Below are 108,135 nucleotides of genomic sequence, written 5' to 3'. Positions count from 1 at the left end.
TATTTCTGATCTGTTTAAAAAAAATTTATCCATTCCTTTCTTTTTTATTTTATTCTTTTTTTTAATCTTATCCAGGAGGTCTCTCTGGTTGACAGCAAATCCTAAATCTTAAGAGAATCAAATTGTGCGTCTCCTTAAGTAATGTTCTTAGGTTTTCCTTGATGGTGGTATCCGAAATGGGCGTGATGTGTTCAAAGCCGTCGCACTTGGTGCTTCTGGTGTGTTTATTGGACGTCCAGTACTTTGGGGTTTATCCGTGGCGGTACGTTGTGATTGGATCAATTTTCTTATTGTACTGTTACTGTACTTTCTTACTGTACTTTCTTACTGCACTTTCATTTGTTGAAATAAACGGAATCTTGTAACCTCAGACACGAAGCTATTTAGTGGTATATACTAATATTTTAAAAGAACATTTCGCGAACAAAAAAAATTTCCGTAATGTCCTCTTAGATTTTTTGAAATTTTTTCCTATTTTTTTCCCTAAAAATTCAAACAACGTACTGGTTATTTCTTGACGGACCTCTTCTTTGCTAACCATTGTGAAATTTAGGGAGCTGAAGGTGTGGGAAATGTGATTAAACTACTTCAGACTGAATTCATGCATACAATGCAACTCGCTGGTAGGTGCACATTTCAGCCATTCTTTTTTTCTTTCTCTGCTTCTAAAGCTCCAGTATATTTTTTTTATTTAGGATGCCGTTCTATCCGTGAAATACACGAAAGTCGAGATATAGTTGTGAAAGAGTCATATTACGCAAAACTGTGATCAAGGAAAATAATGAAAATAAATTTTCGCCAAGCGAGAGGAATTCGATGAGATACGCGTAGTATCCAGAAACCCGGAACTTATTTCAGGCCCCTGGTAAAGGCGAAATTGTCGAAATGAAATGTCAACGAGAAAAAAATGTTTCACTGAAAATTTACTAAGTTCATGGCAAAGCCCGATTTCACGTGGCAAAGCTTACTCGCCAGAAAATTCCCAAATTCTGTTGGAAAGTTCTACCGCGTCCTATTTACTCTCGCGATTTGGGCCCGTCTGGCTATCATTTGTTTCGGACACTGAAGCTGCGATGGAAAAATCGGATGATCAGAAAGAACTGGAAATCTACGAGGGAAAAATTCGATGATCAGAAAAAACTGGAAAGTGAGATTTCTACGCGTCTCCGACTCGCAACCGCCAGAGTTATTCACTTCTGGAAGTGGTAGTCTAGTAAAGCATTGGACATACGCAATGAATCATGATGTTTACTATTTTGTTGATTGATCTTCTATGAACAACAAAGTTATAATTGCTTGAAGAAAGTCTGAAATTTGGACTAGCAGGACTTCCGGAACAACTTAACGGTTGGTATCTGTTTCACCCAATTGAAGCTCTGAACCTTTGCCAGCCCAGCTTCATCGATATGGCAAGGTAGTTTTGAGGAAAAATGGAGGGAAAAATCATGAACTAGTAGATTGAAACCAAATTTCACCATAAAATAAAAACGATAGAAATAGAAATAGAAATAGAAAGAAAAGTGATAGAGTATAGAAAGTAGAAACCATGAAGTGGTAGGGTAGAACAATTCTCAGGTTTGGGATCTTTTCACTGCTGGAAAGAGGTCAGAAAAAAGTCCCCGTTTGTTGCGGTGACGCCGAGCAACTTCTCGGAAAACTCGAAGCGTTCGAGACATCGGAAGCACTGGATCATTCCTCACGAGGTCTGCAAGGAACACGTCCCATAGATTGACTTACGTGCCCTCTTGAAATGAGACTTTCTTGAAATTTCTGCAAGCCTCCAGATTTTACGCAAGTTACAAGCAGATAAGATGTCATAAGAGGATTCTTCACCTTCTGGAGTAGGATAATGACATGCTGGACACAATTGACTTGTGATCCGCCACAAATAGAGACGCCGCCAGTTTCCTCTGACAATAATTTGGATTCCGGTTTTAGTAAAGTTTGTAAAAAAATTTTCTATTTGTAAGATTTTCCGATTTAGACAAAATGTTTTCCATTTTTTATCTTTCTTTTCTGGTGCACCATTGGTGTATGTGAATAAATAAATAAATAAATAAATAAATAAGATAACCATAGGATTCTTTTTTTTTCGCATGATACAGTCACGATACAGTCGATAACTCCTCATTTTTTATGTTTCTTGTCGCGCGTATTTTCGCAGAAGCTGTACGGACCGAAGCTGTGGCGCAAAACCTGGATTTTGCGGAGACATCTTGCTCGTTTTCATCGTGGTACTTAAAAACTACTCTGGCCACTACCTTCTGTTGAAAATATCCCAATTTCCAGAATAATTCCTAAATAATTATGTATTTTCCATCCACGTTCTTATACGCTTCACGGTCTAAAATATACTGTCAGCTAGTAGTGCTGCCAGCAGCTTTCATCGCCTTTACCTCCACATCACAGCCATATTCCTGAAAATTCTTTTCTAACTCTAAAATTCTAAAATAAATTCTTTTTTAAATTTATTGGGAAGGAAATGATTTTTTCACACTGTTAGACGTCATATTTGTTTCACTTAGCATTCTTCTCATCTGTTCAGCTAAAAACTTCGCTAACCGCATGAACAAAGTAATTTCCGATTTCCTTTCTTCGAATTTTTGAGTTTAAAAGAGAGAAAACAAAGAATTTATTCGTTTTTGTTTCTTTTAGATATTTACGTACGCAATTAACGCACTGTAACCATGGTTATTTTTCTTGCTTTTTCTACTTTTGAACGATTTTTCACAGCATATTCTATTGCTTTACGGAAATTTTTTATCCATACATAAACATACATTACGTCCATAAGGTTATGATGGACTTTAGATCGGTCACAGGTAAGTAACGAAACCAGGACGAGCTTTTAAACCATCCTTCATTATTCAGTCACCGTGGGCTGAAATGACACTGGAAATTTCCATCATCATGGGACAGTTTTATTCTTTTTGTTGTTTGTTTTATGACGTTCATTGAAATAAGTGAGAAAAAACGGGATGAAAAAGAGAAAAAGTGCAAAAAAATACGGGATTAATTCGGAAAATCTCTGTTATCCGAATCGCAGGAAATTGTTAGTCATAGCCGGAAACGTCCTTCTGACCTCATCGGTTATCAGTTGTCTACCGTAACCACCAGAAAGGCACCTTTTAAGTGAAAAATTGATTTGAAGAGTAAGATTGAAGAAGAAAAAATGTTACAACAAGAAATTGCTTGCTGTCAAAATTTTTTCTTAACAATATTAACAGATAAACAGCGCTTGGGGTTGACTCGCCATCTGGCGATGAGCCAACGCCGATCGATTTAGGCACAGAATCGTGAAGGCTACTAAAGAAACACATTGAGCAAAAAGAAAAAAAAAACAAATGATGGAATAAATAAATAAACAAATAATGGAATAAAATGAATTATAAAATTTAAAAAAATTTAAAAATTAAAAAAAATGAATGAAAATATCGGGACCAATTTCTTTCGCCGGAATCCACTATTAACATGGATTACAAACTGTACAGTTGATGTAACTCTAGTCGGTCACGTTCCAACGTTAGTTTCAGCGGAAAATTATTCTCCGCTGTTGCTTTACAATCTAAGAAATATCGATTAACATCGCTTAAAAGTATATAAAGCGTATTCTAAAATAAATCTATTCACCGCAAACACCCCGATGCAGTCGCTACCTTCAGTGAGTGCGCTTGAATTTTCTCGAATCGTCGTCCATTTAAAATCAAAATTTTTGCATCAACAACATAAAATTCATTCAGATTCTTGCCGTAATCCTCCTCGTTGGTGTTCACGTTGCCAGAGGTGAGTGAAATTCATCACACTGTCCTCAGGAACTGCTATTAGTCGCGCAAAAATCCGAATCACTACGAAAAAAAGGTGTGATTTACGCAGGATTCAGCAATCAAAAAAGAAAAAAGCACAAAAGTTGTTCCGTATAGGATTTTTTTTTTTTGAAAATGTTCTTTTCTCAACATTTCACGTAAATTTGAAATTTTCTGCAAGTAAAAGAGAGAAAACTTTGTCCCCGTCCTGTCACGGTCATTGCATTTTCAAATCTCTTTTTAGTCCAGCAATTAAAGGCATCACCCCACGAATCTGAGGTTGTACGGATTTCAGGTGGAGTATTCGTATACAGGATCGACGAGGATTATGGAGAGAAGGTTGATTCCGTCCATTTCTTCCTAATTGCCGTAAAAAAAAGGCCCCGGAAGATGCGGCGCGCTCCAATCGAACTCCTTGTAGAAAATAGTGCGCCAGGACGCTCGAAGCCGTATCTTCCGGGCCGTTTTTTACGCCAATTAGCAAGAAATGAACGGAATCACCCACCTCTTCATAATCTACGATCCGGTATACGAATATTCCATCTGAAATCTGTACCACCTCAGATTCGTGGCGTGATGCCGTTAACGCCGATAGGTTTTGCGCAGAACGAACAACAGAACGGTGCAGATCCAGCTGACCCTACTGTCACTCCGACCCTTTACGCCTTTAATCTGTTTAGACGCTGCTCCCATTATGGTTGAGCTCCTTTGCACTAACGCTCCCCTTAAATTTGAGCTATTTGTACCCATGCTTAAACGCTATTGATTGCTCACTATGTTAATCACACATCTAGTCCTGCATACAAATACGCTATAGCTATTCATTTATGTATGTATACATTTGCTACAGGCTTAATTACTGAAGTTTAAGGAGCTAAATATCTGACGTAACTGTGTGCAGTAGTGTACGGAAAGAACTCACTCAGAAGACTCACGTGAGAAAACGTATCGGGGAACTCATCCTGAATCTCGCTCACGTTGGCAAAATAAGAAAACATAAATTAAAAAATATATATGTGTCGACTGTGTCCAATTCATCGTACCTACACGAGACCGCGACGCGCTCACCGCAACTTTGACTGCGTTCTCACTCATACGAATGGTACAGTTGAGGATAATACAGCATCATCAGATTTCAACTAAGTAAAACTCGAAGTATTTAAATTAAATGGCAGGCGTTCAAATAACTAATTGAAAGCAAGATTTTTATTGCAGATTCATTGTTGTCATGAGATTGATAACCCATTGGAATAAAACTGTTCGTAGCATGAAGAACTGAACTGGTACGAGATGCATTTATAAAACACAAAATTAAAGTAGAATCTGAAAAAAAAGAAACCGGATCAATACAAATCAGTATACACAATTGGCACAATTTATGACGCTGGGATCTTCGGAAGTCCAAACTCGTCGACTTCCAAACCATCTGCGACCTAATAATAATGCGTTTTGATCTGGTACGGAGACAATATCTAGGAGTTCGGAAACTACCTTGGAACTAGTTGGCTTCGTTGACGGTACACCAGGTGCGCTCAGTGCCTCATCCAAATAATTGGTATCTGTTTCACCCAAGTCGAGCTCATCACCAAGCATTGCCAGCTCAGCTTCGAGATCAGCTTCATCGATCTGGCAAAGTACTGTTTCAGAAAAAATTGGGCATAAAATCAATCAATCAATAATAAAAGAAAAAACTAGCAAATATGAGAACCAAATCTTAAACTAAAATGAAAACATGGAACCATTTAAAACTAGGGTATAACAACGGGAACTCACGTCAGGAGTGTCGTACTGTCGGCTCATAGCTTCCTGGATCTCATTGTTCATATCGAGCATATCCTCCATCTGATCTTGCAAGTCTTCGATCTCAAAAAAAAAATCTGATTATGGATGCAATACCGAGTTGGGACTTAAAGTGTTGGAAAAACCAAAAAGACAAATTTAAAAAAGCAAATTACAGTTCTATGAGCTGAACTCTATGAATTTATAGCTTTGAACAGTGAAACAAGTGTTCCCCATATTTATTTGACTCACCTTATCGATATTCAATTTCTTGTACTCCTTCTGCATAGTCTTTAATCCAGCTTGCATCGCAGCAACGGTGACCTAAAAATCCGAAGTTTTTGGTGGCAGAAACCGGCTTTTTGGTTCAAGGGCGTAGCAAGCTCTTCAACCCTCACCTGATTGTCCTTCATTCCTTGAATAGCGAAGTTACTTTGATCCATATTGAAAGCCTGCTGATCCAGTTGCCCCTTCTGGTTCTCGTACATCCGCTTCTGTTTGAGAATTCTGAACAAAATAATAAAAAAAAAAGAAACTAAAAACTAAAAAGTTAGAACAAACTGAAGCATGTTCAGGCTCACCTCAACGCTTTTTGCTTGATCATATTCTTACTGGGTCCTTCTCGCATTTTTGCCATTTGATCACGAAGTTTAACTAGTTCTGCATCCAGTTTTGCTATCTTTTTCTCAACACTTTCACCACGAGATTCAATATTAGCAATGGCATTATTTAGATCTGGAGGTGGTTCCTTCTTGCCAGTTCCGAAAATTCTCTTCATCTGCAAAACAACAAATGATTCTTATCACTTCCTTCACCAACGCACGATAATTCTCGAAATTCGCTGTTATAGACATAGAGAACAAATTTAATAGTTAGGCTATCACGGTGCCACAACGCTAGAAATCACGGTTTTCCACAACATACACATGTATGTCGTACTACATATAATTCTGGAAATCTGCTACTCAGTAACGTCCGTCTACATCTAGCGAAAGACTCAGAACATGGAAGAGAGCAGAAGCGACGGCAGAAAAGTGAAACAGTGTGAGCAGACGAAATAGAATTATCCTCACTAGGAAGAACAATACGAAAAAGTGAGAACTAGTCAGAAAGAGAAGAAAAGCGGGAAAACTTCTCCATACTTCTGAAAATTCGAATTGTGGGAGAAAATACATTCGTTCACGAGGAAATCGTGATCGCTCACGAAAATACACGGGTCAGAAACCATGGATGCGATAGTCCGAGCCGGCACTCCGACCCCCTTCACTTTTTGACGATTGGCGAAGGGACTCCCTGACTTTTGGAAGGTCGGCTAAAGGAATCCTCATCACTTGAGTTGCACACCATGAGCTAGACCCCCTTCATCTGAGTTCGGTTCCTCCCTATCGCAACCTTGTTAGAAACTGTAAGGTTTCGTAGTTAAACGCTCACGTTATTCCGCGCATAGGTGCGATAGGGAGAAGCCGGACCCTCCTCAGGTGAAGGGGGTTTAGCTCATGTGGTGCAGCTCAAGTGAAGGGATTCTTTCGCCAGCCGTCCGAAAGTGAAGGGGGTAATTTCGCCAACCGTTCAAAAGTGAAGAAGGTCCCTTTTCAAAAACGAAGGGGGTCAGAGCACCGGCTCCGACTATAGCATCTATGATTCCGCACCATGAATTGAAATATTTTGCAGGGACTGTTCAGCGAAAAACAAGAACAGAATTTGTTCCACGCAAATCTAATGTGCCTTCAAATGCGCAATCAAATTATTTTTGAGATGTTTATAATAAAGGAAGACAAACATACAATATATTCAAACGAATATCTTGATAACGCAGCTGAAACATTTAGAAATTTAAATCGAATATTGCTTTCTAAATTTGGTTTCTTCCTATGCTGACATTTAATAATGGTGAGTAATATTATCCTGGCACTCCAAGTGGAAAGAAAGTTGATGGTTAATGAAAAAATTCTAAAACTCCAAATAATCACAATTATTTCGCAGCCACAAATATCGCGCTGGAATATAATGGCTCTAGCAAATCGCTTCATTACTGACTACTTTAGAAGCACAGCTGCGATAGGGAGGAGCCGGACCCTCGTCACCTGAAGGGGGTCTACCCCAAAGGGGTGCAGCGCAAGTGATGAGGATCCCTTCGCCAACCGTCCAAAAGTGAAGGGGATCCTTACGCCAACGGGCCAAAAGTGAAGAGGTTCCCTTCAAAAACTGCCCAAAAATGAAGAGAGTTCGAGCACCAGTACTATCGCATGCATGTTTAGGAGCCGCTGTCAGTACAGGGACGTTACGGTCGTTTCCAGTCACGGAAAGTCCCACCTTTTTCGTAAACGTTGTTTCGCTTTGCATCTGAATCCTGCGACGAGGGACAAATAAGCATGAGAGAAAAAATTAGGAAACTCTATAAGAAAACGTTATTCTGTTCCAAATTATTAATGGGACAAAAAATATTAGGTACTGCGAAAATTAAAAACGTGTATAAGGAATTCTGACAATCTGAAGAATTCTATTATTTCACACCAAAGAGCGCAAAAAACAGCGTACTCTGATATTCCCTTGAGATCTTTAAATCTTCCTAAAAGTCCAAAACTTAGAAAACAAAAGCCAGTGAGACCCACCTGTAAAGAATTGTACGGCACAAAGTCGCGACAGGACCAATGAAAACTGGCGAGTGAAGATAGTAGTGATCTATTGTGATACTTAGAATGCTTGATTTGTTAACGATTACTATTACTAAGCTATTGTTAGAATTAAAGTGTCCTACTAAGGTTGTTCCTCAAATCAAAATCAATAGCGATGTGGATCTACATATAAATCTTCATCTCGCCGAAGATTCGGTAAAGAATCTTTCTCAGTTCTCCGATGGTCATCCATAGCTGGGAAAGTCAAAAAATGGAGAACGCGCTGTGACCCGCTTCAGAACTCATCGTACTAATAACTCAAACCAGAAACATTCTGATTCTACAGGATGTGTAGCCTATAGGAAGTAATTGAGATAATGATATAATATTAAAATAATAAACGCAGCGTCTTACCTGGTTTAAACTTTCGCAATGCATCTTGCTACGAAGATGAGGTAAAAGAAGGGTTTCTGTTTGAAAAAGTTGTTCTTTTAAAAATCGTCAGAAAAAGAAACGGAAGAATCTAATGATTTGAGAGTGTACTGAAAAATTCGTGAAAAAAAATCGAAACCAACTGAAACGAAAATTTCTTAGAAGCACACAGAAATCTCTGCAACTTTCTTGTGACTCATTTCGGGAAAAAGGAAGACCTGTTTTTCTCATCCAACCTTCTCTGTTTCACTTCAAAAATGGTTAAAGGATAAAATTAGGGGGAAATGTATTTGGAGGGACTCAGTCGCTCAGTCACGCTCTTATTTCTGTTTCTGTACTTCTTTCTGGAGACTCTAACTTCCTTTTTTCTCTTAGCAACTTTAGCTTACATGTCAGAGACGCCTCTAAGACTAATGCTTAGGTCTTAGGGCCCCGATCGATTTAGTTATTTACTTCCAGAAACAGGAGGGGGACTGAGTGCCCCCTTCCCCTTTCCAAATACATTTTTTATGCAAAATTAGATTAGTGGTGGGAAGAGAGCGAATTAATTTCCCTGTAATTTATGAAATAGAAGTTTTCCTGTTAAATTCAAAATATAATTTAAATAAAATGATGTGATACGACTTGGTTTGAGAAACATAACGAAAGGTCATGACTTACCGAGCCTGTGTTTTAATGGAATGGAATTCTCGAGGAAATGATAAGAATAAGAAAATAAATGAAAAAAAATATGAAGAACATAGAAATGACAATATCCGCAGCAAGATAACGATAATTTTCCTACTAGGAATGTGACAAAAACATGGTAGACGGCAAAATGCAGGATTTAAGCTTAGAAAAAAGAATTTACAAAACCATTTCAACAGAAAATAAGGTCCTTACAATCAGCTGAGTCACTAGAAAGTGACCATGTTGAAAGGATTGGCCCGTCGCCAAGATGTTCCCAACGGGAACCTCTTCGGGAATGGATGGAGCCGCGCGCGTGTTGCGATGCCCTTGCGTCGCAGTCAGCGTTTCCATTCGAACCCGTATCGGCAATATCGATGACGTAGGCAGTTGGTAGGTTGCCAAGACGGGGAGAAATGTTTCGGACCGTTTGGAGGACCTAATTTGGATGTGGGATTTTTGCGTATAATCACGGAAAAGAATGCTATGGGCCTAGTGGAAGCTGATTTTCACGGGGTTTTCACCGCTTCGACACGATTTCATCCGATTCTTCGTTATCTCCCGTCAACACCCATATTTTGTATTCTCCTTCGATTCTCTTATTTAGGCGATCTCTTTCTTGTCGTCGAGCTTATTGCTATAAGATATTCCTAAATGAGATCTTAGAGTTTATTCGATCTGCTGAACTCAACACTACTACTACTCAAACAATATGCCAGATACGGAAATTTCAACTGCTGCCACTACTGCTTGTACGGAATCAAAGGAATCAGACACTTCCAAGGTAACGACAGCTTATTTCTTCCAGAATAATTATGCTACGTATTTGGGCATCGATTTCATCCGATAGTTGTTCATATATTTCGAAATACACACACACACGCTGTCGTGTTCGGTTTCGAATCGAATCGGGGAAGTTCGTTGATTCTTTTGATTTCTCTATTCTCTCTCTCTACTATTCCTAACTATTGTTCTTTTTTTTTGTTCCAAATTTAAGCATTTCTGACATACTTTTGTTGATTTTACTCTTCTTCTACTTTTTTTTTGCTCTGATCCTTGACGTTTAAATTAGCAGTTGTTAACATTTTATTATGGTTGGATATTTAATAGCCAGTTAATCCTTGTTCTATTTTTGCAGAATTCCATAATGCCTTTCCTTAAATCGCTTCGTCCCTGGCACTGTTCGTTCCTTTTTGAGTCACTTTCTCGTTGTTTTAGTTCACTGGTTGATCGTTCGTTGTTTTCGGAGAGTTGCCTGCTCTTTCATGACGATTATGCTCAATCAGATTATACGAAAAGATTTCGGAGAAAATGTATCAAGGGGATGGGAGAGGAGGCACTCAATGGCGCCCCCATTTCGAGACGCTCTATCTTGCTGTTTTCTCTAAGCAAATTTAGCTTACATGTCATAGATCCTGTAAGAAAAATGCTTAGGTCTTAGGGCCCCGACTGATTTTTGGTTATTTACTTCCAGAAATAAGAGCAACATATAGTGCCACCCTAACTACATTTCACCCGAAGTTTCAACTTATTTTTAAGTAGCTCAAGTAGAATTATTGATTCATTAGTTTCATTGCACTGACTCGGTAAAGATACTTTTTTGTTCTCTTTTTTTTGTGGCTCATGCGTCACTTTCTCTTTATCTTTGGCTTCGGTAATTACCCTTACATTACTGTTTTTTTAGGACAACAAATCCATTAGTGCTGAATCCAAAGAGACCGAAACTTCCGATACAGATATGAAGGAGAAAAAAGAAGAGAAGAAAGGAAATGGCTTGATAGAGAACATAGACATTAGCAGAGTATGTTTTGAATTTTCCCCTACATTTTTGATCTGTTGGCAAAATTCCGATCTGTTGATTTGTTAAAACGGAAACATTTTGTTTCGGTGTTGATGTGAATTTTACTGCTCCATCATGAATAATTTCTTTTAATGGGATTTTTGGAATTCTGACAGGTGTTTCTTGTCTGATATGTCTTTATTTTTTTAAACACTACCAATATTTAACTCTACAACATTATTTCAAGTCATTCATGTCTGTCATTTTTCCAGGAAGCACGAAATCGTGTTAAATTATATGTGCTATGCGACCAACGGGTTTGGGATGATCGTGGTACAGGTCATGTGGCATGTGTTCAAATCCCTGATCAACAGGGTTTTGTCATAATCGTTAGGTTGGAGTCAGCCACAAGTGGCCAAGGTAAACTTTCGCCACTACTTTTGCTCTTCTATACGTAAATTACTATCTATTTAGATAAAAACGTCTTGGAATCAAAAATTCTAATGGATACTGTCTACCAAAAGCAACAGGTGAGCGGTTTCACTGGAAAATTTCTATATTTTTAAGTTGTAGTAAAGTTTTCCTCTTGAAGAGAGCTATAAGCGATCCCTTTGAGTGTTTTCGTAGTATTTCCAGGAGAAGTACAAGTGCATAAGTTCTTTGTCTTTTAACCTACTCAACTAGCATTGTTTTTTTTTTGTTAGAGTTAATGGGTTCAAATCTCGTCAAGCTCATGAATAGCTGTTGAAAGTCTCACTGAGGGGCATGAGTCATTTCTTGGGATCTATTATGTCAGGATCGCTGCATAATTGTGTTCACTGTATTTCTTATCTTAAAAAGAAACAGAATATTGGAAAATTAAAGGTCGAATGCAATGAACAGTAACGAAATTTATGAAAGACTCTTCATAAACAGCTTCCTGTAGGAAATATTTGAACTTTTTGCTTCTTCTGACCTTTTTTATTAGTATCTTCATAGGGAAGTATTTTTTCTTTGTTTATTCTCTCTACAACACTTCTCGCTCAGAACTCTTTATAAATCTCTTTTTATCCGTGTAGTGGCATTTCAATAAAAACAAACAACATCTCGAAGTTGCTTAGTCACTTCTTTTTATCTATCTTTTTTTTTCTCGATAATTTGACTGTTCCACCACTTATGCTTCCCTACGTATCTAAAAGTCTAATGCGTATTCGTGCTGTGTTAGCATCTCTCTTTATCTCACCGTTTAACGCTTCCTCTTCCTATCTCTCTGCTGGAAGCGCTTGCACGTCGTTTGCTGTTCATACGTCGTTTATTTGGATTGTTTTTTCTTTCGGCGTATCATCCGCGAAAGTCTTTGTCACGCACTTTATCAAGAGACTGCCATAGTGATGCCCTTAGAGTGCACGCACTGACACCGCTTTACAGTAGGATGAATAGCTGCTTAAACTTGCTGCTTCGCAATTATTGATCTTCTCGTGGCTGAGACATTATTCCCATTCTAATGTTCATATAGTAACGTAAGAAATTTTAAAGCTTTCAAGGAACTTGCAACTTTAAAAATAGCAGAATTGGTCATCACTTTCCTCGATTTCTGGCTTGCAGATTTCATTGTTTGTTCAGGTGTAAAGCATGGGTATGTAATGCTTGTGAGGTGAGATGTAAACAGACGGTGTGTCCGCGCCATTTGCGTTTGGTTGTGCATTAGATTGACATTTCTTAGTTTGAACGCCGCTTTTAAGCGGCATAAGCGCAAATGTGGAGGCTAATTATGTATATTCATGAAATTTTAATGTCGTTTAGATTCGTTATCGCATAATCTTAACCTAGGATTTTTCTATAAGCGACTGTTTTGGGATACAATGTGGATTTCTACGAATAGTTTAAAAGGAAAGTTTACCTCCTTATCTCTTATAGGTGACATTATTCCCTAACTTGTCTGTCATAACTTTGGCATTTTTTTGAATTGTTGATGAACTTCCATGATCAGCGTTCATAACCATGTTTTATTCATTATACATTCGTGGGCAACCACAGCAGTCATGATATTGTGTCGACAACATCAGAAGTGACCAAACATTGTTTTTTTTTTGCTGTAGAATTTTCTCGAGTGGCAATACTTCTTACGACAACGAATCCTTATGAAATTAATTGTTTCCGCAGTTGGTATCTGTTCTGAGAGAGAATTGGGAAACATTCTCACTTCACTGGTGATTATTCTTTCCTCATATCTGATTCCTTTACAAAATTTAGTTCTATAAGTCTCTGTTAGAGGTTACGCGATGTGCTCTGAGTTTCTGTTTGCTTAGGGTCCCTCATGTTTACATTATAATGCCAGGAAAAAAATTCGGAGGCGCTGCCTATTTTTCTCGATTTTGATGCCTGATACCGTACAAATGGGACATTTACACCAGCCATTCCTCTTTCCACATCTTGCAATCATTTCAATATGTAACTTTCTTCACATACACTCCTTCTATGAATCCTTCTCTCACAAATTCTGTCGAAGATGTTCGTCTTCATCCCCGGTCCAGGTCTTACTTCCGTTCGTCCACTCACTCATTCGTTCGTTCGCGTTTGCCTGCCCTGTTACCATTGGTTTTGAGTTGAAAGTGCGGACACTAGAGGGCGCGGTGTTTTTGTGTTGACGTCAGGTTTGGTCCGCAGACTGGTTCACGAATGACTTCAGTGCCAGAATGACGGCTGTTTCGTGCTGCTAGAGAAACTTTGTGTTCGGTGCATAGCCACAACTATACGCTGCTGAAAACTGTTCCATATTGTTGCGTTCAATGCACATGTTTGTGAGGAATCCATCTTTAAAATCTTTTAGTAGACTAGAATCAGGCCTTTCTTCAGATCATTTTGGATGTTTTTTTTTTTTTGGGGAGGGGGGGGTCGAGTCCGTGATTTTTCCTTTCTTCTCACCTTTAGTAGCTTGACTTCTTTAGTTCCTTCAGTAATATTGTTCCACTTTGTGCAGCTTTCAGTTTAATTTTGTGCACCACTTGATTTTTTCTACTTTCTGGATACGTCATGTTACGCATACTCGGTTTCGAGTATCCTTTTTTTCGTGCGTGAAGTGCGCTGCCTGTCTATTGATTATGTTCTCAGTGTTGTGTCGCTAACAGACATCAGACACACGTGATGAAGAGAATTCATAGTGATTACCGCCGACTCTTCCCACAACTTCTAATGTTTCCTTGAAAAGCAAATTTTATTTCACCGTAGGTCTTTCCGTTTTGTTCAAAATTCATTCTAACTCATTTTAAATGCGTAAATCTTCATAGGTTCAGAAGTCATTATTGAATTGCAGGCTTGTTCGATTAGTTGCAGAGAAACTACTTTTTATTTGAAGACTTTAGGTAAAAGTAGATTAGAACTCGGTTTTTGACGCTGTGTGGGCACTCAAAGGCAGTAATGGTCAACGCGCACTAGTTCTTTGTTGTTACTGTTTGGCGCACGAGTGAGTGTTATGTTCAGTCTGTGCATTGTATGCTTATATCATTTCAAGTGGAAGCACGCGCTTCGGAATGCTATGATATTGTTCTACACATGGCTTCTTTCTGCTAGCGAACGGCGAGACTGAATCAGTGCCAACGATAACCACCAGAAGTACTTCACCCCCATTTGTTCGCCATCTTCAAAGCATTAAAGTACCTTGAACACTAAAACCGGAACGAAACGAAAAGGCTGTTACGTCAGCGAAACTATGACGGAGCACCTGGACCTCTCATCGACGCGTATCATATGTTCAGCACTGGAAAAGATTCAGAACGAGTGTTCATGTATCATATTTTTGCCCTTTTTTAAAGCTCCTGATGTTGTTTTCGCTTTTTTTGTGACGAAACATATAATCTCCCACCTACTTCACCCTCTATTAGTGAAATATTCACGTCTTGGCGGAATGCCAAAATCTGTAGGCTGTGGTGTTTGCAGCAGGTGTGTGTGTGTGTGTGTGTGGGATGCACATCACTTTCTTAATGTGTCCAGCGAAGAGACGCTGACTTACATCTATTTTTCTTCTTTACTACTATAAATCAGGTCCATTCCATTTTCGCTGTAAAGACTGATGTACCGTATTGTTTTACCGGATACGATTACTCTTATTAATGTTCTCATTATTGCGCCAAGGCCAAGGATTTGAAAATAGCGGCAGGTAATCGTTGTGAAAATTCTTTGGTGGCTTTGAATAAGATAATGAAGTTACCTTTCTTCCACTATACTCTGTGAAATATATAATTCATGAGTTTCTTGCACATTAATCCGAGCAAGTGAGATGTACGGGCCGGTTGCCAGGCGACTCATGATCTCATCCTTTATTTCTTCTCTAGTTCTTACACTTGCCATGCATGCAGTTTTTTTTTCCGTCTCGCACTACAATGATGTGTTTGCGGGTCACTTCGTCATCAATGTGTTCAATAATACAGTGTCGTCATAATTGCATTTCGTTTTCACAGGTAAGTACAGACATAGAACTTGTTCTCTTTTCTGCCTTATTTCCTTCGATCCCTCGTAATGTGTGATTGGATGGAGGGTACGACGTAGAATTGTCTCACATAGGTGAAGTGTTCGTTGCTATGCTACTTTCACGGCTCCTGTGTAATTGTAGGTCACCGTGTTCTAAAAATAATATATCATCCTCAGACGTACGTTTTCGGTTTTATCATAATTCTTTCATGAGAATGGTTTATAATGTAACCTAGTTGGACATTTCTAAAAATACCGGCGTTGAAACGATGTTCTCACACATTCAAAAAATCCTTTTTCTGTTTCACTGATGTAGACCCAGATTCTTTGTGAATTCGAATAATCTGTTTCTTAAGCATAGTGCCGAGAGCGCTAAGCCTTGCGAAATGTTTACGAAAATATCTGCTTATTTAAAAATATCTAATCCACAAGTGATTATATGAAAAGGAACAATTGTCTATCACTGTTCAGTTCTACAGTTGCTTTCAAATCAGACCAGACTCTTTCGTTGCAGAAATCTTTTTTTTTTCTCGCGATTGATAGGTTAAAGTGGAACATTAGTGGTGATAATAGTTTTGGTTTTTAGTTTAATTGAAAGGAACACCCAGTTTCTCAGTATCTTTTGGTAATCGCACATCTTTACAGTTTTCATTTGCTATTCTTATATGCTATCTTTACTAGTAAGACACGGCGTCAAGTCAACATGCTGCCTCATTCGAAGATTCTGTTTCTGTACATCTGTCCTACGTTCTCCGTTGCTTCTTTGGTCGCTGGGACTTAATATATTCTTATTCTGAACAAACCCTTTCCTTTTGTTCTGCAAGTCGACAATGTTTCAGTCCTATATTTTTAAAAGATGCAGAAATAATTTCTATTTTTTGAGAGATATAGAAGTAATTTTTTTTTTGAAAGATGTAAAAATAATTTCAACTTTTTGAAACAAATATGAGTGATTTAACGGGGAAGATTTTCCTTTCTTATGACTCGTTTCTGGTACTTTGGATTTGTTGGACAGTCTAAGCTTTTTTTGTTGCTGTGAATAAGCATGTAACGCACATGCTACGATACCGTTTTATCGATTGAAGCGAGTTTGCCTTTTTCCTACATAGGAAGTTCGCTTTCAAGGGATATCGGCCTTTCCTTGGCGCGTAGTGCAAAAGACTGGCGGCGCGCCAGTTTTTGCAGTAGTGCGCCCAGTTCGTCTGGTTATTGTCGTGAGACGTACAGCGTGATATCGTCGAATTTTGCCACAAGAATGCGAACACATTTTGTATCAGATTACGCTGTTATTTGTACTTACTAACTCTGTGTTAAAACGTAGAAAGTTTTTTTTTAATGGAACTTGGTTCATTGAAGAAATTACGTGTTTCACGGCGCGACCACTTCCTGCTAACAAACTTCTGCTGATTCTGAGAAGGATTTTCAGTGGTAAAGCTCGTTGGATAATGTGATATCAAATCGGATTTGTTTTTCTCTTCTGAGCAAATAGTTTTAGCGGATGAGACCCTGTTGTTTATGATTATTTACTGCACTATAATAGCTTTTCTGTTTCGTGCAACGTCGCAAAACTAGTGTGACACAAGAATAAAATTCTCCTCGGGGTGCTGTAGGGAAGTTTCTATTCTAAGTGAATAAGCTGTACTGAGAAATGTTGATTACGTTTTCTTTTCGGACTATTCAAAATAACGTTGCTCCCGTCTTTGTTGCATTTATCCTTGTGTCTTTACTCTTGTCTTCTCCACATAACTCATGACACTCTTTATTTCTTTTTTACTATTATCTGGTTTTGTGATCTAATGCGACTGTTTTTAAAGGAAACACTGATTGTGTGGTCAGAGTCCGATACTTGCGACCTGGCGCTGAGTTTCCAGGAAAAGTCTGGTTGTGAGGAAATTTGGGCCAAGATCTGCGAGGTTCAAGGACGCGACCCCGGAGATGCGGTGAATGTTTCATCTTTTTTTTTCAAACTACTGAATTTTATTTTGATTTCTTTCGTACGAATTTGTCAAATATTTGTGCGTTTTCGTATAGTGCCCTCTTAGGGGTGTTAATTTAGCTTGTCTCTGGTATCTAATACTTTTTTATTTCGTAAAAGACTAAAGTTCAGGATGGCGGCTATGACGAGATGGATGACGGCGAGTTGAGCGAGGGCTCCTCGAATGCTTTGGCTGGAGGTGGAGCTGGTGGCCGCGTCATCATTCCGCCAATTGAAGTTGGACGTCTTGCCGAAGTGGATACTGTCATACAGAACCATCTAGCAACGCAGGCATTGCGGGAGAAAATGGCCAATGCAATTGAAACCGAGGGGTATGTCATGAATCACAGTAGTATTATACTAGAAGTTCTAGGTTTTATTTACTCAGAGTAGTAGTTTTTTTTTCAGGATTCTACCGAAGTTGGTTGACGTGTTTCGTATGTGTGAAGATATTGAACACAAGGATGGACTTCGTACGCTGTATTCAATAGCGAAGAACCTGTTTATGCTGAATCGGAACAGTCTTAACGAGGTACGTAAAGATGCTTTGCAGAATTCTTTCTGGGAAACTTTGTTCTTCTTCTGATATTGGTTATGAATGAGCAGTGATAATTTTCTGGATTTTGGTTTCTGATTTTGTGGAATTTGACATCCATATCTCAAGCTTGTGGATATAACTCTTGGTTGTAGGTGATGTAGACGATCATAGATTTGTTAGTATTGGAATTAGTGCGTTTGTAGATAGGGAAATGGTTTTGGACGTTTTGTTTGGAATCTATAGAAAGTACGTGAGGTCAATCCAAGGGGTCTTGCTGGAGTTTGTTTATTTCTAAACAAAGTTTTGATATTAATAAAATGAGGGGATGCCACTAGAATTATGTTCGATTAGGTAATCTTTGGGTTCATGTTTGCTGTGATTTGATCTCCTGCTCTTTTAATTCTTTTAATGATCTTTTAATTCGAAAATGGCGCATTTCAGACGTTGCTGAGTGACAAATATCTAAAAGATCTCATCGGAATGCTTGAGTATGACCCAGCGCACGAATCACCGCGTAAGCATCGTGAATTCCTGTACGAAAAGGCGAAGTTTCGTGAAGTACTGCCGATTGCCAATGATGAGCTGAAGTAAGTTTTATGTCCGGCTGCTGTTTTTCGATTTGTAGCATTGTATTGAATGTATTCTATTTATCTAATTACTATTGTTTTAGAGAGAAAATTCATCAAACCTACCGAGTCCAATACTTACAAGACGTTTGCTTACCCGCTCCCTCGCTTTTCGAGGAAAATCTCTTGTCCGTATTGAATAGCTATTTGTTCTTTAACAGAATCGATATCGTTAACATGTTGCAGGTATTTTAGTTTTTATTTGCTTTACTTACCATATTTTGTAATTGCATGTCTAACAACTATTTTTTTTAGAAAGATAAGCGGTTAATGAAAGAGCTTTTTGATCAACTTCGAGATCCAGAGACCACTGTTGCTCGAAGACGAGATTTAGCGTTTTTCCTCAAGGAATTCATTACTCTCAGCCAAGGTTTACCTCCGAATGGAGCGCAGAGCAAGGACAACTTTTTTAAGGTGGGCCCTAGCTCTACTTTTGCTAACGTTAGTGCTTATTAGGTGTTAATTCTACTATTCTAGAGCCTGCAAGCGAACGATGTTCTCGGGACAATTGAACCGTGTATCAAATCCCCTGATCCTGACACTCGAACAACTATTGTTGATATGCTTGCCCTACTCGTGGATCACAGCCCCCAACTTGTCCGCGATTACTTGCTGAGACAAGCAAAGGATAAGAGTGATGTAGGTTTTCACTTTGATTTTCACTTTCTTTTGTAGCCGGAAGGTACAAGAGGATTTACTAAAGATACGTGTTCACTCCATTTTCTATTTGTTCAGGATGAAGTTCTTTTGAATCGTCTTCTGGTCCATATGCAAACTGATCGAGATGCCGAATTGACATCCGGTAGTCAAGTATCGCAGGTAATGCTGCATGCAGCTCTCGTTTGCCTTTCTAGGTGTCGCTACTTGTTGTTGTTTTTAGATTTTGGGATTAATTTAGGTTCTTCGTACTTTGCTTGATCCCGATAATATGGTATCAATGCAGAAATCTGACAGATCGGAGTTCCTCAGCCTTTTCTATCAAAGATCTATATACACTCTTGTGAGACCAATGATGGAAAATGTGAAAGGAGGAACCATTAAACGAGGTAAATAGTTCGGTTTTTACAACAAACATTTTTTTTGGAAACGTCGAATTGAACGATGCTGTAGTGCGACTATAGTGACTGGTTTTTTTTATCCACGAAGATGTTTTTCTCAAAATATTAAAATATTAACACACTATTGTGTCATATTCGCTTTACTTTTTCATATTTTTTTGAAGTTATTTGTGCAATGTTATTTCTGTTTTCGGCTTGAGCCGTTTTTCTTTTTTTTACCTTGGAACATTTCCAGATGATTACTGCATGGCCAATCGTCAGTCGTTAGTAGTTCGCCTGCTTTGCTTTTGCATAGAGCATCATTCGTTTTCAATGAGACAACATTGTATTTCGAATGATTTGCTCAACAAGGTGCTAGTTTTGTTGCAAAGCAAACATCACTTCTTGGCTTTAGGTAAGTTCTAAAGCGCTTGGATGAAACTTGTCGTAATAGTCACTATCCGTGAAATCTTAACATGCTAATATTTAGGAGCTCTAAAGATGCTACGAACTGTCTTAGCCGTAAAGGATGACTTCTACAACCGCTACATAGTCAGAGAAAAAGTTTTGGATCGTGTAGTCGAATGTTTTGTGCGGAACGGAGCTAAATATAACCTGTTGAACTCGGCAATGCTGGAACTGTTCGACTATATCCGATCGGTACGATGAATTAAGGATTTTTTGTTTCCATAGTCAAGTGTACAGTGTTAAGTGAGTAACTGATAATTCATATTTCAGGAAGACATTAAACCGCTCGTGAAGTACACTGTAGAGAATCATATGGCTGCGTTTGAAGATGTCACCTACGTGAAGTTGTTTTCCGACTTAAAAATACGATATGAACAACAACGTGATCGTGAAAATGCTTCTAAGCCAATGAACGACGAAAGAGTGCCGAGTCCAGCAGCGTTTGCGAAAGAGAGACAGGTATAAATGAAGGATTTTTTCTCCTCTTTTGTTCTGTTTTATTCCTATTTCTATATGTGAAGGAAGAACAATGGTTCGATGGTGATGAAGATGAGACTGAATGCAAAAAAGAGCCGGTAGAGAAGAAAGAAGTCAAGAAGGAGCAAGAATCCCCTAGGAAAGCTGGCATTGAACCAATGTTTCCATCGGTTCTTAAACGAAAGAATGCGTTTGATGAAGACGATGGAGCGGTGTTCAGTGGACAAGCAACGCCTCTGATGCCAGTTAACGCCATATCTGAAAAGAAAATCGTAATAAAGGTAAGCGTTCCTATCTATGCTTATTTTAGCTTCGGTTATTTCAAATTTCACACTTTGAAGTGAAATTCTTTCCTTTAGGTGAATGATAGATCACGAACTCCATCTCCATTGGGATCTCCTTCTTCATCCACTTCAGTTTCGCCAACTCCTCAAGTTCGTGAAGATGAGGTTACATCTTCGCAAAACAACAGCAAGGAGAACAGTCCCACCATCAGCATTAAGGTTAGCAAATTTCTGATTTTATTTCTGCATTCTAGCGATGGTCCCTGTAAGTGCTAACACTTCTTCACTTTATTCGTTTTGGATGTTTGCTGTTCTTTGGAATTTTCGAGGAAGTCATTTGGTGACAAATTTTTAGTAATTTACTAATATGTGGTACTCTGTTTTTGTGCCTGTATAGTCTTATTTATTTCCATACATTATGCTCGTAAGAACCATTCATAAAAGAATATTCGGAAAAAAAGTGATGAAATTTTACATGCACTACGGTACAGCTCATTTACAACTACAAAAGTGGTTGGAACTAGATTTGTTCCATCTTTTTTTCCTTTTTTTTCTCTCCATCTCTTCCTTTCTTTCCTGACCTTTGCTGTCTTATTCTCTCTCTGTTTATATTTCGACGAGTGAATATTTTCAGCATTTGTTTCCTTGTTTTTATGTTTTAGTGGAACTTTATTTTATTTCTATATTTTCAGTCGTTGGTTGATTACGACGAATCGGACTCCGATGAAGATGAGAACAGTGCACCGAATGACTTGATGCCATCATCATCCACCAGCAGGCCAGCACAGCATGATTCCAGTGGTGAAACCGACGGGACCACAAGGGCAGAATCAACCAACTGTGTCCCGTTGTCACCGTCCGGCGATCTCTCACCTTGTGACGATGACGTATCATCGACAAGCGGAGAAGAGGAATCGAACGCTAGTGGAGAGTTGTTCGGACGACGAAAGCGACCGTCTTCCAGCGATGTTGATGAGGACGCAGTGAAGAGGAGTCGTACGTCATCTTCGGAGACGTAAGACCCCGGAATCTGCTGTTTGATCGTGAAAATTAGCGGTGGAGGCGGGATCCCTCCGCACTTGTTGTTACTACTCGTTAACATGTATGTGATATGTGGATCTGATTTCTTCTTCCCTTGTCTAGGATGCACTTTTGTAAATAGATCTGCTGTCCGGCTCAAGTTGATGTTGTTTCGAGCATGTTTCTCCCGAGACGTCCCGGTTAGCTATAGCTGCACATGACGTGATTGTTTCAACAAAAAGTAGAATCCACACTGAGAACGAGATATGTGTTGTCTGAACGGGATTTGCTTGGATTTGTTGGTATTATGATTGTTATACGTCGATCGTCAGTTCTCCATCCAACTGCCAAACATAATTTTCTATCTGGGAATGTAGGGTTATCTGATGGTAGCATCCGGTACGTATTCCTCAGTTAAGTAGGTTTGGTTGAGGATTAGCAGTTGACTTACTGATAATCTCGGAAATTTTGTACAGAATTATATCATATAAATCTCTGCGACAGAACTCATAATCGTTCTCAGTGGATTGTAGGTTATAACTGCGAATACTGACTTGTTTGAAGAAAGGAAAAGAAAAATTGTGTACTGTGATCTGTTGTCATACTGGGTATATTTTAGCAGCTGATATACTCTTGAATAACTTGGGCAAACAGAACTCGATAACTCGACTCATATATTATATTTTCTTTCGTACCTGCCCATTGTCGACTCTCTCTCTGTCTCTCTCTGTGTGTCGGGGAGGAAGTCGTCTTAAATGTTCTCAGCTCGGTTCTCAATTACATGGTAAATAGCCGTTTGAGGCTGGGAGACCTCAGTACTTCTCCATTTGAATGTTTCTTTTTAGATGTAGAACACACATTCTTCTTCCTAGTTATCCTTCCGCCTTCTATTTTCGGCTAATCAGTACGCGTGGCATCAGTATGGATGGATATGTGATTGAAATGACAACGTATATTTTTGTACTTCACCCCTCGCTCATAGATATTCGCGTTTTTTTTTCTTCTTCTAAAAATCGACATTGTACCGCTGCGCGCTGTTTCTGATTAGTGATGTTGTTTATAATAAGCATTTATTTATTATTTCTAATTGTTTCTTTTCTTTTCTCTGTCGTGGTACAGACTTAGTGTAACCACGTTTCGTTGGGAACAACAATAAAACATATGTATTGAGATTAATGTTCGATTTTTTTTCCTTGAAAAAATGCAACTCAGGAATTGTACATAAAGGTGAAAAATGTTCAAAATCTGCGTGGGCGAGATGTTCGTCGAAATTCAAGTGAAACATCATCAAAACGAATGTTGAACCTATGCAAGCGACAAGATTTGTGCTAATGCAGAAGCTACGCAGGGCGCTTCGGAATTCATTACCGTACCGCCATTTTCAGGCTACGGGATGTGTTTGAAAAAAGACCCGGATGAAGTAATTAATCACCTGATAACGCGGAGAATTACATTCAAATTATGCTAACTTTATTGAGAGTGAAAAACATTACAATTCCAGCTAGAACGGTGTTCGTTGTGGACGTAGCGTAGTCGGCGAGTATAGTCTGAACCGTCACCTGGAGTATAGATGGGTCAGAATGATCTGAAGTCCGGTGTGTGGGAATGGGTAAGCTACTGCGCTCGGAGAGGTGCTGTGGAGCTGTGAGGCTAGCGGCTGTGATCGAGTCGAGACCTTACCTCTGCCGTCCGCCTGCAGTAAGGAAAGATCCCTCCGTGGTCACCACCAGTGGTTCCACAGCGGTATTCCGAACGCAGTGGCTTACACAATTGGACCAGAATGAAGAATAAAGTATCTGGCGTTAATTAATCCGTTTGGAATGCACCATCACGTTCACTTCAATTCAGAATCGCTTGAGGTTTAGGAACATTTAACTAGCCTATACAATGATTTGCGAGAGCACGCCGATAGGTCAAGTCAGTGTTTTTATCCTCCCAGAGAAGTCTGATACCAAATTATCGACCTCGGAGGGATGAAAGGCTTAGAGAGCACTAGAGCAGATTTGAACCTTCGATTGTGAAGACAAAGCGGAATCTCTCACCAACTACGTTACATTCGCCATTAATTGCACCAGACTTCGGGTCATTTTGACCTGACCACAAGTAAGAGGCGTCAAAACACTAAGAAACGTATGGTAAGTGTGTGCGGATGAATTTAAATGTAATTTAAAGTCCTCTGAGAGAAGAAAAGTGAACATAATTAGTAAATCAGGAAAATACTCGATTTTCTGTCTCGTCTGGTGTCGTATATTCTTCAATATCCTTTGGTCTTCTATATTTCCTGTTGTCTAAACGTACGAGTTTAGGCATTTTTATCTTAAAAAAAGGTTCAGCAGCTTCCGTAACTCAAAGCTTATTAGTAGAACAGTAATGTTTTCCTTGTTCGTAGGGCAGGGAATCCTCCACTTCACGGTGCTCACTTCCTACAAAAAATTTATTTTATTTATTTATTTATTTATTACGCACAAAGGCGTGCCCAGAGTAAGAGGGAAGGAATGAATATAAATAAACAATAGAAAATCCAACAAGGAGAACAGAGTAGAATGAGAATCAACAGGGATAAGTCACGCGAACAGTAAGCAAGGGACGATTTGGTAATTTCAAAAAGCACATAAAACTCGACAGGGTGGGATTTAAGAGTCCTGGAAAATAAGAAAGTATAGGTAGGCTATAAAAGATAAAAACTTGCTTATATTTAGAAAAAAAAATTACCGTACTGTGGCAATCTCTCTATTTAGATGCATCTAGATGACATCGTCACATGACAGCTCTTTATGTGCTCTGGATGAGCTCTTGATATGCTGCGGATCAGCTCTTTATATGCTGTGGATGAGTCAGTTTCATGTGCTGAAGTGTACACACGTGAGGAAGGAGCTGGAATGGTAAACTAGGGATGGCGCTGTTATGATAGTCTGTCATGAAAAATCTTTAGAAAAAAATTATTTTTCTAGGAGAACCAACCACGATGCAACACGAATTATGGAAGAAAGAATAATAATCAAAAAAGAATAAATAATAATAAATCAATATCAATAAATAAATGAAGAGTGAATAATAATTTGCCGAAGAAAAGCTGCTTCATAAAGACAGCATGACATGATATAAACAATTTTGGGATCTCTCCACGGATATGTAGCGATAGCGGAGCAGTTCACGGCTTCTAAGCGTGCTCAATTCCCCCAATTAGTAATCGAGAAATAGCGTGTGAAACAGCGCTGTGTGATTCCGTCTGTCCGACGATACAACTTATTACGAGCGATAAAATGAGGACAGTGCGCGATGGGTTCACGGTTGTGCGCATGGGACAGCTTCTACCGATTATTTGAGTTAGGTTTTTAATTTATCATCTTATTTTTAATGAATATGAAGAAGGCTAGTGATCAATCCTAATTGGCGATTAAGAACCCTAAATAAATACGGATTATGAGAATTATTTAAAACCAGGATGAAATCTATTCAAAATCGACAAATAAAACCAGAAAAAAACAAACAAAAATAAAATCATTTATTTGTCGAAGTGAGGAATGTTTTGAGTGATTTTGGAAGAATTCCCTCGATGCTTTTATGATTGAGGTAGTTGTTTGCTAACATTCTTTTATAAGTCCAGTTAGATCGGATCCTGATCTTAAGGAACTGAGAAAAAGGTTTGAGGTGTGTTGTGTCCGGATGTACATGGAGGGAATCAAATGTTGAAGATTTGTGCTTGAAGTGGCTTCGATAAGTGGCTAAAGTACCGGGACAAGTGTGTCTGTTTATAAACGAAGTCCATTTTGATCAAAATGTTGTTGTATGCTCATGTACAAATTTGTATTTACACTTATAAATATACAATACAAATAAAAATATACTTGATTTTAATTCCTTTTTAAGAAAAAAGGAATTATCACCCATAAGATTGTTTTTATCGTAATCCTAATAATCCTATGTTTTCAAGTGAATGTCACAGTCCTCGAAAATGATAAGAAATAGAGCCTTCACGCAGAAATTTGCGTCATATCCTAGGATATCCTAGGATGGCCATGTTGCCGATTTTTTTCTAGTCAAAAAGGTGAAACACTTTTCAACGTGATCAGCTCCTAGCAACGCTTTCGATTTCCGATAGTGTCGGAAATATCGATTTCTTTCAAAGCTTGCGAGGCCATGACTAAGGATGAACCTCCGTTGTGCATCAATATTCGATGCCCACAGTCATCTCCATGCCATCCGCTAGAAACGGATGAACCATCACAAAGATAGGGATCACCATCCACTAATTAATTGATCGATCAATTAAAAGTTGAGGGAATAAAATCACTGGCGTATCGTGATCCACTTGGGATGCGCCAACGCGTTTTCCTGCAATTCGTAATCGTTGGGGTTTTTGAAGGCGTGTTGACCTTTTTCAGTGATTTGTGGGAACAGTAGCGGATCAAGTCAGCGTTTTTATCCTCCCAGATAGGTCTGGGAACAATTTTTCAATCCCTGAGCGATGAAGGAGGTTTGGTTGGCACTCGGGTGATTAAGAACCATCGACCGTGCGACCACAACGGGGACCTCTTACCGACTTCGCTTCTCCAGTTCCTTAATTAATTGACTAATTATTTGTTAACTACGCTAATTTACTACTTAAAAACTTTAGAAATATGAAAATCTGTACTTTTGTATATCTGACTCTATACTACCTACTACACTACTTCCTACTCGCCTAGTACTCGTTCAAGGTGTGAAGAATAATGAAGTTGTACTACTTTTTTTTTCTGGAAATTTCTTTTTTAACTCTTTATTAACTTTCTTGACGTGAATGTTTAGGTCTTTAATTAAAATTTTTTCCTCTTAGCTGTTGCTTTATCCAGCTGTGACGTGAAGAACAGTCTTCATTTCATTATGAGGAAAACCGGAAGAAATTTTTCATTGCGAGTAGAATTGTACTATTTCAAGCTCTCTTGTTTGATACGACATCAAAGAAGTAAATAAGAATTTTTTTTAAACGGGGAGTAGTGTAGTATTGTTTCAAACTATTTTTCCGGAGACGACATCAACAAAAGGAGAGAAAAATCCTTATTAAAGTTCACTAAGGTGAACGTAGGACATACTGTCACTATTACTAGTACCATTAGGTACTGTAATTTATTATTAATACTATCATGACAGCATCTGTTTAGCGCAACAGAATGAATCCATCGTAATTTTCTTTATTTCCCTCCTTTTCAATCAACGAGAGCTCAGCGTTATCGTTGAAATAATATACATTTTCCGTTTTTTTCCTAGCACAGCTCGGTAATGTCGCACCAAAAAGAGAAGCAGAGCAAAAATATTTATAAATAATAATAAAATAAGATAAAAAAATATTAATAGCAATAATAAAATATTTTAAGCTGGACATGTTATTTTCTTCATGTGTTTTAAGGGCTGAAATGAACAGCTGTAGTCGTTTTCTTAGGAATTCATGGAAGTGTGCTGTTTTTGAGGACTTTATTCACAGCTATGTATGGTCGATGAACCGGTTCCACATGGGACAGTTGCTATTTGTTTGAAGATGACCAGTTGCTTAGAAAATCCGTAACATTAGAAAAAAATTCTCCTTAGGCTTTAGGTGAGGCAGGATTTCCGTTTTTTTTTTCTTGGAAAATTGCTACTTACAGGTACGGATTTAGTGAGTATGAATCTTTTATAGAAAATAACTTCGCAGTAGCTCCTTTCCTTTAATTTTAAACGCTCGAAACGTTAGCTGTTAACTGAGAAAGATTAATACCTATCTTGACCATAGCTCAAGCAAATTATTAAAATAGTTCCTTGATTTAATGAATTAATTAATTCCTTAAAAATAGTCGTTTTTTGTAAGATCTTAAGAGATCCTTCAATGTTGTGAAGACATTATTACTTTCATGGATACACTGACGTGTTTCTGGTTAATTGGTGAACAAATAACCGGATGTTTCGAATTTCGATCTGTAGCGGTGGTGATCGTCGTTACGAGAATACAGATGTAAAGATATGGTCAGCTCTTCAGTAAATCCTGTTCTCTTGTGTTGTTTGAGGGCATTCCAGAGCGTTCCAGTAAAATGTGGACGGCGTTTGTTTGGTTAATTCCTCTTTTTTTCCCAGGAATTCTCTTCCATACCCCTATTAACTCATTATGTGATAGGTTTTTTTTCCCTGCAGTGCCTATTATGCTTATTTTTCAACTGAAAAGAACTTAGTGGTTAATTTTTCCTTGTAAAAATATTACTGGGAAGGGAATCGCAACAATCGTAACCTAGTTTCGGATAGTACCCTCCAGCTAAGAGTTAGGAATTTCTTTGGGATCTAAAAGTATGGAAAAAATGGGAAAAAGCAAGAAATGCTCATGGATTACTGGAAATATTTTCCCAGAATAAGTGGATTAATATGAGGATAGAATAAAATAGGACAGAATAGAATAGGCATTAAGAAATTCATTTTTTTTTTAAATTTTTGTAAGATATTGTATAACAGTCAGGTATGAAGGAAGTTTTGAAGTCATTTTAAAGAGAATCCGCGTTCTGGTGTTTAATTAAATTGTTTCCTTGTTTAAATTATTGTTGCTTACATCTGTTAGATTCTTATTAAGAAAAGTTTAATAGTTTATTAGTTCAAATTTAAGAGAAGTTCATTGAATTTGCTAAAAAAAAAGATTCCACAGTACGATACAGTCTCTTCAGCCGTCGAGCCACGAGTTGTAAAAATTGGGAAAAGAAGGAGAAGCGATGAAAATATGTTTAGGGTGGAAAGGGATGATTTTTTCTAACTTATCCAGGTCTGGAGCGTTCATTCGCAGATAGAATTGGCTATAGGAACATACAGTAAATTCTTTGGAACCAGTATTTTTTTTTCAAAAATTGTTCTCGAGCCTAACGGGTCTTCTTTTCCCTCCTCTACCGATTTTTTTTCGAGCCAGAATCATCCTTATTCAGCGCTTAGTCCCCCGTATCCTGCATAAAAACACGTTACGTATCGTTATGTTGCGAAGTTCACATTAACGTCAGCGACGATAACTGACGATATATGCATAAGAAATCGCACGAATTCCTTCCTTGCCCATCTCAGCCTCTCACTTGCGTAAACGTATACGGATCATAAGTCCCCCTTTTCGATGAGATTTGCGTTGCAGTCTCATACGCACACAAGTGCGAAGAACAGGCCTACGACATCGTCGGCGACGAGTTGCGTCGTCGTCGTCGTCGACGACGACGAAGACGACGCAAGTTCTCACACAATCCGCTCGCCTGGGTCGCTCGTTCCCCGCTCACGCCCCTCCCTCCTCCTCCGTCTTCTTCATCTGCTGCTGCTGTGGCTGCTTTTTCGCGACACTCCAATGAAATCTTGCACTTGATCCACTCTTCTCGCCGGGCATAGAGAGAGAAGCTTAGGCGGCTACGGCTAATCACACACACATATATTTTCCGCTTCTGTTCTGTTCCGCACCGTCATTCATTTTATGGGACCCTTTGGCACACATCTCCCAGTACAAATGTAACATAAAGTGCTCGATTGGTTTCAGGTTCTCCGCCTTACTTTCTGGGTAGTTTTTAATCCATAACCGATCGGGGATCGTTCCCTATTATTTGAAATCCTTGAAAGACCACCCCAGTAGATATATTCATACGTAAATGTTCGTTCTCATCATCGTTGCATCTATGTATAAACTAGATAGATCCACATTATTTTGACCATCCCACTCTCTAAGCAATAAATCTCGTTTCAAATGCGCGCATTGAAGCAGAACGATTTTATCTAAAAAAGCTACGCCGCTTATAGGTTTTTCTAGTTGACTATGAATCGCATTCCACATTCCTAACACACAGTAGAGCTTTGTTATGTACATACATATAGTAGAACTCTTAAAAATATTTTTTTTTGCATTTATTTTCCAAATTTCTTCTTCAAAATTCAAAAATTGACGTGTCTACGTGCCTACCTCGGCAGATATCTCTAGCTTTCTGCTGGTTTCGTTTTCTTCTTTTCAAGTACTCGGATATTTTTCCTATAATTGTCGCAGGATCTACAATTTTACTAATTTGATGGAAACTTTCTAGAAAAAATAAATATTAAGTGAAAAATAGAAAGATAGAGTAATGACGCTTCTCTCGTCTTCATGTTTTTTTTTGCCGATGGAAATTTTCGGAATCTTAGAAATCTCTGGAGTATCTATGAGAATGAGAGGAGAAATAGTCCCAAGAATTTTTTTTTCTGCTGAAAATCTTGCAAACAGTCCTGAAAACCCTAGTTTTTTCCTTGCTGAATCCGATCTTCTCGATGAAACCTGATTTCTTTCACTGTACAATAAAGTTTCTCTAGAAATCTCAGGATATTCCACGATTTGCGCCTTGGCGAACGAGATTATCCCGAATAGAAATAGAACTTCACAACAATTTTTTCTCCGGAAAATTTCTCCGTAAAGAAAAACAAATTTTCGTGATTTTGACTCGATTGGAGCAGTTATTCCAAAATCATGCAAAATTTTCTCGTAGAGAAAAGTTCGGCAATTGAACTTCTTACTTAACACTTCTTTGATAGATTTCAGTTCCGAGAAATTTTACCTCTGAACAGTCTACAAACGTAGGAAATGTGTGGAAATTTCCTACGCTTCACTTCACCGGACTAATCCTACTCCTTCACATAATTTTTTTTTCAAAAAAATCACCTATGCTCCCTATTCACTCACTTAAAAATCTTATTCTACTATGATTCTTGCTGTAACCCTCCAGATCAAGTCGAACCTGCTTGATGAAGGGGGAAAAAGAGAATTTAAGGATTTAAACTTGTTCTATTAGTCGAGAGATTATGACGGAAAACTTTAATAATGACACAATTATGCTGTTGACCTCGTGCCAGTGCCAGTATTTTCTCCATTTTCACCAATTAACACTTAGTTTTTCCCGTTGAAAGCCCGATTTTCTTGATGAGACCGGATTTTCTTCCGGTTGTACAATAAAAGGTTCTACCAGATACCTACCACCTACAGGCGTTCACCGTTAGTCGCAATGATTCGAGCATCGGCTGTGGTCGTCGTGATTTTGGGCCTATTCGCACTCAGCAGAGCGCAACAGGACAACTGTTACATCAATGAAAGTGGTGAGTACTGTAAATAGATTACCTGACCTCATCTGTTGACCTCACATGGGTCCCATCTATCAATTTGTTCTATATTTTTGATTTTATACAGAAAATGAAGCCAGATTGGACGAGTACATTCGATTTTCTCAGGCATAAAGATCGCATGTCGGCTACATCTATGAATAATGAAAAATTTTCTAGTTTTTTTTTTCAAATAACGAAAACAAGAGACCTGTGAGTTTCTATGCCTTTAGAATATTCCCATATTTTCATCCTATCCAGAAAATAAGGCTAGACTGGACGAGCTAAATCAATTTTTCCGGATATTAAGATCATATGTCAGCTAAATCCTTGAGCAACGAAGAAGTTTTAGTTTTTTTTCACCAAAAGAAAAAAGAAAAGACCTAGTGTTCTCTACGGCTGTAGAAACCATAGGTATTGATCGTGAGTCACTCAAGACGACATTGAGCAGCGGGCATGTTCTTCATTCAGCGATTAATTTTCACCATGGGATCAATCATGGGAAAATCTTTGAAAAACTTAGGTGATCTACCCTAAGAAGGTTTTTTTCCCCACATTATTTCAGGTATGAACTTTTCTTCACGAATTACCGATTCAATTCGGAAAATGCTGGAAATTCCCATGGTTTGCTCTTTGAATCACTTGGATTATTTCAGATATTCCAGTGTTTGGATTACTGTAAAATATTGGAGATAATTTCCTGCGCATGCTTACAAAATAGTTTTCATATGGGTGTTTTTTCGGCTATTTCTATCGAGGTGAACTAGCTCCTACAGTAATATTTATACGCTACACTGAGCCTGCCGTCTACCTCATCCAGACCCCCGATTGATCGCTTCCTCATCCTCTCATCCAATTCGCTGCTGGTTAATGGAAGTATTCTGGCAAACGCACATATAGCTAGTTTCATAAGCGAACAACGATCACATTTTCTCAGTCATCCATGGTGGTTTCTGGTTGGATATCTTATTTAAGAGGGGGAAAAAATGGGTTACTGTAGTGGAACGAACCATCAACTCCGTCATAATCCATCAAATCATCGTCACGAAACCGGTGAAAAACCGCCAAAGAATCTGACATAGCCGTTCATTTCACCACGGATTTCATTTCGACGATGACCGTAGCGGTGTGGAATGGATGTGGAGTCTGTGACGGACGAACTGTGATCCACAATTTCCTACAAAAACACACGTCCGGTCGAGTTTGTACAGAGCTCCTTTCTACGGCCCACTCATAAATCTCAAAAGAAAAAAAAGAAAAGAAAGCATTTTAAAAAGCAAAAAAAAGTAAAAGTAAAAAAGCACGTCTGAAATTTTGGAAATTATCCAGAAGGTTTTTTTGAAAGTAAGTTTGAGAGTTTACAGTCCTCAGACTTTGTAAAGTCCTTTATTATTATTATTACTATTATTATTATTATTACTATTATTATTATTATTATTATTATTATTATTATTATTATTATTATTATTATTATTATTATTATTATTATTATTATTATTATTATTATTATTATTATTATTATTATTATTATTATTATTATTTAGGTTTCACATGCTGCAACAAGAAACTTGAAGCGGCCATGAAAGGAGCGATGGGAGGAAAAGTAAGGGATTTAACTTTTTAACATTTCTAGTAGAAGAATAAATATTCCATGAGTTTGAAATTTGAAATGTCGCACAGCTAATATCTATTTTTTCTTCACAAATCTTAATTCGAATCTTATAGCGATGCTTTTATTTATTTTTTAGTCTTAAAATTTGGGAGCAGTTTTGTTTCAAGAAGAGCTGTCTGATGCTAGAACGGTTTGATTTAGTAAGAAATTAAACTGATGAAAAAATTTCAGTTATGTTGACTTATCTGCGGTGATCTTTGATTTAGGGGTAAAGAAATTAATAAGTAAATAATAATAACAAGCCAAATAGAACCCTAATATACTAAAATTTTCATTATTAAACCAGTTCTATGTCTACACATTCATATTTCTTTACTGCCTTCGAAAAATTATTGCGGATTTATTTCCAGCCGTAAAGGAAAAATTCGTAAAGAATTTGAAGAATCTGCAAGCATTAACGACTATTAGTGAATCCAATTCAGAAAACTCCATCTATTACGAGAAAAAAAAACTTTTGTTCAGTTTTGATGCTTAAGGAGTCCGGATAAGGCTATAAACATAAATCTCCAGCCAACACTGTCGTTTTGGTGTCGTCTTCTTGGTGAAATTAGCGCGATAAAGGGAATTTAAATCAGCTCTTCTTTTATCTCGTTGGTTTTCAAATCACGCATTGAAAGTGAATGGAAAGAATTGTATGCTCATGGGATATTTCTTAAATTTTCATTAAATTCTTAAATTAATACTGTTTTGTGGTTATTTTTCGTTCGACAGTAAGTAATTGATAGGTCTTCCTTATTTTTTTTGGATACATTCCCAGGGAAATGGATGGATTGGATTGGATGGATTCCAGGGAAATTATGCATTACTTCGTCGCTATTTTGCAGACGATTGAAAATTTCTGAAAACGCTATTGACATTTGAAGGAGAACTCTTCTCGATTAAATAATGATTAACTAATTTATCTACGTAAAAAACTAATTTATCTTAATAAATGTGAAAAAAAATCGGTGCAAAAACATTAATATGGACACTAAAACATGCATTCAAAGTCACTATGATATAAAAACTCAATAAACAAGACAAAATAAAACAACAAATAAAAATAGCATAAAAACAATAAAATATGATGTGCCATTGTGAAGAGGTTTGATTTCCTGTTTCTTAGAATTTAAACGAACTCCTACTGTACTGTAATTTACGGTCACCTTGAAAATACTGTAAAATAGTGGATTCAGACAGGTTTACCACTCAGCTTCGAAAAAAAAGCAAAGAATCATCCACGATATACTCGTTGCATGCTTGTTCTTCTTTCTGTATGTTGTTTGTTTACTTTTCCACACACACAGACCAGCCGGAACGGAAAAAGCGTCGAGTTCCGAAGTCTGCGCTAATTTTGGAAGCAAAGAAGCCTTGAAGCATTCCAGAATGCTATTTTCGAGTGACATGATAAATAAAGGATGACGAAATGCAGTCAGAAAACTCTAACGAGGATTTTTCTAAGGGAAGATGATTCGTTCTCGTCAAATCCAAACGATATCTGCTTAGAACAGAAAATTTCTCTAAAATTCAGGATGAAAAAATTGCTCAGAAAAATAATATTCTGAAGATTTCCTGAATGTTGCTAGAGAAGAATAAAGGTAAAAAATCCTAACGACCTATTTTATTTATTATATTTATTATTATTATTTTTTATTTACTATTTTTAGGACCTACTTTCCGCTGCGGATGAAATCCAAAAAATGGCTGAGACAACGTTGGGCGGGAAATTCGAAACTGTTGTGGCATTGGATGATTTCGCATATAAATCTCACTTCAAGGTTTGTCTATTTCGCTTTTTTTCAAAATTGTGGTGTTATTCACAAATATTGAAGGATCAAGAATTTATTTTAGTTCTCTGTTATCATTTTTATTTCTATAAATTTCTACAAAGAAAAATTAAAGTTGCTCTGACTTGTCGAAAACCCGAAATAAATCTCTTAAGTTGGTCCAAATGGATTTCTTTTTTTTTGAAAAAAAGTTTTGTAAATCTATCTCTAATCCTTTTATTTAGTCTATTTAAATTTTTTTAGAACCTACTTAACCCTCTCTATTTCGAGTTATTTTTTTGAAAATGAAGTTAGAGTTTTCTATGAAGTTAATAGTTAAACTGGTAATTTAATGAAATTAATAGCATCGTCAGCATAAAAAAAATTAGTCAGAATTACCTTCTTCGAACCGCTCCCCCCTCCCCTCTATTTGAAAAAAATCCCCTTCTCCTTCAAAAAAAAAGAAAAAGGAAAAAATGTTCTATAGTCGTGTTCCAGTGATCTACGATCTGATGTGATGATTTATCCGGTTATCCTCGGAATTTCCACCGTAATCTCTGATCACCTTGGCGGGCTTGTAGCGTTATGATTCGTCCACTAATTTGTAGTTGCATGGTGGAAATATCTATAAAATGGAGGTCACACTTTTAAAAACCGGTCGGATTCGACTTCTACTTTGCCTCTTTCGCTAGTTATCCATCCCGTTCTTCTCAAGGCCGACCACAATGCACCTCGTTTTGCGCCCGCGCTCGCTCGCTCGCTCGCTCCGGACTGGATTTTTTTTTTGGCTAATCCATCGCGAAAAATATGTTACAAGTAGGTTAAGAGAAATCCGACAATCATCCAACCATCATCCATTTTCAGGAAGGAAAAACTTGCAAAATCGAGAAAAACGGTCAATACGCTTTGGCATGGCAACCTTAAACCTTCCTGGACTGGATTGTGTCGTCGTCGTCAAAATTTCATCGGACCCCCCTCTTATTTGATGATTGTTGTTTGTTGCCTTGCCAGAGCTTTCTGATTGTATGTGTGATACTGTATCTGGATCATACTGTATTTTCTTAGGATATTCATCGTATGGAAGGAACGTTTGCACTTAAAAATACTCTTCTTTTTTCTCATCCAGAATTGTACAGAACGTCCTATCCGATTTCTATTTTCAATTGTCTCGTTTAAAATATAAATTATTTATTTTATCTATGAGAAATTTGTGTTAATATCTAAAGAATTAGCTAAGATATAAACAGAACGATGTTCGAATTATAGAAAGGAGGTCATACAAAACTGGATACGAGAAATAAAGCCGGATTCGCGTAGAACGCAGTTGTTGCCTGCTGACGGCGATGTTCGTTTCTGATTCCCCCCTCCCATCCCAGAAATTCTTGCAGGGAGAACATTAACGTCGCACGTTATCATTAGAGCGCGATATATGTACGTACGAGGCCAAAAATGCTGCCTCGTTTATCGAAACTGGGAAGATTCGATCGGAAACACCATCGCTAAACGATGAAAAATTCTCTGGAACGGTGAAAAAGCATTAGCCAGTAGCCCTTAGGCAGAGTATAATGGTTGGAGCGCTAGGGTCACCTGGTTTTTCGTCGTTCTTCCGAGCATCTCAGCACTGATGCGGAAATAAATAAATAAATAAATAAATAGACAAATAAATAAATAAATAAATAATTGAATAAATGTAAGTTATTTTACTGAATTGGATATAACATTAGACTAATAAGATAATAAAATTCAGTAAATCTTCTGTTCTTTATGATCAGGTTTAAGGTTCGAATATTACGATCACCACATAGTTTTGAGGTTTTCCTCAAATTTCAGGATTACTATCGAATAAATAATAGAATAAAATAGAATAATATGTAGTGGGACTAGTTTGTGGAGAAATACTTGAATGAAATATGTCTTTTCTTACGTGACTTCACTTCCAGATAAACCTATACATCCACTTTTATGAACATTTTCCGTATTTATTGAAGTTATCCTTCGAGTTCAGAACTTCCGAATTGCTCAAGAAAAAGACTGAATCGCGAGACTTAAGCGTTCATTCTAAGCCGTTGACAGCTGTTCAAAAATTGGATCAAATAACGAAATAGAGTAATGTTTTAAGTTTGACACTGGAAAAACTAGGTATTTTCAAAGCTAGAAACTTTCAATGTAAACTATTGTCAAGTACAAGCTGTTCACTGGAAAATTTCCAAGGAGATTTTTCACAGCTTGGAAAGAATGGCCTTTTAGTAATCTTCGATGGAGCACTTTCGTCAATTTCTGAAGAGAATGGAAATTCCGAACCAACATATGATGTGGGGTACCAAAATGCTCTAAATAACCTCCTGATTACGAATGTAATAAACATTATAAACATTTTGTCCGTATTCGAGAAATAAGCGGAAATCCTATAAATCCTAAAACCTAAAACCCTTCCTTTCATGAGGATGTATCCGCGGGATATGCCAATGGCAGGATTGCGGACGTGTGACGGAAATTAACGGGGCTTGAGGAAACTTTGCCCGTTTTCAGGCCACACATTTGTCAAAAGTAAATTCTCGAAGTATATTTGGAATCAGCAGCTCATTTACTTTGAATGTTTTTCTCAAAATTTAATTTCGCCCACTTCCAAGCATTCCGACGGTTTGCGACGGATTAATCCGTCGGCGACGGATTTTGGGACACAAGTTAGTAGCGGTGTTGTATGAGTCCAAATAGTTCAAAAATTAAGCAAATCTTTGTTTGATGATTTGCTCTTGTTAAAATGTATAGTTTAAAAGTTTATGAAGAGATTTTTAAGAGTACGCCACCTAAAGGTTTTGTTAAGAGTGAAATAATGCTGTGAATGTGAGAAAATGATTTTTTTTTGAAAAGAAAGAAGTAAAGAAAAGTTGAAGAAAGAAAAGTACATGTAGGGGTGAGGATTTTGCCTGAGTTCCTGCAGGAGCGTCTTTTTTTTCTGGTCCAATTACAGCTTTGAAAAAAAAATCGTGGATGCCAACGACTACTTTTCACATGGTCCTGTGAAGTAATATTCCAGACGGAAACGGAGTTGATCGAGCTGATATCAACAACAACCCAGCTTATAGGGCAACGATTTTTTGTTGAATAATACCGCTACTATCACTATTGTATTTACTAGTAATTATTGTAATTACTTACTTGTAATGTACCACAAAACCATAACGACAATAACCACCAAAATTAGTATATTATATTAATATCATTATTATAATATCACTAATAACAATTATGAATATTAATTATGGAGTTAATAATTAATTTTTCATTATTAAGGTCAGAATTATAGTGCTCAATTTTTCCGTCCGAGACAGAAGTGAATTCTCACGTACTTTCAAAGATCACTTCGAGATTCTCTTCAATGAGGTTCAAGATAAAATATTTCGCTTCATAATGGTCAAAGAAAAGAATAGAATGCTGCAAGGTCATTTTTGAAGGCAAGAAAAAAATTTTCCTTTGGAAAAGAATAAAAAATTATTATTGAGTCACCTATTCTTGTGATGTACGCAACTCTAGATGTTTCGTATATGTTCGGAACATTTTAAAGTTAGGATATCTTACGGTTCAGGAACTGGGAATTACAAAATACAAAAAATTTACTAGGATTGGGATTGTGTGGTTTAGTACCCGGTAGTATCGACATCGTTTTTTTTCTGTCTATTCATCCTTGATGTTTTGCGAACGTGTGCGAATTTTAGCTCTTCCTAATAATCGCTTCCTCGATCGATTTCCGTTCGGATATCTGTATTCGATCCACGTATCTCTCCGTTTTTCGCCTGTAAGCAGTTTTGGTGTTAGCCGCCACCGAGTTCGGCTAATCAGACTGTCCTGGAAAAAAGGATGAGAGTTATGCTATTTACGAACTTTTATGAGCAATGGAAGTCTAATAGGGATAATATCAATACTAATATATTAATAGTACAGTAATATAGCAACATTAAAAACATATATTGTTATATTTTTGACATGAGAGTGGAAATTTCTGGCACTTCTGACTTATTTTGAACTTAGAGAGTCTATAGGGTGTGATTAAATTCATAGTCTACATTTTATAGTGCGTCGGTATGGCGCAGTTGGTAAGAGATTGGTCTGCAGTTATATGATCGACGGTTCGAAGTCGGCCTAAGCCATGCAAGCCATTGACTCTTTCGGAATCGGAGGATTAGTATTTTCTCTCATCAGGCTCATCAGAAAAATTTCTGAATCCTAGAATTCTGAATTGAAGCCTAACGTGAAGGCGTAAACCCCACATTCGGATTGATCAACGCTATCTACTTTAGTCTTTATCCCTCAGAAGAATCGAAATCCATCAGAATTTCTTGTTTCGGAAGAGAAATTTTGTTTGTTTAAGAGGAAGCACTTTTGTTTAAAAGGAACCATTTTAGCCTGATCCGAACCTATCCAGAAGATCCTTTACTGGCGGATGGATATTTTCCCAGAAAGAACCATGCCCTTCATATTGGGGTCCATAAATTTTTGCATCAAACGTGACCGACTTGATTCATTGGCTCGGACCAGCAAGTTTTTTCCCCCAAAATGTGTCCACAAAACTCAAACGATTTTGATTTGATGCTGGGCGCTTCCGGGGATTTCAAACGGGGATTTGAATAACATGTCAAATTTCTCCTTTACGGTTTTTCTTCCATGCATTTTAAAGCATAATTTGATCTGAATATTTCACTTATAAATTTTCAATGTTGCCAAATTTGTCAACAGCAATATGAAGAACCAAGGAGTTGCTAGTGCTAACAAAGTTGTAACGATAAAAAGAAAATGAATTTTTGTTGAAGTGGATTCAATGTAAAGAATTGTTTTTTTTTTAAATTTCATAAGTGGGATGTTTCAGATTTTTGCTCGAAAAAATTTTTCAGATGATTTTAGCACTATCTTTGCTGCTAATTAGAGATCCGGTAATTCTGTGAAGGTCGCGCCCAAACACCATTGAAGCGGATGGCTTAATCGTCCGAGAATGTGATAAACTTGCTGATCCGCGCCGCCTGCATCGGTGAAGAACCCATTCGCGGACTGAGGGGAACATACATACATATATCTGTGATAAATTACTGGATATCTTCAAGTGATGTTCTCCAGAAGCAGCACAAAAAAATTGCGATAGAAAATAGTAACACATTTAACTCTTTTATTCGAGAAGCGGAAAATCCACCTCAAACTCTATTTTTTTCATTTATTTGATTTTATTTTTCGTTATTTATTTTTTTGTTGTTATTTTTTATTTTTTAATATATTTGTTTTATCTTGTTTTTATTTTTCTTTCTATTTTTTTTTCCAAAAGAGGAGCCTAAATTCATACGCATTCGGATAAGTTAGCAAGGAGGTTTAATAATAATAATAATAATAATAATAATAATAATAATAATAATAATAATAATAATAATAATAATAATAATAATAATAATAATAATAATAATAATAATAATAAAATAATTGTGCATTAAAGTCCTCTTTTTCGAGAAAAATAGACAATCCTCTTGCAAATTTTAAATTTTTTATATATATTATATCATATTGCTTATCTTTCATTATTTTATTACATTTTATTTTATTTTATTCTTATTTTTCTTTCTATCTTTTCTTCAATGAAGGAATTAAACGCATATGCATTCGCATGAGGTAGCAATAGGGAGATTTGAAGCACCTTCTAAATAATTAATTAAGAAACAAAAATAAGATAAAAAAGACGAAGAAGATTTAGGTAAGAACATCCACGGAATCAAAGGAAAAGCTACCGAATAGTACGTTTTGACTTCAGTTAGAAGTTCTTGAATAGTTCCTTTTAGACGAAATGCAAAAAATGACCTGTACGGCGTGATCGGTGATTATTTTTTTGTGAGGTTAGTCCCACTTTTTCCACCGGGCAATCTTCATGGATACAAGATTCATAGAAATTTGCAGTTCGCCTGATCCCTCCCGGTAAACGGAAATCACCTGTTACTTTACGGTATCTGTGGACTTGTTAATTAATATCATGTGCTGTTTTGAAGGACAGCTTCGTGAAAAGACATATTTAAAAAAAAACATCTGGTATGACCCGTCGAAGATGGAATTCGAATTCTGAAGATTTCTATTTGTTCGACGGAAGCGGATCTTTCTCGTGTGGTTTCTACAGAATTGTAGCTCCCAGAAAGTTTTTTTTTAAGGAAAAAACATCCTTCACACTTGGAAGAGAAATTAAAAACAAAATAAATATTGTTTTTTCTACACATCTTAAATCACCGGCTTCAAGAGAATTTAAAAGAATAATTTTTTTTTTGTTTTTGATATTAAATAGAATTTCACTAATTTTCACTTTGAATCGTTATGAACACAAAATAATTGGGAGAGGATCAAAATTCCTTGTAATTTTCTCTTTCTATCTAGTAGAACCATTATCTTTTTGTGGATGATGCTCGAAAACTACCGTAATCCAGAACTTCTGTGTACCGACTAGAATCCGAGTAATATGTATTTGATTCTAATCGTTCTGATTGTAAAATCCGCCATGTCCGTCGATATCACCGTAAGATTCGGGAAAAAAAACGTGAGTGCATAAAAAAAGAAAAAAAACCTACGAAAGCTTTACTTCCGCATGCTTGTGTATAAATATTTACGCTCGGAAGCCTTTTTCTGGCTTTTTTTTCACCGCCGTCAAGCAGTCGTTAGATGGATTTGTACTTGTTGTTTACTTACTCTACTTGCACTTTAAATTCACTTTTCCTCGATATATCAGGTCTCATGTAAGCAAATATTTACCGATTTTAAAGGCTTAGCAGCAAACATTACAAAGAATGTTAATTCTTTTTCCAAGCATTAAATTCCATCGTTTTTCTCCCTGAAATGACGTCAAAAGAAGGAAATGAGCTCCAGATGGACGTTTGCCGAACACTTTGTAATCCGATCCGTGCTCTGCCTACTCTGCTGGAATTCCCCACGTATCATGCAGTTTAGAGATTGGAAAGAAATAGCGGTATCCGGAAATTTTGAGGAGGAAAGAATTTTGGAGAAATATTCAAGGGTAATTGAAGTTTGCCCCAAAGCTTGAGGGCCCATAAATTAGTGGAAGCGAAAAAAACGCTTGAAACGAAAAATTGACGAGGGCGACGTCCACAAAATTAAGCTAGAGGTAGATCAAACCTAGAGCAAGTATAAGTATAAATATTATATTATAAATAGTATAAATACTTCTCTAACCAATATAGTAAGGTTAGTGCTTGCTGATTATCCATAACGTAGGTGAAACCTAAAGACTAAATCTAAAATCTAAAAGTATTAAAAGTTTGAGGAAACCCGTACTGGATTTATACCAGTCATCGTAGATCTAGTGGGCTAAATACCACTTAGAAAATAAGAGTAAGAAAATAAAAAGTAAAAATTTTGAAAAATATGGTAAAGTAAATTTAACGATTGTAAAATAAGTAATAGTAGTACAATAGTATTATGGTAAATATAAGTGAATGTAATATAATATTAATGTAAAATAAATAAATTGAGTAAATAAAGTAAAATAAATAAATAAAATAAATAAATAAAAAAATATAAATGTAAAGTAAGTAATAGTAGTACAATAGTGTTATAGTAAATATAAGTGAATATAATATAATATAAATGTAAAATAAATAAGTAAATTAAATAAATAAATAAATAAATATAAATGTAAAGTAAGCAATAGTAGTATAATAATATTATGGTAAATATAAGTGACTATAATATAATGTAATATAATATAATATGAGTGCAAACAAAATAAATCGAATAAGTAGATGAAAAAAGGAAACAACAATTTGAAACACTGACTTCTAAAGCGTAAAAAGATACGCTTTTAGCGAATTTTCCAGAATTCTCCAAAAGGAACTGATGTCATAGAAATTTTCGATGAAAATTCTGGTGCTCATTTTCAGATCCTGATGCTGAAAAATGTAAGGATAGACGAAAATGGGAACTAAGCAGGAAATGTTGGTGAAAAAATTTGCTTAGAAATTTTTTTAGCGCTATGAAACGAGCTGAATAAGATCATTAGCGCATGCATAAATGTGTCCATAATGGCTGGCGATTGGGCGAAATCCTCCCCATTTCATGGAACTAAGCAGATTCCATGAGGATCTTAGCGCTGGATATAAAGGCGGCAAAGTTTTTCTTTGCTTGACACGAGGAGAAAAATGATCACATCTGTTCCTAACGAGCAATAATACATGTACATCCTTTGGAAAAACTATCATTCCAGGAGGAAATCCATAACTCATGTGTGCGTGTGTGATTTTCCTCTATGAAGAGAGCTCCTGGTTCTGCCGCCTGGGGTCAGAGGTAGATCCGCGGTGGTGGAATTTAAGCAGGGAAGTGTTTGGTGGAATGCACCGCGATGCATACATTAAAAGTGTCTGGTCCCGTCGCTGCCGCCGACGTCGTCGTCGCCTCCGGACTGCATTCTTTAACGACTTGTCGTCACTTCATTCTCTTTTTTTTTCTTCTCGTGCTCACATTCTCACAACTTATTACATAAACTCATCCAGCCTCACATTCACTCACTCACTCACTCACATCGATTTGGCGGCACTCCCCACGATTCGCATACTCTCTGACGACGGCGTGTATCGCCTCCGGACTCACCGCCGCCGAACCATAGCGCTCGGTCCCTCTCTCCCACTCACATCGACGACATCGTGACGGCGCTGCTAAGACGACGCTTGTCGTGTTGTGTCCTCTGTCGGCTGTCGCTGCCTTCACCGCGCTCTGACACTTTTCTTCAGAATCGCTTATGTTCGTGTTGCTATTCCTCTACGGCACATCCATTTCGGCCGCTAATTCCGGTAAGCGCAAGCTATTTTCACCTCAGCATCTCTAAAAAAACATTTAATTGCTATACGATTGAAAAAAAAGAATTCACGAAAATTGTTCCCGCTATTTTTAGAGAAATGCTATAGTTGTTCTTCACCACAACTGCACTTGAGATGGGTAGGAAATTTTCTATCGAGGGTAGGTCAAGGGAAAAAAAAACCTCTTCTCATTTTCAGCCAAAAGATGATCAAACAAATCGATTACAATTCCTCAGAGAATTCCCCTGGTACGCTAATGAAAGTTGTGATCAGGTGGGGATTTTTTTCCGCTTCAAAGTATTTTTTTTTTCTTTCTTCCACCGATGCCCAAAATCTCCAAAGGAATCGCAGCCAAAAGTGACAGATGACAATCCCCCGTCGATTGTCATCTGTCAATTTTTTTTGCTAATGTTGAGGCTGATGATTGATGCGGGAGGTGACTAGTGGCAGTTTTTTCTTGGCTGTTTGATTTTCCCAGCGTAATGAGTATATCCCACGGAAAATTCCCTCGTTTTCTAGGAGATTATCCTGAAAAAAATATCTTAATTTCAATTTGTGGAAAAACATTCTATAAAAGATTATTAGAAAAGGATTTAAAACACTATGTCGTGAGAAATCATGCGAAGATCACTTTAAGAAATTCTACTTTTGTTTTTTCAGTGGAAAAACTCTGTTTCCTAATTCCTTTTTTCTGCTAATAGTTTCTTTTTTCTGCTGATAATTCCTTTTTTTCTGCTCAAAAAAGTTTCTTTATTCAGATTTTCTACAAAAATGTAAAATGTTGGTTTAATGTCGAAGGAACTGAAACTCCCAAAGACAGAAAATCGATGGCTTCTTACTTTGTGAGCGACATCCGTGTTCTCAGGAAATGCGAATGAAAATGTAGAGACATCCGGGAAAAAAAAGTTTGTTGCACAGAAAACGAGTACTAAAGTGAATTTTCTATGTTGGAAATGAGAATTTCCATTTCTTCTGCACATTCTCATCATGAAAATTTGTGAATTTCTCGAAGACGATTCTAGGCGCCTGTCAACTCTAATCAGAAACTACTATTTTAGTAAATTGGTGGAGTTTTAGAGAAACATAAAATCATAAAAGTTTTTACCAACGTGAGAAGAAAAATTCCCTTTTTAAAAAGTGTAAAAAAAGAAGTTGGGGATTTTATTTGGAAGAAAATTTAGATAAATATTTTCTAAACTGGAACCGGGACAGTTTATAGTGTCTTTGGCGCATTCTTCTCGAAAAATAATAAAAATAAAAAAATAAAAAAATTAAATAAATAATTAGAAAAGAAAAATAACAAAATTTTTAATGTCAATAATAGAAAAAAGATAAAATATAGATAGAAGTTTGCATACATTATAAGTCTCCTGTAAGTTTTTTTTTCCTGGAATTTACAGCATTACCCTGGAACTCGTACGGTAGAAAAAGAAAGAAAACCGGCTCACGAGTATTTCTTTTCCCAAACTTTACGTAATCAAAGGAATTTTATCGTTTCATGTCCTATGGAAAAATTTTCAGATGAAGAATGCGATACCGGTTGTGGATTGTCCGGATAGTGTATGTATAAAAGCGGTTATCACGGAACCTCCAGCAAAACGAGAAGTATGCGGTAAGGAATTTTTGTTCTGTAAGGCTTACTGTGGATTTCCTGTGGTGTAGATTACACAAAAAGTTTCGACTCACCACTAAAACATTCTACCTGTTATTTTTACTGTTTTCTATAAAGCACTGTTTCGTTTAACTTTTATATGATGAGGTGGGACCGGTCCCATAGCGTCCAGTTAGTGCGGTGACGCCAGTTGCGGTTATGATGGGGTGGGACGGGTCCCATGGCATCTAATTAGAGCGCCGACGCCATTCACCGTTGTAATGGGGTGAGACGGATCCCATGACGTCGAATTAGTGCTGTGGCACCAATTGCGGTTATGATGAAGTGGGACGGGTCCCATAGCGTCAAATTAATGCGGTGGCGTCAATAATCGTCCTAGCGGGTTAAGCCGCTGTCATATCGTCGAATTAGTGCTGTGGCGCCAATAACCGTTTTAGTGGGGTGGGACAGGTCCCATGGGCTCGAATTAGTGGTACCATATAACGCTGAATTTAGTGTCATTTCATGTCAAAATCCATAAAATGTGATATTTTTCGTCAATATCGTTTTCTCGTTGAGAAATGTTCGAAATATTCGTAGTATTAGTTTACAATGAACTTAGTATCGCTTTTAGTTTTCAGTATAGTTTTCAATATATCTTAACGGTTATAAGGGAGTGAGGAGATGGGGGGAGGGGGAAAGGTCCCATTGCCTCGAATTGATGGTATGATATATCCTTCCTGTTAAATTCTAACATGAAATTTTCTAATTTCTTTTCACTGTTAGTTGTGCTTATTCAAATTTCTGAAACTCGTAGAGTATTAGAAGAATTAAGAAGGAGGAAAGAGAAAAAATTAGTGAGGACTTAGCAAATCTTGGTGGATTGCCGAAGTTTTCTTCGTTTTGAGAGGGATTTAAGTACTTTTTTTCCGGTGACTAAATGAATTTCGGGAGTGAAAAATTTAAGGACAACTATTTTTATGTCTTTATTTGAAAAAGACTCAAAAATTTTACATTTATTATTATTTATTTTGTAGAATTATAGAAGTTTTATAGAATTTTATAGAATATTTTATTCTATAGAATATAGATTTATGTAGTTATTATATTTTATAGAATTCCTATTTGATTTTGCTGAGAAATTCATGAAATCTTCATTAATTCATTTCCGGGTGATAGAAAACTGTTTTCTTCCGCAAAAAAACACATGCTAAAGTTTTGCCAATGAAAAACTGCCTCACTTTGAAAATCTAATTAGCTGGAGGCAAAAAACAAAAACATTGGGGGTGGAAGAATTTGAAAATAGGAGCTCACCACTTGCTTTTGATGTCGTTTTCCAATTCGATCCGATCTATGAATCCCCTTTTTTCGAGTAACGGTGCTTCTTTCCCTTCTTTTAAACAGACTGCCCTCGTTCAGTTTTTTTTTCATAACCTCATCTTCCGGAAATTTTAACATCACATATGGATTTCATTTTACAACATTGACGACCGCATCTGATCCATCGTTGAATTTTTGTCCAACAGGACCTTCCGTTTCAAATTTTTCCTATTAATGTCATACTTTTTTATTGTAGTAGGTCCCAGTGTTTTGATGTCACATATGTAATCCAGAAAATAAATTTAATAACTGCTCTATATTGTCTTTGAACGTAAAATGGCAGGGATTTCAAAAAATTTCACAGTAAAAATAAAATTCACGATGGAAATAAAGTTAGCAAATTGATAAAATTTTAGAATACGTGAAAAATAAACAAATAAAAAGCAAATAGATGAAGTGAAAATAAAAATGAGCGACAATGAGCGTCGCTTGGTCTAAAGTACGTACGTATAACTGATGTTTTTTCCATGAAAACCATGGATTTTAATACATGTACTTCATTTCAGTGCATGGCCCGGCGATTGTTCGAGATTGTTGGAGGCGTGTTGTTGGAGCCGAGGGCGTATTCGCTTTGGATCCAAAGGGTCGAAGAAATATGGTAGGTGGACAAATAGTTAAAGTGTGCAGCCAGATTTCTACTTTTTTCCCATCGTATTTATTCGATTTTTCTTGGATTAAAAATAAACTCTACAAATAAACCAATACAAATAATAAAATAAATAAGAAATAATTACTCGACTATTTGACCAGTGGGATTGCTCATAAAAAATGTTTGTGGCTGCTACAGCCAACATTTTTTAAACATGCTTTAATTATTATTTTTAATTTCTTCACATTCAAAATTGTTGATCTTTATTGGTTTATTTATTTATTTATTTTCATTGGTTGAACTTCTCACACTAGTTTTTTTCTTTTATGTTACTATTCGTTTGTCGAGAAGCGAACACCGCCAGATTTCGAAAGACTGTAAAAATCCGAGATAGAGAAATCGACAGGAAAATGAAAAAAACTATCGAAATTGTCAAGGAAATTGGGAAGAAAAATGACTGGAGGATGGTAGGTCCCTCAGGGATAATTTTTGTCTTGCAAAAATGCACTTTCATTGAGTCTGTTCTCCGAGCATCAATTTTTATTTTCTCCTAGCATCCGAACACGCTAGGACGCTTGTTTTTTCGGCAAAAAAGATCTTTAACTTAATTGTTTGTCAGCTGTTGACTATTTTCTCTCCGTCTGATGAGGTGCGTTTTATCCTGTTTACTCCGAATACGGTAATGACATCATGTAATTTCCTCTTTATCTTCCACAATATCTTCCTCTCCAGAGTGATTTCTGAATTTTCATTCCCCGTCGAAAAAATCGGAGAAAAATTCCTGTTTTTGGTTTATTATTTTACCCTCGGACTGAGATCTTAGCCTTACTTAGTGGAGAAGTGCAAGATTACTCACCTTATGCTCATCATTTTTCACCAGGTTTGGGTGGATGTTTAGGTTTCTCGGGATCCGTGAGACACCGGTGACTCACCGTTTCTCGACGGTGTTATCATTATTTGTATTTGATTTAATATGTGTTTTATTTTAATCAAAGGAGCTAAGAACTATGAAACAGTTGATTTTGTTGCAAATTCATTGCAATCAATCGTACTGTATGGATTACTGTAAGTTTGGATCTCGATTCACGTTTTTATATCTTTCTCTTCTATTCCTAGACGATACGATAGAAAAGATATTGTCGCAGGCTGGAATCCATCACTCTGGCTCAACAGTTTGCCTACGTGATGACGGATTTACCGCTGAGTTACCTTTTTTCCTGAAATGAGGAAATTTTGCTGTCACAGCTGTTTTTAATAAATTATGTATCTGTCAATCAGACGATTAACGTCATGGCTGCGGTCTGAGGAACTGACTTCCGAGGGTTAGGAAGAAAACGGTATGAAAAAGAACTGGAATATTGGAAATTATTCGAAAATTTCAATTGACTGAGTGGTGTAGATCAAAACAATGATTTTGTGGTTATTAAAGATACTCAACAATATATAGGTCCCAAAGAAGTAGGGACTTTTCCAACATATTCTTTTCTCAGTTAGAAATTTCTGATAATGATATGTTTTTCCAGAATTTTCTCGAAGTGTGTCCTTGAAAGTAGCGAGTTATGTAATTTTTAGGGTCACTTCTCGTTTTAGAGGGGTATCCAGATTTCTATCCGTATCTCTCTGCCCTGTTTTCAGCGCGTTTCAAAATGTTCGGGTCCCACGCTAAAGTTTTAGGTGATGAAAAACAATCTGCACTGCGATCAAGAACATTTTATGGTGATAGGAACACTATTAAAGTTATCTTTAATCTAATTTTCACTTATTTTCAACTTTTTCTAAACTTTATTTAATTTTTATTAGAAACAACGCTATTCCACGCTTCTTTTTTAAAATTTGAAACCTTGAAATTCGCCGAAGAATATTGAGGTGTGGAGTTTAACTTTAATAATGGTCGCACGAGATTCTAAATTCTTTCTAACTCTTTCTTTTTTCTTTCTAACTAATTTATAATAGAAAATGGTCTTCAGAAACCATTTTCTAATATAAATTAGTTTCCTTTCCTGAAAAAGTATTAAATAAGAAGAGTTCAAGCGTAGTTTCAACCTTCCCAATAAAAATGTTTTAACAGTTCTGCACTTTCCGAGCCACAAAACACAAAATTTCCTGGTTTGGTGCGGAGAAAATGAAGACCACGCACAAATTTACGGAAAAAAATAGATAAAAAAAGACCGGTTATTGAATTTCTCTATCCATTTCATTCATATTCTATTTATTTATTTTTCTCACTGGATTCAACGAGTTGCACATGTGATTAGTGCCAGAAAATTGGAAAATCCTAAGAATAATTCCGATAATGTGATGCAGAAAACCTCCATTAAGCGGTAACTGTCAGAATTGCCATTTGAACTTTTTCTAGGACATCAGAACATCAACGATGGAAGAGAACGGCATTTGCGTATTTTACTTTATAGGGTTAAAAGCAGTTGTAAAGCAATAGATACGAATTTTATGATTTTTTAAAGTGTGGATATATTTTTGAATTGTTTTAGATTTAGTTTTATATTATATTTAGTTTATAGCATAGTGTTATATATCTTATAATATTTTTATTTATTATGTATACGTTTTATATTATTATCATATATTATGCATATTTTTTTTATAATTGTTTTATATTTCGTTTTATATTTTTGAACTATTTTATTTTCTTTCGTTACTCTTTTTTACCATGAAAATATAAACTATGTTATTTCAATCAGCGGGTGACTTTTACTACTATTTACCTCAGTTTCTGGAAGTTGTAAAATTATCTGCACCACCGTTTTCGCGACGTTTTTCCCTTCGTACCAGATTTCAGGTTGGATTTATGTGCTCAGATTAATTTTTACACTCCCCTTGTACCTGCTTTGCTCCCAATGTCTTAGTGCATAAAACGAAGCACAAGAACGCAATGAAATCGGATTCACGGATAATTTCCCTCTTTCCCATGTTCTTGCCTTGTTGAATGCCCTTCTGCGAGTTTTTAGCATTCAATCTTAAGAAAATTTCAGCGTGTTCTCGTGTTTTGTGGGTGTACTTACGTGGATGAATGAAAAAAAGCAGTTTTTTCTCGCGTTTTCCATTTATTTTACGTTTTATTTGCATTTTTTATTTTATTTTTTAGTTGGAATAAGTCTGGGAGAGAGAAAACTCTTTGTTTTGACGACTTTTATGGAAAGGTTCATCGAAAATAGAGGTCATAAAATGTTTTGAAACGCTATAACGCGTTCCCTTTGAAGATAACTGTTTGAATTCCGTCAACTATCATGTTTTCCCTTTTCTCTTCTCTAAAAAATACTTTTAAAAATGTTTATTTTAACAAACTCACAGATAGCGTCGTTGAAATCTTCGATTCTAACTGATGTTTCTGCAAATTCGGCTTTTCCAGGTCTTTTAAACTAATTTAGTAATTTTTATTAAAGTTATCCACTAATTGCAAGAAAAAAACCATTTGTTTCTAAGGCCTTTGAAAGAAACTATGACAAAAATAAGTTGTGAGTCGCTAGAAGAAGTTTTCAGGAAAAAGTAAGGAAATGGTCTCAAGAAAACGTTTTCTAGGAAAGCAGATCTTATTTTTTTTACTTTTATTTCCATATTTTTTTCATGTTTTATTTCTAAGTTTTTTCTACTTCCTTTCTAATTTCTTTTCTTTCTTATTTTATTTCTATTCAATTTGTGCTTCGAAAAAAATAAAAAATAAATTAATAATAATAAAAATAAAATAAAATAAAATAAAAATAAAGTAAAATAAATAATAAAACAATAAAATATAATAAAAATAATTCCCTTATTCCGTTCCAGGTAAAACTCAGCGAAGATGACAACGCTGATCGAATATTGGGCGTGATCTACACGTGCCAAGGATTCCTGTGTAATTCATCGATCCAGGAACGACTCCTACCGTTGTCTTTCTTCACGATTTACTTATTATTGTAATTCCCTACCTTAATCTTTAGGTTACAAAAACTCCACACATTAAGTGCCGTTCGATTATTGATTTTATTTTTTTTTCCTTACGTATATATATGTATGCATTGTTCTCAAATTTCACCTCAGATGGTGTTCAGTACAACAGGGTTCAATAACGACGGGTCCTATAGAGAATTATTTGAATGATATCACTGTAGAGAAATGTGGAAGAATTGAATAAATTGTTTTATTTCAAGATTTTTTCTTTTTCTTTCTCTTTTCTCTTTTTTCTTTTCTTTTTTTTCTCTTGAAATACATAGCTATCCTGAAAACTGAGTTCTACTACTACTAATTGCCAGTGAAGCACTTATTGGCATTTGAGCGAATTTTTTTCGAACGAATACGAGCCAAAATTGTCGATATTGAAAGGGTTGTCAGAAAACTCGAAAATACTATCGATTGAATGTTCGAATGATTCCGACTGATCAATGCTCCATGGAAAAAGTAGTTGAAAAAATTGCAAAAAATTAACATTCAAGCGATATTTATAGATAGAATGAATACTTCCTAGCAGTGTTTTACCAAAGAACCCCGTTTTCTCATTTCCTTTTTGTTTTATTAATCTCAGAATTTTCAACAATTATTATCCTTCCTCTTCCCTGTTTTTCCATCCACTCTGAAACGAACATATTACAAAATTGACACCGAGATCACCATTTTGTTGGGATACTTCCAGAAATAGAAAGTGGTGAAGGTGTAGCTCATGACTGTGAGAGTGATCACCGTCAACTCCTTTTTCTTCTTGTTCTTGCTCTTCTTCTCCTTCTTCTCCTCTTCCTCCACTCATCTGGTAATCCAGAAACGGTTTCACTGCAAATACTCTGCACCTTTTTTAGTTACACTGGTTGCATTGTGGACACCGGACGGAGTTGCATGCAATCTGTCCCGTATTAAGTTGTATCGTTGGGAATCGTTGGAGACGTGATCACACAAAACACTTTTCTGGATTACAAAGGGAAACTGAGCGATCACTCACAGGTCATCGCACTCGTCCATGTAAGTTGAAAAAAAAATTGAAAAAGAAAGAGAAAATTGGAAAAAAACTTACCTCTATCTATTCTTGGAGAAATTCCGACACAACAACAATGTCATGATATCCCTGAAGACTACATACTTCTAGCCATTAAAATTACAACTGTGGATAACGAAGGGTAAAATTAAAATCTAAACTGAAAGGTGCAAAGTTTCTAAATCTGCTAAATTTGCTTATTTCTAACGGGTCTAACGCTTGGAAAACAGCAAAATAAAAATATCGGAGGCTTTTTTAAGGTATGAAGAATATAAGTATAAAAGTAGTATATAATAAAATAGTAGTAGTTTTTTTTTTTTTTTAAAATTTTTTTAAAAAATAATCTCCTAAAAATAATTAAGAAAATAGAGATAATTATTTTCAAAAGAGTTAATAGTAGTAGTAGTAGTGTAGTAGTATAATAAATATTAATGTAGTAGAATAATAAATAATATACTGGTAATATATAATATAAAAAAGTTGTCGTGTATTAAATTCGCAATTTATTTGTTTATATTTGCAATCGCTGTCAGCAAATACCACTGCCAATCCTCATTACCAGAGTAGTAGTAGTATTTAGTAGCATAAGTAAGTATTCGAGTAATTATTAGTAAATAGTATAATTTCTGTAATTTCTGTCGCAAGAAAAAAGTGTCTCAAACGTATAAACAACTTTAGCTTTGGACTCGACGAACATGCCACAATAGTAGCACGAGAAGAACTGTAGGGGGAATGAGGTCGTTGTTTGTGTTGTGAGAAAATTTTTTAGGAGGGAAAAATAGCAAAGAGGGTTCGAAGAATTTGTTTTTTCCAGAACTTTCAAGCTTGTTTACACCTTTAGACTTCTTTTACAAAACTCGTTTAGCTTTATGGAGGTGGTGAAGCTGATTTTTTCGATGTTTTCACTTTTGTTGTACATTTTTCCACAATTCCAAGAATTCCAATGATTTTCGAGAGATTAGACAAAGCCACAATTTTATTCATTTGTTTGAATCTACGTAAATCCACTTAATTAAAGACACAAAAGTGCAATTTTTAATAAGATAATTGTAAAGCTATTTTTTCAAAATTTTCTACTGAACAATTCAAATGGAATAAGGTGAGAAAAGTAGCGAATTTCTGTAGTAAATTGATTATAATTAGATTAAGAATAATTAACTAATTTAATTATTCCATATAATAATATATAAAGTAATTATAGTGATTTTATGTGTAGTCTAGAAAATTTTGAATTTGCTTGGAATTTTCTACTCCGCTTATTATAAGTGTTTCTACTTTGTCAGGTTGCAAATTTCCCAATCCGACTGAAATTATGCCAAGTAGATACTTCTCACAGGCACGAAGTCCCTTCCAAATCCACTTCTTTGAAAATTTTTGTGAACGACGCTAGTGCTACCAAATTAATTAATTAAAATTTAGTTCGTTCGAATGTCCGTCCCCCGAACGTTTAATTTTTCTGTTGTTTTTATGTCATTTGTTTTATGTAACGATCTATAAAATTGTTTAATTTTATAGACCATTACATAAATCAAATGGCATAAAACTCGAAATCGTGGATCTAATCCCGGCTCTTTGTTTTCTTTGTTTTTCCTGTCCTTTCATTATGTATTTGCTGCATTTAACTTATATTTTGCCTTTGGGATATTTCTTTTGGGAGAATAAACAAGTAAATAAATGAATAAATAACTAGAACTGAGCCTGTTGTGGATTCCAGATGAAAGGGGGAATTTAGGGGAACAGTTAGGGGGATCTAGTCGAAATTCTAGATTTTTTGCCTTACCTTCAATATTCGTCAGAATTCGTAGGAATAACATTATTCTGTAATACATTAGACACGGTATTTTTCGCCCGAATCCGGATTCGGAATTTTGTTTCCGTTTTCTGACGAAAAACTACCGTGCCTACTGTACCTCGCTTCATTTTTCATACAGTAGTGGGAATAAAACAACCTATTCCTCCTAAGTTCGACTTCAGTACATAGGACGTACAGCCAAACTGTTATTAGTGCCGGCACATCTATTTTACAGTACGTATGTTAGAAGCAGCGCATCGCGAAATTGACCTAGTACGGAAACCCCGGGAAAAAAGCAGGATTCGATGGTTGTAGATTATGGAAACAAACGTTGCGCACGCAACGTCCTCCAGTCGTCGTAAAAAAAACAGCGTGGGAAGTGCTTTATTTCCTACGAGATACGTTAGAACGCCCTCTATGCTCACGTCCCGAATCCGCTCAGCAGCCTTTTCCTTGGTTTCACTTTGGATAGGCTGGGGAGGAGACCTCATTAATCTTCGACCGCTCGATCGATTGGACACGTGGCACGTGCACAAGGTTGGCGTTGCAACTGACTTCGTAGGAAAGCACACAGTTTTTCACACGACTAGAGGAGTGGTTTAGTGGAACCACACTCCTCTGCATAATCTACAACCCAAACTCTACGTTTTTCCTACGATTTCCTTACAACGCTAATTTTGTGCTGCTCTGCTTTTCGTGGAATACAGTATGCTCATGGAACTAGCTTTATGAAATTCACAATATGTTATTGCAAGACCTATTTCCAGCTGCTGCTTGTTTGTTTTCCCAAAATTTCGGTTGACCGCTGAAAAATCCCACAGTCATACTAAATAATAAATGTTTTCAGCTGCACACGTGCACATATAAGGAGGGGTGTCTTAAATTACAAACAAGAGGCCGTGTATTGGCGGAAGTGGAATGATATCACCAAGGCAACAGAACTTCATCATCGCACAATCCACCATCATCTGTTTGTTTGTCTCGCATCATTTCCGCCATACACACAGCCACGAAACAATTATTCGCTTCAAAAAAACCCATGTATTCCCTGTTTTAAATTGTTTAGAAGGGATTTTTTCCCGGTATTTGTTGAAATTCTTTGCAATTTTCACATTATTTTCACATGGTTGAATGGTTGGAAAATTTTCGCAGCTTTCAGTATTTTTTTTTTCTGTTGAGTGAAACAAATGAATTTTGATAAATGATTTTGTAAACGAACTATACCTAGCAACCAACTGTGACCTTAAAACGTTCTGTAATAATTTTATCTGCACTTTTTTTTTACTAAAATAATTTTGTCTGCACTTTTTTTACTAGAATAATTTTGTCTGCACTTTTTTTACTAGGATAATTTCGTCTGCACTTTTTTACTAGAATAATTTTGTACTGCACTTTTTTTCTACTACTTCATCTGAAACACCATTTTCGTATCCTGGCACCGCTCTTGGGACCTATTTCAGCTGCTGTACCTAGAAAATTACTCCATTATTACATAATTATTTTCATGGAAAGCAAAATGGTGGAAACTTCCTCATTCTTTTTCATATTAAGGCTTTTTTATCTAGAATAATTTTAATCTTACAAGCTGCAGCATCCATTGCGCTTACTTCTTTTTTTCTCGCAGACTAAGGAAATAATCTGTGGAAAGATCCAAAAGATCTACTCTTTTCTCTTGGAATACCAAAAAAACTACTCCTAGTTTACTTTATAGAAGTGTTCAAAAGAAAAAAAGCATCGGAAAATCCTCGATTTTTCTCATAGGGTTCATTTGATTCCTATTTCCTTTCTGTCATGAAATATATGATTTCAGGGATTCTCAGATGATAACTACAAGTGCTCAAGCCTAGGACCTCTGAGATAATTTTTCATTATATTTTTGGAGCTCTAGACCTTCTTACTATTTTTCTTGAGTACGTTCTAGAAGTTTGTGTATAGAATAAATAAAAATGAATGGATGAAATCGTAAAATTTTCGCATTTCTCAGGCTTTCACGCCTCATAGTAAATATTACTAGGAATAAGTGATTAGATTTTGGTTCTTTCACTCTCTACCGCCATGAGAAAATATGTGGCGCATGTTTTCACGTCTGAGATTGTTCCCTAGCCTTAATTATCTTATTTAAATGAATATTTTCTCTTTTTTTCTCGAAACATGGCGACAATGCATAATTTTATGCTTACAGTGAAGGCGAGCAAGTATTTGATTGCCAAATATAGGGAACTAGAGCAAATAAATTTATTAGAAGTAATAAAATCTCTTTTACTGGTTAATACGTATCATAGCAACGTATTCTTGTAGAATGTCAACGATTTCCAGACTCGTAGAGAAAAAAATAGCCGTACTCTTAACACGAGTAACGTGTAGGCCCTTAATCAAAAAATAATAGAATAAAAAATTTTAAAAAATGGTAAAAAAAGGTAAAAATAGTGTCTTACCGGTAGGTCATGTAGTTTTACGTTATTAATATTATTATTTTTCTGAAAAGGATGCCAGTGATAAAAATTTGGTCGTAGAATCAGCCGAACTCCTAGATTTCTCTCAAAAATAAATATAAGTAAATAAATGGATAATAAATGAAATTAAAAAAAGGGTATGTATGACTGCCAAATGATTGCAAATCCTACTTCATTCATAAACTTATTTATTTATTTAATCAACTATTTTAAAATAATAAAATAATAAATAATAAAAAATAATAAAATATCCAGAGCTGTGCCATAAAGCGAAAAAAAAAGAAGGAACAGGGAACAGTGGAATTTCGCTCGGATTTCAGACAGCAAATTTAGCTAATTTCAAGAATTCGGGAAGTTGAAAGAAAATTGGAACCTTGCCAATACTGAATGCAGCAAAATCAATGCATGGTAAACATTGTTGAAAGTGAATTGAAAAAAAATCAATATTGATGTAAACAGATCAGCGGGAGATCACTTGAATTTGACCAGATTTTATCGAAGAGTTCAACAGCAGACCGATACGTTCCCAACGACCCGACGTCTTTTTTTTGGCCCGCAATCGATTTCTATGTAGGCCATTGGATCCAGCCTCAATCCTATTCCACCTACCTTATCTTATTTCATTTGATTTGTTCGAAGAGAAGTTTTTTTTTCACAATAATTGCGTCCTTTATTATTTAATTTTCTTCTCGGACATGCTTGCGGGTTCTCCTCGAAAACAATGGATTATTGTAAAATTTCATGACGTATCATACCTTAGTATTATTTTATATATTTACAAAAGTAGTATCATTTTATATATTTTTATATTATTGTTATAAAAAAAGAGAAGAAACTAATGAAGACCTCCCTTGTTGTAAAGAGCTGATTAAAGTGCACAGAATTTTGCATTTTGCCCTTCATGTCCTTTAAAATCGCCTCACTTTTATAATTATATTTTTTCTTTTTCTTATTTTCTCTTCCTCTCTTCTCTTTTTTCCTCTTGAATATTATTTTTTCTTTTTTTCTTGTAGAAGATTCTTATATATTACTATACATTATATCATTGTATGTTTATATCATAAATTTTCAGCAAATCTTTTTTTTAATTATATATTCCACGAGTACAGAAAGAATTCTCCGACAAGAAACGGGTTTTTTATTTCAATTTTTAGGAATTAAAAAAAATATCAGAAGTTTAGTAGCTGGTGCTGGACTCTCTAATACACTATTGTATCTCTTATAGAAAAATGAAAAAAAAAGAAGAAAAGGAAACAAAAAAGAGAAAAAGCTAATGAAGTCCTCCTTTGTTGCGAAGAACTAATTAAAGTGCACAGAATTTTTCATTCTGACCTTCATGTCTTTTAGCATCGTGTCACCTTTATAACTATATTTTTCTTTTTCTTATTTTCTCTTCCTCTCTTCTCTTTTTTTCCTCTTGAAACTTATTTTTTTTTTTGTAAGTACTCCGTCGTTCCGTACATTCGCCTACACCCTCCATTGCTTGCACCGCGACACCACCATCATCATAATATCCGCTTATTCGAATCTGCAACAAATTCCGCATTGTTGTTTACAATTTCCCTAGTAATCTTGTTTATCTGCTACAAAATTAGGTGTTCCGGGATTAGAATACGGTGACGAATAGCCGGAAAATAGAAAGCCATTCAAATGAATCACTTTTTTTTCCTGTTTTGGACGAGTTGTGCAGCAGCGGGAGTGAAGGCGAAGCTCCGCCCACATCTTGTGACAGATCAACGTGGACAGCGAAGCGCCGTGGTGGTGCTGGTGCGCTGCTACGTCGTTTCGTTTGTGATTTCTTTATATTTTCGATCATTCTTGTTTATTTCATTCAGTTTTCTTCTAACTACTACTGTTCTTTAATCCATTACGGTTTAAAAGTGAAATTCTTCTGGTGTGAGTCCATTCACTGATTTCTCATTGTGGAATACTGTATTTAAGAAGAAATAAAAATTACTGTATTAAGCTGCGGGACCTACTGTCTTCGTCTGGCTATTTTTCATACCTAAATAATTGGAGGAATAATGAAGTGTTCGTATATGAAGAAAAATATGAAAAGAAAATATTCTTTTTGATCAATAATGATCATCTCTCATTACGATTTCTCAGTTACTTATTAGAACTGATGTACTTCTCAGAAAATTATACAAATTTCATCTATCATCTTATTAGTGTTAATTCTACATATATTTAGAGCGCTTTAAGTGAAGTTGATTTTGTATTTTTTCGTTTTTCATTTTTTTGCCTTTGAATGCCAAGCATGCCAATATTCAAGTTTTGTTTTAGTTTAGCAAAACAAAAAAACAAAACAAAACAAAACAAAAACAAAAAAAGTGCAAAAAGTTTAGCAAATTTGGAGTGAAAGAGATTTAGAGATTTGGAAAAATGTGGGCAAGTTTGCCTGGCAGCATCCTTCCATACGTGGTTCCGTAAATATTCGAACTTTGACGCTGTAGCTGAGCGAAAGCGAGATCTACAGGAAGTTTCCGTGCATAATGCGATCATGTACCGCTGAAGCGATTTCTGTGGTAGTGGCGATTCTGCGGGTGGTTCCAGAGCAGAATTGCCACTATTCCTGGATAACAGGTGCTTTTTTCCTGATCTGCCAGATTTTGCGATGTTGTCAAGACTGTAAGCAGCAAAATTTTAATGAAAATTCGGGAAGAGTTCTTACCTAGGGTGATTACGCCCCTCTATCTGGCTCATGGAGAGATCCAACACCATTAGTTTCGTCATATTCCGCGTTCAGAACTCATTCGCGAGTAGAAAACACTCAATACAGTAACTCTAGGACAAAATTTAAGTTCTATGAAATGTTTTTGCTAACAACTCCATAATTGTACTGGCCTCAACGAGATTAATATTGCTTGTACGTAACAATTTTCTCGAGTGTTTTTTGTTTTTCAAATGCTTGAGGAACTTTTTGTGATGACGTTGTGCTGAGTACGAAACTCATGTACTTCTAGGCATTAACTGGGTGATAATAATTTTCTTCAGAAACTTCTCGGAAAACCTTTTAGTACGTCCGGTATGGGATAATAATTGAAACTTTATAAAAAAAAACTTCTAGGAACACTTTTTAGTACATTTTTCCGGCATGGGATTGGTCTCAAGTTCTTGTGTTCAGATCACATCCCCTTTCTTTGTACTCGCACTCACTATAATTTTATCTGTCGTGCCCCGGGTCCGCTCCGAGTAGGAGCAGCGGGCATCGGTGGGGGGACCCAGGGCCGACTGCCCGGATCCGGAGGGGCCCTGCGCTGGGCTAGTCGCCGGATGGCGGCCTAGCCCCTCCGAACCCTGCGGGCTCGATCCGAGGGTCCCTTCCCCCCTGCCCCGACTCCCCCTTTGGGGGCCCTCGGGGCTGCCCCCTTGATCCCACGCCCCAATATGGTTCCTAGGGTGCAATGCGGTTACAAGGGTTTTACAACTAGGGTTTATCCTTAATACATCAATACACGACACGGCACGCACAAAATATACACGACATAAAGGTGGATCAAATAAGGGGCCAGTCATGGCTAGATGGTTAGGTGGCTCTCGGCGGCAGATGGTTTAGGGTTGCGGTTCGGACCCCGTGGGCAGCCAGCCAGGGATAGGGTTGTTGCGGTGGTGTGGTGGTGCGGCTATCGAACGAGACGGAATATAACGCGACGCAACACGACACCATGAATAATGCGAATAAGAGACTGGTCCGAGATCGGGAGAGTGGCGAAAGAAAGCTGGAACTGGAACTGGAACTGGAACCCCGACTGCTCGGTGCCAGCCCTTATATATGGCTGCCGCGTGGGAACGCTACCGTAATACATTGCCATTGGCAGGGTTTCCCACGCGGCGCGCGAGAACGGCGGCCGGCTGGCTGGGAAAGTCGTGCCGGGCACGACACTGGGGGCGGCCGAAAAGAACCGCTAGGGAGAAGATGGAGGCCTGATGGTACTGGCCACAAGTGGGACCCCGAAGGGCCAATGGTTGCCGAGAACCGGTCATCTACGAGTCAGACAAACACAACCTACGGGTTATTCTAGCTGCCGCCCATGCTTACCTAAGACTACCCTACAGGACGGCAGGTGTATGCCCGCAGGCAAAGGTCTTGCCTGATGACGACGTAGACGACTCGTGGCGTTGTACTGGTTCGCTCGACAAGTGGTTGACCATGAAGACGACGTTGAATAGGAGGAGACGGCGATGTGCAGCGGCTCGACATATACAACAACGACTTGACATGGGTTCAGCGGCTCGACATGGGTTAAGTGGTGAGGCATGACGGCAGCGGCTCGACAACAGCGGCTCGACATGACGGCGGCTAGACTGGAGTTAGGACAGCACGGCTCGACAAGCAGCGGCTCGACATGGCTGTGGCTATAGATGGATGGTGGACAGTGGGACCCAACTAGTACCTGAAACATGAAGAAATTGATGGATTTTCCTAGGAGGGCCAAGGTGAGGTTGTGAGGAAGAATTTAGCTTCCTCACTGCGGTTTTTCCTGAGGGGGGTGGAAGTCCCATGTCGAAAGATGGCGTCAAGCAAACGAAGGGGGGTCATTGATTGGTCCCTTCCCTCACAAAGTGGGCCGTACAACTGTGGTGGTGGTAAGTATGGTGGTAAGTGCGGTGGTGAAGATGGTTTATTATGTCGTGATGAGATGGTAGATGGAATGTTGCCGTGTGGTGGTTGACTGGAGATGGTAAAGGTGGTATATGTGGTTTGTGGTACGATGTGTTGATATAAGATGGTATGTGGTTGTGGCGTGGTAAGATGGCGTTGTGCGTGGTAAAGTGGTTAGTAATGGGATGATGGAAAGGGCAACTAAGAAGGGAAAAGATAAAGATTAGACAAAGAATAACAAAGAATAAACCTAAAAGAATGACTTCTATGTAAGGAAGTAAAGGGCGGAGCGCTATTGCGCAATAACTATAGAGATATTACGAAATAAGAGAAAACTTCAAAAAGATGAGTGTTAGACTACAAATCTAAGATAATGAGTAATATAATACGAGAAAAACATATAACTACACACTACAATAAAGGAGGAAGAAAAATAGAAACAATTAAATGATAATAATAAAGGAACAGAAGCATAATGTATAAAGGTATGGTGCGGAAGGGTGCGTTGGTATGCGGAAGAATGCGGCAGGATGCGGAAGAATACGGCAGGATGGGGAAGGGTGCGGAAGAGTGGGAAAGGGTGCAGAAGGGTGCGGAAGGATGCGGAAAGTTGCGGAAGGATGCGGAATGATGCGGTGGGTTGCGGAAGGTGCGGAAAGGGCAAAAAATAGTGGAATAAAGTGGTAATTAAGTGGTAAACGTGGAAATAAACGGTAAAACATGGGAATAAGTGGTAAAACGTGGTAATAAGGGCTAAAACACAACAATACAGGAAATGGTAAAGTGGAATAAAATGCAATGGAAATGGCACCGAAAGCAAAAAAGACATCAAACTAAAAGTATAAAAAGCATCAAACGAGAAAACAAAAAGCACAAAATACTAAAGCAAGTAAATACTCACGCTCGCTTCGTACCAAGTGCGAATCGTACCCGTTTGGCTGCTCGTGGTGGTTGGATCCGTGTGGGTTGCAGTTGTTGGCGGCTCTTCTTCGGTCGTGGGTCTTCCTTTGCAGAAATCTCCAATGGATGTAGTTGATTGATCGATCTCTGCAACTCATGACCGTTTGCAATGCGGACAGTGGCTGATCTGGGTATGTTGGATTTGGTGCGGTGGATAGTGGTTATGATGGCTAAAGGCCATTGTCCACGTGGAACATTCTTATCGGCAATGAGAACAACGTCTCCTACCGATGGAATGAGTGGACTGGACCTTCCTTGATGGATACGGTGTTGGTGACGTGCGGATATTGCGGATAAGTAGTCCTTGTACCAAATGTCCCAGAAGTTGTTCAATACGGCAAGTGTCTCCTTGTACCATTCGGAAAGACGGTTTGGAGGGATGTAGAGAGGGTTGTGGTGCGGAGATGGTAATTGGAGTTCCACTTGCGGTGAGACGAAATCTATTGGTCGAAGGACGTGTGGTGAAGATGATGTGTCACTGATGGATAAAAGTGGTCTGGAGTTGAGCACTGCTTCAATTTCTGCAACCAGGGTCTGAAATTGGGAAAGTGGTAATAGGGTATGTTTGATGGCTTTTTTGAATGCGGATTTGAAGAGACCGACTAGACGTTCATAAAATCCTCCTTTCCATGGGGAAAGAGGAGTGATGAACCTCCATTCGATCTTGCGGTTGGCGAGTTGAGTGGATATCTTTTCTATGGCTTTGCGGTTATAGATGGTGCTTTGTAGGGAATCGTTGGCTGAGCGGAAAGTGGTGGCATTGTCGCTGATAATGAGGTCCGGAGTGCCTCTGCGAGCAATGAAACGGCGAAAGGCGAGTAAAAACTCGAATGCGGTGTTGTTGTGGACTAACTCGAGATGTACAGCGCGGGTTGCCATACAGGTGAAGAGACAGATCCAAATCTTGGCCTGAGAATGGAGCTGATCTCTATAGTAAAGTGGTCCCAAGTAGTCTAGTCCAACCTTCTGGAACGGTCTAGAGCGGTTGACTCGTTCCGGAGGGAGACTAGGCATCTCAGGATAGCGGTAAGGGTGTCCTTGGGCTCTTCTACATACTGTGCAGAGCCGAAGGATTCTGGTGACGGTGGTTTTGATGGAAGGGATGAAATATGATGTGCGGAGAGCGGCTATTGTGGCATGAACACCTGAATGGAACCTGGTTTTGTGGTGGTACATAACGAGAAGATGGACAAAGTGGTGCTCCGGAATAAGAAGGATAGGTGCAGATGACTGAGACGAAGTCCGAGCATGGTCTAATCGATTCGGACATCGGATCAATCCATCTGCAGCGCGGTGAGCGTTGTACTTATCCAATGGTAGTCGTTTCAACGTGGATTCGCCCTCGCGGTAATGCTCCATAATGAGGAGAGTTTCCGCGTTGGTGATCTCCGAGGCTGAAACGTCCTTGGACAGTACAACAGTGGCTAGGTTGAGGGTGTAATTGCGGATGCGGGTTTTTTGGAATAGGGCTTTGATGAACTTAAGCACATACGCGGTTGAACGGATGAGCTTAAGGTAACTACTAGTGGCACGGAAACGGAGTGGTGATTCATATGGTTGTGTCGGAAGGACACTAAGGGCCTGAAACTCGTGCTCCGCCTCAGGACAAAGATCCTGAGGTAGGGCAAAGTCCGTATCGGCCTTAGGCCAATCCGACTGTGGAGAACAAAGGAAAGATGGTCCATGCCACCAGATGTGGTTGACAGCGTCAGCGGTCGAAAGTCCACGAGTTGCACAGTCAGCTGGATTAGAGTCTGACTGCACATAGTAGAACTTCGTCTGAACGTCTGTCTTGTGGAAAGTGGTTAAGATGGTGCGGATCTCGTTCACTCGATTCTGAACGAACCGTTTAAGTGGACGAGATGAGTGGATCCAATGGAGCGCTATCTTCGAGTCAGAAAAGAAGTGGATAGTGCGGATTTTAAGATGGAGTTGGTGATGGAGGAAGCGTGCTAGACGCACACTTATTAGGGATGCGAGCAACTCTAATCGTGGCATAGTCATCTGGAGTTTAGCCGTTGCTAACAATGACTTAGCCATGATTAGCTGTGAAGAAGTGGTTGATGGTGAGCGGCTAATAAGGTAAGCACAACAGGCAAAGAGACGTTGTGAGGCGTCTCCAAAGACTGCGAGCTCATAAGTGGTGTTGCGGTTTGCGGAAGCGATGAAACGTGGAATTGGTGGCAACGGATGTTTGAGCTGCTGGACCAATTCGTCCCATCGCTGATGGTCCTCTTGGTCAAATGGAGTGTCCCACTGGTATTCCTTCTTCCAGATGTCCTGGATGAATACCTTGAAGGGCACTAAGAATGGTGTGAGAAGACCAAGTGGATCAAAGGTGGATGAACATGCACTGAGCGCTGTGCGCTTCGAGTGCACATTCGCGGATGCGGTTTTAAGTGGTATGAGAAGGGTGTCGGTGCGTGAATTCCAGGGAATACCAAGGAGCTTCACGGAGGATGGATTCCTGACTCGATCAGATGGCTCTATGGACTGGTTAACGGTGTTGGAGTTGCACAAGAACTCTCGAAGGTTCATGTGCATGGAGTTAAATAGGGATTTGGAAGAGCGGTACTTCTTAATGGCTTGTCGCTCGGACAAGGCACTAAGAAGGATATTGTCGACGTAGATGTTGTCCTCGATCTCCTTGTGGAGCGGCTTCGATGGTTCAAGATGGAGGTAATACAGTATGGATGCGGCTAAAAGGAATGGTGATGCGGTTATACCGAATGGTACGCGGGTAAACCGGAAGATCCGAAGATTATCCGCAGTTGGTGGTAGGTTAGGGTTGCGAAGCCAAAGGAAACGAGTGGCATCCCGTTGATTACGTTGTAGACGAATCTGGAGGAAAGCCTTCTCTACGTCGGCAATAAGGAGATATGGTGTTAAGCGGCTACGTAGAAGGATTCCTACCATGTCTGGTAGGATTGCGGGGCCAGAGTGGAGACAGTCGTTTAAGCTCGGTGCGCCTCTGTAGTGGGAGGACGCATCGAACACGACTCTTAATTTAGTGGTGGCCGATGTTTCCTTTATGACTGCCTGATGCGGGATATAATAGACTCTGTGGTCGTCGAACTGGTGCTCGTCGACCTCCTCTATTATGCCCTGCTCCAGGTAGTCCGTAAAGGTTGCGGTATATGTTTTCCAAAGGGTTGGTTTGGTTTGGAAGGAACGGTATTGGCTCTGAAGACGCTTAAGGGCTAACATTTTGTTGTCGGCAAGGCGAGGATGGGATGACTTCCAGGGAAATTGAACGTGCAAGTAGCCGTCAATCACCTGGGCGGTATCCTGAAAACGTTTCAGGATCCGTGCGTCCTCTTCCTTGTCGACAGAGGGATCGGGATCCTCGGTTATGCCTAAACGGTCGAGGTCCCATAGGCGGGTGATGTCGTCTTCAGAGCGAGGTGGTGTAGATGGTGATGTGGTTAGATGGTTCTGCGATTGTCTCAGTAAATCAACGAAAAAAGGTTGAACCCGAGACAACTGGTCCGAATCGCGTGTTAACGAGCATCAATCCTGAGGGTAGCTGCTTCGGTGAGTCCTTTTTCAGGACCTCCCAGAAGTAGTCGATACCCAGCAGGATATCTGGCGTAACGTGGCGACTGATGGTAAGGCTGTCTGGGTTAATGCGGAATGTGCGGAGTGCGTGTTTGTCTTCTTTACTGAGACGATATGGTTTGAACTGGGAAGTTAGAACTTCCTGAGTTCGTAGGGTTACGGGGAATGGTTTGTTTGCGGCATCTAAGAGGGTGGCGTCGACTGTACCGGATTCTTGGGTCGAACGATGACCTCCGAATCCGATGACGGTCAGCGGCTTGTGGTCGTAGGGTTTAAGGGATAGGCGCTTAGTGGCTGCGTTGCTTATGAAGCTGTTTTGGGCTCCTGAATCCAGCATGACGTTGACCGTTTCAAGGGTCTTCGTCTTAGGATTACGAATGTGAGCCTTAACAGTCATAAGAAGAGGGCGTTGGTGGTTGGATGAAGTGGTGAGGGTGGTGGGGTCGTCGACCGGACGGCAATCAAGAGCGTTACGCATCTCATCGTCCGTATCGGCGACGTGGCTACTGGATTCTGGGCTGGAGTGGTTTCTGCGGCGTACGGGTGAGAGACTATCGCGCGGATTAGCACGAAATCTGACCCCGTAAGGTGCTGAAGATGGAGACGGTGAGTGGCGGCGTTGGTTGCGGTGGCGCATTCGCTCTGAATCACGTTCAGATCTACGATAGGGAGAATGGTTGCGATGAGACTGATGGTGGTAGTCTCTATCGCGGGGATGGCGCCTAGATGGTGAATAGGGATAATCGTACGATGAAGAGGAATAGCGTGAAGAACTTCTTTCCCGGGACGATTCCCTAGAAGGGTACCGTCCGCGGGGAGAACGATAAGTATATCGATCATAACGAACACTATTACGACTATTACGACGATTATCATTAGAACGCCTAGACCTATCACGAGAAAAACGCGAAACAGAAGAATACGAACAAAGTATGGTGTGATGGTTACGTTGGCAGTAACGACAGTTCGGAGCCCGGCAAGAGTTGGCCATGTGCCCTGGTTGGACACATTTCCAACAGAGGTTCAGGTTCCGGACTATCATACGGCGAACGTAGGTCTGCATAGATGTGGTGCAGCGGGTCGAGCGATGGCTCCTCGACCCGCAGAAACAACATCTATGCGGATCATAAAGTGGTTCTGGAGATGGTGAGCGGTTGCGGTATGTGGTGGATAATGCGGAATAGGGTTGATCGTGGCTAAGTGGAGGACAGTGGCTATCGTCAAGCTTCTCAAGTTCTTGAATAAACACATCAATACCCGCAAGAAACTCATGCATCTTCCAAATCGTACCTGACCGGTGTTCCATCCTGTTCACTTCCAGCTGAGTCTCTCGTGGGAACTTGCTGCGAATGAGCTTCTTGAGCGATAGCGATGTTGACGTGTCCTCGAAGCGGTTGAGCTGCAGGATACATGCTTGGATCTGGCATAACGTGTCCCTCTGCGATGAAGCGGCGGCAGACGACGCTGGCAAGTTCTCTAATTTCTGCAAAAAGAAATTATGGGTGAACTGCGGACGGTCATACCGTCTGCGTAGGGCTTCAATGGCTAGGTGGTAGTTGGAGGGATTGGTTATGTCGTACCCCTGTACAACAAGTGCGGCGCTACCTTTAAGGCTGCTACTAAGATGGATAAACTTGGCAGCGGTGGATAGGGATGGATTGTCGTGGACCGCGGTCTTGAATTTGGCCCAGAAATCGTAATAGGTGGAGAAATCCCCATCAAAGGTAGGCAGCTCTACCTTGCGGAGTTGTACATTCATGGTATCCGCAGCAGGGTATGGTGGTGATGAGCCTCCGGATATGTGCGGTGGTGTCAGGGTAGGGTTTCTGATGGATGTAACATCCATCGGCTCATCAGTGGTGTTAGTAGGGTTATATTGTGGTGTGGTGGATGCGCTTATGGTGGTGCGAAGCATATCCGCAAGTTCGGTTTCCTTGCGGATAAGATCGTCTAGGGCAAAGATGGTAGCGGTTGCGGTTGGTTCCATTTCGTCACCTTTGTGATCGCGCCAGTAGATGTCAAAGGCATCCATAAGCTCTATGGCGTTCGGTTGGTTTTCGATAAAGCTTATGGCATGTTCATGGCGCTGTTGGAAAGTCTCCAATGCTATTTCAATGGAGATCTTAGCGTTTCCCATGTCCTCGATTCGACGCTGGAGGGTGCGGAGCTGTACTGCCGGGTGGGCGTCCGAACGGAAGACGGTTGGGTAGTTGGAATTCGCCGAGTTGACCAACCGCGTCAAATTGTTGATCGCGTTGGTCAAGCGTGCTTTGCAACCACGGAGCGTAGACATGACAGCTGTATCGTAGAGTGATACCACCTAAAAATGTCGTATATAATATGCTGTTGCCATGTAGGGTATACGATGCGCGGACATGCGGTGAAAGATGGTGTGGTTGGGACGTGGGAGCACGGACAGCACAGAGGCGGGGAATCTGCGACAGGAGAGAGGAACCCCGTCAACGGGCACACAAGGACCCAGAGTGGCTAATGCCACAACAACAAAGCGCCAACACTACAAACGAGGGGATGAGGATGCGGGTTCGCGGATGCAAGGGCCATAGGTAGATCATCGGTCTGGCGCGTGCGGATATGCGGCTTGTGAGAGCCATAGGCTAGTGGTGTGCGACTTCCGATCCTAGGTTCCCACCGGGACCCACTACGCCTTCCCTCCTACAAGCTGCACTATCCGCAAGGCGCTTAAGGAGCCTACATCCCAAAATGCGTGCGCGCAGGAGTGCCAGGGCAACTACCGCTATGGAGATTATACCCCTAGGGTTGCTGCCACCAACCCTAAGGGTAACCCTGGTTCAGTCCTCTACATGTGGGATGCAATAGCCCCAGTCGTGACCCTCGCACATGAACCCTTACACTCGCAAGCCCAACCCCCAGGCTCGAGTGCAGTGCCAGCCCACTGTTGATGGGCACGCGGCACGTCATGGGCAGCGTAGGGCAGCGAGTGCCCCTACGGGATCGCCCAGCGCACGACAACGGGCTCGGTTCGCCGATGCACCATTGTCGTGCCCCGGGTCCGCTCCGAATAGGAGCAGCGGGCATCGGTGGGGGGACCCAGGGCCGACTGCCCGGATCCGGAGGGGCCCTGCGCTGGGCTAGTCGCCGGATGGCGGCCTAGCCCCTCCGAACCCTGCGGGCTCGATCCGAGGGTCCCTTCCCCCCTGCCCCGACTCCCCCTTTGGGGGCCTCGGGGCTGCCCCCTTGATCCCACGCCCCAATATGGTTCCTAGGGTGCAATGCGGTTACAAGGGTTTTACAACTAGGGTTTATCCTTAATACATCAATACACGACACGGCACGCACAAAATATACACGACATAAAGGTGGATCAAATAAGGGGCCAGTCATGGCTAGATGGTTAGGTGGCTCTCGGCGGCAGATGGTTTAGGGTTGCGGTTCGGACCCCGTGGGCAGCCAACCAGGGACAGGGTTGTTGCGGTGGTGCGGCTATCGAACGAGACGGAATATAACGCGACGCAACACGACACCATGAATAATGCAAATAAGAGACTGGTCCGAGATCGGGAGAGTGGCGAAAGAAAAACTGGAACTGCAACTGGAACCCCGACTGCTCGGTGCCAGCCCTTATATATGGCTGCCGCGTGGGAACGCTACCGTAATACATTGCCATTGGCAGGGTTTCCCACGCGGCGCGCGAGAACGGCGGCCGGCTGGCTGGGAAAGTCGTGCCGGGCACGACATTATCGTTCCCACACTATATTTATTTCTAATTATTATAATTATAATAAATATATTACGTATCAATTCTATGACCCATTACGTTTAAAAATGGGTATTGAATAAGTTAGAGGCAGTTGAAGTGCAACCGGTTAAGGGTTCAGTTGTGACTTCCCACGATCGATCGATGGTTGGAAAGCGTCCTTGGGTCAACCGAGCCGTTTATCCCTCCGGGATCAATAAGTTGGTACCAGACCTGGGTGGGAGGATAAAAGAACTGGCTTTCCACATCGACTGAGCCCAACAAGTCATTAAAATGCTGTACAAAGGTTCTGAAAACTCAAACAGTTCTGATTCGCGAATCCAAGGCATACTCTCATCCCAGAAGGGACTGATCAACCCCCTGAACTTTCTTTTTACCCCTTATTAACTATTATTTGTAAAAAAAAATAAATTCTTATGTGTTTATGATGGTTTTATCGGTTGCCACAACACTTGCGCAAACCCTTTTATTCGGTTGAGTCATAAATAACCTTTTATCATTTTTTTCATTCATTTCTCTAGGTGGTCGTCGCTAAGCTTTTTCTGGAAAGGAATAAGAACATTATTTTTGACGTAATTGTTTTGAAAGTCCAATAAAACACTACAAAACATAAAAATAGATTAGATTAAGTCAGAAATAACTTTCGTTTTATTCCTCATAAATTTTTGTAGGAAGCGGCAACCAATGGATTGTGACGTATTGGGCTCCTCTGCTAAATCTCTCGTTGTTTCACTTGGACTTTGTTCTGATATTGACTTAAAAATAACTTCAAAATATTCCCATGGAACTCTGAAGGCCCACTTCCCACTTCTTGTCTGATCCGTCTTTCAAGGTCACATTTCCGGAACGGAATTTGACAAATCAATTTCCTACCGTCAGATCGCCGTCACTTTTTTACCGTACACTCTGGATATTTCTTTGAGCCGTGGCCGGAGCACTATAACCTTGTTTAAATTCCCAAAGTATCACATGGCGTAAGCGTATTTTTTTATTTTACATTTAAAAAATTTAGGAAAAAATTCATCTTCCGTAGCAGGAGAATGACCTGTCAACCCACCACCCCTCATGCTTTGAAGGGCCAGTCTTGTGTTGTGTAAAATTCAGGCGAAATTCTATTGAGATCTCTTCCATCTTGTTTTTTTTGTTTTTTTTTCTTTTATGGCACACCTGCAAGTGTTTTCAATAAATAAATAAGTAAATAAATAAATATTCGTTTTATTTATATTCATTCGAAACTCCAAGGAAGGATTTTAAGGGGAAAAAATAAACGTTGCATGTACAGCACTAGACTGTTGCCTAAAGATTTATCGAAGTTCCGCTTTCGTAGCGATAACAAAAATCCGTTGTTTGTGTGTCCCATCTGCGTAAACAATAACAATAGGTGCCATGTACCACGACGGAAGTTAATTACCGTATGCATCAATCCAATAATTAGGAAGGTTTGTGCCTAACATTGCCAAGACGGCAGTAGTTACGGTTTTATCACTATCCACTATACTCCACTATCATTTTCCTTCCTTTAATTTTTTTCTTTTAAATGTATTTGTTGTTGCTGTTAAATTAAAGTTGATGTTAATGTTTTAAATGTACTTAAAGGTAAAATTTTTGGTTGTTTTGTGAACTTCCAGTTTCCTATGGAACATCCTGGGAATCCACGAAGATCATGCTCAAATTTTATCTTCAACGATCTTTTCTTGTTTTGTTGTTTTTTTTCAGGAGAAACTATGAAGAACACGTATTTTTCTGGAATTTTCATTCTGGAATTTCAATTTTGAATTTTTAAGACAGTAGTTTTACCTGATGACGATGCAAAAAAAAGGAATAGGTGCTTTGGTCTGCACTATGGAGGCATAGTGCAGACCAAAGCACCTACATATTCCTTTTTTTCTAATCAGTGAAAAATTAACCTACACAAAAAAGTAGTGAACTTCTTTTTTTCGTGCCACCACGATTAATTTTTTCAGTCCTTTTTTTTCTTGAAAACGTGTGCAGCTGAAACAAGTTTCAGGAAAAGTGCCAGGATAAAAACATATCGTTGAGATAAAAACTCACCAAAAAAATCCGAACGCTTTCTGGATTTTGGAGTTTGTCATTATCAGGACAAAATTCTAAATGTTTAGGAAATAACCAGTACGTGTTTCAATCCTTAAATTATTTCTTTTACCACGTGTGAGTTAAGAAATTCGGTAAAATGTGTTTGAAACCGTTGAGGGAAGGGCAGATCAGTGCTGTTGTTCGGTAGCTTTTTCACCTTTTTTTTCTGAGCATCCGATTCCAGACTCTGCTTTTCCGTTTTCTTCTACTTGGGATCTTTGTGGATCTCACCATTTTTCTTTCTATTCTCGAACAGATTCAATTCGAATGTACGAGAACTTTTTTCACCACAGTACATCGTAGTAACTTTGTTGTTACTGAACGCAGACAAAATAATTCACTCATTATTTCCCAGAGGATTTAATTGAACTTTTTGGGCGTCGCATTTTGTGCTGAATTCTGATAAACACGAAATGAAATGTAACGCATAGAATTATGCGTAATTACTGTTTAGCTCAGTTAACAAGTGAAATGAAGGGATTTTTGACAAAACCAGGGAGAATCCATGTTTTTTTTTCCGAATTTATCTGTAAATTAAAGTGTGTTTGGGGTTGATCCATGCGCTCGGGATGCGCCAACGCATTCACTTAAAGGCATCACCCTATGAATTTGGGGTGGTACGGGTTTCAGGCGGGTTATGCCTACACCGGGTCGTAGATTATGGAGAGGAGGGTGATTCCGTCCATTTCTTCCTAATTCCTGTAAAAAACAAGCCGGAAGATACGGCTTCGAACGTTCCGGGGCGCTATTTTCCACAACGAGTTCGATTGGAGCGCGCCAGCTTCGTGCACGCGCCGCATCTTCCGGGCCGTTTTTTTCCCCAAGTTTGTGGGGTGATGCCTTTAAACTCAGACTAGTTTTAGGTATACGAACGTGTGTCTGGCCCCCCTACAGTGACTTTCTGGGCTAGCCGATGTATCAAGACTGTATTTGTATCCTCCCAGACAAGTCTGGTACCAATCGGAGGAATCAAAGACTTGGTACGCGTCGGAGCGGTTTCGAACCATCGATCGATCGTGCACAACAGCGGATCCACCTGCCGACTGCGCTACATCGGCCCATATCGATAATTTAGATGATATAAGCTGAACATTTGGATGGATGTTGATAACTTGCACTTCTGGCTACCACTCAGAAATGGTAGGGCACTCGTCACGTGCTTCACACGACTGGAAGTCACAGAAACTTTCCCGAAACTGTACCAGTAATATAAAAGTGCACGTGAAAAATACGGGCGGTTGACCAGGACCAGTGCACCTATGTGGGTCCCAACGGTACATACGTTAGCTACACTAAGCGAGTCAAAAACGTATAGGGTCAAATTTTTAAGTTGAAGGATGAGAAAATTCCAGTAATGATCCAAGTAAACGCAAAAATGATTGGTTGAGTTCTAGTTTTAGCACAAGTGTTGTTCCCGGAGTCTACATCTACGGGATGTCATGTGGATTTTCCAGCCTCTTCTGTTATCTTTTTTTCCAGAAGTTTCCAATTCTGGACAAAATTCACAAAAATCTCATACAGTTCTTCTTTTTGAGGAACTCCAAAGGAATGGGACTGGAAAGATTTGAGAAATTCCATGAAATTGTTCCCATAATTTTCCTTCGTCTTTAATACATTTAATTTTTTTTTTTAACTTTTTTAAAAATACATTTTTAACATTTGAATGAATATCAAATAATTAATAGTTATGGATCTGATGAATTTTTCCTGCTCTTTTTTTCCCGAATCGATTGATACACCATTATTTTGGTGATTATTTTGTAAAGTCACTAGGATTTTCATAGTTTTTGATTCCATGAATGTCAAAACAAACTACGTTCCCTTCGAAAAAAAAGAAAACAACATAGTTTTGTAGTTGTAGTTGTATCCATAATCACCAGAGGTTTTATGTCGAAAATCCGCGGTCAAGTCCTCAATGATCCCAAATCTCCTATATCTCCTAAATATCCCAAATCTAATCTCCGTAAATCCTTAATGATCCAAGTAAATGCGAAAATGATAGGTTAAGTTCTAGTTTTAGCACAACAGCTGTTCCCGGACTCTACATTCATCTACCGAGTGTCACATGGATTTTTCCAGCCTCTTTCCTAAACCTGTTAGCTTTTTTTCCCCCCAAAAGTTCCCATTTTAGGACAAAATCCATAAAAATTTAACTCTTAATTCTTTTAATTCTTCAGCTGTCCGTAGATTTGCGTTGTGCGGCCTGGCTTGGCTTAGTCTTCCCGTCATTTTTTAATCATCATCATCATCGGTCACTATGGTGATATACAACACAGTGCACAGATATGTTTTTCTCGAATTGCTCCTTTCTCCTACGTTCTGATTATTTTCACGTAGATTTCCTGCACTTTCGGTATTAAAGGCCGTTCGTGCCAGGACGTCCAGCTACATATTACAAGGTTAGACTTTAGAATTCTTGGAAATCTTAGTACATAACGCTGTTCGTTGAATTCTTTTGCTTCCTTGAATCCTTTGCTCAAATCGTGTCGTCATCCGAGTTTTAGTTAAAAAGTAAAGTAAACATTTGTTAGCTAGTAGTATTATTACGTTTCTTACTAAGTAACTGGAGTAGTAGAGTAATTTTTTTGTACTTTTTGTCCTCCTCCCGCTTGGTGCCACGGTAGTAAACCGCACGACGTTATGTGCGTATTGCCGGGGAACCAAAAGGAACGGGATCTCCTGCGGAACACCCGATTTGAGTATCCAAGTTTATATACAACCTTAATAAGAACTTAAATAAACACGAAAAATACAAAAAGAATAAGTAAATTTTGGAAAAATTGTTCCAATAACCGATATTATTTTGACATTTATAGGGCTATTCTAAACCAAAACATTCTAGTTAAAGGCATTACCCGACGAATTTCCCGAAAAACGACCGCATCTTCCGGGCACCAGCCCGTTTTTCGAAGCCGTATCTTCCGGCTTGTTTTTTTACGGGAATTAGGAGGAAATGGACGGAATCACCCTCCTTTCCATAATCTACGACCTCGTATAGGCTTAACCCAACTAAAACCCGCACCACCCCAAATTCGTGAGGTGATGCCTTTAAGTGAATGCGTTGGCGCATCCCGAGCGCATGGATCAACCCCAAACACACTTTAATTTACAGATAAATTCGGAAAAAAACATGGATTCTCCCTGGTTTTGTCAAAAATCCCTTCATTTCACTTGTTAACTGAGCTAAACAGTAATTACGCATAATTCTATGCGTTACATTTCATTTCGTGTTTATCAGAATTCAGCACAAAATGTGACGCCCTGAAAGAACAACTAAATCCTCTGGGAAATAATGAGTGAATTATTTTGTCTGCGTTCAGTAACAACAAAGTTACTACGATGTACTGTGGTGAAAAAAATTCTCGAACATTCGAATTGAATCTGTTCGAGAATAGAAAGAAAAATGGTGAAATCCACAAAAGATCCCAAGTAGAAGAAAACGGAAAAGCAGAGTCTGGAATCGGATGCTCAGAAAAAAAAGGTGAAAAAGCTACCGAACAACAGCACTGATCTGCCCTTCCCTCAACGGTTTCAAACACTTTTTCCCGAATTTCTTAACTCACACGTGATAAAAGAAATAATTTAGGATTTAAAACACGTTTTGGTTTTTTAGCTGGTAATTTCCTAAGCATTTAAAATTCTACCCTGATAATGACAAACTTCAAAATCCAGAAAGCGTTCAGATTTTTTTTGGTTAGTTTTTATTTCAACGATATGTTTTTATACTGGTACCATTCCTGAAACGGACGTTTAGGAGTTTTTTTGGACGTTGTCCTTGAAATCTGCGAATAATTCGGATTGTGAACGGAGCTAAGCAGCTACAGGCTTTTTTCTCCAAAAAAAGAATCATGGAAGTTTTTCACTCATTTTTTTCTGCTGTGTAACTTAGAAATTGAGCAGCATAAGAAGCGGATTTGTTCCTACCTTCGAGAAAATTCGCAGGAAAAGTTCCTACCTATGAGAAAATTCTTTTGTGTGGTGGATTTCGAGCATTGTGCTCTGAAAACCAGTCACGTTCGATCAGGCGAAGTTTTCACGGATTTAAAGGACGCTGCGCGATGATCCATGAGTCCGGAAGAGGTGACCATTGGTTGCTTGTGAATGGCTGAGGCTTTTTTCGAGTTTTTTCGCCACATGGAGTACATGCTCTGTCAAATTCACTACACATTTTTTTAGAACGAGCGGACACCCAAAAAATACACAATTTTGGAAATATATTCGATTATTGAAAGCATAATTAAGAAATTGATCTGTGTATTATTAAAATTTTTATTCAAAAATCTATTATCTGCTTAGGGAAATCCTGACACTTCTTCTTGTTTCCAGAACATCGATGATAGTGTTTTCTAAGCTATGCAATTTTCTAAGTTATGCAATTTTTCTTCCTAGCCAAACTTTAGTTTTCCAGACTGAAGTCGTGGATTCTTCCAAATCTTGTTTTTTCGGTAGAAAAATTCACGTACTATTCCACTGCTGAAGTTTTCCACTTATTTTTTCTTCTGGAAATTTCCTCTCGAACCCTGTATCCCCTATGCAATTGTTTCTGAATAACTAAATCGGCACAGAATGAATTCTATCTGTTTTTGGACGTTTTCCTGAAATATTCGTACATCTGTCACGTGTCTTTTACGTGCTTCCAATAGAAAATTCGTCATATTTTCTAGAAATATGAAGGAAAATGTCGTACATCCATCATGTGTCCAGGATCACCAAGCTACTCCTAGTGTATTCTCGTAAGTTTTTCGGTCTTCTTCCAATCCGTTATCATTAGAAACGTATTTGAGTAGGATGCGCCTGATTCAATATTCGCAATCAACTGGCTTTATGAAAATTTTTATCGACCGTGCTGAAACCCGTAATTTTCCATGAACAACGACGGTGTCTATGGTGATACGCCGTGGATAAACACGTGTGGTAAATACGCACCAAGGATTCCCTACGTGCCTGGATAGTCATGGGACAATCTTAATTCAACACGATGTCTTGTGTATGTAATTGAGATGTACGGGACATCCGTAAAATAAGCGAATGTAGGGTTTGCTTAAAGGCTCACCCCATGAATCTGAGGTGGTACGGATTTCAGGTGGAGTATTCGTATACGGGATAGTAGATTATGGAGAGGGGGTGATTCCGTCCATTTCTTCCCAGTTGCCGTAAAAAAACGGCCCGGAAGATGCGGCGCGTGCACAAGGCTGGCGCGCTCCAAACGAACTCGTAGAAAATAGCGCGCGAAGCCGTATCGTCCGGGGCGTTTTTTACGGCAATTAGGAGGAAGTGGACGGGATTACCCCTCTTTCCATAATCTACGATCCCGTATACGAATACTCCACCTAAAATCCTTACCACCAGAGATTCGTGGGGTGATGCTTTTAACTACCTCATAACCACTAACTACTTTATTGAACATGTATGGATTAAGCATTAGGCAGATCATGACATTGATAAATGAATGCCTGAATTGCTCTATTTTACGATGGTCGGGACAGTACTACCGACAACTTAAAGGCTTAGCTATGGGACAAAGGCTGGCACCCACTCTCGCCATTGTTTTCATGGCCAAGATCGAAAAGCCTATAATAGACCGCAAACCACTGCTGTATTATATTTACATAGACGATTGCTGCGTCGTCTGCTCAACACAAGCAGAACTAGACACGTGCTTCAATCTTCTCAATCAGCAGTGTCCGCACATTAAGTTCACAAGGGAAAGACCTATAGACAACTGGTTGGCTTTCTTGAATGTGCACATTTACTTGCATAATGGAATATGTAAGACTAAGTGGTACCGAAAACCCAGTAGCAAAAACATCTTAATCCACTATCTCTCAGCGCATCCCAGCAAAATGAAAAAATCTGTTATAGGCAACATGTACAGGACGGCGGCAAGAGTCTCGTCGAGGAAAAAACATGGTCTGTAAATCTGGCCCACAAAGTAGCAAGATCCAATGGGTACCCAACTGGAGATGGTGCTACTCGGCAAGCACGACATCCCTCCCGAAGATCCAACATGGTGGATAGCCCAGAAAAGATCCCTTTCTGTTTACCTTATATATCTGATGATATGAGCAGAGCGGTACGGGGCTGTCTACGAAAAGCGGGTCTAGAGAATGACATGAGGGTTGTGGAAATACCTCCAGCGAACCTCAAGGGTCAGCTGGTACGTAGCGTATGATCGGCTCAGCACAACTCCCAACTGCGTGGTTTGTCCGTATGGTAGAGAGGGTGATTGCATGGTATCAGAAGTGGTGTATCGTATCGCGTGCACGTCGGTGACGACTATATAGGGGAAACGGGACGTCCTCTGTGTATCAGGATCAAGGAGCATCTTGATGGACTCGTAAAATCTAAAATCTTCACCCCTCTTAGAGCACACCGTAAAATATACCATACAAACTCCGAAGTAGAGGTAGAAGTTATTCTTTATTATCCTGCGAGTCCGAGATCACAGCACGCAGAACACTAGAGGCCTTTTGAATAACCGCCAGAAGTCCAAAAATGAACAAGAAGGGTGAGGGCATTACTATCACAAACGAGTTATCCCCATATCAAGACCTATGCGGGTTTTGATCTACGGGGCGAGCCGTGAGGTCCCTATATAAAACCTTTGTGACTCACAAGATTTGAGTTTGCCTATCGTTTGGATGCTTTCTGTAGGCGCTTGAGAGGATAAATCACTAATGGCTTTGATTTTTCCAGGCTCTGACGAAGGCGATAACGCCAAAACGTTAGCCGTTGTTTAATAAAGACGATCAATAACAATCTTGGCTACAGCTCAGAAAAATCAATTTAAAGCTACGTTTCAACATGCCGAAATTCAAAGACAGTCGAACATGAGCAATACTTCTTAACTACCTTTCTTTAAGGAAGGATCGCTTAAAAAAACACTTGGTTCTCTTTTGTATATCGTATTTCATGTAGTTTTCAATTAATTTGCGCTGTTGCGCTGAACGAGAAATTTTTGTTGAGGACTTATGTTTGCTTGGACAGCCGTGACGCATCCGCGTCGCTCCCACAGCAACTCGCGCACCTTTTCTGAGAACAAAATGTCAGCAGTTTTTTTTCCAGGTTCACAAACAAGTTATTGGAACAGGATAAATCGTTCCTGAATCGTACTTTCACTATTGATACGAACAAGAGGGAGAGAATTGCTGAGTTTAAGATCGATGGTAAGCAGATCACTTGGAAAGCTCTTCAGAGGGATCCTCAACTTAAAATCCCACGTTTTAGAAGCACTTCGTAGAGGTAACGCTCGTTCACGAAGCAGTGATTTTCGACGATCTTACAAAACTCGTGATGACACTAGACGGTGAGTCCTTCCAGAAACATCTTCAAAAAAAAAAAAAGAATTCCTTAGAACACATTTATATCAATTATTATTTCCAATTTTGTAAAATTTAGGGCTTGTTCTCATTCGATATTCTCATCCAGCTGTAAACTTCCTTCTTTGACCGCCAACGTCACGAAGATCGAGAATCGTACATGTACGTTGAGACCATGGAGTCGAACTCAGGAAGAGCTACGAAAGTACAAGGAAGCGCTTCAATAGAGACTAAGCAACGTTTCCTGATTTTCTAGGACCACAAATGATCCTGAATCTTTTTTTCTTTTCATCAAATCTTTGATTTACTCGCAGTGCTTAGTCCACAAATTTTGTGGATCAAATCAAATTAGATGGGTTGCCTCAATACGAGTTCACTTTTGTACTCATATCATACGACAGAATACGTAGTAATTACAATATATTCGAATTCCGCTCCCGTGTTGTCGTAATCTCTGATGTGTACCGTGTATTATCACGTGCTTTGGCAGATGTATTCAAATCGAATGAATGATTTTACACATGAAAAGAAACTTAATAAAAAAAATCGTACATATACGCATATATGGCAACATAAGCAACCAGCATTTCAAAGATCAGAATCAGCACTCATACTAGCGAAGAAGAAAACAATTGCTTGTACAGCAGAGAAAAAATAATTTACGATCGTTTAATTATGGCATTTTTCTCGAACCGAACACCATACTTGGCCGTGCTGAAAGCAAAAACAATTCATATGGTCCTTGAGATCACGAATAGCTATGCAAAAGAGCTTTGCAAGCTATGGCGGATTGTAGCGATTCACCATAAAAACCTCAAGTAAGGGCTTACGCGAGCCTGCATGACCCTAACAGTGCTATACCGAACCACACACTTTGTCCAGATAACAAGGAAGGTGATCATATTCTCTCATATGTGGTTTGTCTAATTTTCTGTAAGGAATGCGGTGACGAAGAGAAGTAGGAGAGACGGTTAAACAACTATGGGATCGAGTGAGGAGCACTTGCCTGGATGGTGAAAAGAAATCACGTGACTCTACGGCATTAGGCGAACATAGCGCGTGGTATCACAACGGGATCGATTTTGAGGTTAACATCATGATCTCTTCATGGAATGATCACGATCTCAGCGGAAGAATGCGATATTACAGATATATACGAGTTATTCTTAAGGATAAAGCGTTCGACGTTAGTCAAACTAATTATCATCGACCCCGATGATCGCTAATAAGCGTGGTATAAAATGTGTTTCGCTGTTACGGTTATTTTAGTGGCATAAGTACTTGCATTGTCCTATAGTGCGGCAGACAACGCTCTTCTCACTGATTGCTTCGGTCACGTTAATTGGACATTTCTCTGTCTGCACAATAAATAATTCCGCTGGACCACCGTTTCGATCTGTCCCACGATCAAGCGGCCATACAAGAAGTAACCACGAGCTCAACGCCAGCCGTCGTCGTCATCAACAAGCCAGCAATCCACCACCAAGTCACAATCGAAAGCCCACCAAGCCGCCACTATCAACGTCCCCACATCACCTACGCCACACGCCACTCCAAGACAGCTTAGCCGTACGAAAGAAAAGATCAATAGGACTATTTGTATCGAAATTGCTATTGAGATTTGTTCCTTTTTACTTGCTTCGCTCCCCACCCCACCTCTCATGCTCTGAAGAAAGCAAGCTCGCCGAAATATCAGCCGAGACTAAAGATTCAAGATTATAAAAACTTGTCTGGGTCTCAATTCAAACAAGCGTATACTGAATCATTGTCATGCTAAGTTCTTGTTTTTTGAAAACAGAACATAAAAGTTCACTAGGACCATCAGTGTAGGAAAGCAGAGGATAAGAAGTGGCACTCACCTCACATTTACAGGTGGTGCATTTTTCGTCAGTCGGTTCCCAATGTTCGCCATCCATCCGTTGCTCCCCATTCACATCACAATGATGATGTGCGCGACGTTTTCTGCTGAAATTTCGCAGAGAATAAAGAAAGAATGCGAAAGCGAGAAAAGAAAAGATAAAGTTAACGGATTTTTTCCTGTCTAAGCGACATCCTTTCTTCTGGATACCTATGTGGTCAGTAGCCTATTTGTCGAAGAAAAATCCTACAAAACAAAAGTTTATTGCAAAAGGAAATAACCTAAACGAGCCAAATTCTAAGGGCTAATGGAACGCTATCGGATGAAAGCCTTAATAAATTTTCGAAGTGGACGCGTTGCAAATTCGTGCGATAGTCGCGCCGCGAGGTGAGGGAACAAAACCTATGGTAAGAACTATAAACATATAATAGGCATTTTTGAACAATTTTCCATGGAAATATGGTGTAGTTATTACATTATATATTATATTTATATTATATATTTACGGCTTTGAGAACACTTTAAAAAACTTTACAAAACAAGAAAATTTCTCCATATGTAATTAATATCGATAAGAGTGGCCACGACCAAAAGAACTAACCAGAGGGAAAATGAAGGTAGGAGGAAAAAACGGGAAAAATTACAGAAAAGGCAAGCAAAAGTTGTCGGAACGAATAAAATCGAAAGTTATAGAAGGCAAACCACATGAAATATTTGTTCATTCTTTACTTTCCGTGCGTTCGTCACTGTAATGAGCCGTAGATCCACATTAAGAACAAATTTCTTTAGAATCACGAGATCCGTTGGCTAATTAGCGCCTCTTTGTGTCCGGTGATTCGAACATCAAAATATACTAAGCTTCATTTTTATTATGACAGCTCATAGCTCGATCGCTTAAAGGCGTCACCCCACGAATTAGAGGTGGTGCAGATTTCAGGTGGAGTATTCCTACAAGGGATAGTAAATTATGAAGAGGAGGGTGATTCCGTCTATTTCTTCCTAATTAAAAAAAAGTAAAAAAACGGCCCGGAAGAAGCGGCGCCGCACAAGGCTGGCGCGCTCCAGTCGAACTCCCTGTAGAAAATAGTGCGCCAGCACGCCTGAAGCCGTATCTTCCGGCCCATTTTTACGGCAATTAGGAAGAAACGGACAGAATTACCCCCTCTCCATAGTCTCCCATCCCGTATACGAATACTCCACCTTAAATCCGTATCACCTCAGATTCGTGGAGTGATGCCTTTAACAATAACATCATGATTACAGTTGCAGGATATCTCACGTAATTGCGTAACCTAAGGCTTCTAAGTGTTCAGTGGCTAACTGTTTACGTGGATGAAGAAGAGAGAAGAAAAAGAATTGCAAAAAGAATTCATAAATAGTCCCTAAAGTGGCTCGAAATTTTCTTCTTGCTCAAATACGTACTGTATTGTTCAAATACGTAGAGAGAGAAAATAATCTAGTCGGAAGAAAATTAAAGTGAAAAATTGTTAGCTTCCCCATGAGGTTTGGTCATTTTAAAGTGCATATTTCTATATACTACATAAGAAAATATGAGTAAAGCACGACGTCTGAGCTCTGTGAATTGCTTTGGACGCGTCGCGATTGCACCTGCAAACATAAGTCCTGAGTCCATGCACGTAAAAGTGGGGAGCCAGTGGACTGAGATGTCGAAAAATACAATGAGCAGTTTTTTTTTCTAAAATTTTACAATTCGAAGACATTAGGTCGTTTGAGTGACCTTTCTGGAGCTAAACAAATGTACTGGTTTGAATGATAAAGGACAAAGGATTCAGTGTCTGGCGTTAATTAATCCGCTTGGGATGCGCCCCCACGTTCACTTCACTTCAGAATCCATTGAGGTTCTCGAACGTGGAACTGACCCATACAATGACTTGCGGTGGCTAGCCGATGTGCGAAGTCAGTGTTTTTATCCTCCCAGACAAGTCTGGTACCAATTTATCGACCCCGGAGGGATGAAAGGCGGCTCCGGGCGGATCGGAACCTCCGATCGATCGTGCATTCAACTCAGTCATTCGAACCTCTTACAGGCTTCGCTACGCCCCACTCCATACTCTATAGGACTTTTTTAATCCACGTATTACATTTTTGCCGCGGAGAGAAATTGTGAGAAGATTTCACTTTGGAGAAACTACAAAAAACCATTTCTGTTCAAACACTACTATGTTCCTATATAAGTAGACATAATAAGTGTTTCGCTAGGAAGATTTCTGGAAAGAAATAGAGTTCAAAAAAGAGGGGTGATAAAAACGAAAAGGACAAACAGATTAAGGGGATAGGATCTATTTATGTGAGCACGCAGGAACATATCACCGCTGGGAACAGCGAGACAGCGGACACTATTGATTACCTGAGTGTAGATCATTGGGATCACTGCCACGAGCCTCTCTTTCCTATTTAAGAGCACCCTGATACAGGAAAATTCATTTTAAAAAACACTTAAAGTAAAGAACTGGGGGCGACTTTTCAGATATATTATATTATTATTACTATTATTATTATTATTATTATATATTATACTTTTGTACTTTTCAGACACTTATATTTTTACCACAATAATAAAACAACGAACCTTGGTGGTGGCAACGTAGTACACGATGAATCACAACAATTCATCCACATATTCAAATTAATTTCCGGGATATTTTCACATTTTCCATAATGTCTGGTCGAATTGCCCGGATAGAAGAAAACATTCGGCTAAAATGACAGTGGTTCACAGAGCAGCAACACGGCAAATTAATATTTGATGTTTCTTACTTGTACTCGATCGATACTGTCTCCGTTGTCACAAAATAGGCGAGCGAGAGAGACTTTTTTGATCTGTTGAAGTTGTAATTTCGTGAAAACCCCCTCGTTTTCGTACCTAAAAAGCACAGGTGCTTAGTATAGAAAATTTTCCAAGTAGGTCCAGGTTAAAGGTCCAGGAATTGTCAGGAAATATAATAAGATTATAAGCTTAAAAGTGACTAAATACACGAGCATAAGTGAAAGGAAAATCCAGAAATGTTGATCGAACTTGGAGGAAATTCCTTGTTTTTATTTTTAGAGATTTTGCAAAATTGTTAATCGCAAATCAGATTACATTCTTATTATTCTTCTATGACTATACAACTTTTTTTTTGAAAAAAAGTAGTATAGCACCGTTATTTGGTGAATAGGAGCAATGCCCTCGGAGACTAAGGTTAACGAGTGTTTATAGCATCGAACCAGAAAATATATTCATTCAATCTGTTTATCCTGTATGCTTTGATCTGCAGAAGGATCCCAAACGTTCTTTTTTCTCGAAAAAAAAGCGTTACGAAAAAAAAAGAAAATGTAAGGTTGAGTTATGCAAAGTGAAAGAAGCACTTTTTTTTCGTTTCCATCGCAATTCTCCCCGTTATTTCCAATCATATTATTTAACAGACGGAACGTTCCTCTTTATCGAATGAGGAAATGATGAAAAGTGTCCTGAGTCTCAACTCATAGCTGCTAATGGTTAATAGAGGGTGTTTTCGATTATTTTATGCGATTATTTTGGTGGAATGACTGGAAAAAGTTGATGGAAGGAATTTAGGAATGAAAAAATGAGAATGAAAAAAGGAGAAACTTTAAATGAATAACAATGCTACTGGATTAATTCCCTTTTTACATGCCTCCTTACATCTGCAGAAACGTTGGTGTTTACGGAAAAAGACTATAGCAATTTGTTGTTTTTGGCATATGTACATACGTTGACGCTAATACCACATGGGCACTTATGTAATTACTTATTTACCTATTTAATTAAGCGAGTAGTCAGTAGCAGAAATTTTCCAAATTTGGAGCGTTAAACGTAAATAGTTGTCGGGAAACAAATTGTAAACATCACGTAAACAGTTCTGGGAAAATTTAGAGTATACAGAAGAAAAGAGAAAATGCAGCACCTCGAAAAGGTACTTTTGAAAGAAACATTCCAAAAAAAAAAACATCTGAGAAACGACAAAGGAACTAGCATTAAAGAAACAAGGGAAAAAAATGCACCAGAAGCGATCGCCTTCCCGAAGCCTTCGGAACTGATCACCAATAATACATGCGAATGTGGGACCCATTAAAGCATCAGGTAATCGCTGCTCAGCAACTCCACCAACCCACAAGTCAATATTTGCTGAAATGCAGAATAAAATTATTTAGAAAATGTGGGAAAAAAAAAGATTTGAAGCGCTATAAGCCACGTAGAACCTACCTGGATGACCGTAAAGCCCTCGAAGCTTCGCTCGTACGGAGGAATCCGGAATATCCGCGGCCAGATCATCCCATGTTTCCGGCACTGACATGTTGCAGAATCGGCGATATTCAATGTACCTGGAAAAGACTCCGTAAAAATCTTGATTTCTTACCAGTTAGTTTTTAAAAAATGACTATGGCATGGGAAATTTCTCGTGGAAAATTTTGGAAGAAAATTTAAATCCTTAACTGGGTCAAGATCATATGTTTTGTTTTCCTAATGCTCTCATTAGGAAAAAAAAAACTGAGGACGTTATCCATCGCTGGAAAAATTCTCCCGTCGAAATATTGATTAGAAGGAGGAATTTTTCTCTAGTAAACAGAAAAATTGTGACTGAGCATTTTCTTTAGAAGCCAGGAAAGGGGAAAAAAACTTCAAGAAGCATTGCACATCCACATAACTTCTAGCAACTTTTTATTTCTATCAGAATTTCTATCAGAAAAAAAAACTGGCTTCTGTCTCTAACCAGTTTCTTCCTCTCGCATAAAATTTAAAAACGTATCTTTGAAAAAAAAATAGCAAAAAAAGAGAACTAAAGAGAATTACGGATTAGTAATCAATTTACCCCGGTAGTCCATGGTCGCGTCCTCGTTGTATGTTCATAACAGCTAGATCCAAGGCTACCTAAGGATAAGAAATAAGGATCATTAATAAAACACGTCTATTCTTCATGAAATTTCTCTTCGAGAGATCAAAACGCTAACCTCATGGAAGTGGTGGAAAAGCTTTTCCGTAAGTTCCATATTAAGCATTTGATTGGACTTTGGTAGTTTAAGTGGTGAAGCGAAAAGACCCCTTAGTAGTGGGTCAATGCCACCTTCCGAAAGTAAACGTTCAGGAGCAAAGAAGGCCTGGAAATCGTCAACATGAGGTTGAGACTTAAAAAAGACTAAAAGACAAAAATAAAACTAAAAAACTAAAATAAAAAAAAAGCTGTGCATGTGAATGAATGAAGGTATCGTACCTTGTGAAGAGGAATATGTCCGTCCTTGATGGTATTGAAATCTTTATCCAAGCGGAACAATGTGGGATTGATCAGCGTGTGGCCAAATCTGTGAAAATATTTTGTACAGAGAGACGAAAAAAATAAGGTTCAATTTCTCACAATGAGCAGACTTCTTTATTTTATAAAATTTAGGAGAAATTTAGAAATAAATTCAAGAAATTTTTTTAGGTGCATTCTAATTTTAAGACAAAAACAGCGTCAAGTGTTTTTGGGCGCACACTGGAAAAAGTTGTATCTCTGTATTTAATTACCGAAGCAGAAAGCAAGAAGCAGCCTAAAAAATAAATATAAAATAAAATAAAATAGTAAAAAAATTGAAGAAAGTAAAAAATTAGAATAAAACAATGAATAATTGCTGTCAAATCTTAAAAAAAAAATCAGCGATGCGTTTTCGATTGGAGTAGGACAGAGAGTACTGAAAGTTTGCCAATCAGAAGAAGCTCGCGGGTTGCTGCGGACGCGTTGCGATCTCCCCAGTAAACATAAGTGCCTAGTTAGATTATTTAGTTTATTTTTTATTCGTTATTTGCGCTTTGTTATTTTTTTCAAATCAAATCTAAATCTACAACCACATGTTTACGAATGACTCTTAAAATTCTGGTGCAAAAATAAATTTGAAAGAAATTTCTTTGGGGATACTAGAACTATGGTAACTCTAAATAAACTTACCGAGGTAGTCTCCTCCTCTCAGCACGAAGGTAAACTCCTAATTCTGAGATGAGTGAAGGAATATCTCAGAAATGTGCTCAGATACAGTCAAAAAGCGCAATTAACTTGCTTTGGTCTTACGAATACACATCAAATATGGAAGAAAATATATTTAATATAATATAATAATACAATATAATGTATAAAATATGAATCAGTGGATCAATATACGATCTAAATTCGATTCAACAGCAATAATTCATTGTTTTATTCTATTTTTTTTGTTTTTTTTAATTTTCTGATTATTTTATTTTATTTTATATTTATTTTCTGGGCGGCACTGGGTAATTAATTAGTGAGATACAACTTTTCCAGGGTGGGCACAAAAAACACTCGATGCTGTTTTTGTCTTAAAATTAGGATGCACCTAAAAAAAATTATTGAATATATAAAAGCCGCAATTCTCAGACTCACCTAAATGCTGCAGTCGCGAAAGCGTTCGCTATTGAAGGATTCACATGTGGATTATAACCGGTGTAGTCGCCAATCATCTCATTGTAACCGGTCTGAAAAATCTTTCAAATTTTAAAGAAATGCCGAAAATTCCATTCAAATATAGTTTTCATAACAATTATTCAAGAATTCAACCTTTCCAAGGACAGTTGGTAGCCATTCGTTGTAGGTGATATGTTGTATGATGGCGCCGACAATTTTTCTCGTCTCTAAAATCGAACACGATTAAAAAGAATTATTTATTTTATTTTATACTTATTTATTTGGTGTTTCTTTTTCACTCAATTTTTTCCTCAGAATTATCTGGGTTCTTTGGAAAATTGTACGCTTTTAACAACCTTGATAGATCGTCTCTCCATCCCAGTTCACATTTATTTCCAGAAGTTTCGCAGCAATTCGATTGTGTTCACGTAGGAAAAGTGTATGCATCGCGGTCAATCCCAACTGAATTCGTACATCTCTTACTGGAATTTTCCATAAAATTTACATGGATTGGGACAAACCTGTTCATTAGCCCGTAGATCCCCGGCTAAGAAACATCGTATAGGGTTTTCTTGCGAGAAATTACGCTTACAATCCATGTCCGAGTCCCTTTCGAAGGGTAGGTAAGGTTTTTGACCACTGAAATGAAGAGAAATACGAGAGAAAAAACAGAAAGTGAAATAGAAGAAAAAATTCTGAAAATAGAAGACCGTAGGTACGGGGAAACGTACATACGAGCGCCTACAAACAAACGAAATCGTCGCATTTCCACATTTTTTTCAACTTATTCAATATTTGTCCCAGGAAAGGAGGGAACTCAAAAGTGAGGAAAAATAAAGATGAGTGGAACATACGTTGAAACGATATCAAAACGAAGCAGGCCGTGATCTCCAAACAAGTCTCTGAGTTCCAATGATTGGATCTCTGTGCTGCCATACACAGCAGATCCATCCAGGTAAGAAGTGATCTGTAGAAGTAGTTTATAAAAATTAAAGCATTATCTCAAATCAACCACAATCTCGTCACAAATAAAATTAAGCAAGCATAAATTTGAGAGAATCGAGAAACTCAAATGAAAATTGGCTGATGTAACAAGTTATAGTAACATCTCAAAAGGTTATGCTGCAACAACTTCAAGTTTTTTTTTTCTAAAAAAAAGATTTTTCCTCAAAGATCTCTTTTTGTCAGTCATGTAGTGGCATGTACCATGTGGGACCCAAAAAGCAACACTAAGGTACTGTATTTGCCGTCGGTGTTCGTTGCGCACGTCCGCGATTAAGCAGTATCAAAGGGTGTGCGTGAGGTGGCTTTTATGTCGGTATTTGCTTCCGAACTGTGAGTTACTTTGGATGCGCCGCGGTTGCGTTAGCAAACATAAGTCTTGGACCATACATGTACAATTGGGAAGGCAATGAACAGAGATGTCGAGAAATACCAATTTAAGCAGTTTTTTTAAACGTTGGATTAGGATAAACTTTAGCGACTGGAGAACTGCTGCCTAGAAAAGTGGGGCTGATCTTCCAGGTATCATATGAATGAACTAAGTAATGCACTCGTTCAGAAGCATTAGTTGTGGATGTCCGGATAAAAACATCTATGAGAATTAATACCGGTCACTTTGCAATTAAACCCAGCCCCATTGCTCGGAACCGTTGAAAATCCTTGAAAAATAAGTGAAGTGACTCCTTGAATACTCACAATATTCATTTGATCCCTGTACGTTACTCGTTGGAAGATTAGCGACGTCTCACCGCTTCCACATACGGCACCACTTCTCTCAAATTCGATGCAAGGATATTTTATATGTCTGAAAGCATGATAATATCCACTCTACCAAAAATAGATTTAAAAAAAAATCCTGCAGCTCCACTTACACTCCCGTGTGCAGCTTAGGATCACTCGGCGAAAGCGGAATATTGAAGCATGGATCCAAATTCTCGCAAGTTTTGTTGCAAATAGCACCCGAAGCGTAACTCTGACGCGATAATGCCATTGGAGTATGAGTGATGTCATGATCTAAACAAAGGATCAAATTTTTTACGTGAAAAATTACGTGGGGGCCAGTTCTCGCACACCTACAAACTGTCCCCATTGCATCACCATAGCCGAAAGATACGAATGTGGAGTTATCGATTCTGTAGCCACTAGTAGGCGAGAGACCTGAAATATCAGTCTTAAAGTACCAACTGTCGCAGAAGTGCGAAAATTGATCCCCACAGAACATTTGGGGACCAGTTTTCGCACGCACTTGACTAATTGATTGCGAACGCGCTTACATCTCTAGGATTCGGTTTAGGATATCCGTAGTAAAGACGGCCCTTCTCCCATCCAACCGGAGTGCTGAAGCCGTTCTCGTAGATGGGCGGCAGGAGACGTAGCAACGGCATCTGCGAGACACCCCACATTGGGTGATCGAAATTATTGCACTGACCATCATAGGACCTTAAGAGCAAAAGGGCAAATCTTCAAATTTAATTTTTCTCAGAGTTCAAAAATCAAACAACAAGAACTAACAAACACAAACAAAAGTACGTAGTGGCAAAGCACACAAATTATGAGTTCACAAAGATTTTTTTTAGAAGAGACCATTATTTTTCATTTTAACTTCTATTTTTTTGTCTTTATTTTTTATTTTTGAGGCAAAATACTGGCGGGCAGTTATCTGTCGGCATGCAAGGTTCCTAAACAGTGGAAGACCAGCAAGACCGTGTTGTTGTATAAAAGGGACCATGACATCGGCAACTACGTCCAATCTGCCTATTGTCCGTCATCTACAAGCTCTTTACAAGGTAATCCTTAATAGGATTGAAAAAGTCTGGATGAAGGACAGCCATGCGACAAGCAGGGTTTGAAAAGGATTCAGCACGATTGACCACATTCACACTGTTTCGAAACTCATCGAGGTATACGAGAGTAAAGATGCCGCTCTGTCTCACTTTCATCGACTTAAAGAAGGCTTTCGACTCGGTTGAGACGGAAGCGGTCGTGAAGCCTTGGACAACCAAGGCGTCCCACTCAGTATATAAAGGTACTTCGAGAGTTGTACAGTAACTTCACGACCGGAATTTCGCCATTCTACAAGAACATCATCATTGACGTGAAAAAGGGGTCCGACAGGGTGATACAATTTCACCCAAAATATTCACAGCCACCCTCGAGAACGCAATGCGAAAGTGGAATGGGACGAGAGAAGTGATGGTCGGCAGCACACCATTTGCCTTTGCTGATGACATCGTACTGGTAACACCTAGCATCAGCCAAGCGGAACGAATGCTGACCGAATTCGACGAAACATGTGGATGCATCGGTCTTCAGCTGAATCTACAAAAACGATGTTCATGCGGAACGGATGGGTCTCGGATGCCCCATTCACGCTCAACGGAACGAACATGTCCGAATGCACCACTACGTTTATGTGTCGGGAACGAACATGATGAACGACCCCAAGAGCATCGAGGATGTAGTGAAGAAGACCAGGAACACCCGGCTCTGTGCTCACCTCTTCAACACCACCGTACTTCCTGCTTTGACCATGCTTCGGAAACGGCATTTCGCAAGCAGGAAGAAAACGCGGTGAGCGTCATTGGACGCGCAAAAAGTGATGCTAAGAGTATCCCGTTTCACGCAAGTGAGGGACGGGATTAAGTTCTCTCTTACGTCAACGACGACCCCGCGTTTGCAAAAAAGTAAATAAGGTGGGCCGGACACGTATGCGCCTTATGACAACCGTTGGACCAGAGCCGTGAGCGACTGGGTTCCCCGCGATATTAAGCGCACTACAGGAAGACCGCCGACCGATGGTCAGATTTCTTCACGAAGTCCTTGAAAGAAAAATATGATGCTCTTCGTGTCCCACGCGAAAGGAGGAACCACTGGGCTACTCTGGCACGCGATCGGGACAAATGGAAGAATTACTGGCGCCCGCTCGACCAGTTCGAAGATCAACGGGAGTCAAGGTGATCAAGGTGATTTTCATTTTTGATGCGATTTTTTTTCGAAAAAAAGGAAGGTGAAACCTGATTAAATTTTCCCAAATCACAGTGAATAATAGAAGTAAATAATAAAATATAATAGGATAGAAAATAATAGAAGAATAAAACAATTTTACATCTTTATGTAACTCTCTACGCACCTGTATTTACTGTGAAAACACATATCCGTGCATGCGGTTTTAAATTGTCCCGTTTGGCATCCGGATAATTCCATAAGGGTTTGAACATGAGACGGTGCCAGTACAGCTTCATAGGAAACATTTGGTGCGAGTTTATCAACGGGAAGGCGAAGACCTACGGAAAAAATGTATTTCAATTAATTTCAGCTCAGTTGAGCTCCTTTTTTCGGATATCGAAATTTTCGTACCTTTTTGTATGTGTTCCTGAACAAGTCGAACACTTTCTTCATAAATATCTCGAGCTTTACTGAGCTCTACTGCCTAAAATACCTGATGAAATTTTCTTAAGTTAAGAAGAGACAAAAAATCAACACGTTATCATTTACTTTTTTTCTTTTATTAGGATTTTCAGAAGAGTAACAAGAAGAAAAATTAGCGAAAAAAGTCTACGTAATACTATTGTGAAAACCCAGCATTTGGAATTTTTTTTTAGATAAAAAAGAGTGAAAACAAAAAATGTTTTTGTTTGTGTTTTTGTTTTCGGTTTTTATTTGTGTTCTTTTTTTCCCTTTTTTCTTTCTCGTTTCCGTGGAAACAATTTTTTGCTTTTTCTACAAATCCGTGCAGTGATAGCCTTACGCTAATATATCAATCCCCTAACTATCCACATTACTCTAAAATATTTAATTTTTGAAAATAAAACCTACGAGAAAATATAAAACCTTAAATATCACCAAAGAGAAAGATAAGAAAAATAACAGCGGAAACTGTTTTAGACAGTCACTATTTCCTATTTTTGTGAGAGGAAAATTTATCGTTATGTATTTTCTGTTTTCTGGGAAAAAATTCCCCCGTCAAGTCATTCCGATGACGAAAATCGTCTCGTAATCACACTGGATAGATAAATATAGTCACGACTGCATACTTATTTAATTACGTTTTTAGCCTGAGAAAACACCAGAAGGATTTTTTTCATTGAAAAAAAAATATGTGGAAAAAAATAATTAGCCGAAACTGGCCATGCCTGTGTAGGAATCGAGAATCGGAATAATTTCTTGAGATCTTCCGGATCAGAGACCCGATCCTGTGTTAATATTGTACGAGTGTTATTGACGGCTCTGTAAAAATAGCATTCAGAAGTGAGTGAAGTGAGGAAAAAGCTTAAAACAGACCTATTAACATTTTCCCTAGCCTGAAATGCGATATTCTGCAAAGTTGCGTCATCGATAAATGTGTCAACCTGGAAAATTCGGATCTTCACAAACAATCGGTTCCACAGAACGGTTACGGTACGCCTTACAGTCCGTCCAAAGTCGCCTTCAACGATCAGTTTTGCGTCGGCCATCATAGCGCCGACGCTGTTCCCGGCCATACACGAATAGACTCCCTCATCCTGTCGAGTTACTCGATTAATGGTCAGCTCGTTACCGTCATCTGAAACCTGAACAGCAACGAATTCATACTGTAGTATCAGGATTTTTGAGCAGTGGAAGGGACAAGTAAATAAAAAAATAAATGAGACTTAAAGAGATTATTTAGTCTTCAGAAGTGGTTAAAATAGTAAAATGGACAAGTTCTTTGCTCCAATTACAGTATCCTCTTAATTTTTGACATTTGTTTTTGATTTTTTCCGATTAAAAATATAAAGAATAAAAATCACTCGTAATGGTAAAAGATGAAAACTTCTCTCCACTGTTCTTTTTTTTCTTATAAAGATGATTTTAGGCATTCAGTATTTATAATTTAAAAACAATAAAAATAAGGAGGAAACAAATCAAGAAAATAACAAAAATAAAATATGAAAATTACGAAAATTTTGTGGTGGTTATGAAAAATTCAGTGAAGCGCACACTCACCATAAAACGTCCTTTAATATGAGGAATAATTGATCCCTCAAAGAACCACGTGATTTCAGGTCTCGGGACTCCTCGTGCACGGCACGTGAACGTAACCTTCACAACAAAAAACTGCTTTGTTTATTTATTGGAAAGTTTCAAAAAAAGAAGAAAAAACGAAGATTGACGGAGCGGACCTGTTGACCCAATCGAACGGTTTGTGGTGAGGGACCATCGTAGATGTTCGGTGGAATACTGAATTCATAGAAATTTATGAATAGCACAAAAATATTATTTTTTATTACATATTTTTATTTTTTATATTTTATTTTTACGTTTTACTTTTTGCACAATTTACAAGAAAAGAATGAAAATCACATAAAGACACAAAACCCATGAAAAAAAGAAAATTGTGAGGTTAGGAAAAAACCAAATAAAAAAAACAAACAAAAAAAAAACCGAAAAAAAACCAAAAATCTTCTACCTGCTTACTAGATGAAGCCTTGCCGTATGTTGGATTTGTCCATGAATATTTGATGCCATACATGTGTAGCTGAAAAACTATCTATAAATCCTGAATCAGGATTACAATGGTAATTTCAAATGTTGGAATAGTAGCACTACCTTCCAACGTCGCCCTCCAGAAATGGATAGATCTTCAGGATAGAGTTAGCATTCGTCAGTTCATATTTTCTGGAGTTTATTATTGGCTGAAAAGAGTTCGTTTTTTTTCTGATGCGCAAGAAAATTTCTAACTTCCTTAGAAAAAAATAATTTTCGAGGGAACTTCGATCATTATTATTGTCATTAATGATATTATTATTTATAATTGTCCAGAAAAATCAATACCTGTCTTTTATAGTACCATGTGATAGTTGGCTTAGGTTCACCAATAACTTCACAGTGCAATTTCACAGACGTTCCTTCTCTGGAAAAAAAGATAAAATTTTTAAAGCTTTTCCGTAAGAGAGAAAATTTTCGGATAAAAATTTATAAATATTTCAGAACCTATAGGAACTGTCTCTGGGCTTGAAAGTGAATTGTGGTCCATGACCGCTAAACACTCTAGTTTGTCGTAGAGTTCTGAAAGTAGGAAAGAATGAATTGAAATTAAAAATGAGGAAAAAATGGAATAAGGAAAAGAACTGAAACAAAACAAGTGAAGGATGTCATATTAACATAGAACAAAAAAAAAGAAAAAAAGGTATAATAACTTCAAAATCAGATTTAAAAAGCGATCTGAATTTTATTTGTGGTTCTACCTACAGTATACTTTTTGTTTATATTTTTATCACTTTCTCTTATTCTTTTTCTCATGCTCTCGCTTGGTTTTTGTTGTTTTTGTTTGTTTGTGTTTGTTCATATTGTTGTGGGATTCCTGGAAAAAAATGAGCGCACCGAAGTTATTCGAAAATTGCCCGGTTTTGTGAATGCAAGATGGCAATAAATATAACTTATCCCTTTTGAAAGCAGTAAAAAAAAATTATAGGCTTTATTGCGAGGTCTCTGTTTTTCTATATACTTTACCACAACAAGAAATGTTAGGAGGAGAATGAAAGATGAAGAAAAGAGAATGAGGAAGTGAAAAAAGAAAGCTTTTCAAAAGAAAATGCTAGACGAGTGAACATCAGTGATTGCTCCACAAAAAATCGTGGCGCATCCACATCTACTTCCCTTACACCTCTTATTGATACACACTCTCTCAGCACACTCTGCCCAGCTGCAGTTCGAGAACACGCGTCGCGGTTGTTTGGGTTAACATAAGTATCGACAACGCTAACGCTGTACATACCTTTGTGGAATGACACCATAATCGGCAGTGCAGGTGAAACCATGAGCGGAGGAGCTTTTCGGAATGATTAGCGAACCATTATCCTTTAACTGATAGGAATCAGCGGATGAAAAATCCAAATCGACGTTGCTGAAACAAGCTCGTACAGTTCTTTATCTGAATAAAATATAGAAAACGATTACAGACTCCATATCCTTTTTTGTGCACTTAAAAAAATTGTTTCTCAAATTTTTTCTTCAACGAAACACATAAAACATTACTTTTGAACGTATCGATCACTTTGAAACACTAAGAATCGTTTTTTAATGAGCATATTTGACGGAAATTAGGAAGAAATTATTTTTGGATATAAAAACGGGTATTTACCTTAGCAGTAGAAGCGATTTTGTACCAATCAGTGAAAAAAAAAACTGTGGGAATGTTGACTGGAAAAATTTCCGAATTTTCCAACATTTAACGCTTTATTGGGGGTTACAGCTAACTCCGGACATCAGACTCCTTGTGGAGTTCTACTTGACTCCGTGGAGTGGGTGAAATTCGTTGAACTATGTGTATTTCCGAAGTTCGCACGGGACACACCATAATTGACGCCTAATCACGGGAGTGCTACTGGGCGAAGGGGTCAATAGGATTCATTTTGTCCACAAAATCCGCATGTTACTCGATCGTTTCCGTCAATTTCCTGCAGTCAATAAATCATCCACAGTCGTGCCGCTTCAAAGGACATGGATGGATCGTTCTGGTTTCGTAATGACCTATTTTCTGTGTGGCTAGGTTCATTATTCATCGTTCGTTGTCCCTTCTCAGCATGGTGCCTCGAAGGCTATTATTTATCATTCGTATTCTTACGTCCGGATACAGCATATTTCTCAAACACATGGAATTATTGGAGAAAAAGATCGGAAGAGAGCAACGAATGAAATCTTGACCATCTTATATTTACAGGTTTTTTAAATTAAAAAAAAAGAAAAAAAGGTTAGAAAAGGTAAGCCGAAGAAAAAATGAATGGAGAAAAACAGGAATATTTTGGATTCCGAGTCATATGTTGTGAATGCACGCTTGAAATCCTACAGTATCCTGTTCGCATTCCCTGTTTCCTATGTCAACATCATATTCGGAAGGGAAAAAACCACTTTTTTGATCCTATTAAGCTTTAACTCCTTCTTACCGTACCTCTGCTGGTAAGTTGACTTGTATTTATTAGTTATTTACTGTCACGGTTATTTATTTTATTTTATTTTACTTTATTTACTTTACTAGCACGTTAGTTAGCCATTAACGGTAAAAAGAAAGTAATTGTAGTAAAAAAAAGTAACTAGTAGTAGAAAAATGAAAAGTAATAACTTTTTCTTCCATTGGTTTTCGGTAACTTACCGTTTCCTTTCCAAGTGTCGCTATTTTTAAGCTTAAATACATTCAGAGAGTAGGGTAACCGGCTTTTTGCGCTTTTGACCCAATTTTTTCAAACATAAAAAATTAACATTCAAATTAATTACACGAAATATTCAAGAAAAACATTATTCAAGCAGTTTTTTTTACTTAAAATATTATGTATCCAGAGAAATCACTTACTTATACAACCAATGAACTTCTCCACCGCCTAGCGATGGGCAATCGAGCAAATGATGGAATTCTTTCTCGAACACGGTTGGAGTAGCGCACGATACCTCTTTTCCGGTGATCTACAATTGAGAAATTTAGAAATTACATTGAGCGGAAATCCTGGAAAAAAATTCTAGTGGATCACCTTGTGAAGAGACACTCCACGTAGTTTAGGTGGATTAAAGCATTTTGCTTCCTCATTCGGTTTATATTTTCCAACGATGAATTTGCTAAGACCGACAATCCTATAATCTACAATGTAGAGACCAGATACAATATTTTTTGTAATGATAATTTCCTTACTGCTTGAGTAATACGAATTTTCAAGGATTCTTCAGTACAAATGACATTTATAGACGTAAAAACTTTAATTTTTCTAGTAAAATTAGAAAAAAAAGCAGGAGACCCGAGCAAGTTCAGAAAAAAAAAATTCCAAGAGTTGTATAGTTTAGAGGAGCAAAGAATGAATGATTGAATGAATGAATGAATGAATGGAAGAATGAATGAATGGATAGAGGAATGGATGATTGGTTGAATCAAGGAGTGGATGAAAGAGTGAGTGAATTAATAACAAGATGGATGAATAAAAATGAAAATGAAAATGAAAATGAATGAACGAACGAAAGAATGAATGAATGGAGGAGTCAATGAATGAAAGAAAGAAAGAAAGAATGGATGAATGGACGAATGAGTGATTGGTTGAGTGAATGAATGAATGAATGAATGAATAGAAATAAGTGAATAAAAGGATGAATGGATGGAGGAATGAATGGATGAAAGAAGTAAGGAATAGATGGAACAGTGATTGGATGAATGAATGAATGAATGGAGAAATCAGTGAATGAAAGGAAAAAAAGAATGGATGGATGAATGGTCGAATGAGTGATTGGTTGAGTGAACGAATGAATGAATGACTGAGGGAATGATTGAATGAACAGAAATGGGTGAATAAACGGATGAATAGATGGAGGAATGAATGAATGAATGAATGAGTGAAGTAGGAAATAGATGGAACAATGATTGGATGAATGAATGAATGATTGGATGAATGAATGAATGAACTGATGAATGAATGGGAGGACCTGGTCGCTTTCACAGAATACAAAGTAAAAAGTGGAACTATCAGAAAAAAGTGGAGAGTTTCACCTGCAATCACAATTCCATGGATTTCTGTGCAATTTCAATGTGGCAATCCTGGAATTCTTTGTGAAAACCATTTGTGGAAGACTTTGTAATTTGTTGTGAGCCAGATCAAGCTGGATTAGTTGTGGAAGGTAAGAGAATGCCTAAATATCGACATGATATCAATTTCAGGATTGGCCCGTCACAACAGGACCTAATAGTCGTTAATTTAATCGCAAATTTTTTTTTTGACATGCTTCAGAATTTGAACTAAAATATGAGTACTGAGGATTTTTTTTTTCAAAAAAACTGAGTTAAAACTAAACTGAGTTAAAAAATTAGGAAATTTCCCTCACTTGAACATCAATCGTGGAGATTTCATTGTGTCGTAGATCTAATGAGACAAGACGTGACGGTTGTGCAGCTAGCGATGGAATCACTCGCAGTTTATTTCGTGCAAAACTCACTCGTCGCAATAGCGGTAGAAAATCGAGAAAATTCTGGAAGGAATCCAGAAATAATTAAAGTCAAAAGGAAAAGAAAAACACTGCTCATCGCTTGCTCACCTCATCAATTGTTCTAATTTTATTCTCGCTAACTATTAAAGTTTCCAGATGTTGCAAACCCTTCACATCATCCACCGATATTCTTCCGATATTATTTCCGCGTAGGTTTAGGGTTATTGTGGATGTTGGTAGATCGTTCGGGAAGGAAACAAGTCCTTTAATTGGAAAATAATCAGAGAAGTTCACAAAAAAGTGGAAAATTGAATAATTAATTTAGAAAAAAGATAATTAGTTAAGAAGAGTAAGATAAAATATCTTAATCACAAACCTCTTGATGAGCAATAATAATGAGAAAATAATCAGTAAAGTTTATAAAAAAAATAAAAAAAATAAAATAATTCATAAAAAAAGATGTTTGTTGAGAAGAATTATCCAAAATATTTTATTTTACCCACCTCTTGATGAGCAATCTATCGTCACTTCGGAACAATTACATTGTGAAGGACATGCGATAACGTCTGAGGTTAGAAACCCCAGCAAGAGGAACAACAACATCCCTGAAAAATTAAGATGAATACGGTACACAGTTGGCCAGGATATGTACGTATGGTACGTATGGTACGTATGGTACGTATGGTATGGTATGTACCGATGCCGCGATCACAATTACGTAATCGTCGGCCAGATGCCTTCAAGGAATAACCAGTTGTTGGATTTGGATGTGGGAAAAGGTTTACACAGTGAATCGGTGAAGGAATGAGGATGCGTCGGTGAAGATGAGGAAATCAACGTTACGTTTGAAGGCGTGGAATGTGCTCGTTATCGTTCCTCCTGGATGTGCGTGGCCGATAGAAGCAGATGGAGATCGACGAAACACTATCGTCGACTATCTCGCTGCCATCATCATCATCATCCAGATGGTCAATCTATTACACCAAGCAAGTCGTTATGAACACTAGCCGGAATTCTCCGGAGAATTCAGGAGATAATGGTTTTGTGTAAACAAAAGCAAGGAAGCCGGGAGAGCCGAGTGTGCAGAATAATTGCTTTAGAGAAAAAAAAAGAACGTTAGCTTGCACTTTGCAGCTCATGCAAAGGTAGATTAAGTTGCATAAATACGGATGAGGGCCGTAAAAAAAAACAGCAAGGATAGCAGCCGGGAATATATGGAACTTCAAATTAAAAAATCGTTGTCGTAATCAGAAATGATGTTCTGTTTTAGCTATCGGAAGATCACAAGTATCCGATCCGATCTATAAAACTATTAAAAATATTTACATTGAAAAATTCCACGGAAAATTTCAAAAGCTAAAGAAAGTTTACAGAACACATAATTTCAAGTCAGAACTGATCTGACATGGAATAATTTTTTAAGCTGCAAAAAAAACAAAAAACAAAAAACAAACAGAAAATCTTAGCATAAATACGACTATCAAAATTCTTCCAGATTAAAAAAATTCTGTGATTTTTAAGACGGACGAATTTTCAAGGTACTTAATTTTAAATCGGAGCTGATCAAAGATAGGAGAATTTTTTCAACTGCAAAGTATTTTAGCATAAAATTTTTAATATAAAATTAATTAATTAATTATTAACACTTCAAAAGCAAAAGATCTTGCAATGAAGTTAAATCTACCAAAAAAAAAAAGAAAAAGAAAACGTATCGTATACGCTGAACAGATACTCCAAGGTTTATTTATTTATTTATTTATTTATTTATTTATTTATTTATTTATTTATTTATTTATTTATTTATTCATCCATTTATTCATCTATTGGAACGCAATACCGTAATATGTTGCAGATACGTCATATTTTTTAAAGTTTTTAGAAGAGAAATCCCTGAGATTCCTTCGCCCGTGAAATGAAAGTATTATCGTCACCTGTTTATGTAAATATAATATAAAAAATTCTATAATATAAAAATATGCAATAATTCCGTAAATGAATTTTTACAATAATATTTAGCAATTAAAATAGAACCAAAATAATTTCGAAGTAAATATAATTTCAAATAAGTATAACTTATAATAAGCAGAATAAATATAATATTAAATTCGGTGTTCAGCCATAACGACTCGAAACTACGAAAAACGAGGAGAGAACTATGAATCCTTGGAAGTTTCAGGAGAGATCGAGGCGGTAAGGGGTGGTAAACGAGAAAAATTCAATTAAATTATCTAAGAATTCTGGTTTAGAGATGTCAATACACATTAACAATTTATTAGCGGATAGGTAGGTTCTAAAATTTTCGTCAATAATAGACGAAACACATAGAAGAAGTTTTTCAACTGTAAAGTATTTTAGCATAAAATACGATATTAATATTTTAAAAGCAAAAGATTCTGTAATAAAGTCAAATCTACCAAAAAAAAGAAAAGAAAACGTATTGTGTACGCTGAACAGATACTACAAGGTTTATTTATTTATTTATTTATTTATTTAACGAACAGGTGACGATAATACTTCAATTTTTCGGGCGAAGGATTCTCAGGGATTTGTCTTCTAAAAACTTTAAAAAATATAAAATATAAAAAAGTAAAAAATAAACTAAATAAAAAATATGAAATATAAATATAAGTATAAAATATGAATATATACAAATTCCCATCAAAAATAGAGGAAATGAAGGACATTCCACATTCAACGCAGCACATTTGCCATAGGATCTAGGTAAACAACGTAAGAGGGTAACGCTACATTCCATTGCGTATTTGCTGAAAGTCTTGTAGTCGGATTTTCGGCTATTGTAGGTATTTCCTAGGATTCCTACGCTCCTAACAATCTGGTATAGGACTTGTACTATTAGAAAAGGTTATGTAAATGTATTTTCATTCACACACGATATATTGGAACGTTTAGATGAGAAGAGGATTTTTGCCTAGCTGGTACTGCTGGGTCTTGCAAAGAAATTTTCATATTTTTCCAACTTTCACATTTTTCATCGGCTAAAAATTAGAAATTTATGTGGTATAACTGTTGCTACCAACAGTAACTTATTTATTTATTCACATTTACCAAAAATGCTCCAAATAAACAAAGAAAAATACTCGCAAAATCTATTAACGATTCGATTGACCTGATTCGATAGAAATGGAAAATGTAGTGCTGAGGATATTCCACGCTAGAAAATCAAGCTGTTCCATTTTTAGAAAGTGTGAAAAGGTCCTCTTGCGAGATTTGTTCCCCAATTCGGAACCACCAGTATCGGTCTACTTCAAGCAGGGCTCAGAGGTTTATTCTATGACGAGAAAAAATCGTTTGAAATCCTGGGCGAATTTAGATTGCATGCAGGTTTCAATAAAATATTCAAAAATAAAATAAATAATTAAATATAATATAGTATAAAAATATATCACTAAAATATACATAAATATATGTAGTGTACACACAAAATATTATAGTTTCAATAAAATAAAAACATAGTAAAATATATTAAGATATATTCGAAAACTTGAGAAGATCAACACTATGTACAGTCGCGTATCAATGAACCCTATCCACTATAAGTAGGATTGTATTTAGGTTTCAAAAAAATATTCAAAATAAAATATATATGTAAATATTACTAACATATATAAACATATATAAAGTGTACGACAAAATATCATAGTTTCAATAAAACAAAAACGTAAAAAAACATATTAAAATATATTAGTAATAATACAATACAAATAACAATAATAATACAATAATGCTAATAACAACAATAAACAACACACAAAAATAATATTACTAATACATTCATGCCACTTGTGCCCATCGTTGCCGAACAATTAACGTTTTTTGGCTTTCTCCAAGTAAATACTTCCGCTCCGCAGATTCGGGAGAAATATAAATCTATGTACTTCCAGGATGCCCTTCTAATCATGGCCTATATATTTTCTGCTAACCCTAAAAATATGTGTCGATGTACTTTTTTCCGATGCTCAATACAGAAAGAATGTTAGACTTTTGAGAACTTTGAGCTCAAGAACAATTTACTGAATGATTACAGAATTTTGAATTCAGAACTTGAATTTTTAATTAGTTTAATTTTCTAATTTAATTTTTTTAAATTTTAGTTTTGAATTTATTGAATTTAGCAAATAAGAAAGAGAGAGAGCTCAAATTTCTGTTTATTTATTTGTTTATCTGCTAAATGGAGCCGAAGCGCAAACGAAGAACACAACAAAATGTAACAAATTCTCACGAATACAGTGTAATGAGGTGGAAAAGCAGTAAAGTTCTGGATGTCATCTGGCATCTGGCATCAACCTAAGAGAAAACTAATGAAAAATTCTAAAAATTAATCCAGACAATTAGAGTTTTACGTGAATAACAAAGGAACGCCTCCAGCGAACATCCAATACAAAGAAAAAAATGAAACGCGTGAATTTTTTTCTCTGTCGGAAGAAAAAAGGCATTTATTAGATTTTCGACGAAAGAAGAGAAGTAGAACAAAAAAAGGAAAAGAACACTTCTGAGCGCGATGCATTTAGGCGAGAAAACGAAAAAAATTTTTGAGAAGAATTGAAGAGGGCACTACATTTTGAGGGAGAAGAGCAGCGGAGTTTTTATGGTTCAGAAAAGGAGGAAAGCGCTAAAAAAAACAATTGTACTAAAAGAAATTTTCGCCAGTTCTAAAGGGGAAATTCTCGAATGAATTCTAGCAAAAGAATGAAAGAAATAGGATTACTTATCCACAAAAACGTGCTTAGAGATGGGAAGAGGAAGGAATGTTGAATTCTTAGATTCTTGAAGTAATCCGTTTACGTCACTTTGCCAGATGTACTCAATAGATAAAGTTTGAAAAAAAATTAATCTTTAAATTAGCAGCGATTTCTCAGAAAATTTTAAATCAAATTTTCTATATTCAAGGAACAGTACTTCCAGTAAAATTTCGGGAATATTTTCCAAAAAAAATCATTTTTGAACACCTAATTAAAGGAATAAATTGAAAATGAAATGAAAAACGAATTTCGGTCCATCGATGTTAAAATGTCGATTTAGCGTTGCCAAACGCGCTAAGCAACAGCGCCTCACTAACGACCATCTCGTCCTGGACAGAATAAACCCCGCCCCTTTCCACACATTGGGGGAAAAAACCCAACTTCATCGGTGTTGAAGAAATTTGAAGCTGGGATTAGGCTGAGCAAATCCTGGATTTCTTCAAAAATCATTAAAAAATAATTACAAGACATTAGACGCTCTTTAATATTTATTATATATTATAGAAATAGAAATAGATAGAAAAAATAAATAATAATAAATAATAGATAGAAATATTATAGAAATAAATATATATACATTAGAGTTAGAGACCTTTTCTCCGTTATTTGTCCCACTTCACTAGTGAGACAAATAACGGAGAAAAAGAACCAAATCGCCCCTTATGTGGACGTTCACCTTAACAGATTCCCATTTTCTCATGGATGTGCTGAGTAAACGTTAGGCGAAACCAGTTCTGCTACCAGAAACATAAACAAGTTGAGCGGACCAGAATTCGAACAAACTGCTTCATTTTTCGATGTTTGCTAGGATTTTACGCTTGTTTATGGTTAAAATCCGGGAAAAAACAGGCGATGAAGGAGGATTAAATGGAAATTGAGGTTGAAAAGTGTCTAAGAACAGTAAGAAGCGCTGTTTAACCAATTCTAAAGCTTAGAAAAGCTTGGATAGGTCTCCTCAAAGATAAAAAATTCCAAAATCCACCACGGAATGTTCTCGTTCCTCGTGAAAAAAGAAAAGATTACAAGAAACTTGGAGTAACAGAGAGTAAAGTACGGAATTAGTAGGGAAACTAATGCACTCTTTCAATAATTACCGTCAGGATCAAATGAGCGTGGTTCCACCAACAAACCACAACACCACATATGTTTACTTAAAATCCTAAGATAAGAGGGAACTTCACCCAGGAAGCGCTGAAAAATTCGTGCACACATCGACACGTGCGCATCAAAGATCGAGATGACCACAATGATTTTTCACGAAAAACGGAATCTTTTGAGATGTGCTTCGGGAGAAAAAAAGCCCTAGAACATAAGGAAAACTCTTACGCACACGATCAAAAAATCCAAGAATAAAAACGGGAAAAAGATCAAAAAAATCGATAATGATATGATATTCATAGGATTACAGTCGCAGGCAGATTCTACTCCGGAAGGGGTTTAGGCCGACTGAAATTAAAAAAAAACCGAGAACACAAAAAAAAACTCTAATTTCCTTGTCTTTTCTCTTTTTCTTCACGATCAAGACTTCCAGAAATAGGAACGGGAAAAAAATCAGAAAAATCGATAATGATCTGATATTCATAGGATTACAGTCGCAGGCAGATTCTACTCCAGAAGGGGTTAAGGTCGACTGAAATATCATTTACCTAATTTAACGAGTAAATTAGAGAATTACCGACAAAGCTGTACATCGATCAAGAACCTTAATTTTAAGGAAATAAACTTAGAACAAAAGAGCTGTTAAATAAATTAAATTATATACAGAAATCAATTATATTATACAATTAATCAATTATATGTACACAGAAAGCAATCAGACCTTTTTTAGCTTTAGAGATTTTTCCTCCAAAAGTTCCAAAATGATTTCTTTTTTTTCCTTTTTTTTCTTTCCTCCTTGTTCCTCCAAGTTCCTAAATGAATTGTGTTTCTGTGATGGGTTAAGAGCAATCCATTTTGTTTTTTTTCAGTTTTATTACATTTTTAAAATATTTTCAGAGGTTGTACTTTCAGCTTCGGTGCTTCATATTGTAGAATGCAAAAAGCCACTGATTTGAAAAAACAAACTCCTTGCCCAAATTTTCTTCGGCTTCGTTTGAGCACATGGAAAATTCCACGGAAAGAAATCGAATAGAAATCTGATAGCAATATGTGGAAAACTCTAAATAAACTCTAAATAAATAAATGTATCGTTGACAGCAACCAAGTATTCGATGAGACGATATTCTTTCAAATGATGGTGAACGGAAAGAAAAGGCACGCATCGACGATGACGACGATGGGCTCCGTTCCCAACAGCCGGAACTGAGACCGCATGGAATTTTCACTGCCCGCTTTCCGCTTGATTTGTCACACGTGAACCTGCTAGAATTGCCGCCAATCGTCGGCGACAAACAGCTGTGTGCATCCTGTAGTTTTCGCACCTACTTTTTCCGTACCGGGGAATCTTCCAGAAGAGTGGTTGTCGATCATTCGACGGAAAAAACCTTATAGGGCGAGTCATAGCGCAGTCGTTAAAGGTATCACCCCACGAATCTGAGGTGGTACGGATTTCAGGTGCAGTATTCGTATACGGGATCGTAGATTAAGGAGAGAGGGGTGATTCCGTCCATTTCTTCCTAATTGCCGTAAAAAACGGCCCGGACGACGACGGCTTCGAGCGTTCCGGCGCGCTATTTTCTACAACGAGTTCGATTGGAGCGCGCCAGCCGTGTGCACGCGCCGCATCTTCCGGGCCGTTTTTTACGGGAATTAGGAAGAAATGGACGGAATCACCCCACTCTCCATAATCTACGAGCCCGTATACGAATACTCCACCTGAAATCCGTACCACCTCAGATTCGTGGGGTGATGCCTTTAAGAATTTCCAGCTGTGACTGCACGTGATCGATGGTTCGAATCCTCCCTCGTGGGAACCGAAGCTTTTCTCCCTCCGGAGTCAATAAATTAGTACCAGACTTGTCGCAAGTTATTGTTCAGGCGGGACACGGGCGTTCATAAACCTCATACGATTCCGAATTATAGTCGAACGCGCAAACGAATCCCCATAGGGATTGAAGTATGCCCTGCACTTTATCCTTTTATCCTTTTTTGGAAGAAAATTTTCGAAAAGTGCCTAGAAAAAGGGAGGCAAAGCGGGAGAGAAGGTCTCCAAAATTCTCGCATTTCCAGAAATAACTAAAAAAAATAACCGTAATTCTGAACCTACATGCATATCATGGATATGTAAGACTCTGAATCCTTGGTCTAAGTAAATATCTGTTATCCGATTGGTTCTAAATTAAAATTAAGAGCACCGAAGTTCTCTGAAACTATATTTCTCAACCTGAAAATCCTCAATACTCAAATTTCAGTGAATAAATCGATTAAGAACCCTCACGAAAAATCAATAAATGATTCGGAAGGATCAAGGATTCACACATGAAAAATTTAAGTCACTGTTAAAGGGGCATGACTTGCGAAGCTCGCTTATTTTCCTAAAACGTGACGAACTTTAAATAACTTTAATAATTTAATTTAATAAATATAATTTAATAACTTTACGTACGGTGTTTGTTCTGAAGTACAACTTTCAAAAATGGTTATCCAAAACGTTTTAAAATATGAAATTAAAAAAAAATTTAAAAAAGTACAAAAAAAACAAAATAAAATATTTTACAAAAAATGGGGGTAGATAAATATGCAACTTTTCCGTACTCTACTAAGAAGATTGTCGTATTCAGCTAAAGAATATTCAAACGTGAAAAAAGTAAAATTAAAAAATAAAAAATGAAAAAATAGTGAAAATAATTGAATGAATAGAAATGTAATAATATAATAAACAAAAATAAAAATGTAATAATAAAACGAATAATTAAAAAAAAGCGTAAGCCGAAACTTGAAGGAAAACTTCTGGAAAATATTCATTGCTATAGGAAAGATGCGAGGAAATTTGAGCTCGCGACACGCGTCAGCTTGAGATCGTGTAGCCCTCGCTCCTTTCCGTTGATTGACCTCCCATTATATAGTTGAGTGGATCTGGCTGGACTCTCATAAGTCTTCCACAACTCCTACGTCAACCTATGACCGGTAGATGAAGAGACAGGCTGGTAGAACCCCAAAATCTTTTGTTATAACAAAAATTTCGAAAAAAAAGAGGAGTGCCCAGTAATAGAGAGTTAATGATAGAGAATTTTCCGCCTAAATTAATAGAAAATATAAAAACCAAAGAAATCCATTACTCTCGTTAAGAAAATTTCAAAAAGTGCAGGTGGAAAAATTTCAACAAATGTGAATTTTACACTGATACACTACACATGCAATTCTACACTGATTTGTTTAAAATTGAAGCCACGTCCGAGAAGTTTCTAGAAATTTCAAGAAAAATGGGATTACACAGTAAAAGAGAGTCAGTAAGTATATAACTGATTAGAACGTTTTGTCCACGAAGGAGATCAGAAAAATTCTCAGAATGAGAAAATTTGGATTTTCTAGAAGTCTCACATTGAATTTCTACGTCCTAAACGCACAGAATTATTATACATTCAATTCTGCAAAATTTTCAGTCACGTGACGCTGTACTTTCTCGGATAAATAATAGGGAAAAAAGAAAAAATCATTTAAAGGAACGAGAATTTCTCACAAAGGGCACGGATAGAGCTGGAATATGCTAGAAATATTAATTAAAAGTTACGGAAAATACTTTTAGGTTCTCTTATCCAAGAAAAGGTATGGAATGGTATTTCATTAGAATGTTTTTGGATGAAATTCTTCAGTTGAGTTGGGCATGAAAATTTTCCCCTGTGTGTTTTTACGCCATTGAGAGTCCCAGTTTCGAACTCTTAAAGCTTCATCATTTAAAAGGAGATATATCTTTTCTCCTTTTATTTAAAGCCAGGAGAATTGTTGATTTTTTTTTTGAAAATAATTTTTTTTTCGCGGATACGGCTGCTGATAAAAATATCCTCTAAACAAAAAACAAATAATCTAAATATATTATACAGTAATCTAAATAAACATAACAACTTTGTTTTCAGTTGAAATATGAATTTGTAGAGAGGAATAGGAATCGTCCAGAAACATCAAAGCTTAAAGAAGATCTTCCTTTTTGAAAAATTTTTCAATTTTTTTTTTGATTTTTGTAAAAAGTCCTACGTTTCATTTTAATAATGAAAATCGTGGGTCAAGGGCGAATTTTAGGAGAAAAAGTATAATTCTTGATAATAAATAGTAATTAAATGGTAATAATTTTTTAATTAAACTAAAATTAATAACACGAATGCACGAACATTGCAGTCTTTTTCGATTTGCATTTTTTTTTTCGTAGGCTGTTTATGACTTCGTACTTTCTACCTCCAATCCTTACTCGTAGTCTTGTCACCTCCTTTTAATATTATTCCACTAAAATTAATAAATTTTTGAAAATAAATAATACAGCGTGTTATTCTAAAGAAGAGGAAGTTAATGATATCCTGGTGATGGAGAATCCTGATTCCTGCTGAAAACCTATAGAAAAAGTAGAAGAGAATAAAGGAAACCAGCTTCTTTGGGTTGACCAGTAGGCTCGATAGCGTCCTGGCGGACAAAGGATCAGAAGGGGAATTCACCTCAAATCCACTAACTCTCCGAACCTCACTCGATTAGATCCCGATTTATCGCCGACGAAACGAATCATTCTTCGCTTAGAATCGAATTACGCAGGAGCTACTACTCTAAACGGCGATGACCCGGCCACGAAGAAAATAAGAACGGGCTGAGATGAGGAGGGTTTTGTGTGCGCTACACAAATTACAGCATAACCTCCTTCTCCGTGGAGATGGATTACCTCAACCTCATAGTATTTCGAATGGGTCAAGACTCACTCTTGTTTTTTTTTACCACACACACACACACACGTACAACCGACGA

At 37.9% G+C, this 108,135-nt stretch overlaps 8 protein-coding genes across 14 annotated transcripts in view; 5 read left to right on the top strand and 3 right to left on the bottom strand.

The window, feature by feature from the left end:
- The window catches only part of RB195_016130 (uncharacterized protein), a gene marked incomplete at both ends in the record, with an annotated part of 5,712 nt that extends 4,943 nt beyond the window's left edge, over positions 1–769 (top strand). Inside the window, 3 exons of the mRNA XM_064207151.1 lie at positions 152–262; positions 554–623; positions 696–769. Coding sequence (XP_064063032.1) covers positions 152–262; positions 554–623; positions 696–769 — 255 coding nt within the window. The remainder of the gene's footprint in view (positions 1–151; positions 263–553; positions 624–695) is intronic.
- Positions 770–5,179: 4,410 nt separating this feature from the next.
- Positions 5,180–6,360, bottom strand: RB195_016129 (uncharacterized protein; the record flags this gene model as incomplete). Its single annotated transcript, XM_013452590.1, has 6 exons — positions 5,180–5,236; positions 5,295–5,429; positions 5,577–5,666; positions 5,835–5,906; positions 5,981–6,089; positions 6,164–6,360. 6 exons carry the CDS (start codon positions 6,358–6,360, stop codon positions 5,180–5,182), a joined length of 660 nt encoding a protein of 219 aa, XP_013308044.1.
- Positions 6,361–10,007: 3,647 nt separating this feature from the next.
- On the top strand, positions 10,008–22,847 carry RB195_016128 (uncharacterized protein; the record flags this gene model as incomplete). 2 transcript variants are annotated; one of them, XM_064207150.1, is made up of 21 exons in its annotated part: positions 10,008–10,079; positions 10,980–11,096; positions 11,348–11,495; positions 11,550–11,605; positions 17,336–17,461; positions 17,629–17,828; positions 17,905–18,028; positions 18,476–18,621; positions 18,705–18,846; positions 18,916–19,074; positions 19,138–19,299; positions 19,396–19,479; positions 19,559–19,706; positions 19,954–20,112; positions 20,188–20,357; positions 20,436–20,624; positions 20,687–20,923; positions 21,002–21,145; positions 21,619–21,922; positions 22,566–22,730; positions 22,792–22,847. In XM_064207150.1, 21 exons carry the CDS (start codon positions 10,008–10,010, stop codon positions 22,845–22,847), a joined length of 3,108 nt encoding a protein of 1,035 aa, XP_064063030.1. The 2 variants fall into 2 exon arrangements, with proteins under 2 accessions (XP_064063030.1, XP_064063031.1); XM_064207149.1 differs by lacking the exons at positions 22,566–22,730; positions 22,792–22,847 and having other exon boundaries at positions 21,619–21,945.
- Positions 22,848–30,927: 8,080 nt separating this feature from the next.
- RB195_016127 (uncharacterized protein) lies at positions 30,928–50,738 on the top strand (the record flags this gene model as incomplete). Of its 3 annotated transcripts, XM_064207146.1 has the most annotated exons (6): positions 30,928–31,018; positions 32,566–32,624; positions 34,340–34,450; positions 44,785–44,875; positions 46,741–46,832; positions 50,604–50,738. In XM_064207146.1, the coding sequence occupies 6 exons, from the start codon at positions 30,928–30,930 to the stop codon at positions 50,736–50,738; spliced, it is 579 nt and encodes a 192-aa protein (XP_064063027.1). The 3 variants fall into 3 exon arrangements, with proteins under 3 accessions (XP_064063027.1, XP_064063029.1, XP_064063028.1); XM_064207147.1 differs by lacking the exons at positions 30,928–31,018; positions 32,566–32,624; positions 34,340–34,450; XM_064207148.1 differs by lacking the exons at positions 34,340–34,450; positions 44,785–44,875; positions 46,741–46,832; positions 50,604–50,738 and having other exon boundaries at positions 30,928–31,022; positions 32,404–32,593.
- An 8,955-nt stretch (positions 50,739–59,693) lies between these two features.
- Positions 59,694–60,289, top strand: RB195_016126 (uncharacterized protein; the record flags this gene model as incomplete). The annotated part of the gene is made up of 2 exons (XM_064207145.1): positions 59,694–60,007; positions 60,085–60,289. The coding sequence occupies 2 exons, from the start codon at positions 59,694–59,696 to the stop codon at positions 60,287–60,289; spliced, it is 519 nt and encodes a 172-aa protein (XP_064063026.1).
- Positions 60,290–60,415: 126 nt separating this feature from the next.
- RB195_016125 (uncharacterized protein) lies at positions 60,416–67,442 on the bottom strand (the record flags this gene model as incomplete). 3 transcript variants are annotated; one of them, XM_064207144.1, is made up of 3 exons in its annotated part: positions 60,416–60,422; positions 61,533–65,026; positions 65,097–67,442. In XM_064207144.1, the coding sequence occupies 3 exons, from the start codon at positions 67,440–67,442 to the stop codon at positions 60,416–60,418; spliced, it is 5,847 nt and encodes a 1,948-aa protein (XP_064063023.1). The 3 variants fall into 3 exon arrangements, with proteins under 3 accessions (XP_064063023.1, XP_064063025.1, XP_064063024.1); XM_064207143.1 differs by lacking the exons at positions 60,416–60,422; positions 65,097–67,442 and having other exon boundaries at positions 61,529–64,798; XM_064207142.1 differs by lacking the exons at positions 60,416–60,422; positions 61,533–65,026 and having other exon boundaries at positions 65,046–67,442.
- An 8,205-nt stretch (positions 67,443–75,647) lies between these two features.
- Positions 75,648–78,525, top strand: RB195_016124 (uncharacterized protein; the record flags this gene model as incomplete). Its single annotated transcript, XM_013451802.2, has 4 exons — positions 75,648–75,712; positions 78,045–78,145; positions 78,207–78,285; positions 78,378–78,525. The coding sequence occupies 4 exons, from the start codon at positions 75,648–75,650 to the stop codon at positions 78,523–78,525; spliced, it is 393 nt and encodes a 130-aa protein (XP_013307256.2).
- Positions 78,526–78,967: 442 nt separating this feature from the next.
- On the bottom strand, positions 78,968–104,721 carry RB195_016123 (uncharacterized protein; the record flags this gene model as incomplete). 2 transcript variants are annotated; one of them, XM_064207141.1, is made up of 38 exons in its annotated part: positions 78,968–79,012; positions 80,158–80,263; positions 82,747–82,874; positions 82,935–83,040; positions 84,180–84,303; positions 84,382–84,500; positions 84,989–85,047; positions 85,128–85,274; positions 85,388–85,475; positions 86,552–86,643; positions 86,726–86,799; positions 86,929–87,034; positions 87,094–87,211; positions 87,427–87,539; positions 88,271–88,379; positions 88,447–88,588; positions 88,648–88,732; positions 88,849–89,014; positions 90,705–90,858; positions 90,932–91,004; positions 91,708–91,801; positions 91,856–91,923; positions 91,984–92,124; positions 92,540–92,635; positions 92,716–92,773; positions 93,003–93,071; positions 93,143–93,228; positions 93,368–93,446; positions 93,527–93,601; positions 94,311–94,439; positions 95,883–95,992; positions 96,058–96,157; positions 97,059–97,198; positions 97,391–97,534; positions 97,601–97,755; positions 97,996–98,097; positions 98,190–98,229; positions 104,677–104,721. In XM_064207141.1, 38 exons carry the CDS (start codon positions 104,719–104,721, stop codon positions 78,968–78,970), a joined length of 3,885 nt encoding a protein of 1,294 aa, XP_064063021.1. The 2 variants fall into 2 exon arrangements, with proteins under 2 accessions (XP_064063021.1, XP_064063022.1); XM_064207140.1 differs by lacking the exons at positions 98,190–98,229; positions 104,677–104,721 and having other exon boundaries at positions 97,996–98,095.
- Positions 104,722–108,135: the final 3,414 nt, after the last annotated feature.

Source organism: Necator americanus, chromosome V (assembly GCF_031761385.1).
Source record: "Necator americanus strain Aroian chromosome V, whole genome shotgun sequence".
NCBI lineage: Eukaryota > Metazoa > Nematoda > Chromadorea > Rhabditida > Ancylostomatidae > Necator > Necator americanus.
The sequence above is the reverse complement of the archived record's forward strand: the minus strand, read 5'-3'. Positions and strand labels throughout refer to the sequence as shown.